Source organism: Otolemur garnettii, unplaced genomic scaffold (genome assembly GCF_000181295.1).
Source record: "Otolemur garnettii isolate 467f Iridium unplaced genomic scaffold, OtoGar3 scaffold00021, whole genome shotgun sequence".
Lineage (NCBI taxonomy): Eukaryota > Metazoa > Chordata > Mammalia > Primates > Galagidae > Otolemur > Otolemur garnettii.
The window spans coordinates 13,410,802-13,554,980 of NW_003852416.1; positions in this window are offsets into that span (position 1 = coordinate 13,410,802).

Sequence of the window (144,179 nt, forward strand, 5' to 3'; positions counted from 1 at the left end):
TAAATGGAATTACAGTGACTACAGGATGAAATTCAGGCTTGCATTTTGGAAATCTTAACCATAGACCCAAAGCATTCTAGCAAAATGTTACTTGTAACCAATGTAAAAATCACTATGCAATGAGATACCATTAGTAAAGCATTTTTCTTAATGTAAGAACTTAAGCATTATTTTAGTACTCTTTACAGATTAATGTTGCATGTCAAGTTACAACCTTTGTGATAAATTCTGTAGCCCATTGAGAAAACAAAGCAAAACAAACAAACAAAAACATCTCCCCAAAACTCTGTGTTTTGTGCACAGAGCCTGACCTCCTGTCAATCTAGCATCAGTTCTTGGTGCCTGGTGAATAATCCAACTGACTTTAGCTAGTTTTTAACTTTATGAATGCGTGTAGCCAGGCAATGACCTGGTACCCTATTTGGAACCTGCCACACATTCATTGCTTTTCATTCTCTTGCATCTTCCTTCCTAATTTTAGGGCCACCCCTCAATTCTTCCTAACTCCATCTTATTACCTCCCTGTTCCACATCCAGGTCTCCTTCCATAAAACTGTAAAGACTCCAGTTTTATTTTGTAATATGGAGACAAATTGGTCTTAATGCCTCAAAACATTCCTTTTGTGAAATGAGTCCCCTGAGCATCCTCAAATCACTGCATCGCCAAGTGTTCTGATGACCTTGGAAGGTAAAGTTCAACAAAGCACCCAGCACGACGCCCATTCAACAGGTGCTCAGCCAATAGATGCTACGTTCCTGTGACAAGCTAAGAGGACTTGAAGTTCGTCATCCAAGGAAGACTTCATTGACCGATGTACCCTCAGTAGACTTAGTAATTATTTTGAATTTTTCCTCCTATAAGGAAAATACATAGTGTGTTTTCATTCTGTCAAGAAATCTGAGCACACAATTTCAGAAGTCAATTGTGAATTCCAGCACAGGGTAGTTCATAAATTTTGACTCCAGTTACCTCCTGAGACTAAAGGTCAATGGTATATCCAAGCATGGAGTGGCATGTTTCAGAGATGCAAAGGCCAACCTTCAGGCCATGAGTATATGGAGCTTGTTTCATAGTTTCAACAAGGCCAAGTATTATCCTGGTACCTCCTGGCATTTGTGGCCATTCCACATAAATCAGCTAAAAGAGTCACCAAGTTTCAGTGAATAAAACCTGGGAGAATAAGAAATAGTCTCTTCATCTATGGCACGTTACAATAACATTTTTTTGAAATATTGTTCAGACTAGGAACAAAATTGTTAGATTACTTGAGGTTGCTTTCAAATACAAATAGGTCGCATTTAAGACATAAGTAAACCTGAAAAGTATCTAGCTCCTTTCTGGTAAGAACCTTTGAAAATGTTTTATTTTTTACTATGCTTTTCAATTTCCTCTTAGCCAATCACATTTTTTTCCCCTTTGAATCAATCTTGAACGATGATTTTAATACAGATAATACATGGAAGCCAAGTGCTTTGATCTTAGCTCTTCTAGTATCTAAAAATGTGGAACTGAAAGGTCATTTAACTTCTCTGGGTATCACTTCTTTTTAATCTTTGAATGGAAAAAAATAATATCTGCCTTACTTCATTGGGTAGTTATAAAACTCATACAAGTAATTTATGTGAAGATACCTTGGAAACTAAAAATATTATATGTATCTAAGATATTATTAGGGCATTTAAATGAAAACGCTCAAGATAGCAAATGTTTAATATAATAAATGGTGTACACCAGGAGTAAGTAATCTACAAATGGAGAGAAGGAATCTTGATAGTTTGTTTAATAGCCTTTTTTTGTTTTTTAGATATTCTTTATTTCTCTGGGATTAGGATTTGGTGTATTTGATGTTTAGGAATAACAGCACATGCTTTTTGCTGTGTGAGGAAAGGGAAGGGCTGTACATTTCTCATCCCTGTCTATATTCTCTTCTTTCCTTTGACTCTTTATTCTCTGTCCTCTGTTCTAAGTTCCATTCTCCGTCCCTGCTATTAGGACCCATACCGTTTATCGGCATGCCTTGAGTCCATTGTTCATATAATAATTGTGGGGTAAATCTGGGAATCACACACTGGGAATCTCATCAGGATAAACTGGGCCTCAGTATTCAGAGTCTCGCTAGTCTGCCAGCCCTTTAGTGCCCTCTTGTTCTTACCGCTTTCTCCTTTAAATTACATCAGAGTAAGTAATGACCTAAGGTAATAAAGCCCCACTGGGATCTACATCACTGGGACTGACAGATTTACGGGCATACGTTATAAATCTTCTTCCTTCCTTCTAGCACAATCTGAGTAGAAAGCCAAGGTCTCTTTGTAGGAAGAGGGATAGTATCCTGAATAAACGTTCAGAAGATCAGTGACATAGACCATTTGTGGGGCTAACTGTGAAAACAGAGCCTAAAACATCCTGTGTTTTGACTGGTTCATCTAGCTTCAAATCTGGCTCACCTTTTGGCCACAGACCAAGAGGAGGAGATACATAGCCCTACAAGTTTCCTGGAAATGTGATGAGAAAGCAATAGCTCTGGTGCTGTCTGATGTCCCATATCTGTGTCTTGCCACAAAGTTAAGGGTCTCTGATATATTTGCAAACATTCTGCTGCTTACAGCCAAGGGAGTGGTGGTGACAATAGCACTGCTATGTCCCTATCTTGGCCCTATAATTGTTATGGCTCGTGAAGGTACTGGCCTTAAGTCTATCTTTAGAATCAGCAGAAAACAACCGTTTTCCGTTTTAAAGCAGGCCGAGGACTGATTGGAGTAGGTATAAAAATCCTCTCTGCTTTATGATGTGTGGATTAATGAAAGTATTAAACCATTCTAATGATAGACCAGGAAATTATTTCCACTGTAGCTGAAAGAAATAAAATGGCTTCATCTTAAATTAGGGAGATCTAAAACTTTGCAAGCTCATCAAAAGTGCCTGAGCAACAAAGAGGTACAAGTTTATAACCCATTCCAGAGCACCTTAATTTCTTAACATCTATCATTTTTCTGCTTCATTACTGTTAGGGTGCTTTTCAAAAGCTTCTGGGAAAACTAATTTGAGAAGAAAGACCAATAAATATGGGTCGAGCTAATATCGTCTTTTAAATAGAGAGAACATTGGGATTTCCCCCATTTTATTAGCATGCTCCACTGTTAATTTTATTTCATTGACACGGTTGCCTTTATAGCAGCTGTGCCCTAAGCTTGAATGGCATGATTTATTGCTCAAAGATTAAATCTGGACTTGTACAAAATCCAGGCAATATCACATGTGAGAAAGTCACAGATATGTGCCTTGTGTCCCCTTGAATTGTTGAGATTTTGTGGTTTGTTATTAACAGAGTCAGCGTAGGCTCATTGCAGAAAACAAAAATATAAAGGACAACATCTTCACACACGTATCAGCCTCCTCCTATCCACTACTTTTCCCTCCCAGCCCTTTATCTGAGTTCAGTCACAGTAGTAGTTTCCAGTTTAACACAATCTTTGATCGGCTTTGCTCAAGTTCAACCCCAGGCCCTGGGCCTCTTGGCCCTTGCTTATTGAAGCTGAGTCCTGAGTCACCAATGGAAGTTATTTGGCATTCATGTACACACGATGCAGAAGTTCAGTGTATTAATGGCCAGGGGTTGCCCTTGACCAGTGGGGTAGGGGCTTCAGAAAATATGCTTTCACCTTTCTTTCCCTGGGAAGGAAATGCTGAGACTCATTTTATGAGCTACCCAGAAGGTACCCTAGGATCAGTCACCTTTAAATGTGTCTAAATCCAAACTTGACCTTGGATTAGTTTTACTGCTTTCTTCATTTCTCTATTCTCTTATCTGCTTTATGAGATAACATACAAATAACTATCATCTCACAATCCTTCTTCTCATGCTTAGCTTGGGGGAAGCCATGCTAAAAGAATATGTATCTTGTCCCTTTTCAGTGGTGCTAATTATAAGTCACCTGTGCTAATGTTCTCTAGTCCCTTAATCATGGCACTATTTTGCCTTCAGGCAAAGAACGGCCTCACAAATCTTTTCAGTATGAGGTCCAGATTGATTTATCTGGACATCTATCAGCCTTACTGGCCTGAGATCTCCCACGTCTGAGGGGACCCAGAGTCAACATGATCTCTGTCTCCCTTCTTAGAATCAACTGCTTTCTGTAAATGCAAGAGCTAAGGCCTCTAAAAGCCACCATGCTGTCCACATGTGTTAATGTGGATGCTGGGCAGCAGGGAGGCTGAGGCTACAACTTAGCTGCTATTAGGAATTCGGATTACTGCCGTATGAAGTACCAATTACTATTTGATTTTCAACTCCATTGATATCAGTCCAAACTTCTGATATTAGCTCTGAAAATAGTATGTTCCTATGACTAAAAAAATTACCCAAGAACATTTTTCTCTGTTCTAGAAGAAGGGCCCCACTTACACTTCTGCTTTCTCAAAATACCTGAACTTTTGAATTCTACACTCTGATTATCTTCAATACTTGGTAATTTTTCTCCAACTTGCTAACCTAATATTCCAATATTTTTAGCCTATGGTTGACCAAATTAAACCTCTGAGATGCTAAGCCATGTCTTGATTTCTTTTTTTCTCTCTATGTTCTTCTGCCATTCTAGAAACACTGGATTAGTGTCCATTAATTCAGGAACACAGAACTTGATTCCAGAACTAAAAAGGAGAAAAATAATGACTTTATGGAAGTAACTCCCTGCCCCAAATAATTTCAAAGCAATATGAAGGTGAGGTATATCTCTCACTTAACCTCATGACACATTCAAGATTAGCATGAGAAATTGTTGAAAAACATTATTAATGGATAAACAGACACTGGCTGGAGAAAAACCAATAATCAGGAAGAATGTGGATACCCTGACAACGTGAAATGAAGAATTTCAAGCAGCAGAGAGGAGACAAATTATTTGACTCTAAATCACATGCCCACTTTTTTAAACTCCAAAAACAGACCTTGGAAATTTTATTTCTAAAGAACCTAAAGGAAGAAGCAACTGCCCCATACCATGTGAGTGGGGTGCTATGCTCTGTGAAATATCATTTTTAATTCGATTTATCATTTCTCAATCCATCAGTTTTTTTTCTAACCATTGCTGCTGCAACCAAATAGTTGCATGTAGGTATAAATTAATAGCACCTTCTCTGAGATGCTTGTTTCTATTCCAATATGTTTCTACTACTCTGAGTTAAATACCTATGGAAACCTACCCAGCCATGTTGATGCATACATAAACCTGGATATTGTAGGGATTTAGCACCTCAATGAGAAATTGATCAATGGGAAAGAGAGCTAGTGAATATAGCCCCTCTATGTCCCTTGGGTGGAAATTCTTATCTTTATTTTACATGATATTTTAGAGACTCTGTAGTCATGTTTAATAACAATCGTGATAAACTCGACAACTCACCCAGACATTGGCTTTCTTTCTTTCTTTTCATTTTTCACTCTTGGAAATTCCCATGTTTAATTCCTTGGGGTCCCTTCCCAAAACAAATTGACATTATTCCACTCTTTGCATCAGGGTCTTCTTTTAGGGAGGGCCAGAATTAAGAGAATTTGAATGAGAAGTACATTGGAAACCATACCTTTGGGATAGGATACTAAAACTGGACCATTCACAGTTCAGCAATAGTAAATCTCTCAAAGCTAGTGGTAAATGGAGTAGTGAGAGCACCGGGCACATTGAAGCATCATAATAATCAGAGTGGTCCCTGGAAGAAGATTGGAATGAGATGAAGTATAAAGTTGAAGTGTTAGCTTATATTGAATAGTAATATTTAAACCACGTGTGAGCAATGAAATTATAAATGTTATAAAGTTTACTGGAAGCTTCAGAAGGCATGAAAAATGAGCATGACATATTCAAAGGTAGCTACCTACCAAATCAAGGCATAACATGAGAGTTAGCATTACTCCAGGGAAGAATTTAAATAGACCCTTAACTCCTTAAGCAGTGGGATACTGTGTGGAATATGACATTCAGAATTTAGCAGTAAAAGTAGCTACAAAGCTAAGTAAATGCAAAGCCTCAATAAATTTGTTATGATAAAATCATTATTATGGGAGAAAAAAGGCAGAGCCTGAGGCTTGTGAATGGGACATTTGACTAAATGAGCACAACTAAAGTGGATGTCCATCGTCTTGATTCATTTTGTGTTGTATAAAGGAATACATGAGGCAAAGTAACTTATAAAGAAACTGGATTTATTTGGCTCATAATTTTGTTTTTTTTTTTTCTTTTTTGTTTTTGTTTTTTATTCCCATCCCCCCCTCCCTTCTCTCTCCCCCTGGCTCATAATTTTGATGGCTGGAAAATTCAAGACTTGGCATCTATATGTGGCGAAGTCCCTAGACTCTCTCCACTCATGGCTGAAGACAATGGGGAGCTGCATGTGCAGAAATCACATGATGAGAGAGGAAGCAAGAGAGGGATGAAGAGGTGCCAGGATCCTTTTAACAGCTGGTTTTCACAGCAACTCTTAGAACCTGAACTTTCTCCCCCTCCTATGCATGAGGGATACCTCCTTCCTCAAGACCAAACACCTCCCAGGGGGCCCCATTTCCAACACTGACGATCAAAGTTCAATATAAGGCTTGGAAAGGGCAAACATCCAAACCATAGCACTCATATTCTCCAAAACCCGTACCGCCGGAAGCAGCAGCTATATTCTCTGTATAAGCAGTGGCCATGAGATGTGGCCAGGACTTTCCCCAATTCTGATAGTCAATGAATTGATACCTGCTCTTCTCAGTATTGACAACAGCTTCTCTTAAATTGTGTCTACACCAATAAATAATATATTTCAGCAGATTTCAAGTAGAACAATTAAGCGTATTGTAGGAGAAAATAGGAAATACTCCCTCTCTCCCCATTGTTGCCCTATCTGGCTATTCTGTGTTGGAAAAAAACAGACAGAAGATCATGTGTTAGAATAAATCTGAGGGTGTTTGACCATTGAGGCTAAGTATGATGCTGGGTAGGGAATGGACATGAGAGCTGGTGAGCAAAAGGCTCACTGCAGATGTCACAGTAAGAAAATCATAATTTCTCCCAATGAGACAATCAGGTCTCATTGATTGAAAGAAAGGTTATGTTTGCTTTGAAAAGTACTCTGCAAAGACACTTCTTGTACATATGATATTTAATATCTCATTTTTCCCATAGAAATATTGAACTCTAGAAAGAGAGACATTCCAAGTGGTTATCAGTAAAAGACCTGAACTGATACTGATACTAGTGCTCTGGTAGGAGCACAGTAGAATCTAGAGTGTAGGCTTGTGATAGTCGGGTCATAGTTGAGGTACTGGCCAAAGATAGTTTCATGACAAATTCTGTGGATTTGATGACTCACCCTGAAATCAGGATGCATACTTAGGATATAGCACTTCCAACAGCCCTTCCACTGTATCTTAACCTGTGGAATAAGAGCCAGTTTGTGCCTCTTGTTACATGAGGTTATTACCAAAGAAGCAACCTGTACATAAGCTTTCATTTCAGCCTATGTATTTTGAATGGGATCCTGTCTAAGACCAATGCCACAATGTATTGTGTAAGTTGAGACTTATTTTAATCCCTGGAACTGGGGTTGAGGGAACACCACACATTCATCTCAACAACATAATCTGAGCCTAGGGAGGGGGTGATTTACCAAGGGAAAATAGGAAGGGGTTTCCACCAAAAATGGAATGCACATTGGGCAGCCCAAACCAAGGTCCACTGCATACTTCAAACCTCTCCATCTTGTGGCCCAGGACATTTTCACATATGAGCTTTTAGGGGGCATGTGCTTCCCCTACCACCCAAACCCTTATCCTGAACAAAACACACAGACCTCCTGCTAGGGCTCCACTTCTGCTCTTTATGCTAAACACATATCCTTTTACATACACCCCATTAGTTTTCAAATTCATCTCTTTGCTGAGGTGTGGTGAGCAACTTCTCCAAAGTCTGCTGATGTGTCTGCAATCTCCCTGACATGTCTCCAGTCTCCATTTCTTTACAGAACCATCAAGCAAAGAAAGTCTTTCCATCAATATCCTTTAACACCATCACTCTTGGGGGGGGGGCATTCCAGCAGCAAGGAAATCCTATGAGTTCATCAGAACTTTACTGGAGCGTATCACTAAGTACCAGGGTGTCTCCATAACTGAGTGGGCTGAGGCCTTTTGGCTGCTCCATTCATCATGTAACTAATAGGTCCTATCTGGTAATACCAAGGATATAGGAAGAGACACATTATGGAAAATGTGTGACAGAGCCTTTAATTTTCATATTTACTTCACAATGTTGAAACTTGAAAATGGATCTGATTTTCAGGATTTCATGCTGTAATTCTGCCATAGGTCTGAAGGAAAGGTGTAGTCTTTCTTCACACTGCTGCTTGCCAGCTGTGCAGGGGGAAAAACTGACTTCCTGATGAGTCTGGGTACTTTTCTACCCACTTATTTCAAAGGAACTGAAAAATATTGCCTCAAAAATTTGAAGTTGTCCACACTTAAGGCCCTGCAAAAAATCTACAGTGACGGGTTCAATTCCAGGGGTCTTTAATTAGCTTTGCTCCGTGGCCGTGGGCTACAACTTAAATTCTTGCCAGTCATTTTATTACATCGTGTCAATTGGTCACAGAGTGAACCTGTGAAGTGAGCACATTTAGGTTAGTGTGTAAGGACTTACCTGCTGAAAATGAGATTTAAGGTTTTTGATTTATTTCTAGTGAGTTCAGGAATGTCATTTCAAAGTTAAAAATATCTAGAAACAGAGTATGATTCATGTATAGGTGCAGGAGGTACCTTAGAGGGTTGGACAGAACTTCCCCCATGTAGCTACACAGAAAAGGTGGATCCCTAAAAAGATTTTAAAATTTTATCCTGATTTTTCTCTCTAGCTATATATAGGGCATTTGTTAAATGACCTTATGAGAAGAATTATTATATCAGCTTTTTGCTGAGTTCAAAATAATTTCTGCAAACTGAAATATCTGAAAACTTTTATCCTTCCCTAACTAGACTATCTTGCACATTCACATGAGATTTCAATATGATCAAACACTGTATTCTCACCATGATTAAACATTTTTTTCTTAAATTTGCATTGCCATGCATTATATTTTAAATTGCTAACAAGCTATATCAAAAATTTTACAATTCCATCCCCACCTGATATTCCAACCATAGCTACAATTATGTTGTTGCCATTTCCCAAATATAGTACGTGCATCAATAATACCGTTCTGACTTCACAAATATGTTTAGTTCGGCATGAAATGACCTTCTCTGCATGATGATATCCTACACAAATCTTCAATCATATAAAAATGTTACATTTCTGGGAGGCCCTTCCAAATCTCTGAGCAGATACTAGTTCCTACCTTCTTTCTCTGTGCCTCTAAAGAGAGAGGCCATTTACATTTCGTTATAATTATAACTATGATTGTTTTACTACCAGACCTAACTTTTGTCCCTATACTTCATATAAATGGCTTGCAGTAAATTTTGCTTTATTTATTTAATACATACATAAATGAATAACTGATATCTTAAAGTTACGTGTTGTTACTATTATTTTCTGTTCTGATGACTTGTTTTATCTTCATTTTGTTCCTTCTTTCCTTATCTTTTTTTTCTTCCTTCCCTTATTCTTTCTTCAATTTATTATTTTTGTCCTCTAATTTAATATACTTATACTCTCTATATGTATAGTTTACCATATGTGCAGCCCTATAAAACAAAATATGAATCTATGAGTCCCTTTCCTCATAGCATATTGATTTTGGTAGCATGAGATCTGTGCCTCATGGAATGTATTCAATGGGGATAGGCACTTTGGAAGAGAATAAAGCAGAGAAGATTAACAAGGGGTAATTTTAAATGATGTGGCAAGAAAAGGTTTCACGAAAATGGTTATCTTTGAACAATTGTCTGAAAGAGAAGAGGGAAAGACCTACATCGATCCGAGAGAGAAGTGAGGTTGAGAATAACAGCACATCTGGAGTGCTGTGGAGAAGCAGTCACAGGGCAGCCTGTCAGGTGGGGAGGGGTGAGCATAGAGCCTGTTCTGACAAAGATAGTCATAGATATCTTATTCTAGAATTTCATGGTAAAAATATGACTGACTCTTAGCTATTGCTATGCCACAAGTCACCCCAAAACTAATGGCTGAGCACAATAGCCCTTTATTATTTCTCATAAATCTGATGAGCTAAGCAATCATGCTGGTCTAGGCCAGGTTTGGCAAATATCAGCTGAGCTCACACAGTCTACAGTCTGCTGATATGAGTAATCTTCCATCCTCTAGCAGACTAGCTCATTTTTTTTTTCCTTGTGATACAAGCAGATACCCAAGAAGAAAGAGAAGACGCATGCACAGCCTTTAGACCTGGCACACTGTCATTTCTGCTATACTCTAGGGGCCAGCAAAATCACAAGACCAAGCAAAGACTAAGTAAGGGCAGTAAAATAGAATCCACTGCTTGAAGAAAGGATTTGCAAAGTCATATTGCAAAGAGCATGGCTGTAGAGGTGAGAAAAGAACGGGCACTATTTTGGTGATAAATCTACCATAGCCCACCTTCTGGAGACAACTATTCCTATTCTTTTATGTAAATACTGCACCTACTGACTCTCACAACTGCCTAAAGTCTGATCTAATCATGCATCACACTCAAAATCTAGCATCTACTTCACATCAGATATGTTATCTCTTAACTGCAAAAGCTATGAATCACAAATATTTATCTTCTCTCACCCTCTCTCCCTGATACAAAGTACACAGTAGTGAACAGGGAAAGGATCACCCCAGTAGATATTCCTATTCAAGAAGAGGAAGAATGTAAGGGCTATAGCTGTTCTTAGTCCGTAGCAATTCCAAAATCATACTGGGCAGATGTTACTACATGCCTCAACACTTAGGACTTTGGGAGTATTGCTCACTATGGGAGTATAGACTTATCAGGCTAAGTTTCTCCCTAGAAGTATCACTTACCCCATTGTCATTCACTGTTTTGTGCCTTTTCTGAGATGCCTTTCCTTATCTGTCCTCTTTGGTTACTTATGAAAGAGGTATTGGAAAACATATCCTTTGATATTCTCTCAACCCATTTCCAGCCTAGATTCAAGATCAAGAAGCTTTTAAAAATTATAATCAAGGATTTAATAATCTTTGTTTTTATAATTCCCTTACAACTTGGGGAAATGTCTATGGATTTGATAAAAGTCTACTCCATTCAATAAATTAATTCAGGTTGGATAAATGCCTTTTCCACACTTTTTTTCAAGATAGAACTTTTATGTGTAGTCTCAATCTACCTTGGGTGTGACAGACTCTCATGAGAAAATTCCCTTAAAAATTGTAGAAATCACTTTCTCCAGGTAACAGGGTCTATAAATAAAGTTTCTCTGGAGAAACACTATTAAGATATTTACAAATATATACAGATAGAAAGATTAATCTTAAGGATTTGGTTCACAAGATTATGGAGGCTTGCAAGTCCAAAATGTGCAGAGTAGACCAACATGCTAGAGACTCAAGAAAGGCCTGATTTTACATTCATGCCCAAAGTCTTTGTGCTGCAGAATTTCTTATTGATTAAGAGTGTTTTGCTGTAGTCTGCCTCCAACTGATTGAATGAGTCTCACCCACATTATGAAGAGTCATCTACTTTACTAAAGACCACTAATATAAATGTTAATTTCACCCAAGACACCCTCACAGAAACATCTAGAAGAATGTTGATATACATTCTGGCCACCTTGGCACAACCAAATTGACACATAAAATCTTTTCTTTATTCGTAAAAGTCTTGTCACTTAAATTTATATGATTTTTAGATAAGTTCTCTGTTTGCCAAGTTGTCGCAGATGATTGATTTACCAGTAGTTTCAATATCGTAAAACATGTTGACATTCTTCCAACAACTTTTAACATTTTTTTCCATCATCTACCCAGGTTTCTTTTGCACTTTGGTCTCAAAGCCATCATGCTATACTTTAAATTTTTGTCATGGCAGCACCTCACATGTAGCTGCCAATTTCCATATATTACTTATTGCTGCATAGCAAACCATCCCAAAAGTTAGTGGTTCAAAACAAAAACCATGTACTACTGTTTATAAAACTATAGGCTGGTTGGACAATTTTGCTGACATGGGTCAGGTTCATCTGATCTAATCTGGCCTTACTTATCTGTGGTTTGTAATTAGTTGGTATATCAGCTAGAGATTGTTAAAGCAAAAAAATAAAATAAAATAAAATCACTAGACAAAAAGTTCAACAGGCATCTGAGACTTTACCCAAGGCTGTTGTAATAGGGAGAGAAGGCATTCAAGTGCTACAAGGAAGTGTGGGAGGGGTTTTACAGTGTGGGGAGAGCCAGTGGAAAAGTACTGGAAGATGTTAGGTACAAGTGATAGGTTGTCTGTGTTTGATAACTGATTTTATCCAAAGGAGAAATAAACTTGTCATGTCTTTTTGATTGCAAGTAGTTCTGCAACTTGAAGCAAGGTGCCATGAAAGTTAGGCTCCTGCTACAAAGAATTGGATTCAGGGGCTCTTTCTTCCCCAATTACATTTCAAGGGGGTAGTTCCAGGTCCTTGAGAAAGAAAGTGCTGGGATATTAGTTCAAAAGATATTTTTAAGCTTTATATTTTAAAGGGGCATAAAAAGAATTGTTAAGTTTTTTAAGGGAAATGCTATAAGAAAAGAGAGATCAGGGGTCTAGAGTTAGGAAGAAACCCATCTAAAATTTCAGGAAGTTATTAAAATTCATGCAAGCTGAAGAAATTTTAAGGCTATCTTGGACTGGGATGGCAGGGCTAGGATAGTCTTGGATGAGATAAGTTTTATCTGTTCCAGGTAGCCCCTCATCCTCCAGTAGAAAAACCCCACACTTATTCTCATGTCAGAGACATGGATCAGAGAGTTAGAATCAAATCAAGAAAGGCTTCTTGCATCCCAGGCTTAGGACTGGTTAGTGTCACTTCTACCACATTCTGTTTACCAAATCACAAATGGATTTATAATGGAGCTGAAAGATGGAACAATACATTTTCCCTCTAATGATGGAGAAGAACAGAAATGAGAAGTTGCAAGCAATTTTGCTAAGATGCTGCATTTTGCAAAATTAGGGCATTTGGCACTCAATAAATGATGGTGAGTCCGTTTATAAATTATAATTGTATGTGCCATCTATATATATAGTTTATTTTTTAGGTTTCCCTGAAAATCATGTCTTCTCTGTAATCTATGATGATGTATTTTTTAAAAAGCACATTCTGAAATTTTCACATAACCACTGGTATAGAAAACATGTTTTGCATTATGAAGTATATGTCATTGATCACTATATTAACTGAGTTTAAACTTCAAAAAACTGGTGTTTCCCCATGCTCTTGGTTGTCTTGTGTATCTGAGTATTCAATACTGTTTACACAGTGCACACAGATGCTGACTTGCTTATGGTCTGTACACATCTGTCTTCTCCCTTTGGTTTTGTCTGTGATGCCTCCATCTGGGTTTTCATAGGTTTAATCTCCTTAAACAGATTTCTAAATCTAAACAGAGGGTGGGGGGGGGAGGTAAACATTTATGAGAATTTTCAATGTGATGTCATTCACATAACTGAGTGTCTAGAGTCATGCATACTACTAAGTTATTGATTCTCAGTTTGAACACCTCTAAAGATGTGTGGCTTTGCTTTTTCCTGTTATATCCTTGACTATTTCCCATATTTAAACTTTTATACAGCCATCAACATTTTCTGATGAATTTCAGAGAATTTATAACATCCTTAAAAAGTATCACTGTTATGCACCATATTGTAGGATCACCATAGTCTTGTTTGCTAATTTTCATTGAGTACTTATGATGTATTAGACATACATTATCTTATTTCATCCTCTCCCCAGATCACGCAGTGAGAGATAAATCATTACCCTAATTTTAGCATTGAAATTAACCAAAATAATAATAATAATAAATAAATAAAACCCTGAAACTTGGAGGGAGCCTACCCATAAACTCCTGTAACTAGGAAATTATAAAATCTTTGTTGTGTTTAGGTCCATTTGATTCAGAACCCAAGCTCTGTTCAGTTCTCTTCCTCCAAAAGCAGAGTAAGAGCAGTCTCCCTGGACCCTTTCAGGAGTCTCTGCAGGATCCAAGAATACCGGAAGGACAGGTTTTCCCACTCTTGACTACTGCCACCCATACCAACCTATACCCACTGTGTTCTTTGAAACCAACCCTGTGTATCTTATCTCATGTAATAACAGTTGTCTCAGAGACCCAATAATGCTAATATTTCAGTTCTTATATTTTCAAAATATTTTTCTTACATAGTTCTAAGTTTTGAATCTCTCTCACTTAAAAGCTACTTGTTGTGACCTTGATTTCCCTGCTAGAAATAATATAGTATATTCCATAAATAAAACTCATAGGTATTTAATGTGGCAATAATGTGCTTATAAATTTGTATATATGTATTTATAATATTTATATTTATATGTATAATTTTGTCACATTGAACTCCTATGTGTTCTCCTATTTTATTGAATCTCATAAAATCCCTACAGATTTTATAGGATTCTAAATTTTCCAAAAAGAAATGTACTTAGCCACAGTGAACCATAAGTAAAAAGCCAAAATACAGAGTGTGCTGTATGTTCTTGTTCTCACCCTACAAATAAACAGTGGGAAAAGATTTGTGAACTTTTTTGTCTTTGCATCAAATCTTTGAAAATAAAAATTAATCAGCCATGCTCCTCAGTTTCATTTCTTTCCAGCTGGTCATTTTCTTACAAAAACCACTAGAAGACAAGGAAAACAATAGCTCCAAGACAATGGTTTAGGGATCTATAATTACCCTCCAGAGACTTGAGCCAGAAGCAAGGCTGCCAGAAAGAATTTGCATACACTGCTGGGCACTTGCCTATATCTATTTAACGTGTTTCCAAACATATTCCAATAACCTTGACTTATATATTGAAAAAATAAATACAATAAAATTTTGAGGCTTCCACTGACTTGGGGAATGAAATTCAGAAAAGGCATACTTATGGTGGCAGTCATTCTCTGAGTTATCACCATGTCACCATGGCAAAAGTAGCAGAACTTGTATGTCAGGATCAGGCACATGCATATACTGGATGCCCACCATATGCCACTCTGGTCTTAAAATCCCTGTTCTTGAGTAATTTGCCATGCAATCTATTAAATGGTAAATGTTTTAGAGACATTATTTCCTACCAGTCATGTAAAGCTAGTAGTATTATCCCCAGTTGACCATTCAGTAAATTATTGATCTGAATGTACAATCTTTATATGATCAGAGTACATAGCATGCACTGTGGTAGGTACAGTGGACAGCAGAGAAAGAGGCTGCAGTATCACTGGGAAACCAAGTGTGACATGAAATATAGTAAATAATACATAAGATCATACTTTAAGCAAAAAGTTGGGTGTCACAGGCTATTAAGGAGTTTTTAAACAAAGAGAGATCCCTTAGAGGAGGTCTAGTGGAATCAGGGAAAAGGAGTAGCTTTTGCAATAAGGGGCAACAACTCAAGAGGAGAAATGTATTAACAGTTCAAACACTGTGATTTCTATTATTCACCACATGTGGATTTAGAAAGGAGGGGATGGACTTAGCTGGGGTTGTCCTGCAAACCTTCTCCAGAAAGCAATGTGTCACAGACTCTTTTTCTGTTCCTTTCTTTGTGACCTTTCCCTTCCTTCTCTATGATTCTGCAGTTCCCTGGAACCTGTTAATCAGGGAGGGTTCTCCATGACCTTCCCTAGGGAGGAGGGTTTTCCCTTGGTCAGCCTTTTGAAGGTTGATGTAGACTCATTATCTTGTGCCCGTGAGTATTAAGGACCACGTAGGACTGCGGCTGGTGGAAGTCAGGGAATTACCTCCAGGGGACAGAATCCTGCTGAGGGAAAACCCAAGCAGGGTCCACAAAACCAGGAATCAAAAAAAAAAAAAAAATAGACAATATTCTGATGATGCAATGGAACCACTGGAAGATACAGCCCTTCCTGGAAGGGCACCTTCAACTTCTTTTATTTTTCTTTCCTGAAGGGGAATATGATAGTAATAACTATATTTAGAAAAAAGACCTTGGGATCTCCAAAGAAAAGGTAAATCAGAAGAACACCAGTATTTATTACAAAATATCCAAAATGAGTGTTGTTCCACTTTGTCTCATTTAGAAATATTAAAGTGTGCTCAAAGCTTGGAAAAGATGCATTTGTCAATAACAAAACATCGTGTACTTAACTTTCACTGCTTTTATTTCTTTTTATTTATTTTATTTTCTTTTATTTATTATTTCTTTTGTAAGAGCAATTTCATATACTGATGCTTTCAAGAGGGCTGCTGCCTCCCCTTTCTCCTTCACGTTCACCCTGTCTATCCTTTCATCAGTCAACCCATCTGTCTGCTGTCTTTTCCCTTCACCTCCTTATCATTTTCCATCTCAAAAAGAGTATTCTGACTCAATGGGTTCAATGATAGATGATCTAGAAAGTATCTTCTCAAATGGATTGAATCATTTTTTTGTGTCCATTGAGTGTCATTTTCAATTTCTCATTCCATATGCGAGCAAAAAGGCAGGGACTTGCCTGTTTTCACATCTTAAATGAAAGTAACCTTTTTTGTTAATTCCTGTGCCTTATGGTCATGACTTAAACTAAGAAAAGTCAATGTAATGGGTGGAAAGGAGGCAAACTTCGTGAAATAATGAGATGATACTTTACCATTCCTGACAGACCTTGTGTAGACACTCATTAAACAAGGGTTTCAGGACTGATAAAAACATAAATATGCTTCCTAGTAACATCTTTTATTAATTTATTTATTTAGGCCAGGATGGAGTTTAGAATGCCTACAAAGTCTTTCTTGTCAAGAAGATGTTACAGAAACCACCCGGAGGGGAAAAACTGGGTGAAGTATGTTGAAGTTCCAGATGATGGCCAGTTGTGTTCTCAAGGTCCTCAGAAAGGTAGAGAGGTGTGGTGGAGCTGTCCTACCTACTAAACAAGGGTCAAGTGGATCTCTAGAAAAGCTTCAGGTTAAATAGGAATGGCTCTTACATAGGATAAAATGTTCAGTCCTAACCTTAATAAGTGCTGATAAGAAGTGGTGATGTTTAAGCAAGAGGGAAAGAGGTAGGCATGCACCTGGAAGAAGGTAGGCAGCAGTGGTGAAATTTTCTGACCAGGTAAATGCACAGGTCTTAGAATATAAGCCCAAATTTAATAACTGAAGTCACATCTCTTCATTCTCTTCATTTCAGGACAGGGGAAATTCTTACTTATGGATAGAAGTCTCATGGTATCTTTGCAAAATTATTTCTTATTACAGAAATAAGATGTTCAGGCATTTGTTTGAGTAGAAATCTTAAGAAGGAACACATCGTTTCCTTCTCTCTTTTTTAATTCATGCCATAGAGGAGAAAGAGAAAAGAGAGAAGAGGAAGGAATGAACAAATGAACAAAGAAAAGGCATGACAAGAAGGAAGGAAAAGAGAGGGCAGGAGGAAGGTTCACAGCCCACGATCAGTAACCCAGCCCATGGGACAGGTGCAATCAAGCTGAGAAGACAACGAATAGTATTGAAGTACTAAGAACAGAAGCCATGCAGAAAGGCTGCAGTGTGTGACAGGTAGAAAAGGGAGGGGACTGCAAAGTCAGGTATCCCGGTTTTTTGTCAAGTCTGGATAATGACTTAGACCTAGGAGTTTCTTGAGTATGGAATGAACTGGTGGCTCCATTTGTTATCTGCTAGTAGCAGCAATTTTTTTTTCTCCCCTCCCTTCCACCTTCCTGTTTCTCTAAATTATTATACATATACCACATCACCTGGGCTCGTGAGTAGCATGGATTTGGGCTATGATCATGCTGATTATGTAATGCAGGAAAGTACAGTCAACAGTGCAGCAAAGAGGTCAGGAAAGCATGCAGCAGAAGCTCTGGATTGGGTAATGAGACAGCAAGACAGACGTGGATGTGCTGCCCGGCAGTGCAATCTATAAACACAGTGGGCTTGGCAAGTTCTAAGGCTCATCTCGTCATCTCTAAAATGTGCAATGGCTCACACTCTTTGCCTCTTCAGGAGGCAAAAATCCTGAAGAGATTTAAATTTCTCCAATAATTAGGGACGATGAGCATTTTCATATGTTTGTTAGCTATTCATCTGTCTTCTTTAAAGAAGGTTCTATTCATCCCTCTTGTCCAGTGATCTAAGGGATTGTTGGCTCTTTTTATGTTTGTTAATTTGACTTCTCTGTAGATGCTAGTTATCATGCTTTTGTCTGAATCAAAATATGCAAATATCCTTTCCCAATGTGTAGGCTGTCTGTTTGCTTTGGTTGCTGTCGCCTTAGCTGTACAGAAGCTTTTCAGTTTCATTAAGTGTCATTGGTTTATTTTTGTTGTTGTTGTGATTGCCACAGAAGTTTTCCTCATAAAGTCCTTCCCCAGGCCAATAGCTTCCAGTGTTTACCCCACACTTTCTTTGAGAATTTTAATTGTGCCCTAGATTAAGGTCTTTCATCCATCTTTAATCAATTTTATGGATAGAGAAAGATGCAGGTCCAGTTTCAGTCTTTTACAGGTGGATATCCAGTTCTCCCAGCTCTGTTTATTTATTGAATATAGATTCTTTCCTCCAGTGTATCAAAACCACCCTGAGATATCACCTAATCCCAGTGAGAATGGCCCTCATCTCAAGGTCTCAAAACTGTACATGCTGGCATGGATGTGGAGAGAAGGGAACACTTTTCCACTGCTGGTGGAACTGCAAACTAATACCACCTTTTTGGAAGGCAGTATGGAGAAACCTCAAAGAACTCAAGCTAGACTTCCCATTGGATCCTGCAATCCCATTTCTGGGGATACACCCAGAAGAAAAATTCCTTTTACCAAGGGACACTTGCACTAGACTGTTTATTGCAGCTCAATTTACAATCACCAAAAAGTGGAAACAGCCTAAATGTCCACCAACACAGGAATGGATTAACAAGCTGCGGTATATGTACACCATGGAATACTGTTCAGCTACTAAAAAAGATGGAGACTTTACATCTTTTGTATTAACCTGGATGGAAGTGGAACACATTATTCTTAGCAGAGCATCACAAGAATGGAGAAACAAGAATCCTATGTACTCAATTCTGATATGAGGACAATTAAGTTCCTAGTACATGGTGGGGGGAGGGGATAGGGAGAGCTGAGAAAGGGAAGGAGGGAGGGGGTGGGGGGACAAGGGGTGTGGTACACCTTTGGGGTGTGGGACACAATTATAAGAGGGTCCTTATCGAACAAAATCAATCAATGTAATCTGGTTCTGCGTACCCTCAATGAATCCCTAACAATTAAAAAAAAAAATCCTTAAGAGAAGAAATGGTCATCTGGATAGAGTAAGAAAGAAGAAATACTTGACTGACTTTTCTCCTGTCTTTCAGAAGGGCAGGGTAATAGAGACCTTCATTTAATTCCCTCTTCTCATATTTCAATTTCTAATCAGAAAATATTTTTTACTTCAGGCTAAGAATTTTCCTAGAAAATCAGAATGAAAGAAGTATATCATCATATTATGTTCAATCAAGGGCTGAAGGTAGAGGTTATGCACCAACCTATTCACTGAAAAATGAGCCCAAGGCCAGTGTGGTGGCTCATATCTATTACCCCAGCACTTTGAGAGGTCAGATCAGGAGGATTGCCGAAGGCTAGGAGTTTGATGCCAACTTAGGCAACATAAAGAGACCTCTTCTGTATGAAATGTCAAAAACAATTAGCTAGGTGTGGCATCATACACATATAGTGCCAGCTACCTGGAAGGCTGAAGCAGGAGGATTGCTTGAGCCCACAAGTATGGGAGGCTATGGTGAACTATGATAGCATTATTGTACTCTAGCCTGGGCAACGGAGTGAGTCTCTGTCTCTAAAAAAAAAAGTAAACCCAGAATTAATTATCTGCATTGAGAGTTAATCAAACATCTAGTAAGTGAAAGAATAAATTTCATATTTCCCCACTCATTAAGGATAACGGCCAGGTGACATTGTCTGCATTTCCCCTCCCCCATACTCTAAGTTACATAGATAAATTTTACTGTCATTTTTATGGAAGTATCTATATGAATCTGGAACTTTTATTATTTTAGCTTTTCTGTTGATAGATTTCCAAAATGAGCTAATTTTAAGCTCTTGTAAATCACCACGCTGGGTTAGTGAACATGGAATGTTCCTGAGGGGAATGAGCTTAGCAGAAGCTACTGGGAAAATAAATCCTTGCCGACTTCCTGAACACCTGGGCCAACCTCCCTACCTTTCCTCCAGTTTATCTCCCTACATGAGCTACAATTCAGAATTGTGTGAGCACAGGGTAGGCACGCTGGCTATGTGTCACGTACTAGAATGAGTTAATAGCAGCTGTCGGAATAAGTGTTGGAAAGGATGCCGAGGTTGTATTCATGTCCAGACTCAGTTCGAAAACCATATAGAGACTGATATTATTAACACTCATAAAGTATAATAGAAAATAAAAAGTACCAACATTAATGACCCACCTCTGTCTCCATCAGAAGGACCCTGGGGCCTTAGGAGAGTACTGTTGTTTCCATATTGGTGTAAAATCATACAGCATATTTTTTACAGTTAATATATGTAATAGTGCTCAATATTCATTAAATACCTTTCATGTGTCATGCTCAGTGTTTCTCTCTCTCACCTCTCATTCCTCATCTCTCTCTCTCCCTTTTTATTTCTCTGTCTCTAGTAACTATCCTTTGAATAGATTCTATTATCCACTTTTACAGATCATGAATCTAAGAAGTCACATGTCCATGGCTCACAGCTCAGGAGTGGTGGACCTGGAGATCTAGGCCAGACAGTATGAGTCCTGGGCTCTTAACCTCAGTCCTGTGCTATGTTGTTGGGTTTTCAAGTGTAGGGAGCTAACACTGACTGAGATGTGGACGCAGGGCAGTCAGGCAAGAACCCTTGTCAACTCATAACATGCTCCTTCCCACCAGCCTCACTACAACTTGATTCAGATCCTTCCCTGCCTCTTTTACTTCTACAAAAACTCTATGGACAGCTATAATTACTCTTAAATATGCAGCTTTGGAATTGACTGCAAACATTCAAAATGATGATGATTATAATTACAAATAACAAGGAGAGATCCCAGTCCATATCAGCCTATAGTTAAGATCCTGGCTTTTGAACAAGACACCAACAAAAACATGATACAAATACATTTGTACATCCAAGTCCCAATAATGGTTTATTTCAATAAAAATAATTAAAAGGGGCAGACTAAGAAGGAATCATGATTGTAGTGGAGTTCTATGTTTGTGTATATATTTTGTCACGTAGTATCAAGTCCACATGACCACGGGTAAATATTTTGTGAACTCATCTGTATTTGTAATTCATGTGCATCTCATTTCTCTTCTGTCAGTTGTTCATGCCTTATCTTAAAGAATAACAAAACATAAAAATTGCCATATTAGTCAAAACTTCCCTCAGTCACTTCTCCCTTCCCCTCAAGTAATTTATATGTAGAGAATCTGTTCCAGCTTGATTTATTTCTTTCATATCTTTACTTGGAAAAGTCTGTTTAATGCTTATGACCAGTACAGATATATCCTGATCTGCTCATTCCCAGCCCTCTGCCTAAGCAATTCATCCATGGACGGTCAATAGTTCATACAAGTAGGCAACAGACCATGTAAATAAACTTTCACATTATACCAGCCCAGCAAAGCTAAAATTCTGCATAAGAGCAGGCTGTATGTGTCCACCTAGGAATAACAAGGTTTTCTAAGGCTGGATGATTTCAACCCATTATTTTTAAGGTGCTTCCCCAGATAGCCAGCAAGCATTCAAGGAAGAAGCTTCTGTTGGCACAAGAGAGTTCATTTTCTTTACCAAATGTTCTAGCTGTAGAAAGGCTTATCCATAAGTAATGATAGAAAAGGGAATATTTTGGTATACCATACAGAAAGATAGAACTATGCCTGCAAACCAAACAGAAGATGAGGACATCCTCCTCCAGGATACAATGGAATAAGCAAGCCCCTTTATAAACAAAGAGCATCCTCTTTAGACTATTCATCATCTGTGAGACTCTAAATAAGTATTGATATTATGAACACTATTTCTTCAGCTGTGAAAAAGAAAATGATAATACAGATTGTGTTGATTAAATGAGATAGTGTTACAGCATTCTGATTAAATATCTACATCGAAGTAATTATTGGTAAAAACTACTATATATATAGTACCTCACAACAAAACTAATGTTTAATTTGCGCTCAAACTTATCAATTCATCAAGGACCTTTTGTTAATCATAATATAGCTATCGTTGAATACTAATGATATTAAATTCTTTTTTTTAATGTGTGTGTGTGTGTGTGTGCTGATAGAATTGTGCAGCTGTTTCAAAGATGCATTGCCTTTAATCCATCCAGCTCCCTCCAATTGTTTAACTTACACTTTCCTTTGGGTAATCACACCCTGTACCCCACTGCAGCTGACTTTTGAGAAACTGTTCCTTTTCCATGCACCATTGATGGAATTTAGGTTGGCTGGATTATAGTTCTAGAAGTAAGCCCATTACTCCAGCCCTGATCAATGGAAGTAGTAAGTACTGTTTCTATTGTTGCAAATTTCAAATGGGAATGTTTTCCTTCAGAGATCATGCACCAGGCTCAAATGCATAAAGAATGTTTGTCCAGAATAAGTCTAATACATGAACAAAGAGAGGAGAAATACAATCAGATTTTGGTGGCATAATGTGACACTCTAGATCCAACTATGTCTGAAATGTGAGCCTTTTGTTGATATTAGTGTAGGTTGTTAAAAATGAGAGACACCTATCCCAGACTGGATTCAGAAAACCAGCGATGTCTTCCCAGAGTGAACAGCTAAATGCCTGGTTAGGGTTAGAAATTTTAAAAAATGAATATAATGGGGTTCTCTAAAAGGAAGTCCAAGAAGAATGTTGTGGTACCACAAAAGAGGCTGGAGGTTTCAGCAATGGAAGAGATTACGAAATATTGGAGCTACAGTTTATGATGGGGCAGGTAGGGATAGAGTGGAGAATTTCGGTTGGTTGTGATAACTTCCTGTATTTCTTTTAAAAGTACCACACCTTACCCACAAAATTAAATAATGGAAAATCTCTAAATAATCACTGCAAGTAATAAGAACTATTTTTGAGGAAGGACATCTGAAAAAAATAGATAATAAAAGTTTTTAGAAATAAGGTAGAACAACATCTTAAAGGGGAAACCAAAAGAGAACAGTGTTTACCAACAGCAAGGCGGCGCAAAATTCCTACCGGGGGAAGAGAGGCGTGTTTTCCTTCATGTACACCTCATACAACTGTGCTCAGATTGGCGTATGCATTATGTAAAATATCCCTCCTTTCATGCCATATCTGTTTCTTCCTTTAATCTGTGCCTTCCTAGCTTTTCCAGAAACTACTGGTAAATGCTTCCCATATAAGCCCTGCCCGTAGTATAATCTTTGTCTTGAACCATTATGATTTTGCCATTATCTTACTAACCATAGCTCAACAAATGTTTGTTGAATGAATAAATGAATATTAAATGAATGTGCATTGACTCATTCATTAATTAATGTAATAAGCAATTACTGGGCACTAGCTACATGGAAATAAACATTTTAATTGTTATTCTGAAGGGGCTCACATATGAGTTCTTACTAGTGAAACACTTTCTGAAGTCAGGGGCTGTTTCTTCTTTCCCCTTCCATGTGTTTGTCTGTGAGTTTGTGTGTATCTATGTGTGTGAAGAAACAGGATGAAATATCTAGAATATTAATAATAATATGTCCTTTTCATGTCTTATATAAAAGGGAACAGGTGATTTTCATTGCAAAAGAAGCCCACAAGAATGAGACCATGTGTTTGCTGGGTTACTCATGGTACTTGCTATGCAAATGACATGAAGGTATTGTGGGACCTTAAGATTCCCATATGTTCCAAGTGGAGCATGCAGTCTCTCTCCTGCCATAGAACTAGGGAAAATCCCAGGTCTGGGCTCTTGAGGTGGAGACGGGGCTCTATAATTGAATTATGTTTTTGAGTATATATGCATGTATGTATGTGTGTGTATATATATATAGTATATATGTATGTGCATCAGATACAGTGCAGGGAACACATATGCTGGAAACAGTAGATCCTAGACTTAAATCAGATCTCTACCACTGATAATCTGTGATCGTAAAAATATTTACTTCTCTGAATCTCACTTTTCTTCTCTTAAATGTGGGATAAGAATATTTACTTCATAATGGACATTAAGAGAAATAATGTGTGGTCATAACCTAATCTATATATGAGGTGAGAAAACTTAATAAAAATTCTAAAATCTTTCAGATTTTAAGATGCTAGCTTATGAAATCATGTTTGAATAAAATTCACTATCTAAGACAGATTATTCTCATCTGTCATACTCCTAGACGTGGCTGTGTCTGTATTTCTCTTCGGTTCTTTCTTGATGGGAGAGGGTTTTGCTAAGACCTGACAATGTCCCCACACCTAAGAATCCATCTTCATAGTGGCACGCCTTTCAGAAACAGCTGGTATTCTCATCTGGATCTCACTGTCATGATGAATGAGCCCTGCACGCATGGATTACAGAATGTCTAGAACTATTCCCCAACTCAGGAAACTGTCTCTGGAGTTACAGTGCTTTGTTCTGAGGTCTTTAGTCATTCAATATCCTCTCTGTACAGATTTAATCTTCTTTCCAAATGACCTAATGTTGCTGATAAATGTTTCCTGTGGTCTGGGAATTTTTAATGGGCAGTAATTAATTACAGGTTAAAAAAATAAAATAGGAAATAAGGCAGTAGTTTTAAAATTCTGAACAGAGAGAGTCAAGGGTTAGACCTAAACTAATTGGTTTCCTGATAAAGTTTTCCTCCAGGGGCTCTGAAAGACCTTTTACTTTAATGAGTATTTGCCAAGATTGGAGGCTTCTCTAAGCTGTTGCCACCTAGTTACCATGAAAAAAGGCCAAGGAGTCTTAACTATTAGCAACCTCCAAGCTTTGGTGAATTCAAAAGGGATATCAAACCAAAAATTAAACTTCAGTGTGGGGGTAATTAGTTTGCTCATCTCCCAATTATTGCCCAGTGAATCCTAATTTGCATTTTATGAATCCTGTTGACTCAGATGGATGAGATTTGCTTTGTCAGGAATTTCCAAATGAGAGATGAAGTTTCCTGATCTCCCAAACCAAGCTGCAACTTACAACCCCATTCAGACAGGTATCAATAATTAGCAAATTCCTAGGATTTTATCCATTATGGAATAATGGATGTTTCCCTTAGTAATGTAATAGTCAACCTCTAACATCCTGAATGAACTGATGCAGTAACACTGAAAGATATCCTAATCTTTTAAAACTTCACTGTATTCTAGTCGGGAAGTTAGGGCATGGATATGCAAAATGACAGATAGGGTTGCAGCAGCATAGGGTAGTAAGGATGGTAGTTTTGACATCATCAGTGATTACTAAGATAACGGAAGGCTTCATAGAGGAAGCAACTGTTAACTGCAATGTGAAAATAGTATGAGTTTAAACTCATATTTAGATAAGCAGAGATGGGTACTATGTTATCTCTCTTAATGTAGAATCTTGAAATCACCAAAGATTTGTTGAGTGGGGCAATGGTTTTAAGCCATTGTCACATGTTGATTTTGTGCTTCTCCAATTAAGAGCTGGCATCTACTGCACTCCCCTGAATCTGGCCTGGTGTTAGTGACTCACTTATACTCATGTAACAGATAGAATGTGGCAAACTGGTGTAGCATGCCTTTGAAGCCAAAATGATAAAAGATGGTATAGCATCCACCCAGTTCTCTCTTTCATGGTCAGAACTTTGATGCACAAGGTAAGAAGTGTGGCTACACTAAAGCTGTCAGGCCAGATGAAGATGAGGACAGGAAGGTAGCAGATTCGTCTCCCAGGTCTTCAAGTCTCTTCTGCTCATCTACTGGACTTGCAAATAAAGAGGCTTTAAAGATGGTTTTGGCTCCAGTGGCCACTTGTACTCAGTTATATGAGAAACTCAGGCACAGAAAGTTTTGCAAATAATTGCTTCGTCTGTGAAGATTCAGTTATTCTAGTAATCACTGATGATGTCAAATCTACCTTCCTTACCACTGGACAACACTAATTGTCATTTTTCATATCTATGTCCTAACTCCCCAGCTAGAATATAGTGAAGGTTTAAAAGATTAGGACATCTTTCAGTGGTTACTTCACTGATCCATTTGGGATACTAGAGGGTGAAAGTTTAGATGACTCTAGGAGCCACGAAGGATAATTATAAAAATGACTGTTGTTGCTCACACAAAATGTGTGGCATAGTGCTGTGTAGAAATGGATAAACTTAAATAAGGAAACAATGACAGGATCAGTGTGGCTGGAGAAAAAAACTTTATACTAGGATGAAGGATAAAATAAAACTTGAAAGCATGATTAGACAAGACTCAACGAACCTAGAAGATTTGGTTGAAAAGTTCAATCTGTTTTTCTTTTACAAATATAAACCATTGGACATCTTCGGAAGGTGATCCTTGAAGGACCATACAAACTATTACTGAGAAAGAGGTGACCAATAACAAAAAAGTCCTAAAAGAGGGGAGTGGTGGAGATGGAGATACAGAGATTGATTCTAAACTCACACCATCCTGGTCTGACAGCTACCTGACCAAGTGCCCTGATTCCTTTGAGTTTTCATAGCCCTGTCGTGTGTTACACCTGCTGAGCACATGATAGGCCTCAAAAGATAATTGGAGGGCAAGAATGAAATAAATATTCAACAAAAATTATTTTTATTAAAATAAAAAGAACTTGGTTGTATTTTTGGCTGTATAACTCAGTGATCACAGAAAACTTAAGTAAACCCCATGGGACTAATTTTCTTCTATTGAAATTGCAATCATATTATCTGCTTCACAGGCTCACTGCAAGCATCTCATCTGACTTCTAGGCCTCCCTCCAGCCAATTATTAATATGTCAATATCCCTGGCTTCTGTTGTGGTTCTTACGGAGATACTTATCCCTGTGGTTCATATAGAAATACTTCTAAACATAATTCCTGGATGGTGCCTGTGGCTGAGCAAGTAGGGCACCGGCCCCATATACCGAGGGTGGTGGGCTCAAACCCAGCCCTGGCCAAACTGCAACAAAAAAAAATAGCCAGGCATTGTTTCAGGCACCTGTAGTTTCTACTACTCGGGAGGCTGAGGCAAGAGAATCGCCTAAGCCCAGGAGTTGGAGATTGCTGTGAGCTATGTGATGCCACAGAACACTACTGAGGGCAACAAAGTGAGACTCCATCTCTGAAATATAAATAAACAAACAAACATAATTCTCTAACCACAATCTCTCCTCCAAACACTGACCAGTATGTCCACTTGACGTTTTTGTCTGAGTGCCCACAGATAACTCCAAATCACCCTGTCAAAAAATGAAGTAGGTCCCCTCTTTGTTCCAGATTTCTCCCAGATCCCCCGACACTGACCACAAATTCTTTAAATACAGCCATGACCTAATTAAAAGAAGTGAACTTTAACAACAAACTGGCCCCAGGAAGAGACTATAAAGAGAAAATGGTTTGATATGAGAAACTGTCTGGGGATGTTCACATTTCCCACCATCATAACCAGCTATCTCTCCTAACCACATTTCGGCTTACCCAAGTTACTTCACATTCCCTGTATTTACTGTTTATTAAATATGGATGAATTGATACCCAGAGAGTCCTATTGCAGTGAATACACATGGATTTAATAGTCATATACCCCCATTCACATACATAAGTGCAGCTAAATCCCAAATAAGCTGCATCAAAAAACAACAAAAACATATAATATACAACCAAGATGCTTAATAATGCCATAGACTGTATTATGGTATTTAACTTTGTGATAATAAATTCATTTCCTAATGACTCCAAGACATCTCATATATACGTAGAAAACAAAATACCTACAGTGGCATCTACCTGTGAGTTCTCTTGAATTGTAGCATGAAAACTAAAGTAATAATTAACACATAAGATTCTGAAGAAAATCAATTTGGGCTTCTATTTAAAAAGAATTAGATGACACAGTTTACTCTGCCTTTTGGTACCAGAGTTTGTATGGATCCTAAACCAAACAAAAGGAGATAAAGTTACTGTCATTTTCCCCTGTCGATGATGTTGTACGGAACTTGGAAAGGTTTCCTGGGTCTCACCAAGTTCCCTCAGCACCTTTAGACCTTTCTCATGCTGTGATACCTCCCATCAAGGAGGACTTTCAGTTAGATTTCAAATCAATCTCAATTAAGATCACAGCTGAGATAAGAACTTCCCTCCTGGTCAGAATAATTAAACTTCTACTTAGTGTGGATCTGATGCATTCTATTAAGTAACAGGGAAGAGGAAACAGATTGCAGCTCCTTTTTCTAGCAGTTGTCTCCTGTGTCAGTGGGGTGGGGAGATTAGAAGAGTTTCTTCTGCTCTTTTCCTTAATATCTTTTTATCTGGAGACAGCTGGGACAGAGCCCAGGTTTACTGAGGGTGACTGGAGAAGTTTAGGCTGATGGGAAAACCTAAACCAAACACTGAACTGCACAAAAGGAGGCCAGCCTTAGCACGACTGAGAGATGCCTCCCTTTTCCTGGAAGCCTGATCATGCTTCTGTCTTGCTTTTCAGGTTATTACAGTCCATGTGCTGACTCGGCCAGCTCTGAGTCCTGGGGAATAAGTCATGAATTCACAATAATGTCACCCAGTTATGCATCCAAGATCTAACACACGTGGAATGATTTTTCCACCCCAAACCTTACAAATTCATTCTGTAGGAGTTGATTAAGAAGAACTTAGATCATAATTTTAAAAATGGGAAAATTATTTCTATCAGTAGGAAAAACTGATGCTCATGCATTATCAGAAAATATTTAAGTACAATTATGGGCAAATGTTCAACAGAGAGGCACTTAATAAATGCCTTTGGAAAGTAGTGTTCAGTGTGAAGAACTAAGAATAAACTATGGTAAGTCATCAGAATGATAATCTATTTTTAAACACATATTATTTCTTAAATGCAAGGAGTAACTTCACAGTAAGTGAGGAAAAGAGAAATTTCCTAAAATGGTGGAAGTAGAGAGTGAATGAGTTGATTACAGTTCCAGTAACACCAGAGTACCTTGTGTTATATTCACTCTCATTAAATACAAATTTTAAACCCTGGAATAATTGTAAATATACTTCTTGAAGTCCCTAGAGAATAACAAAAATCAGGCAAAAGCTGGAGACCATTTGACTTTTGAAGGAAGAATATGGCACAGTGTATTTTATGGATTTTGTTGTGGCATTCAGTTGCTGAAATTCAGGCAAAAAACTGCAGACCTGTTGATTTGATTTGTTAGAGGACAGAATCTGCAACTGATACAATAGTGGAAAGTTTAGAGAATATTCCTGAAAAGGATAGAGCCATAATGAGATAGCCCAGATATTTACAAATGAACTCCATGCACATCTATGGCTGACCCCTGAATTTTACATGCCTCCAAAGAACCCAAAAGGAAGAAACGACAGCGTAACAGAAAAGCGAAATAAAAATTTGGGCTGCTCGCCACCTCTGCTTATAAAGAGTTTGGAGCTTAAATCTTACCAAGTTAGCCAGGGGTGGTAATTGCCCTGGGCTTTCCACTGAAACATCACAAGAGTTAAAACTTAGGAGTAAAGACCTGGTCCCAGGACCAAAGAATGACCATAAGACTAATGACAAATATTGAAGGACAACAAAATAATAATAAAAGACTAACAATCTATAAACCAAAGTGTGCAAAATTTCAATGTGATCATCAAATAATTTATTAGAATAAAAATGAATGCAATTCACAGGAAGCTAACTTAAGCCAGAGCCCACAATGCAACATATTCAAATTGACTAGTAATCAAAATTAACAAAGAGTGTGAAGAAATAGAATAATGTTAGCCAAGACTGGGAGGAAAAACAGTCAGTAATAAAAGCATCAATATGTCACAGATAGTTAATTAACAGAAAAGGAGAGACCTCAAAGGGGAAAATGAACACATTAATTAGCTGTCAAGAAGGAAACGGCGCTTCTAGCATGTCAAAGTAATATGTGTAAATCCAAAAATGTACCTATGATTTTAACAGCCACTTGGAGAAGTGATAATCGATAGAAATTATCCAGACGGAGAAAGTTACAAGAGAGAAATGAAGAAGGCTTCAGGAACCCGTGAGCCAACATCCAGTGTCTTCGCATACATTAATGAAAATCCTAGAAGTCAAGGACAGAAAAGTGTTGCATTCTTTATTTATAGCTATGTTATCACTAATATTTATTGGGCACATACAGTGTGGCAAACATTGTACTAAGCCCTTTCACATAGATTATCAAAATCAGTTCTCTAATCAACCCCAAAACTTAGTGACGTTTGACATTAGTAAACAACCAATTTTATAGATGTGTAAAATGAGACAGAATATTTAGCTTCCTTTCTGAAGTTTCTACAGTGACAGAAAACTCCAAATATTGCCGCACAATTCTTAAATATTTCTGATTTTTATGTGCATCTCACCTTGTATTACTAAGAGTTTTAAGAAATATCTTAAGTATTCTAAATCTACCTTTACTCTTGTTTTAATGGAAGTGTTTTCCTTTTTTCCATGCTGATAAACTAAAGAGGACAAGCTCCAGGCATCACCATCCCATAGCAACATTTTACAGATTGAAAAAAGAAGGTGTAAACGCTTCTAAAATGGCTAACAAATGCTGGGAGAATTGTTTTTGCTTACTGCAAACCCAGAAATCTGTCTACTCAGTGATGTTTGGAGGCTTAGTACCAGATTGCAAGAATCAATTGCGTATCTCTCTTTGCAGGTTTGTGTTCAGCTGGTAACTTGAAGTTGATATTGGACAGTGCTTAAACTACAGAGATTGGCAAAACTATAAATCAGTGTGGGAGGAAGACAGGCTGAATTCCTCACGGGCCGGGTAAAGTAGGGAGGGTAAATTCCTCCCTACTCAGGGTAAAGTGCCCTGCCAGGGGAAGTCTCTGTGACTATTCCTGCCTGGGGAAATTGGCAGTGCAGGCAGCTGAGACCATCAACCAGCTTAGGCTGGAGAAGCTGAGGCATCTGCCTGAGATGAGACTTGCTCTCCCCACCTCTCTCTCTCCTGGCTGCACCATTATCTGCCCTCTTCAGACAGCCCATTACCCCATGTCCCTGTTTACCCTTTACTCAACCTTTCTGGGGGCCGTAATCTCCCCTCTCTCATTTTTAACCTTGGCTGCTGGCTCCTGCCTGCTGCATCACTGCACATATGCTCTGTTAGGTACCCAAGAAAAAGATGCCGGGAAACAGGTAAGCTGCAGCACTGCTTTCAGGTACAAGAGTAAAGGTAGATTTAGAATACTTAAGATATTCCTTAAAACGCCTAGTAACACATGGTAAGACGTGCATAGGAATCAGAAATATTTAAGAATTGCGTGGCAATAATTAGAGTTCTCTGTCACTGTGGAAACTTCGGAAAGGAAGCTAAATATTCTGTCTCATTTTACACTTGAAAATGAGCATGCCCTTAGAGGTTTCCAGTGTTAGGCACTAAATTTGGTATAAGTTTCGTGATCACCCAGTGCTATCCCCCTTGCTGACCACGGTCCCAGGTTAGGGTTCACTACATGCCCAACAGATCAGAGCTTCACCCTCCTCCCCACCTTTGTCCTTCTCTACACACACATACCCCAGAAAGCCAGTGGGTACACATTTGATAACATACCACTGGCATTTACCAGTGTGCCACTGAACCCTCTTTCAAAGGCTTTATTTCTTAATGAATAAAAAATAAAATAAAAAGTAAAATCTATCTTCATGTGTAGCGTGAATCTGGGGCACATGGTATTGTCTATGTATTTTCTCAGTATACTTGGGCTCTGCTATCCTCTCTGCACCAGCCTCCTTCGGAGACAGATTCTTCCCTTGTGACAGAAAGATAGCTACAGAAATTACAGGAGAGAAGAAAAAAAAAGTTATGTCTGATTTTTGGTCTTCCCAACCACATCCTAAGATTAGTTTTATCAGCTCCAATTTATTTCTCCATCTACTTGTGCATCCAATTTTGTAGCCCAGGAAGAGGTTCAGCTTTAAATCAAATGCCTCCTTCCAGAACTGGAAGTAGAGTCAACTTCTGCTCCAAAGCGCACAAGGTGAGACTACAGACACTGGAACTCCCTAGAGGGAAATGAGGGCAATTTTTAGCGAGCAAGAGTGATTCCAAGTTGCATGGCTAAAATACTAATAGACTTCCTCTAAACTCAGTATGTCCATGAATATTCTAGTTTAAAATATTGTGCAAAATAAGAATCACACTGTGATTTTTGGACTCACCCATGGGATGAGGCTGAGGATACCCTTCCCAGTTTACGGAGATTTCAGGTCTTGCTACAATACCCTGGTCTTTTATACCCACCAAAGTTCTCATTTACAAAATGAACTCCTTTCTTACGACTGAGCAATAAATTCCCTAGCCCTGAATCTTGTCTACACAGAGCCTTAGATACTCTGTGTGTCACTTAACACACGGGCAGAGCAGTGTAAATGAATGACACCGACCTAGTTAAAGGATGAAAGAAAGGAAAGGCAAAAGCTTTATATTTCTTATATTACCAGAGTATAAGAAAAGAACAGGAGTTTAATCTTCTGTGGGTTTTTCAAGTGATCTGGGATTTAGCATAAGAAATATTAAATGCAATCTGAAACCTTGAGAAAGAATGTGATTTTATGTTTTAGTCTTATTTAAAATGAATGAGGCTGCCAGTTCCCATTTCAGCAACTCTATTTTATAAGGCTACACGTTGTAGGTTGATCCTACCCACACGGATTAGCAGAGAGGGACTGCTCAGCTTGCCAAGCCTGGGAGTCGCCCCTTGAGACCTGCCTAAGAGACAGGCAGACAGGTAAATCTCTGGCCTTCCACTTACTTTCCCCTTTCGCTTTCCTCGGTTCTCTGAATAGGGTTGCATTGCTGCCACGAATGCTTTGTTCTGTTTTGAAAATGTTTTCCAGCTCCTCTTGCTCAAAGTGAGGCTGGTCCACACATTTCCCGATCAGAGTCTTAGACGGGGAGATGGGGCCCTGGTGCTCCGTGGCCTAGTCATATTTCACTGTTCTGTGAAGACCGTTATGTTCTCTACGCTGGATCAAATCACCTTTTCGCTGAAACATGATAATGCACTTTGAACTTGAGGATCTCAGCTCTCCCTGTGACTGTTTTGGTAAGCACCCGCCGGAGTTTTGTATTCATCCTCTTTATCCTCCATCTGCCCAGTGAACTCTTCAGTAACCTAAACCCTCCCTTAGTTACCACCTCCCATTCCTGTTTATCCACAACACCCCATTCTGCTTCCATCCATGTAAAGACTGACCACATTGTAAGACCCACCTCATTTCCTATCACCAACGTCCCAGACTCTTCCTGTTATTCTTGCTTGAGCCATCACTGAATCTCAATAGCGTATGTCACCAGCAAACTCTATTCTGATACTTAATCATGGAGGTTCTTGTTTCTTGTCTTACTTATTTATCTCTCTCTATTTTTTCTGTCCGCATGCTCCCAAACAGATGGGCTCACCAGTTTGTTTTCTTCACATATCTAAGCTTATAGTAACACTTGTTGCTGGAGTGACCCTGATTCTCTCCTCAACTCTACAATTAGTTCGTAGACTATCACATTTACTTAATCCTCAAACTTTCATGTATTTCAATAATCTAGAGGTCTTGAAGAAAAAAGAAAAAACAGAGAAAGATCCCACATTCCTGGGATAGATTCCAAGGTTACAATTCAGAAGTTCTAGGACAGGTTTGGAAATTTTGCTTTTATTTTCATAAAATTAACCCACTTTTTTTTTTTTTTTTTTTAGGTAGACACACCAATAAAAATGTTTACAAGAAAGTCTTAACTGGTTCTTTCCAGAGTGTTCCTGAAGCATGCGTAAATGGTGTCTTAATAAAGAAGAATATCTATGCTATCCACACAGCCATTCAGCCCCTAAAATTCTAGGCATTTTTTAAAAATGATAAGATAGGAAAAAGAAGAAATTGCTGCCGAGAATGGGAAGTTTGAAGATACCAGGCAGAGCCTGGAGATGCTGAGAAGCCCAAATTTCTCTCACAAGGTATTTTTCTAGATTCATGATTCAATGGAGGAAAGCTGTACACTTAGGTGGCCAATAAGCTGTGTGAGATTAGGATTTGCAAAGCTAGAATTGTTAGGTTTGTTGGAAGGTAAACAGCTGGAATTGTTAGGTCTGCTGGAGGGTAGACATGGAGGTAGTTAAGGGCAGAGAGCAGGAAGTGAACTATGGCTAGGAATCGTTCCCTAGTGGGAACATATATAGTAAGAAGTTCCTAGTGACCTATAACTGAGCTGGAGCTCATTACCATCTAATTAGCATCTGTGGATGGAGCTTTATAAAGGATTCTGGGGAAAAAACGTATGTGTAGATGAGAAAGTGTTGTAAAACCACTGTACATAGGTCCTGTTTTGTGACCTATGGTATAATCATCTTTTATGTAACACCAACCTGTCAATCACCCCCAAAGATGGGAAACAACAGCCAATCCTGCTGGGGGAAAGGCGGGCCAAACTCAGGAGCTTATAAAAGGCACTGTGTGTGTGTGTGTGTGTGTGTGTGTGTGTGTGCGCGCGCGCGCGCGTGCATGCTCACACCCGAGGGTCCTCCTCTACAAATGAAGACGTCCTGGTTTGTCTCTCTGGAACTTTTTTCAACTTTGTTTCACTTTGTTTTCACTTCCTTCTTTACTTTCATTCTTTTGTTTTCTGTGATAAACTGTGATCTCTCCATCATTGGCTTGACTTGGTACAAGTAATTATTCTTGACACTGGAAGCCAAGGGTGAGGGGGTGGGTTGGGGAGGGGGGTAGGCAGGGAAGATCCAGCTACACGCAACAGAATAAGTTGTATAAGACTCAGGATTTACAAAGCTGGAATCCCAGGCTGCTCATTTGCCTAACAAATCATCCTGCAATTTGATTCTCTCATTTTTTTATTCCTTGTGTTAAGTGGGTATAAAAACATTTATTCCTACTCACAATTCAGCCTTTGTACATGATTCAAGGGGTCATCTCACACAGAGCCTTCTTCACATTGACCACAGAAGCAGCTTTGGGGGTGGTTGGGTCTGAGACAGGATGTTAGTATGTTTCAAGGGCTCATCTAGCACCAATTAACAGCATGAGTGAGGATTTCACTTACAAAGCTCCGGTAACTATAGCCAAGGTGGCACATGAAACAGAGGGACAGCAGAATAGCACAATAGAAACAGCCCCGTTTTAGTTCCAGGAGAAATGAGGCCTGGTGACTAGTCTGTACAAAATAACGAGGGTTAATTTTAGTGAGCCCTCGACTGAAAGTTCCCATTCCATTCATTTTCTCATTTGAGCTTCCTAATAATAATTACATTTTCCGTTTTGCAGATGAAGAAGTCGTGTTTCAGAAAAATCAAATGATTTGCCTAATGTCACAGAGATGAAAAGTGGAAACTGGAAATTGGAAGCCAGCAGGCTGGTTGTAGTGACTGCACCGAAGCACTAACACACTGCTGCTACTTTCATGTCCAGGACCTCAGATAACTTCAATGTATGCACATGCGTAAGATGTGGGTGGGTACGTGCCATTGGTGGGTATTACGTAGGAATAACCTACAGTTCAAGTGAAAAACATGCACACAAGAGAGGCAAGGTAAAATTACACCTAGGCAGGTAACGTGCAGTGTGTCACTCTGTCCTAATGGGTATGAATAATTGAGCCCCAGCTGCCTGTGACTATCTGGAAAGGCTGCTCCAAAATTGTAGCATCTCTCAATGTTTTTTTGGAGTAGTACATGAAATCTCTGACTGGTCATTATTAGCGAAATAGAAGTGAGGCTGTGATACATAGAAAATCATGTCTTCAGGCTGCTAGTTTGAGTTCTAGGCATTAAACGAATATAATCTAGTTAATGTAAGGAGCCTTGGTAAATTTATAGAAGATAGGAGGAAACCATTTAGTCCACCAGCATATCTAATGTCTTATCTGTAGAATGGATCTAAGAATTAGAAAGTTTCACCATAAGATTTGTTAATGCTTTCAACCTTACCCGATTCTAAATCCTTGGATTCTCATATCAAAAATTATAGTCATTATGTTGAGCAAATTGCATTATGGAAGATATGGAAATAACATAGATAAAAAAGACCCAAGATTGCTTTTACAAAAGCTTACAGACAAAAGCATATTCCCTACTTTTTAGGAGTAATTGAAATAAGAATTTTTAAAAAGTCTTCAAGGAACGGGCCTGTAATCAGTGAACTGTAAAAATAAGGCAATTGCAACTCTAGCAATGAAAATGCATTTGGCAAAATACAGTAAACAAGAATCAGGATTCTACAAGGGTTTTTGTCTGGATACATTAGCCATATGGGAAAAAAGATGCAGGAAGTCTTTTCATATAACTGTAGAGATTTAAAATCAGAAAAAGGTTTAAATTTGTTCTTCATTACTCCCAGGGTTAGAACTAGCTTCAATAAACAGCCAATAACTGAGGTCAGCATTTATGTATATAGAAAGAAGGACTTCTGAAATTTGGCACATGTGGCAGGTCTATTCCAAGAGATAGTTCATTATCACTGAGGACATTTAAGAGAAGCTAGAGAAACAAGTGATAGGGCTATGGAGAGGAGGATTTGAGCGTTACAACGTGGGGTGGATGGTGTACTGAGTAAAAAACTTGACTGTTCATCAGAATTTTCTAAAAAGATTTTTAGACAAGAAAATGTGAGAGATTCTGATTCACTAAGTCTGGGGGAAGCCTGTGAATTTGTATTTGGGATGAGAAATCCCTGGTGAGTCTGTTGCCACCACCTACCAGTGGATCAATGGAATACATTCTTCTACAGGCCTCTTTCAGGTTTAAGATTCTCTAAAAAGGCTTTAAAAATATTTACCTTGTACTGAGGACACACACTGTGTAATGGACTGTGTTATTTGCATTTCATTCATTATCTTTTACAATGCTTGTCCCATCCCATGGGCTGCTTCCCTTTCATAAATGAGTAATGTGATGCTTTGTAACAGCACCTAGCGATAACGTAAAAAACCAGCTACAAGACTACACGTGTTCTGCCTGATGCATGTTCCATGGTGCCTTCAAAGACAGCTGTGCCCACAGTCAGGAGATCTGGCAAAGCAGAAAGGAGGTGTCTCCAGGAATATAGTAATACCCGTGGCAGCTTTTTGAGCTATGGCTTCTATCATAAAGAAAACAATTAATTGTCAGTCTCCTGACTCACCCCTTTGTACTGAATTGCCTTTTGTAGTACATAAATGAAATAATTCAAGGGACAGTGATAATAAGGAAAGGGATTCAAGATAAAAAATTGGGGAAAAGATGATTTTTCAGATGGAATAGTGTTTGTCTGATGAATGCCTTGGCTTCTTGGCCGTATCTAATGCATAATTGCACTTACAGCCAAACCGAATTTTCTCAAAAGGAGCAGGTTAAGCAGGAGACTATGGTGATTATACAAAGCAAACCCAGTAATACAAACACAGTCAATGTGATCAGTTTCAGAGAAGGACCGGTGCCCGCACTGTTACAAATATCAATTTCTAATGCCTCCTCAGCTACAAAAAGGAAGCAGCAGCCTTTGACATCATCAGACAACTCTGTACACCCCTTCAGCTCATTTTTCTCTCTGCAATAGAACAATAAAAAGAAAGTTGTCTTTTTTCAATCCAAAGTAGATCAAATTTTGCTAAATTAAAATGATCTCAGATTAACTAAAGGCCTCACGTCTTGGGTTTCTTTATTTATTAACAACAAATTAATATCCAGCATCATTCCTTCCAGCTTTTATTTAATCAAACAGTGATGCCTGCAAATGCCATCAACAGAGACATTGAGGTATGCATTACATCACCATACTCATACACAGCAAAGAAACGTACTACTACTTAGTATGTGTGTATGCATACATATATATCAGATCTAACAATTAAGTTCATGAACTTGCTACCGAGCCCTTATGTTGGCAGCACTGTGCACACAACTAAGGCAGGTTTCATAATCTTGATATATCCGTGTTTCCCAACTGTGTTCCTTTCCACATGTATCTTGCTGCATGGTGTTCTGTGTGTTCTTTGTTATGTGTTTCTGTGTGCCATTGTGAGAATACTGGAGCTTGCATTAAGGCAAAAAATAAACATGAAATTTCTTGTTAAATTTGGTGAGAGTGGACGTGAGATCAGGGACACGTTAACTCACGTGTATGAGAATAAAGCTATGAAGAAAACAGCAGTGTGCAAATGTATCAAATGCTTTTCTGAGGGGAAAGAAAATAACATATATGAAACAAGGTCAGAGTGGCCAGTCAGGAGCAGAACTGATGGCAAATCACAAAAAATCATCAAATTGTATGTCAAAATCCTTGGCTCCCTGTGATAAGCACAGTAGATCAAGTCAACATCAGTGGAGAAATAGGAAAATCTAAACTGAAAATCGTGGCAAGAGAAAAGTGTGGCTCTTACATCACAATGCACCAGGTGTGGCTCTTACATCACAACAATGCACTGTCTATGAGGGAGGTTTTAGCCAATAAATAAATAACGTTATTGGAACACCCTCCCTTCTCCCCTAATCTGGCTCCCAGAGACTTTTTCCTTACCTGAACATAAAGGAAATAATGAAAAGAAGACATTCTGATGATATTCAGTACATCAAGTACAATAGAACAACAGCTTGATGGCCAATTCCAGGAAAAGAATTCAAAAATTGCTTTGAAGAATTGACTAGGTGCCGGCATCAGTACACAGCTTCCCAAGAGGAAGACAAAGGTAACCACAATGACACACAGCAATGAGGTATGTAGCAATTTTTCTAGGATGAGATTCCACATATCTGTATCTTAATATAATAGCATTATGTTTACATTTCATTGTTTTTAAACAATACTATTTACAATTGAGTTAAGTACTTTTCTGGTGTTTTGTGTTATTCTAAAGTAAGTTAGATGTTCTCTGAAACGGTATGTGGCAGGTCTCACTATAACTGTGAATTGGGCTATGTTGACTTTGCTTTTGTGGCACAGAATATCTTAAGCTATTGAGAGAGAATATCTTCAAATCCTGCCAATAAATATAATCTGATGGTCTAGAAATAAATTAGGAAGAAGGCCGAGCTTGAAGCTCTTTGTAATGAGACAGCAAGACTACACAGTAGTAGATATCTACTAAACTTGCTTTGGAGATAAGATCTGTGCCTTGATCATGTTAGGTAAATAGCACATACTCTGTGAATGTTTGTTGCCCTGAAGAGAATTTGATTGGAAATAGAAGTTAAAAACTATTTCCCAGGGTTCAGCCGCCTATTTTTGTAAATAAATTTTATTGGAAAATAAACATGCTTCGTGGTTTGTATATTGTGTACATCCACTTTTGCATTAAAGAGACACAAGTTGAGAAGTCAGAATAGAGACCATGTGGCCTTCAAGCCTTCCAGTCTATTATATTTGCTTTCAGAGCCTTTATAAAATGCTTGCCGGCTCCTGTTCTGCATGACTGGAATGCAGAGAACGGTGCAGGGTGGGTAGAAAGTAATGAGTTTAATTTGACCAGTTGACCTTGTCAGTGGCTATTATTAATGTAAGAAGAACACAAAAGAATAGCAAAGAAATGTATAAATTATATACTGATAGTATTATATAAAAATAATGTCTCTCTCTTTAAAAATCCATATTTATGAATGGTGCTAGGAGAACTGGTTGGTCTCATGTAAAAGGGTGTACCTCTCACCACTTACAAAAATCAGCTCACACTGGATAAAAGATTTAAATCTAAGACATAAAACTGTAAAAATAGAAGAGCATATAGAGAAAACCCTTAATTATATTGGTCTTGGAAAAGATTTTTATGAAAAATACCTCATTGGCAACAGCAGGAACATTAAAAGTAAATAGTTGGGACTCGATCAAGCTTAAAGCATCTATACGTTTAGGACACAATGAACAAAGAGGATAAGCAACCTTCTGAATGGAAAAAGATATTCTCATGTTACAAATCTGACAAAGGGCCAAGAACCGGAATCTACAAAGAACTCAAACAAATCAAAAAAAGAGCAAACAATCCAATTAATCACTGGGCAAAAGACATGAACAGAAACTTCTCCCAAAAAGACAGACAAATTTGCCAACAAATACATGAAAAAAATGTTCATTATCCCCAGTCCTCAGACAAATACAAATCACTCACTCCAAATGAGGGAGCCCACATTACAAAGTCCCAAAATTTCAGATGCTGGTGTGGGTTCAAAGACAAGGAAACACTTACACACTGTTGACAAAATTGCAAACCAGGACAGCCTTTTCAGAAAGAAGTCTGAAGACTCTTCAAAGAGCTAAAAGTAGATCTCCATTTGATCCCACAATTCCATACTAGGTATCTACCCAGAAGACAAGTAATCATTTTAACCTCAGGACACTTGCACTTGAATGTTTATAGCAGCTCAATTCACAATCACGAAGACGTGGAAACAACCCAAGTGCCCATCAACCCATGGATGGATTAATAAACTGTGGTCATAAATACATACATGTATACACAGACCATGGAATACTATTAGCCATAACAAATGATTAAGACTGTATATCTTTTGTATTTATTTGGATGGATTTAAAGAAGATTCTTCTTAGTAAAGTATTTCAAGAATGAAAAAGCAAACATTCTATGTTCTCGATACTAGTAGATGAACAAATACAGGCCCATACAAGAGAAAAACACAATTAAATTCAAGTGGAAGGAAAGTGGGGAAAGAGAGGGTTCAGTGAGTTCCCACATAATGGGTACAATGTAGAGGTACATGCTATACTTCTTGGGTGAAGGATTCAACTACAACTCTGATTCTACCTAACAATGCAAACCATGGACCCTGGCCAGTCATCATATATACCCTTATATTAATCTGATTTTTTTTGAAAAAGAGGAAAAAAAGAAATATGGAGGATATTTTTTGTTGTTTGTTTTTTGTATACTAAACTCTTTAGAATAGTGTGATCTAAAAATTGTGTAATGTGGTCTGGAAATATGAAATTTAAAAAACCCAGAACTTTAAGAAAATTATAATAATTATTTTTTATCAGTGTTATAACTATTTTATGAATAATTTTTTAAAGATGTATTAGAATGATGTATTAGTCAGAGTGAGATTAGAAATTAAAACTTCACTAGCTATTTAAACAGAGTGAATTTATGACCTGATTTTTAAGTAGAGAAAGTACAGGTTAGATGAACCATAGTAAAGGCTGGTGCCTGAGCTATAGAAGTAGAATCACACTCCCAAAGGCCAACGCCTGTGACCAGGGCAACCCATACCCTATTCTCCTATGGAAGCCACTAGCTGCTACACTGTTTCTTTCTCTCTCTCTGACTGATTCTTTATTCCTGCCTCCAGTGACTCAGGGACGTAGCTGAGCCCTACCCTCCCTACTCATTGTGTCCTCCCTGCCGAGGATCCATAAGTAAAAATCTTTGAATTAATTTCCTCTTGTGACAGTGTTTTAAATTTTTATCTTCCATCCAGCTATGACTGGCCAGATTGTGCCTGACATTCTCAGGAAAACACAGGGTCAGGCTCCCAGTTCCAGTCAGGCAGGCACATACTAGTGATAGGTCAGACAACAATCACGTGGACATCTCCTGGTATCTACAATTTTCCTGTTGGAGGGATCTCCCTGCACCTCCCCAGTATATTTTGGACATATGCCGATGGCATCAGACAGATGACAGGTGAAAGAAGTGTCTTGTGAAAGGTCCACTGCACACACCTGTTTCCAGTTTCCCTCCACTTCTCTTTAGGGCAGGTTCCCGTTCTCCATGGTATCTTCCTGGGGCTTTTGAAACACTAGACACCTTTGCTCCTAGGGCAGGATGTTTCTGAGGTCAACAGAGACTCAAAAAACTCACAGTTTCAGGATTCTGAGCCTCAATTAAATCTAGACAACTCTTCCTACCAACTTCTAGAATCCCACTGTTCCCAGCGAACAGGTCTATGCAAATCTATCCCCAATGTCTAAGGAAGCTGAGAGGGCTAACAAATTGAATTCAGAAAGAAACATTTACTAGAGATTTGTGAACAGAAGCCGTGTCTCAGACAGCAGCAAGAAGAGAGAGGTGGTACATTCTCGCGGGGTTACCCAGTAGGTCTCGGGTTTATTATATAGCACAGGGAGGAGTCCTAAAGGACAATTGAAGCGGACATCCTCAAGGAGAGGCAATAATGCTATGTGGATCTGCCCAACGGATTTATGAGAAGAGTTGTTCAGATCTAGCACTTAGAGTAATAAAAGAGAAATCAGAAACCTTAGAGGCATCCCCTTAACAGGGGTTACTCAGAAGTCAGCATTACAGATTAGCATCCCAGATGAAGCCATGGTGGCCTCTTCACCACTCCATCTCTATCAATGCCCTGGCTGTCCCATAACAGACATCAGCAAGCCTGTGAATTTGACTTACATTGCAATTTTGCCCCCCAAATAATCGTATTTTTACTATAATTATTAATAAGGTCATCTTTGCAGATATAAAAATTTAGAGAATTAGAAACAATCACACATGAACTTTAATTCCTTGACAATACTTTATTCAAGGGTTTAAGACCCAGAGCTACAATCTTCCTTCTGTGAGCTCTTCAATACAATAACAAATAGTCATATTGCTCCCACAGGCCTTGTGACTGTCATTACAGCCATTATAGTCAAGGGATCATTCACGAGGTTCTCCAAAGCTCTTGCTTCAGCAGTACATCATCACACTCATGTAGTGGATATTGGTTTACCCACCCACATTCCTCCACAAACATTTCACTATATGTACTTTGTCATACATCTACCTGTGAACCATTGCTTCATCCACCTTCTTTTAATGCATTTATATAAACTGTATATATCATTACACTTTACTGTAAATTTTTATTAGACTTCAATATTTAAGATGCTTTCCTCCACTTTTAGATGACTCAAACCTGTGTAAATATTAATATTTCACTTGTTGATGTTTTTACAAGATAGAGTGTTGAAAAGAATTTAGAATACTACTAATTTTTAGATGTTAACATACAATCCTATGATCTTGCTAAATATATTTTACGAGCTCTAGCAATTTTTTTTCAGATTTTGTAAGAACGTTCATGAAAATGATGTATTTTATCCATTCTATTCCCTTTTTATAGTCTATTTCAATGGCTGGGTCCTCCCGTGTAACGTTGAATATAAGAGAAAACAGGGGCACCCAATGCCTTGTTCCTGATCTTAGGAAGGAAGCACTCCATATTTCACTATTCCGTATGTTAGCTTAAGTTTCTCAGAGATGCTTTTCCTTAATTGAGGAAATCCCCTTCTAAGTTGCTGAAAGTTTCTGTAACAGATAAAAGTTGAACTTTTCCGATTGTTTATGCAAATATACAAATCAGCATATCTTTAAATAAGGTTCTTTAATATTTCTTGTTCAGTGCTGGTGGAAATTGACTCTTTCAGGTTTGTTGGAAAATACATTTTGATTTCACTTTTGAAAGATATTTGTTGTGGCTATAGGTCTCTGATCAGATATTTTTTGTGGTTTGTTTTTTCCCTTTTTAGTAAGTTAAAACTTTAAAGATATTGGGGTTTTGTTTTCTAGTTTTCTCAGGTTCTAAAAAGAAATCTGCAGTAACCCAGACATTTTTTTCTCCTGTGTTTTATTTTTCCCCCTCTAGCTACATCTAAGATTTTTCCTTTATCTTTATGGTTCAGAAATTTGATTATGATGTGCTTTGTGTTTTGTTTGATTTGATCTTGCCTTACCTTACTTTCCCCTCCCTTCCCTTCCTTTCCCTGCCCTTTCCTTCCATTCCCTTCCCTCCCTTTTTCCCTCTCTCTCTTTTCTTTCTTTCTTGCCCTTCAATTCTGAATGAATCATTGAGGTTCATGAATCTGCAGTGTGTTGTTTCTTATTTATTTTGAAAAATTCTTGACCATGATCATCACAAACATTTCTTTCTTTCTTTCTTTCTTTATTTTTTTTGAGACAGAGCCTCAAGCTGTCCCCCTGGGTAGAATGCTGTGGCATCAAAGCTCACAGCAACCTCCAACTCCTGGGCTCAAGTGAGTCTCTTGCCTCAGCCTCCCAAGTAGCTGAGACCACAGGTGCCCGCCACAATACCCAATTATTATTTGCTTGCAGCCATCATTGTTGTTTGGTGGGCTGGGGCTGGATTCGAACCTGCCATCTTAGGTGTATGTGGCTGGTGCCAAAGCCACTTGAGCCACAGGCGCCGAGCCAACATTTCTTGACCACTAGTGCAGAGTTTGATCTGAAATAGAAAGTTGACTTCCATTGAAATTCTGTTGTTATGGTTACTGTTAGTGCATCACATCACATGAGGTTGATTCCCAGAGGCTTTTGGGTTTTTGTTTTTGTTTTCCCTCACTGGTGCTCCATTTTTGGCTTCATGTCTTCTCTTTACCAGCACTGTGTCTTGAATCTTTGCTCTGGGCCTGAGCCCAGCATACATCCCTGTTTCCCACTATGATAGGGAAACTTTTTTTTCTATTTGCTTTCCTCAGTTGCAATGGGTCTTCACCAGTATCCCAAGGGAACCAGTGATTTTATCCTTTCCAATGTAGATAAAGACTTTTGTTCTCTAGCAGAGATAGAATTTTCTCCTCTTATCTCTTCTGCATGGATTCTGTTCCTTCTCCAAACTCTGTACTATAAGGACACTGATTTTTTTTTTCCTCAATGTTGTCTATGAGTACCCAGTGAGGTTCATGGAGAAGAAAAATTATATCCCCCAAAAAAGGTATATTTCCTCAATTTCTGTGACTACTAGGGGCCTCGCACTCTCAACAGTGCATGGGCTCTATGCAGTACAGTTGAGAAGTACAGATGTGTCTAGCCCAAGTAATCAGAGCTCATATCTCATCTGTCACCATAGACATCTGTCCCTCTCAATTTTGGGTTAGGTGTTTGTCCTGACAACTTAGATTTCTGATGTCTGCAAGAAAACTCACAAAATTTCATTTGGTCTGGCTTATTTTTTATTGTAATAATAAATTTGGTGCTGTTTCAATACCCAAGCATCTGAATTAATTTCAGAGTATTTAAACCCACGTGGAAACTCTAGCTCATACAGGTGATAATTGAATTAATTGTAACAAAACGTCATGTTGTGAATTAGTCACATCCAGTTTCACATTTGCAAGAATCCCAACTCTGGGTTCAAAGACAAAGTTAGGATGATACCAATTCCAGAACCTCAAGTTTTGAATATTCACTCTCTAGGGCCACTATTGACATTAGTTCAGTGTACATCAGGGTCCAATAAGAGAAACAGAAATTATAATAGGCAATTTAACAGTGGAAATTGGACATAGAGTATTGTTAAACAAGTTACAAGATGATGAAAGAGCACAGAAAGACACATCTCACATGTTGTCACTCATATGTGGGAGCTGAATGTTAAAAACAATTGGTCTCATGAACACAGAGTAGAATAATGGTTACCAGAGGCTGGGAAGGGTAGCAGGAAGTGGGGGGATAAAGTAGAGATGGCTAATAGGTACAAAAATATAATTAGCTACATGGAATACACAATATTTGATAATACAACATTGTGACAATAATCAACAGTGAGTTAGGCCAGTATACATTTGAAAATAATTAAAAGAGTAGAATTGGAATGTTCCATAACAAAGAAATGCTAAGGGCTTGAGGTAATGGGTACCTTAATCACTCTGATTTTATCAATTCCACTATATGCCTGTACCAAAATATCACATGTACCCTACAAATACATGCAACCATTACGTGCTCATACTAATTTAAAAATTTTTAAAGAAGAAATAAGAACATTGTTGTTCACAAAAGAAATGAAACATTCTGACATTACGGTAACATAGAAGTAAAAACTACAGAAACAGCTAATGCTCATGAGACTGGGGAAAAAAATGAATGAAGATACAACCATTAAGGTCTTGAATTTCATTAAAGGTGTTATGCAAAGGTGAAGCTGAGAGCAAGGAACAAGAGTGGCCCCTGGTGACTCCTGGTTATCACAAGAGTTTGGAGAAGGCATTGTCAGACCTGGGGGTGAGATAGTCCACAGTATGTGTTGCTCCACAGGTCTGCATACTCAGGAGATGACAGGAGGGGTCCTGTGGGTCTGGGTTCAGATTTCCAAGAGGGTGCTGCCCAGCCTACTGAGTGCTAGTGTTTGAGATGGGGCCTGGGAGCTGGTGCTAAAAGTCCTGACAGAAGTCTGAGGGAGGAATTCCTTAGTTAAGGTGATGCTGAGAGAGAGGGGGCAGTCATGGCCTCTCCTCATTTTCCCTCTGCAGCCTGCCTTCTTTTGGTAGACTCTAAAAGTAAGCCATCAGATAGAGGAGAAACATATTTTAACTATAATTCTGTGCTAATGTCATAACACAGAGTACATGTAAATAATTAACATATAATAGCATAATCATTTTTATGTATATGGCTTTAGAAAAAGGCTTAATGTCACATTTGGGTATATTTTGTATAAAATTTGGGAGGAATAGATAAGGTCAGTGTCTATCTTCAGCAAAAATTAGTATGTGTTGTCACAAATGGGAAGATTGCTAGATAATTGAGATTTCTGGCTCAGTTGAGGTTATTTACTCAATAAGGAGGGAATCAGTGGTGGGTAGATATTTTGGAAGAGGGAAGAGAATGTACATTAATATAGTTACTTATAGTTATACATGTTATGGAAGCATAATCCATGTGTCAGCATGGTTTTAGTCCTCTGTCTTCCTAGTGAAAGAAAACCTAGCGTATCTGTGTGTGGAGGAGGCCACGTGGACATGAGCACATGTTTCTGTACTCTTACCCCTCACAGAGTATTTCAGCTTAATTTACTTTGTACACACATTACCCCAAATCACTTTAGTTCTTATTAATTTTGCAATAAAATCACTTTATTAAGTATAAGTCAAAGCAATATTTTAAATCATGACCTAAGAAGGTATCAAAGAAAATCAAAACAGAAATCTGAGGTAATAAGAGCTTACTGGAATTACATTATAAGAAGTCATTTTCCTGGATGTTTTATCTTTCATAATGAAATAGTATAAATGCAGTAAGCCATTTGTCTGTCCAGTAATAAAAGTGTAGTCATTCAAAATTTCTGGCTCTATGTCTCATGGTTCTTCCTGCATAGGACACAAAAATAACTAGAGGTAGATATCATTACATAGAAAACAAAGGGAATCAGAAATTGGAGGGAGGAAGATAGTTAAAATAGTATAGGCGTATAGAAACCCTGTTCTCTGGAATAAATGGGGGAAATGGATTGGACTGGAAAGGATTTAAGAGAGATAAAAAAAAAAAAAAAAAAAAAAAAAAGCAATGACCTGTGTCTTGAAAGCCAAACTATAGATTGGCAGGAAAAAAATTCTGGACTCTCTCCAGTTCCTACATCTATGAATAATTCTACTGACAATGGCTGGATAATCCAGAGTGATCAGAAGGAAGAGCCATAGAAATGATTTGGAATCCAAAGTAAGGATTTAGGAAAATTAGACGTGTGTTAAAAAAATCCTGCTGGGAAGTTGGCCCTTTGAACCTATTGTTAAAATTCAGCTCCTCAAATGCCTTCTCTAATTGATGAGCAAGTTCAGGAGATTTGAATAAGAGATAAAAGATAGGGGGCACATCTTTTTTACAAATGCAGATAATACCTCAAGGCTTAAGAGCATATTCTTAACACCAACAATATTGATCTTTCTGGAGAGTGCAACACAGTAAAATTAATAAAAAACTGATTTGAAATCTATGTGCTTAAGATAGAAAATAGTTCGCATTTTCAAGATTATTAGTCTTTGAAATTTATATTCAACAAAATGTGATCATTTCATTTTTATCAAAAGATGATAAAGGTAACTTTGCAACATTTCAATTCCTTAATGTTGCTATTTTTCATAACATATAAACCTAGCATACAGGATTCTTTGAGTGACATTGGGTTTGGAATCAACTAAATGGCTTAGAATCAAAGGCAGTTGTCCTCTTGAGCCAAGGCTTGGCTTGGTCATGATTGTTTAGATCCAAGACTCTCGAGGAAGCCTGAGTGACCAGCTCCTCTGTTGGTCTATATTTGGCTGTCAGGATAGCACCTGGAAGCTGATTGAATAAATAACTTCAACTGAGCCAAGAAATCTCAATTCTCTAGCAACCTCCCCATTTATGGCAACATATACTAATTTCTGCTGAAACTGGGCCCTGAAATTCCAAATTTTCAAAAGAGAAGTTCATATTCAATGGTACAAGGAACTCAAAGCTGAATGAGGCACAGTCCCTACTCTTCTGATGCTTATAATGTTCCGAGGTGATAAAGCCATACAAAGGAGAAGGAAGATTCCATATTACATGAAAAATACTGTAATAAAGAAATGTCCAGCATTTCATGGCAACTTGTTGAAGGAAGTAGAACGTGATAAAAGAAATCCATTCCAAGATGACATATAAACTACATCGGAAATAGAAAAATGAGGTAATAGCAATGTTAATATTGACACTTGATTTTGTGCAGTGCTTGTATGTGCAAGTAACTAGTATTCTAAGTTATTTAGAATACACTATTATACTTAATACCCTAAACAACCCAGTGAAGTAGATGTCATTATTATTTTCATTTTACTAATAAGAAAAAAGTCATTCATTTCAGTTGAGTGAGAACTCAACTATCAGAATCACAATGTCTAACTCAATGTACTTGCTCTTAAATACCACAGGACCTGCCTCCCCTAGGACACTGGAATAAAAGGTACTAGAGGCAAATAGGAGCATTTGTGAATGATAGTGAGCTGAGCAAGAACACAGCAAACAAAGAACAGCAAAGGAAGAAAAGGGAAAAAACTCTTCAGGGGAGAAAAGGAGTCGGATCAGAGAAGATCTTCAGTGCTATAATAGGAAGCTGGGTTTTGAAATGGAAAGCAATTGAAGACCATTCAATAACACTTAGCTGATCAGATTTTTGTTTTAGTAAACTTCCACCAGCAGAATCATGAATAACTGAGCTTAAGACAGATGCGACTACAGACAGATAAATGAGTCAAAAAGTTGTTGTGTGATCCAGGCTTAAAAATAAAGAAAGCAGGGTGGCGCCTATGGCTCAAAAGGGTAGGGCGCTGGCCCCATATGCTGGAGGTGGTAAGTTCAAACCCAGCCCCAGCCAAAAAATAAATAAATAAATAAAGCAAAGCATTGGAGTGGAATGCAGATGTTAAGCAAGAGTTAAAACCACTTAAAGGTAGAGCTGCAGGGCTCATTGAAACAATGTTCATAGAGGGTCAGTGAGAATAAGAATCTGTGCTGGTTCCATGGAGCCATGATTGGACAACCAGATAACTGATTGTATTAGTCCTTGACATAGAAAATATAATAAGAAGAGAGGAAGTTTGTGGAGAAAATAATGAGTTTACTTTTCTGGCCCATGTGAAATTAGAGGGGTTTCTAGGTCATTCATGTGGAAACGTGCTTAGAAAGATGTGAGTGTAGGGTTTAGCTAAGAGATAGCTAAGATGTACTAAGGCACATCTTTGGAGAGATTGCCTTGGTGAGGAAGGAGAAAAGACATTTAATTATCAAGTGGGTGTTCAGTTTAAATGCCACACATACTATCTGATCATTTTACAAGGGCTATGATGCAGGACCAGAATTTTTAGTGACAGACATGGATATGCTTACATTTTAATCTAAGAATGATGACAATGCACGCAGGATTTAGAAAAAGTAAACTGTGTCCACTAGGGTAGATCTACTTTTTAAAGACGACTTCCATTCTCTACTTCTCTGAGAACTTTTTGAAATGGAACTTCACGGCTTCTCCAATCACCATCAACAGACAGAATGTAATTTCCCTACTGCTTGAATCTGGGCTGATTTTTGACTTGGTTTGGTAAATAGAACGCATTAGAAGTTCTAAGGCAAGATCTTAAGAGCTTCTGGGCTTTTTCTACTCTCTCCATCTTCTGGAACCTCACAACTGTCCTGAAAAGAAACCGGAGCAACCTTCTGAAATATAAATTATCCAGAAAAGACAAGTACATAGACTCTGAAATATGTTACTGGGGAGGGCTTCAGAAAATAGGGAAATTTGATTGAAGGCCAAGGGTACACAGGGTCTCTTTTTGGGACAATGAAAATGTTCTAAAATTGATTGTTCTGAAATGCTCTATTGTGTTGAATATACTAAAATCCACTGAATTATACCTTTTAAAGGAGTGAATCGTACAGCGTTTGAATTGTGTCTCAATAATAGGAGGGTTTCAACTTTCAGAATATTCACTACAATGTTCTCTCAAATATTGAGTTGCTCTATCTAGTGAATTACCCAATGAATGTAACAAGGTTAAGTTTATAAGACCTGTTACTCTAGTATAAAGCAAGGTCTGCTGTGTTAGAACTGTTAGAACTGAGTGGATTATATCGCCACCTGTGGTCCAGGGATGTCTCTGTTCTAAGAGAAGTCCTATAAATCTGTCAACCTCATTCTTCCCTCCTAGGACTTTTTGAGGTGAAGCTAATTATATCCCTAGAAAGCTTTCTTACAATTTCCTCCTGCAAGGATCCCTTTAATGGCTGCTGATACTCCTCTGATGGCTTTTGACAGAGGTGAAATTAAAGAATACAGAAAATACTATCAAGAATGATCCCAGGATCTAGGAAGACCAACAACTAGCAACTACCCTGTGTCATCTCAGGCTTTTGGTGCTTTTTTTCTTTTTCAAAACCATATTTTTTTGCTGTAACCTAAAGGATGTTAGCCCTTCTTCATCAAAAATTACGCAGCTCTAAAATGAAACCATAACCCCTCAGAAAAAACAGCAGGCGACCATGCTGGGAGAGCCAGAGTGAGGAGAGAGTTTGGGGGTAAAGGAAGTGTTGTCACATTTAGCCTATCCTGTTTATAGAGGGTTAAATCTGTGCATCTGACAGTCCATCATTTTTATCTTTGTAAGAGTGAGTAGATCTTTTCAGTGGGTATGTTTCCAAAGAAAATTGGCTTCAGTTAATACTGGGATTTAAATAGCAAATCTTGGCTTTGATGCTTTATTGGAAATATTTCCAATTACTTCAATACAATTTTTATTTTGAGCTGCCATGTTCTAGTACTACAGAGAAAACAGAACATAAGGACCCTTGATGTTCCAGGAAATTCTGTCTTCATCAGAGTTATAGTTAAATCTGTGGACTCAGATCCATCCTATCAGCTGTAAGAAGACCATCTCTGCACCAGAATTGGTGTTAATCTGGTAATCTTTGATCACCAGAGACTCCCACTGTCATCTCCTTTCTAATATCAGGCATTTGTGCACTTTTCTTCATGTCTTGTTCCTTTCTTTCTAACTTAAGATCACCACCTTTGCCCTGCAGTCTGACCTCTGTGTGAGAACAGCATGTGTATGTGTGTGTGAGAGAGAGAGAGAGAGAGATGTATCAAGGAATTAATAGGGAAATAAACTTGTGAAAGCTTTTGCAATAAGAAAAAGTGCTGATTTTAGAGTCAGAAAAGTTGAACTTTTACTCATTTTAGTAGAAAGATGATAAGTAAAACTCCACTTATTCCCCTAATGATCATTTTCCTAATCTGAAAAATGGCTGCAAAGACTGTACCAAATTACAGCCTCATTCTGAAGATGAAGAAATGTAATCAGACATAGGAAATTATTCTAGATATAAGGCAGTCTTGGTTAATAATTTGTGTTCCCCTGGTTCAGTTTTGTGTTGACTAACCAGAGGTTGACTTGCTTCCTCATCGGAATGGTGTCATATCTTATGTTTTCCTATGCAGAACTCCTTTCAGCTATTTCAAGCCAAAGATCAATTAGGGCGAACTCTGAGCATCCGAAGTGTGAATTAGCCCTGCACTTTCTGTTCACTCTGCATTTTCAATGGGATACAGGCAGCTGACCATCTCCCATCTCCAAACAGGCTCCAGCTATAAAGCTCAATTATGTGAAATATACACCCTAGGGCACTGGCAGCTGCCAATGGAGAGAATTTAGGAAATTAGATTGGCAAATTTGATTCAAGTAGTTAAATGCTGCCAATTTGCACATTCAAGCTTCTAAGACCACCACTTACAGGATTAATGTATAAATGTGTTGGTTCCCCTGTAAGACATTCTGTTATTAAATAAATTTTAATAACTAAAGACCAGTCTTTTCCATGCAAATAGCATTCCCTTGGCCTGAATGTGTGAAGACAATTCATAGCCTTGTCTCACTGAGGCAAGCTCACCAAATTATGGCTCTCAATGAAACACAAAAAGAAATCCCTCAGACATCCCTTTTAAAGTTTGGCTACTGGGGCAATGGATCTCTACCTATTGTGTGGGGCTACTGCAAAAATATAACCTAGTTCAGGATGGCTGTATCTGGACCTAATCTCAAAAGGCAAATGCAGCTTTCTACTACAGATGCCCTCGTATATTATAAGATTACTGGAGGCTGTCTTTGAGACCTGAAGGCACATCTCTCAGATTGCCTCTTCTTTCCACCAATTTTCTGAAGCTGTTTTCTTTTCACATCTTAAATCTCCTATTCTTATTAACCTCAAGTTTCCTGCAATTAAAATAACATACCATGAAAACAATCCGGTATAAGCCACTTACCCTTTACTTTAGGAAGGTGGAATCACTGTAAAAGCATGTGAATTTAATTATGAGTGTCAGCTCAGATAGATAGTGACAAGCTGGAGCCCTTCATAAGGAGAAGTTTGGAAGCACCACCCAACATTAAAGTGGGGGTTATGGTAGAAGAAGGAATTATCAATGCCTACTATCTTAGAACTTTACACCAAACTTGAAAGGGACTTTTAACGGGCTCCTGTGCTCCATTAGGGGGAAGGGGAGGACCATATGTTAGCATAACTGCCCCAAATGGGGCAGTGTTGTCCACACGCATTCAGACCAAAGGAATTCTACATGCAAGAAAGAGACTTGTCTTCATTATTAAAATGTATTTAATTACAACACAAATCATGCTTTCAAAGTAGAAAGCTTTATTCTGTACATGTCTTCTGGTACCCTATAAAAACTATTCTGGTCTGAGGTATTTCCACTTCAGTAAGAATTAGAGAGGCAAGATACATTTAGAATGGGAATTAGGTTTCAGCATGAGTGGCATCACTGATCCTTTAAGAATGCCTGAAACAGCACATAGAGGAAGATGCTGGGACCCTGCCCCAGCTCAGTTTGCTGATTGTCAGCCTCTGCCTTGGGCATAAGAGTGGAGAGCTGGGAAGACTGATGTCTTATATTATTGATGTTTATTTAGTGAAGATACCATGTATCTGAGACTTACATCTACATCCAACTGTGCTTCAAACAAATGGTCTGAACTTGGTCGTCATGTTACCATTTTAGCTTTGACTTGTACTAGAATTTCTTTTTTTATTAATACATGAAATCGTGGTTATCTTTTCTTATTTTTTTAAAACTCTATTTGGACATAATTTCAGACTTGTGAAAAGACATAAGAATTGTACAGGAATTTTCACCAACTCTCCCCCCAGGTTCCCCAAACATTAACTACTTCTCTTTTGTGTTTTACTGCATGAACACACAAGAGCAGGTTCTATCATTCTGAATTGCCTTCTCTCCATTCCTCTCCTGTCCTCTCTCTCTCCCATGTGTCTGTCTATATATCGAATGATTTCTATACACTCATATTCCTGTGCACTTTTTTTGAAACATTTAAGAATAAGTTACAGACATGATGATCCTTTGTCCCTTCAGAGTAAGTTTCTGAGAGCAGGGATATTCTCTTACATGACCACAGTACAGCTTCAAGATCAGAACACTAATGTTGATGCAATATTCTTTGGTTTCACCATTGTCCCAGTCATATCGAAAGGAAATATTAGATTATCAGCTGCGTTTAATCTGGAAGCCTTCTTAAATTTCTATTTCATGACACTAACATTTAGCAGGTATTCTGTAGAATGTGCCTAAACTGGGCCTATCTGATATTTTTACATGATTAGATTCAGGTAATTATTGCCTGGAATGCTATGTAGGTGATATTCTGTCTCTCTCAATGCTTCATGTCCTGAGGAACATGATGGTGATCGGTTGCATTTCTGGTGATGTTAGCTATGATCACTTCGGTTTCTCCAAAGTAGAGTTACTCATTTTCCCCTTTCTAACTGGTAACTTGTAAAAAAAAAAAAAAAAAAAAAAGAAGAAGAAGAAAAAGATATTTTGAAATTCACACAAATATTCTTATCAACATTTCACCCAACAGTTTCAGAATCTATTGATGAGTGTTGCCTGAAACACTGATGCTAATGATGGCTGCCACTTGGTGAATTTTAGTCCTATAAGTCCTTCTACATTTATTACATTACTTTCTACTATAAGGAAGAACTTGATTTTATTGATCTACTTATCCATGTCCATATGAACTCAGGAGTTAATTATTTTGTTGTATGCATTGAAATTCTTTTCTGTCACTGTTCATTTAGATGTATTCGAACAGTCTAAGATATAGCAAGTGGTGTCCCATGGAGTTGGTATTCATTAAGCATTTTATCACTTTATAACATAAAATAATACTCTAGGCACATATTTTACTGTTTCCACAAATTAGCCATTTCTCCAAAGGGTCTTAGTCCCTTTATGTGGAAAATATGATCAGAAACAAAAATTTGGCTACCAGGTGCTCATGGCTATCAGAGTATCATTGCTTCTAAGCTTTCTAGGTAGGCAGAGTTAGAAGCTACATACAGGTGGCCAAAATAGTTGTCTATTTCAAATTGTACATGAACTTTGTGGCCACCCTATGTATATGCACAGATATGTATACACAGATACATGTACACTTATATATTTGTGACTACATATATTTCTCAATAGAACTGTATTTAAAGATGTAGATACATGTACAACTATATACATATGCATAAACATAGACACAATCAAAAGTGTTCAAAACTATTTCTTTATCTATCCATATTGCAATAAGTTCACAACAATTCCCCCCATCAAACACCATAAGATTCACACTATCCTTTCACTTTTTCAGATTTTTAACTTCCTTCTCTGACAACAAGAAATATCACTTCTGTTATCCACAGCCTGTTTATTTATGTTTTCTTAGCTCTAAAATACACAGAATGTATTTTTAGATTTGTTAACTCATCAGTTGGCGAAAAATAAACCTGCTAACAAGAGTTCGGCACAGACCTAGAATTAACTTTGTCTTTATCCTGAGACATCTAATCTAAATAGTCTTGAAAATTACCTTATCTGTAGGTAAAAAACTACCTCATTTTTTCCCTCCCTCTGGTATGGCTGTTAGTTCTCAAAATAAGATTTAGAGAAGGTATTTCTGTTTGTATTCAGTTTTAGATATCTCCTTTATGCAGTTTTATTTATTTTTGGTTTTTTGACAATTTGAAACATTAGCATGGTTCCAAAGGTCAGACTGTTCAACATGGTTTGCTTAGGGAAACCTCATTACTCCCAATCCCCATCCCTTCTATTTTTTTGACCTTTCTCACCCAAGCCATGTAACTAAACAATTTCCTTAATCTCTAGTGTATCCTCCCTGGGTTTCTGGATGTACAGTGAAAAGATGCATTCATGTTTTCTCACTCACCTATCATTCTTACACAAAGAATCATGCTTTGTGTAATCTTTTATATTCTGATGTTTTTACTTAATTGTGTGTCTTGAAAATCACACTAAATCCTAGAAAGATTTCTCATCCCTAATGCACTATTCTTAATACGTTGACTTCATTCTATGGACATAGTGTACTGAATCTCTCTCTTACACATGAGCACACAGAATGTTTCTAACATTTTGCATTTATAATCAATGCTGTAATAAATAACCTCAGGCATATGAATTTTTTTATATTTGGAGATGTATCTTCAGGGGAAATTCTGAGAAACTGATTTTCTGGGTCAAAATAGGAGCAGACATGTAGTTGTATAGATCATTAAAAAGTTGTAGTTCTTCTTCATAAGGTTATTACTGTTATGCCATACAAAATTGCCTAAGTATGAGTGACTGTATATTCACATCTTCACCAAGAGAATATGTTGTCACTTCCTTTTTTCATTTTTGCCCATCTGATACATGAGAGATGTTAACTCAGTGTAGTTTTATTATCTGCTAAGTATCTTTTTATGTGTTTATATTCTTCTTATAAATTATCTGTTAATGTCTTTTGTCCATTTTTCTATTACATTTCTAATAACTTTTCACTCGTTTTCTTTTTCTTTCTTTCTCTTTTTGTGGGGGAGGACAGAGTCTCAAGCTGTTACCCTCAGTAGAGTGCCGTGGCATCTTAGCTCACAGCAACCTCAAATTCCTTGGCATAAGCAATTCTCTTGCCTCAATCTCCCAAGTAGCTGGGACTATAGGCACCCACCACAACGCCTAGCTATTTTTTTTTTGCAGTTGTCATTGTTGCCTTACCTACACTGGGCCAGGTGCAAACATGCCAGCCTTGGTGTAAGTGGCCAGCATCCTTTTCACTCATTTTCACAGAGTTCCTTACATTACATATTTATAGACATAATTCTTTACCTATGATATACATTGCAATATTATTTTGCAGTTTTCAGCTATGTTTTGAGTTTGGATATGATTTTTTTTGCCATGCAATTACTATTTTAAAGTCAATTTTATGCCAAAGTTATTAATATTTTATTCTACCGTAGCTCACATGAAAAAAGTTTAGATAATATGACTTCGACCTCATTAAAAAGATAAGAAAATCACACTCCAAGGATGCCAAATTGTCCAACGTTAAGACACATAATAACAAATATGGGAACATTTGTTCACACACATATTACCTATGTTAGATAAGTCAAGCATATCTTTATAAAATATAGCATACATATGCATATAATTAAATTTACTTCCTTTCTGGGAAAGGATGATCAGACATTCTTGCACGGATGAACTAGTGGTCTGAGAAATATATTATAAATGTAGTTGCAGATATTAATCCAATAAAATTTCTAACTAATTATAATTTAATTTTTGTGTTGTTAGAGCATATCATAGAAATGATTGACCTTATCAGTGAGGTGGTTATGAAAAGGAATGAGCTGTAATGATTTTAGATTTAAAGGATAAGTAGGAATTACCAAAAACTAGTAAGTAATTGGGATGAAGCAGATGAGTAGACCCGAGAGAAGTCACCGCCTGAGGGGAAGGTGGAGAGGGAAAGGGTATGGAGCAGACTATGGGTTGCTGGTCAAGATGCGGGAGAGGACAGAGCGTGGAGTGGGGTGAGCCCACAGAGAGAGAAACATGGTAATGGACATGGTTTCTGAAGATCAATATTTTATTTAAGCTGAGAAAAATGAAATGGTATCATCTCACTTTACTTCATAAGGCATCCAGGTCCATGAAAAGTGGATAATTATTATACTGGCATAAATGTAGACTGAGGAGACCCATTCAAAAGCTCTTGCAGCAGGCTAGGCTTTTACTAAGTTACTGACAGGTATTCTTTAATTCGAAATTTAATCATTATGTTTCTGTTATATGCCAGGTCCTGTACTAGGGAATGGAAATTGAAAAAAAAAATGGATAGATGTGAGCAATATTTAAGAGGTAAAATAGATCTAGTGCATGCTGATAGAGTGAATGAGAAGTGTAAGAGTGGTATTTTAAGGATATCACTCAAGTCTCTGGCTTGTGGGGGCGAATCCATGCTGGTTTTGGAGAAGGCTTATATTTAAGGAAGAAACTCAGGCCTTTAGACTAGACATTTTGAGAATTTAGGGAGACCTTGAGCCATCTATGGGGGGAGATGTCAAAAGTTTTAGCTGGTCAAGTGAATTCACAAGGAGATGTGTGAATCTGAGACACTGGCCAGCTTGTGAGTAGCCTGCAAATAGATGCCACTGAAAGATGTGGGTGTGGGCAGAATCTTCAAGGGGTAGGGAATCTTCAGAAGAATCTTCAGAATCTTCAAGGGGTAGGGCATAAGAGGAGGAAAGAACAGAGCTCATACTAAGCCTTCAGGGACATCAGTATTTAATTGTGTGGGTCAAGAGAAATAAACGTGGCAATAGAGATAAAAAGGAAACAGGGAATAGTACACACATAATCCTGTAAAATACCTGTAGTTTTAAAGACATAGGGATATGTCAATAGTGTCCAATGCTTAAAAATAAATCAAGTACAAAGAGGACTAAAAGTATTCATTTGGTTTAGTGACATGGAGTCTATAATTTAAAAAAATTAACTGCTATTGGTACATATAGTTGTGGCTTTAGTGAAACCTTGCTTGGTCGAGTGACAGGCTGAATTAAAACTGAGTTAGCTGGGGAGTGAGGAAGAAGGGAGGAAGCAGAGGAGACTGGGGAAGTTTGGCCATAATGAGGAAGAAAGGAATTAGGAGCTGGATAATTGTTTAAACAAAAAGTGTAAGCTTGCCCTGCAGCCCAATTCTTAACTTTTGTTGTATCTTTTCTTTCAGCTTCTATGCTTCTGCAGGCCACACAGGTACAGATCTCAGCTTGTCACAAGAGGTGCCCCCAGGGGTCAGTGAACAGAATCCACCTGCCTCCTGAAACACACACGAATAGCTTCCACTGAGCAAACCATTTCGGGGAATAAGTGCTCACGTTGCTGTTGGAAGGGTTCCCAGGATGGGAAAATAACATTTGACAACCGACATGAGGGTTTTATCTTTATTAACCGAAGTGCAGCTCTGGGAAATATCTTACGATGAATAAATGATGTTTTTGTTAATGCAGCCAGCCTTCAAAAGTAACAGATCCACTGCTTCAGATGGCAAGCAATAGCGACAGTTCTATTTTCCTAAGTAATATGTCTCATTAACTAAAGCTGTCTACTTCCTTAGCATAAACTCACTTAATGCTGCCACTTGGATAAACAGAAACTGCCTGAAACATATATATTCTTTATTGTCCACAAACCCTGCTTCTCTCTGGCTCCTTTTGTTTTTACTGAGTGAGTTTTATGGTGGTAAAAAAGGTTGCAAACTGAAACTTGTCACTTTCTGGTGGCAGTAACTTAGCATCTAACAAGCTATATTCCTAAGCCCTGAGAAGTGCAGTAGCGCACTAGCTGATGCTGGGGTGCAAATGGGGTTGATTTGTAAAAGGACCGAATATGACTCAGATGGAAATAAGGCTGAGAAAGCGTTCTCCGGGGAATACTGATGTCAGATTATCGGAGGATGTTACACAGCTACAGAGGGGCAGCTGATGTCATGGTAGCAATATTAATGAAACAATCATCACAACATTGACAACAGTGCTATAAACTACACTGTCCCACACAGCACCCGGGGCTTGCAGGCTGAGCTCATCTCATCACCACCCAATGCGCTGTGCAAACATACTAACTCCTCGGAACTTCAGTTTCTAAATCTGGAAAGTGGAAATGAAAACAGTGATGAAATCACAAAGCAAGCTTCAAATCTAGGAGATAGATTTCAAACTGGAGTTCACTGGTTAAAGTCTTAATCCATCAAAATGTCCATCATTTAACCAGTAATGAGGATCCTTCCATACAAGGCTACAAATCAACTATGTGACTTGCTAATGGAGAAGGAAAGTAATTCCCTCTGAGTTCTCCTATATGTAAAATAAGGAGGGAAGTAGACAAGTAAGGAGACTAGATAATTCGTCTAGTTCAGTTTCCTTATTGTCCTACTCAGAGTTAACAATTAATTCTTTTTATTGCTAAAAACTACTTCAGAGAGGCTACTACTGAAATGCCTACTACAGCCACTAGAGAAAACAAAACCTAAACACCCCTTCATAGCTGAGAACCAGAGGCATAGCTGAAGGATTATGTAGGGGATGAGTAAACCATCGAAGGCCTCTGTATGCTGCACTGCAACAGGGACTGTGGGCACAGTTACAGGAGGCTCAGAGTGAGCTCCAACACTCTGACATATAAGACCTGAGGTATTTTCTTATATAAGAACACACAGGCTGGGTGCAGGGTTCAAATTCCATCTAAAGAATCTGTCCCTAACACTTTTGATGCAATTAACTTCTTTTTTTTTTCAACTTTGATTTCCAAATATGTAATGTCTCTGGAGTATACAATATGCCTTTCCATTAGAGAATAAATATGGATGTTACTGTTAAAATTTGTTATATGAATATTTATAAATACAAGTGAGTTTACACATCAGGATTTTCTTAATATAAGGATCTTTAGTGCTAAATAGTGTGTTTGAGCATAAAATATGCAACTTCATAATGCACAACTTATATATTGGAAAAATTTATGTTCAAATCAATTTTCTCTGATATTAATGTTAACATAATGAATATTTGCCTGCTATTGACTTGGCTTTTTTTTCTCTCCCTCTATTTTTCTTAGGTGTATCTCTTTTTAATCTGTCTATAAAAATTATTTTTAAATTTTAGATTTTGTTTTATTAGATCATAGCTGTGTACACTGATACTGTCACGGGGTACAGTGTGCTATTTTTATATACAATTTTAAATATTCTCATCAAACTGGTTAACATAGCCTTCATGGCATTTTCTTAGTTATTGTGTTAAGACATTTATATTCTTCATTTAGAAAGATTCACAGGTACCCTTATAGGATGCACTATAGGCTTGATCCCACCAATCACCCCTCCCTCTCCCCTCCCTCTCCCTTTTCCCATATTCTTGGGCTATAATTGGGTTATAGCTTTACTATGAAATCTATAAATTAGTTTCATAGTAGGGCTGAGTACTTTGGATACTTTTGCTTCCATTCTGGAGATACTTTGCTAAGAAGAATATTTTCCAGCTCCATCCATGTAAACATGAAGGAGGAAATTTTAGATATTTTAACATGCAAGTTAATCATTCAAATTTACAAATTTGCTACTTACATTCGTATTCTACTTTATTATTTTGTTTTATCATTCTTCTCTTTTCCTTTCTCCTCTTCTTTTGGCATTTTCTAGTGATCTTTTCTTTCTACACTATGCATAATTTTTTCCCATAATTTTTTCTAATGTTATTTTTTCTATTGCTTGGCCATTTTTTTCTTCTCTTCTCCACTTGGCAATTTTAAGTATTTTTCATGTTTTCATGAAAAACTCTTCAGATTGTTTTTCTTTTCTTTGATAATTGAAATAGGTGGTTGGTTATATCCTATTAGTTTTAGTTTATGTCATTCTAAGCCTTCCATAGACTTATTTTATTAGTTTTAGTGTATGTAATTCTAAGTCTTCCATAGACTTATTTTTCTCCTGTGAGTGATCCAAGCACTTATGTGTCTCTTCTGCAAAATTTTACAATTTCTGCCAGAAACACAGGAATTCATTGATCCTGGATGAGTTATGTGTCTATATCTCAAACAGAAATTTCAAACTTATGTGCAGCTCTTTAAAAGCTGAGTCCCAAGTTCTATCTGGTCCAAACTTGAGTGAGAATTTTTCAAAGTTTTCGCCAAAAGTTTTTTATATCTAAATGCTGTCACAAATATTAGTTATCTCCACAGCTATTAAGATAGTGGCCATTTTGTCAGTTTAAAGAGAAAGAAGATGAATGTCAGAAGTTAATTATTCAAAGTTATTCATAATCTGATGAGAAAATTTAAGTAGAATTGAATCTCATATTTGTTAATTTATAGTTACTTCATGTTTCTATACGCCTTTATACGAACTCACGACATAAGTTGGAAAGTATAGACTTAATATATGATAAAAGGTTGCTAATGATTCATTAGCTGAAATTTTAAGGAAAACATACAGTATATGCTATACTTTTTTTTTTTTTTAAAGAGAGTCACTTTCTGTAACCCAGTCTAGAATGCAATGGTACTTTCATAGCTCACCCTCAAAGTCGTGGGTTCAAGCTGTCCTTCCAGAGTTGAGCTATAACCCTATAACAATCAAGTTTTTTTTCCTTAAAGATGGGTCTCATTGCCCAGCCTGGTCTCAAACTCCTGACCTCAAGCCAAATTACCATCTGGCCTCACATGGTACTGGTATTAAAAGCACAAACCCTGTGCCTTTCCTATTAAAGCCTTTTGATTGAGTAATTATACCCTAGGATGTTATTCTAAGGGTATAATTGGACAACAATGCAAAAGAAAATAATAATTTTTTCACAGCATTGTTTATAATATGGAAATTGTTTCAACATTAACATACAACAATGAGTAATTAAATTCATGATGACATAGTTATAAAATGAAATATGATAACATTATATAAATATATTTATCAGTAAGTTAGAATTATTCTCCCATTTGCTTTTAAAGTTGCAAAATATTATTGTACAAGCCCATTTTTGAAAAAAAAAATGGAGATAGAAAAATATGTAGAATTTTACATAGCAAAATTTACAGAACTTATTTTTATATGGTAGGTTTGTGAATAATTTTTATTTTTTTCTTTATGCTTATCTTAAATTTTTTACTTTTCCTCACTATAGGTCATAATTATGAGTTAAAATAATTTAAACAATAAAGAATAGGGTATTAAGTATTAAGATATCAAACATTTAAAATACTTGTTGTTCTGAGTTCATTTTGCTGGAATTATTGATAAAAGTTGGGTAATAAACATAAAACATGTTATCTCCTAATTCTTTTTGTCCAACTGAGAGCCAATTAGTCAAGTTTATATCCAGAATTTAGAGTTAAAAAAGGATCATCTGAGTAATTCATAAATTAACTTTTTGTGCTTCCCTGCTGGGGCCACGTACACACCCTGGGGCTGAGGAGTATCAGACAGAAGACAGACAATGCGTTCTCTTGGATAGATGGAGTGTCATTTTCTCTCTTACAATGAGCCCTTTGATACCACACAGCTTCTCTCCTGACACAGGAACCCTTAGGAGCTCCTTTCTTAAGTTTCTGATTCCAAAAAGTATTCTTTAAGTTGGTTTGTTCATCAAATATGAGCTGATCACATGGAGGAAACAGGACTTTCTGAGCAGCTAATAACCCAGAGGAAACTTCCTAGGCAGAATGGAGACTGACCCAAAGTTCTGTGAATTAGTGTTTCATTTTGTGTCACTGTAAGTGAATCCTGACTGAGAGTAAAAACCCAGTTACCCTGACCCATCCGAGGTACGCATCAGGACTATACATTAACTCCTTGGTCTTAAAAATCTTGCCTTTTATTAACGTATATTGAGTTTCACTGGGTTGTGTTGAATAGAACTGATCTGACAATGTTAAGCGTCAGGAAAGAATTCATGGGTTCATCTTAATGGTGAAAAAGGCTGGGACCTTAAGAAACTCGTCCTCCCCCACCCATCTCCCCTTCGTCCCTTCTATTTTATAATTCTCTCACATTCAAATTAGATGATGTGTGTGTTAGGGCATGTCTCTGTCCTGTCCCTCAGTTTTCACTTATGCCATTTATTCTACTTCTCTGCCTTTCCTGCCCTTATTTGACCCCTGTGCTATCCAGCATTGCCTCCTAGAAGCACTGCTTAAGATTACTTTGACTGGGACATGCCGGCAGGAGTCCTTTCTTTTCAATGAGTCCAGTGTCTTCACAGCTTTCACACCCATCCAGTCTAAGGGCGACTTAATGGATCCTGATTGTGTTAATGAAGTAATAAATATATTCTAACATTTGACTCAAAAGGCATATAAAACATTTTTTAAAATACATTAGTGTTTGCTTGGGACACACATTTTCTTCTTTACTTGGTGTTACATGTGTTGAGAGCAAGTTTTGTGTCACTGATATCTCTGTACATTGCTTCTTTTTTCCAATAATTACTAAAACAATTTTTCACATAGATTAAAAACTCAATGGAAATCTGATTAAATGCAAGTTTGTCTACATTCATGAATTAACTTATTAATGTAATGAATGTTTTGTGCTGTTCATACGACAATATTTTTATGTTGCCCTGTATTGTTTGTCTTTTTCTGTTTATTGATTAGTAAATCAATTGAAGAAAACCCATATCTTGTGCATATTTATACCTTTTCTACTCCCTTCTAGGTCTGAAGCTGCTTATTCATTCATTATGCCCTCCTTGAATAAATGAATAAATCGTGACATAACAGACACCTTCCTGTACTTCCTGCATTCATTCATTTATTCAGTCCTTCATTATTGTCATTTGCAGTAGCTCCTTAGTATGTAAATATTAACTTATTTACTATATTTCCTGAGCAATCAGCACAGCTTTGATCAGAATCAGGTTGTGTGTGTGCATGTGTGTGTATGTATATACTCACAGAGAACCTCATTGTCTGGAGAAGATTGAGGAAAGGAAGAAGTAGGTAATATTTTTATATTTAAGAGAGAGGAACCTTGATAAAAAGTATTAACATTAAAATATTAACAGTAATAATGTGTAGCTGAGGGCATGCCTATAACTTGAGATTTAAGCAGGATGGATGCTTTCAACCTAGACCCACACTTTGGTCCTGAGTACACCATTTAGATAAAAGGGGTGAAACTTTGGGGTCAGGTCTGGAAAAGCTATCAAATGACAAGGTCATGTTCCTGGAAAGATGTCTATTTAGAAAATTCCAAACTCAGAGACACAGGACTGGCACTACTCACAAGTGAAGGAAGGCAGACATTTTGTATGGTAGGAGTATGTTGCTGGTCCATGGCTTTGAGTAAAGCTTTAATTATAAGGAGGTAGAATAAAAGGGGAAAAAAGCAGCAACTTACACACAAAGTAAGAAAGAATTCACAAAGTTCTTATGATATTAAAAATAAACATTGTCTAATAAAATAAAGATAAGTTGACTCTTTGATGTCAAAATAAAATGACATTCATGATTAAGATTTATTGTCAGGGGCATGCCCATGGCTCAAAGGAGTAGGGCGCCGGCCCCATATGCCGGAGGTGGCAGGTTCAAACCCAGCCCCGGCCAAAAAAAAGAGATTTATTGACAAAAAGTAGAAAAATTACACCAATGTTAAGATTAAATAATGGAAGATATTTTTGGATTTATATTATTATTAAAATCTAATGAATAAATAATATGATCAAGCATCATTTATCAGTGGTAAAATATGAAATAATTTTCTGCTAAGTTACAGAAAAAGAAAAGGATGCCCTCTATAATCACTATGCTTTAATCTATTAGAGATTTTGACTATTTAAATAAGAAAGGTAAAAATAAAGAAAAATCATGTATTTTGAAAACTTTTTTAAAAACAAAAACGTGTCAGTTTTTTCAAATGGTAGGTATGGCTTTAAAAATTCTAAAAGAAACCTACAGAAAAATAATCAAATTAATAAATGAAGAATTAAATTAAATTAATTCATCAAGGCAGTAAGATTTATTTGTAAATTTTATTTCTATACATCAGAAACAAAGAAATATAGCAAAGAAATTTTAAAATAAATAGTATTTTAAATGGCATGAAACATCAAATATTTGAGAATAGTTTTTAAAATGTCTAAACTACCTATAAAATTACAAATATTATTGATATAAAATGTTAAATGTTACAGGAATGTAGACTTTTACGTTTTACATGGATTGGAAAAATCAATATTGTGAGAATTTTTTATAAAATTGTTTATAAAATCAATACATTCACATTTAAAAATTTCATGATGTCTTGAAACTGATAATCTGATTCCAAAATACACATGGAAATTCAAAGTGAGGGAAAAAAAATAGCCAAGACAATCATTTGGAAGAACAAAGCTACAAAGTCATATGTGTAGCTAACAAGACTTATATTAAACTACTGTCATAGAAACAATGTGGTATTGGCACAAAGATCAACAAATACTCAAATGCAATAGAAAAGTGAACAGACCCAAGATTATACGGTCTTCTTATTATGCAAAAGATAATACTGTAGTATAAACGGGAGACAATGAATATTTTAATATATAAAGCTGGTCAATAGGATATCCTTGTTGAGATTATTTATGTGTGTGTGTGTATGTTTGTGGATGGATGGATGGATGGATGGATGGATAGATAGATAGATAGATTTCCCAGTAAACTAAATAAAGTCAATTTCAGATAGATTACAAATATAAATTACAAATGAAATACAATAAATTTGCTTTTAAAAAGCATAGGAGAATATTATTGGTGACAATTTTTTTTTTCTTCAAAAAGAGTTAAAGAAAATATTGATAAACTGAACTATATTAAAATTAATCTTCTTAATTAAAAGAGGTGTTTCAAGAGTTATGATGAGTCTTTTAAATAAATTATTGAGTCAATTTTTATATCCCTGTGTATATACCTCTCTATAGATCTAGATTTATATACAACTCTGATCCCTCTTTTCATCATTCCTTAAAAATTAATTTGATGTGGATTGTAAGTTAAATGTTAAAAAGAGTATTTTCTTAAAAAAGGAATATTGGGGATAACACAAAACACTAAAGACAAAATAAAATATTAATAATATATATTTCCTTAAAGTAAGATTTTATTTATTCAATAGTAATCTTAAAAGAATGAAAAAGAGAAACACATGTAGAGAGAAAATAATTGCAAAGCGTGTATTTCATGAAGAACACATACCCAGGATATACAAATATATTCCTCCAAATTAATGATAAAAAGCTAAACCCCCATAGAAAATCAATACAATAATTGAACCACTACATAACAGACTATATGACTAGTAATCTTGTCAAGATGATCATTCATAAGCTATCTATAATATGTAAATTAAGAGTTCCATGAAATTATCCTGTACACTCGGCACCTGAAGGGTACTGGAACACTCATTCACTGCTGGTGTGGGTGTAAATTAGTCAAACTCAGTTTAACATTTATTGGCTGCACTTACTGTTTCTGGTTCCAGATGTTAAGGAACTTAGAAGTCATCAATCTGTCCTAGCAAGTACAAAGGTGAACAGACTAAAAAATCAACAATTCTTGTGAGATAGGAGGAGAAAGGCAAACACAGGGCAACCCGCTGTTGCCCCCAAGATTGGAGACACAGACCCTGCATGAAGGCTCAATGGAGCAGAAACGCCAGGGTAGAAACTGCTCCAGGACCCAGCGCCTGGGGAGGAAAACCTGAGTAGCGATTGACAAATTGCTGAATTGCTGGAGGCTCAATGCAGACAAGTCTGAAAGCTAAAAACCCCAGAGAGACCCAGTCATAGACTCCCTCCTCCATCAGCACCTTTGTGAGATTTACCTCCAGGAGCTCAACCAGGAGTAAACATTTAAAAAAAAAAGCCTTTGTGTTTTCAGCTGGAAGAGAGGACTCTAACAGAGCACTCTGCTCTTAAGGAGGCCTCCCCAGGGCCATCTCATTAACTGCAGTCTAACCTGCTTGATATTGTTCCAGCCTAACTGGCCTGGGGGAAAGAAAAGACCTAACTCCAGTCACCTCCAACCTTCCTCTTGGGTGAAGGGAAATACACAACTCACTCTAGCCATTCTGTTCTGCTTAAGGGAGGAGAAAAAATTGAGAAACAGGTATAAAGTTCATAGTCTAGAGGCATAGGGTCACTAAAACACTGACCTAATCCTAGCACTGTACAGTAACTCCTGATTAACAGTCATTCATAGGTTCTAAGGAACTGTGACTTTAAGTGAAAAGACATATAAGAAAGCCAATTCTATCATAGGCTAACTGATACAAACATGAGTTCAGTTTAAACGGCATAATTCTGCTTACACAAAGATCACCAAACTTCTAAGTAAAGACCAAAGCACTTAGAGTATTAAATGTTGAAACAAATGTCAGCTATACATACATTTGAAAAAGATTAATATAAACAAGTGAGATCATTTTTTACTGGAGTATTTTAATTCAGGGCTGTGAGTGGCTAGATCCTATTTGCCAGCTTAGAGTGCAAGGCCGGAACCATCATGGGACAGGCTGTCATTCCACTGCAAGGTGCACGCACACCACCCCACACTCACCCAGAGGGGAACCACAGAGACGTGCCAATGAACCTGACAGGTGCAGCTGTGGGATACGGGAAGAAATTGGAAGGCCTGGAGGAAACCCACGCAGACATGGGGAGAGGATGCAAACCCATACACAGGGATTGATTTTTTCCCTTGTCAATATGAAGTCTTCAAGTATCTCCTGTAGAATGCCCCCCTCCCCTCACAGCATACCGCTACATTACTAAAGCCCTATTTAAAGGAGTTCCTTTTACATGTTACGTCATGTCCTTTCAAAAACATAAACAAAGAAAAATTAAAAAGCATAATAAAAGGCAAAAAGGACTGAGAATAGTTTTACGTGCCTCCTTTTAACACTGACATTACACTGGGTGATATTCAGGTTTATAATGTGTCTCCATCGCCAACAGGACTGAAATTCAAGACGTGTGACCACAGGTCAGCCTACAGCTCACCAACTGGACACATGTAGATGCTAATCCTTAGGGGAGGGATAACTTTGTTGGCAGTGCCATGTCAGGCCAATGAGATGGTTCTAGCCCTGGAAAATCTGTAAGCATCTGCAGATTTATTTGTCTTTTTATGTCTCCGTACCTTTTTTGAAATCCATTTTTCTCCTCAATCTATTCCATTGTCTTATTCTGAACCCTTTTCCCTTTACTTTTCTCACCTGAGTCTGTTTTGTCTATCTGCCCTTGCCCACATCAAATCCTTCCATCAATGGAAATTTCTGTCCTGCAGATTTCCTGATTGATTCCAAACTTTACGTGTTGCTCTGCTTTTCATCCTGCCAACAGTGCCCTCAGCCATAGTTCTGTTTATTTGGTCATACTCAAAATGCTAAGACCAGATGAACTTTTGTTTCCACCATGAATTCTTTCCTCAGTTCTCCAGAAGATCTAGATCCCTCCCTCACCTCTGACAATGTGTTCTACCCCTGCCTCTCACACACTATGGCTCAAAATGTGCATGTGTGGAAGCATATGTAACATATGTGCCCAGAATATAGTCGAGATTATTCAGTGCTTACTGGTGAATTCATTGATGGCTGGGTAGAAGTCTAAAATGGGAAAACAGAGATAAGTACTCCACCAGGACTCCTTTCTGGACTATCTACTCTTCCAAGGGATGTCCAACCACATGCTGATTTTGTGAGTATTCCTCTTGCTTATATGTGCTGTTGAATATCATGAAAAGTAAGCAGAAGCCTTTCTGTGTATGTGCTGGTCATTGGTGTTTGTGTATTTAACATGTGGACCAAGATAACTCTTAACTCTTCCAATGTACTATAGAGAAATAAACAAGGTTGTATACCCCTGTTTAAATCTATCCTTTTCCATAATCTCTTCTCAGTCACAACTCGCCCACTCTTTCTTAGCCATCTGTTTTATCTTTCTACATATTTTATTCTTTCACTTTCTTTTACCCTCTGACAGGTGGTGACATACTCTCAAGTTCCTTCTTTGAATCTCTAAGGTTTTCCCAATAGTTTTCCCTTTCTTTGTCTCTGCCTGTCTCTCTCTTTACTTCTTATTGTCCAATTTCTAGTCCTTCTCTTTCCCTGATCACTCATCCAGCATTACCTTCTGAGTAATGCAAGTTTTATTTAGAATGAGTAAAAATAAAATTGCTTCAGGGCTCAGACCATGTAGGCCAAGCTGCGCCTGGAGACACTGTTCACAACTTAGAATTATTATCAAGGAGTTGACAGCCTGTTACCTACAGCAGGGATAGAAATAAATCTATACAAATCTAAGAACTGATGAACTTGGAAAAGTAAATGCAAATGGCTCCTGAAGTAAAAAACAAGTTGGTAACATCAACCAACACAGTTGCTGTATTCAGTTTAGGGACGGCATGGACAAAGTCAGGATTACCAGATCAGCTGGCCTAGAGACATGAATTCTAGGATTAGATAAGGATTGGTTAGGAGTAGAGGATGACAGTTTGCAACCCTGGAGATCTGAACTCTGATCTCTAGATGAGGAGTGGCTCAGGGATCTTTCTAAAGTTATCAGAATTTGTCTTGAAGTACTGGAACCCATAATAAAGTGTGGGACCCAGACACAGAGAACAAAGCAAGAAGCTCATTTCTTAAATAAGTACAGATAATGGAACATAGATCTTTTTCCCTCCAAGAAACCAGAAAAGCCCCTTATTACATTTGGTGAAACAGGTTTAAGTTCCTGTGCTCAGAGACAAACTAGAGCTTTCTGTTCTCCTGGCAGCAATTGTCAACCATATATATCCTGAAGTTCTGACCACTGGGATGTCAGTGGAAGTCATTTACGCACATCCACGCCTGCCCCATAATACCCTCACACTCGCACTTCAGTCCTTCATACCCTTGCCTTATGTATGGCTGGTTGGAGAAAACTTTGAGATGGAAAGACTCAAAATAAATAAGTTTTAGTTACTCATTTGAAAGGGAGTCTTGGAGAAAAAAGAAGAAAAGACAAGCACAGACATACACCTATTTACAAGTACCAAGAAAACTTTAGTCAAGCTGTAGATTAAGACATAGAGGAAAACTAAATGATGAACAACAACTCATCTGTAGCTGGAGGGCCAGGATGAACATGAGTAGATTGTGACCTCCCAGTTTTCCCATCCCCATGTGGTGTTCTGTTTTGTTTTCTTCTGAGATGGTGTTTCACTCTTCCCCAAGCTAGAGTGCCATATTGTCATAGCTCACAGCAACCTCAAACTCCTAGGCTCAAGTGATCCTCCTGTCTCAGCCCCTCAAGTGGCTGGGACTACTGGTCCCACTCCAACACTCAACTAATTTTTCTATTTTTTGTGGAGATTGGGTTTTGTTCTTGCTCAGGCTGTCTAGAATTTCTTGGCTCAAGCAATCCACCCTCCTTGGCCTCCTGGAGTGCTAGAATTATAGATGTGAGCCACCATCCCTAGCCCGCCTATATGTTTTATGGTAAGGGACCTTCACTGTCACTAGAAGACATTTATTTCCCTTTTTCAGTCCCCATGGATTGGCTTGGTTGACTCCAATTTCCTCCATATCCAGAGGTGGCATACAACTCAGGCCTGTGTAATCAGTCTATTTAGAAGCCAACCCCCCTAGTTAAATATAGATTCAGAATGAAAAAAATGGTCTAATCAAAAAATCTTGAGATATTTTAGAACCCTTGGAATTCTTCCCCCCAAAAAGTCTCTCTAACAGATATTAAGAAATATACATGGAGAGGATAGAGAAATTGGGATTCATTTCCCTAAGAATTTAATTGCATAACAATTTTTCAAAATCTTATTCAATATTTTCCTAGCTATAGATGTAACTACTTACTGATAATTCCCTTATGTCTGTCATCAACTTCAACTCTTCTCATTGACTCTGGAAAATTAACTCTCCCTAGATATCCTAACTATGTTTCACATTTAACATTTTCTTGCATATATGGAGAGTATTATCTTTTCTTAAAAATGAACACTATGTACAGTTGTATAGTTGCTATCTTGGCTGAGGTTGTTGCTATCTGTCAGGAGAGGATTTCTGTCAGGACCTTAATATTTTTGCTCATTCCTACTGAGTATATAAGAATACCTAAAGGTCTAGTTGTCTAACTTAGAGCCACCTGTTGCTGGCTATGTAAGCATTTAGGCAGGCCCAAGATGCCTGCAGCATGACTGCAATATGACTCACTCCCTGCAGATCAGGAGCTGTGCAATTTGCTGCTGGCTATAAAATGCACTGGGTGCTTGCCCCAAGTCCTCCAACTCAGTGAAAACCACTCAGGGCATAGCCGCCACCTGGACCCATCATATCACTCTGTGAGCCTTGGAGACAGGGGATTGGTGATACCAATGCTCCAGCTATTTGCAGTGCATTAATGAATTTCTTATCTTATTCTGATCCATTGGGTCTCACTGTCTACTCTTTGTACTCATCATTCTTGCAAGCTAACCTCCTTGCCAGCTTGCACCTGTTCTGTAGAGTATTGCATCCAAGGAATATTCCAATGTCTGCACCCTAAAATTACTCCTAATTCTTTCTTTTCCTTGGACCTTACAACTATATTGTCATAAGATCAGAAAATCAAAACCCTGGTACTCTAAGGATTTATCTTATACCTTCTATTGCTCACATATTTACTAAATTTATTCCCCTTAGCTGAAGACTTATCACCTCAGAAACGTCTTATAGTGAGTCCCTATATAGAGAATCAATATAGTGATTGCTTGCCCTCGTTTGAAGCAAGAGAGCCTGGATGTGATCACTATAGCAATGTTGAATAGTTTCTTAAAAATTTCCTTATTTTCCTCTCATAGTAAATGGGATTAGTAATAGTAACCAACTTATGAGGTTGCATGAGTATTACTTAAGTTAATACGTGTAAAGCATTTATAATAGTGCCCAGAAAATAGTAGGGGCCCAGTAAATGTTAACTGTCATTATTATTTTAATTATAAACCCCAGCCTTATGGTATTTCAGCCACCACATATTCTTGAGAACTCTCTTTCTTGGGTGGCACTGTGGCTCAAAGGAGTAGGGTGCCAGCCCCATATGCCAGAGGTGGTGGGTTCAAACCCAGCCCTGGCCAAAAACTGCAACAACAAAAAAAAGAACTCTCTCTCTCACACGTGTGAAGGCCTTTCTGCTGACCTGATTATAGGGACAAAGACAACTTCCCAATCTTTGGTCTTTCAAAATCTGAATGAATTCTCCTTTCTTATCCCTACCTTAATGCAACATAAGTCACGGTAAGCAGGTTTTTCTTTTTAAAACCCAATCAACACATTCTTTTTTCCCTCCTTTCATTGAACTTCTTCCTGGTTTTCTCCATTTTTTATTTTTCCTCCTTCAGTTTTCTGTATTTATCTCTCTTATTACCCTAAACTGACTATAACTAATCTATGTCTTAGCATAGTGAATGGAACATTAAAACTTCAATAAATATATCCTTAATGAAAAGAGAGAGAGAGAGAGACATCAAGCAAGCAAGCATTAGAAATGCTGGTTTTGAGATTTTGTGCATTCGGAAAAAAATATTTCCAAAAGAAATAAGCCATGACTGAAGATTTTCTCAGGGTCAATGTCCTTATGAAAATGCAGTGTTTTTATATATTCACAAGTTATTTTTCACCTTAAGAGAAACACAAAGATCTCACTGTATAATATTTACTTATGTGATTTTTTAAATAACACCCTCATAATTCTCTTTATTGTTTATTTTCTAGAGAACAGGAGTCAGATATCTGGGATTTGAATGAATAAGTTTATACATGACTTTATCAAAAATCCTTATTTACATGTAGAAAAAAATATATCCCCAGCTTTGCCCGAGAAAGTCCCAGTGGTTGCCTGTTATTCTGGTTTGATTATTACTAGCTCCTTCTTTCACTCTCAAAAGTTTCTTAGTTTTGACGATAAGTCATATTGCCATCCTCGTTAGAAGGAAGTTTTATGATTGAGATCCTGTGAGAAATCAAAAAGCAGTAGTCGACTGTGAGGGTGAGAACGGGACCCATCAGGAGCCTTGATTGAGTGTCTTGGGCCTGCTCGGTTCAGCGCTGTACATTCCTTCACGTGACGACCTGGCAGGGAGATCCCCACCCTGTGCACTTTTTCTCCCCATTTATACCGTCATCTGGGGCCATTTTACGCAACCTGCAGAGGAGGTCATAGGATCTCATCTAATGAGTTCCAAACAATCTTTCTTCATTCTGATTCCAGAAACCCAACACTGGGCCCTCTTAAGGGGAAAGGGAGTTCATTGCCTACATAAATAAAAAGTTCAACACTACCTCATTTCAGGAATGGGTGGATTTGGGTGTTCAAAACATTTTATCAGCAAGCTGTGTCTAGCTCTCGGTTTTGCTATGCTGTCTTCACTCTTAAGACAGTTTCTTCCTCGTGGAGAAAGCCTGTAAGATCCAGGCTGACGTTCTTGTGTCCCACATCTGTTAGAGACTTTTTTTAATAGCCCAACTCAAACATTACCTTTAGTATGGATATGGATTAATATGGGCTTTCACCAACATTAGTAATTGACGGACTGACTGGCAGATAGATGGACTCCATGAAACAAAAGAGGATTTTCTGTGAAATGTTTTCCCAAATCCTTCTACTCTCTCATCTCAGTTCCTGCTGCACTTCTCATCTTGACCCCTTCACTGGGCCCCTTGTGCCACCTTTTCAGACTCATTTTGCCTCCTGCTTTACTGCTTTGGAAGCTGTTTAAAGGCAAAGGTTACTAACTAAATATATTTGGGTTCACAAGAGCTTCTGGCAAACCGCCTGGTCCAAGATCGGCACTAAACAAAGTCTTCATTTTGACACAAGCGTGTAAAGGCATAATACATATTTTCTGTTTTTGCCTATGTTCCCAATAGAGGAAAAAACATTAAAGCAATAGCTTTCATATTTGAACAATTAGTATCTGTCCATTATAATACTCATTTCATTATACACTTTATCTCATTTAATAATATTTAATCACAACAGAACAGAAGGGCTGAGATTATTGTCCCTTTGAAACAGATGATGAAACTGTGACTCACAGAGACTATTTCATTTGTTGAAAATATAAAAGACCTTGAATAGCAAAGCCGTTCTATCCCTGCATACCCAATTCCAAAGCCCATGCTAAACACAAGGGGGACCTGTTTGTATTTTTCATGCTGCATTTTTCCTTTAGAATGACAGCTCTTACTGTCATTATTTCTGGAACCCAGATTTCTGAGACAAGCCCATCCCTTTGCAGGCCAGCAGGTTTCCAGAACACAGCCACCAAGCAAGCCTCAGGTGCAGACAGAAATTAAGGAAGCAGGTGCCACAGGAGGTAAAGAAGTTCTTGACCTTGTTCCAAGGGCTTGGTCTTCCCAACTTGCCCCTCACAGAATGATGCTGTGTCTGTTCTGTCTGTTCTCCCAAAGACGAAGGGGCTGTGGCTGAGGAAGGCAGCTCCCCGATTCTTCCTCCTCTTCACAATATGCCCTGATCAAGACACCCCTACTCATACAAGTCAGCATTCCTCTATCCACCACGTCTCCTTAGAAAGACTTCATCTTCAGACTCTTGACTCTTCCATAGCCTACTCTGATACAGCAGCATAACCCTGTAGCCCGGCTCACTCCGTGTTTTATGCGTGCTTGTCTGGCAGCCTCCAAAAGGCCCTCAGTAGCCTGAAGTTCTTTCAACAAATCATATTAATCTCTAATCTTTGTGCATATTTATTTGCATTTTATAAATATTTAAATGAGTTTATTATTTCCTACTAATAATCAGTGATGGTAAATATTTAGAATGATTTGTAAACAATTAAGTACTAGGAAAATTCCTAACTGATCTGCACAGAACTCTGTGAGAAACTATATGCCCCCATTTTTCAGACTGGAAAACTGAAGCCCAGAGTCTTTAGGATACACACACACACACAAACGCACTCTGACGGTGACATCACTAGAATGGGAGCTCAGTTCTCGTTAATTCCGTCTTAGGTTACTGATTCTTTCCTGACAGCTGATAATGCTCCTGCTTGCTTAAGCCTTGATGTTTTGTTTTGTTTTTTCCTACATCTGAGTTATCGCCTAGCAGCCCGTGTGCAAAGGGAAGGCAGCGCCTGTTCTCTTCTTATATAAACAAAGAAACTGGGGCCCAAAGCATTCCAGACTTTTATCTGAGGGAATTTCACTAGTGAGTGGCTAAGTCAGACCTGAGCGCTGACTTAGAGTATTGCTCTGCATGGCACATCACTGTGACACCGCCGTTTCAGGGCATTTCACTCTAGACCTGCACCGTTCCTGTCGGTGGTAAGAAGAAGCGATGGATGTTTTCAAAGGCGCACATGATTGGCTAAGAAGAGAAAGCAAAGAGCATTCGGGAGTACAAGGACAAACGAGAGGGGAGACAGCTGGAGTTGCAAACCCTGGGTACCCCGCACCCCAAGTCCTCAAGGAGCAGCTGGTATCTGGCTGCAAATCTTCAGTGGCACAGCCATAGAAGCCCTATAGCAATGCTTTGCAACTGGACTTCAGCAGCTCACAGAGGAGGACTAGCTTTGAGGCCTGACTTTGCTCATTAAAGATGTGTGACCATTAAAAATATAAAATTAGTTGGGTGGTGCCTGTGGCTTGGAGTAAGGCCCTGTATGCTTCAAACCCAGCCCCAGCCAAAAAAAAAAAAAAATAGATATATATACACACATATATATACATATACATATATATTACACATATACATTATATATATATATTTAATTAATTAAAAGTCTCACTATTCAGAGGCAAAATTAAAAATAAATATATGAATAAATAGTTTTTAAAAGACATGACTTTGGGCTGTTTACCTGTTCCATCTCACATCACTTTCATCATCTGGGAAATGGGGAAATAACAATATCTACCTCATGGAGAAGTTGAGGGAAGGGGAGTTACACCGTCTTTGTACGAGTGGAGGCAGAGGTGTGCGTGAGGCTGGAAGAGAAGGGTCCTGGGGTTGAGGTCTGACTCTGGATACTACTTGGTCCCATAGCTGATTGTGAGTGGAAAATCTCAAATTTATTCTACGCTTTCTCAATCTTACATGACACCAACTTTTAAGGCACAATCAGAGAAATTAGTTTGCTAAATCTGTACAGCCATTCAAGCAAGAGAGATGAAGGAGGAGGGATTCGACAGCCTGTCTGTCCATCCACGTCGCTGGCTCAGGGCATGCTCCACTGAATGGAGCAAGGGACATACCATGGCTATTGAGGAAGGGTGACATGGGAGGGCCCAGAAATTACATCTTACAGCTCATCATATCCATGTTGGCAGTACTCTAGAGCCAAACCACAGACACTGAGCTTGAGAAAATCCTCTATCTGGTTCTATACTGTGATTATTTTGGTGCTGAGGATCTCCCAACAATCTCCAAACTCACCTTGGGGCCCAAATTCCACCCATAACGTATAAGGAAAACTTTGTTCTCTTCCTTAGTCATCCAGACAGGAGGAGTCAGTCCAAGCCCAGAGGACCTCCCTTTCCGTGAGCCAGAACCTGCTCAGTTTATTCCCCAGTTTGCAACATCCTCTTTCCTTTTAATCCAGGTGGAATGTGTTGATCCTGAAATACCTACTTAGGTGTTATCCCTATAAATGACCCCTCCATAGCTCACACCAATCTCTCTCTCTCCCGTTGGTATTTTAAGCACGTAGGCTTTATAGTTTGCTTGGTACTTGCTCATAAACAGGGAGGCTTGTCATGTCAATTACATAGGTTCATGCCTTAGTGTCTCACTCATGTTTCCTGCTCCAATAAGGAGAAGAGGGTCTTTTTTGGGGGGATGCAGAGGGCATCACCTACATTGCACAGATTACCATCTACAGTGTCCTCAGACTATGGCCCACAGGCCACATGCCACCTGCCGAGGACATTTATCCAGCCGACTTGCCCCAGGGCCTCCAGTCTGGCCCTCCAACAGGCTGAGGGACAGTGAACTGGCCACCTGTTTAAAAAGTTTAAGGACCCCTTGTCTAGAACTTATTATTATTTTGATAAATATTTGTTGAACAATGCTTTTAAATTAAAAAGGAGAATAATGTTTCTCAGCATTATGACTGACTTAGCACAGAATTAGTGCTTCAAATAGTTAATAATGGCAGTGTCCATTTATTGGGCTTTATTATTTGACAGACACTATTATACTTGTATGTAGGGATTCTCCAATCTTATAATTGCAACATGTATGAGAAAATAGGGAAAGAGAGAGGTTAAGTAAGTTGTCCTCAAACAGAGGGCTGGGCAGATGGTAGAATTTTACCTGGAAGTCAGTGGTCTGACCTCAGGGCCCACATTTTTAACTATGGCTCTGTATTTCTCCTCAGTCCTTGGCCAACTATGATTCCTTTACATGTAATAGTTACTCAGCAAGTGGGTTGTGTTGTTGGTCAGTGTGTAGACTGGCAAGACATCAAGGAGGAAAACTATTCCCACCTCTGATTTCTTGAATAAAACTGTGTCTGAATAGAGGATTTCTAACCCAGTTTAGATTCTCTCAGAATCTACAGTGAAAGACGAAATGATATCAGATGCATCTACTTTTATTCCCGTTCCCACTAGTTTAGTCCCAAATTCCATTTCCATAATTATACATATGTCCCCCTTTTTTTTTTTCACAAAACATGCAAATACCCAAATAACCTGAGGGGAATTTCATTTCCCATGGAGACTCTCTTCAACCCATAATAGGCCAGCTGGAAATGTTCTCCAGAGCATGCTTAAAACATACATTTTTATCTATAATAGAAATACCACTTGTCCTATTATCCTCTTAAGCAGCTGGAGTGGGGGAGAGATCTATTGTGATCTGTTTTTCAAACAAATGTTCAAATTTGGAATAGCTGTAAGGTCCTGAGTCAGACTTTTTTTTTTTTTAATTATAAGATTTTCTGTAGACTTAGTTTATTGGGAGTGCTAGGTCTTATTTCGAGAAAATAAATGAAAACGGTAAAGAAAGAGAAATACATTTTCTTGGCATGTTTTGCTCTGGAATGCCACAGGCCATTCCTCCTGTTAATTAATATAGCTCTGCTGGAGCCCAGAGGAGCAGCTCGGGGCTGCTCAGCACAATCAGACTCACCAAAGGCCTCATAGGAAGAACAAGCTAGAAAGCACTGTTCCTATGTTGCTATGTCAACCCACTCTGTCCAGGCTCTGTCCAGGCTCAGAACTGAGGAAATATTTCTGATTCCAAGGACTGTGAAGGTGAGAATAAAGGGAGGACCAAAGAGAGTCAGACTTCTCTGCAGTCATGACAGCATTGTCAATGCGTCACCTGCACCTCTTATCTCTGGAACAACCAACCTTAGGGTTGTCTCTTAGGTCTTGCCTCTTCTCTGAAGATCATTTCAGCATATCCTCCCTCCACCATTTCTTTTCCTGGAAATTTTCTGCTCACCTTTCCCAGTCACTGCTTTATCTATTTATTTATTCAGCATATTTGTCACCACCTGCACCATGTCAGTTACCATCCTAAATAGTGTAGATAAAGAGGGGACAGAACCCAGGGTTGGCTTGGGGAGGTCACATGTGTTGGCTGAGAGAGAAGTCAATTTTCTAATGAGAAAACACATATACTACTTCAGGGTTTTCAAAGTGCTTTGAAGAAAAATGAAGCAAGGTAAGACAACAGGCTAAGGGTGGGAAGAGGGGGGTCTATTTTACTTAGATTACTTAGGAATGGTTTCTTTGACAAGGAGACATTAGAGATGAGATCTGAAGAAGGTGAAGACATGTACCAGAACAATACTGGGGATTAATTTGGGAAGAGGGAAACACAGAGATATATGGTGGTGTCCAACTGGGGCCCATGAGCCTCGTGCAGATTACCTGAGGCCTGTTTTGCTTGTCTGTGGTGTCCAATATCACAAAAACTTCTTACGGACATTTCTTTTGCTCATCAGCTTTTGATAGTGTTTATGCATTTATTATGTGGCCCAAGACAAATCTTCCTCCAAGGTACATCAGGAAAAAAAAGTTTGGACGCCTCTACATCTTAAGGCAAGAGCATATTTGGTTGGAGGGAGAACTCCAAAGAGGACAGTGCAGCTGGAGAGGGAGGCAGGTTGGAGAAGGGGACGGGAATAGTCAGAACAAAAGTTTGGGCTGGGTAACAAAGAGCCCTGTAGGCCGTGACGAGGATTTTAGATTTTATTTTGACTGAGGGGGGAAGCTACTGTCAGCTTATGAGGAGAAACGTGATACAATGGGAACTGGGGCTCAAAGGGATTCTGTGAGGCAGATAGAATGGCCATGGGTGAGCACGGGAACGGCTATCAGTGTGACGGAAGGGCAGTACTCCCCGTGAGAGAGGATGATTGAATCCAGAGTAGAAGCAGTGGTTGTTAGGAAACTATCACATTTAGAAGTGACTCTCTGTAATAAACATGGATTTGTATGTATAAGGGGAAAATTAGGAGTGAAGGCTTTAGGCCTCAGGAAATTAAGAATAAAAATCTGAAATTGCCATCCACTGAGAAATAAAGAATATTAGTAGACATAATCTGAAATGAAAAACCAAAATTTCAATCTTGAAACTATTATATTAAGTTTAAGATGTTTTTGAAATATCTAAGTGGAGAACAGAATATAAGTATTCCCTTATGATATGTTTTTTATGTTAGATCTCTTATCCAGAGGTTTCCAACACTGTCTGCTCATGAGACACAGCAGATGTTCTTATAATTCTGTGTCAACACTTTTGTCATTAAATATCTCATCATATCTGATATAATGTGCTTCAACATCCACAGGACCACCCACAGGTTCAGTGCTTCCCTAGAAGGACTCAAGCAACTCAACATATAATTCTACTTATGACTAAGATCTATGCTGTGACACAATAAAAATACACATCAAGTAGCATCTAGTATCCAAAAATCCACGTGCATTTCTATTGTCTTCATAAAGGACCCACACAGAATTCACTCTCCCTACCTCCCTGATATGTAATAACCTGCATGCACTTTTCATGCCCAAGAAAATTCATTTGAATCTCAAGAACTAAGGATTTTTACCAGGGACTGGTTACATAGGCATAATAAACAGTCATGATTATCAAAGCTCCAGACTCCTAGAAGGAAATCAGTTGATCAGTGCCCCAGGCAGTCCAATATTCTTATCACTTAGAAAATTTTACAAAATCTAACTACCCAGTGGCCAGTGAAAGCAGACGTTTCTAAAAATCAGACTTGCTACTTTAACTCTTCCTAATCATACATTCTGGCTTAGAAATACCAACACAGATATAGATGTCACCAGGTATGGAGTGGGATTTGGCAATATGTAGCTTTTGTAAACATTAACAGCTAAGTCTGATGATGATTCAGGTTTAGGAGCCATTAATTGAAGCAATAGGGAGTTTATTACAGACCAGGCCACATGAAACACACTTCCCAATGAATAAACAGCAGGGCACAGGACAGCAGGTTAGAGACATCTTTTGCCAATAACTAACTGAGGTCTTAGGAAAACCACCTCACTACTCAGTTCCTTTATCTGCAAAGGATGGGGGATAGATTAGGTGACCCCCCCGTTGTCCCTTTCTACTCTCATATTCTTTGTTCTAGGTAAGAAAAAGCAGCACAGGAATCTTAGTCAGTGCTCTTCTCCCTTCCTTCTTCCTACTCTCTTTGAAATCCATGAAGCAAAGCTCATCCTCTGCTACTATCTCTGTTTGCTCTTGAAGAGTTCCTTGGCTGAGCCATCCTGCAAGATCGAGAGAAGCAGAGACTGCCTTTAAATGATTTCCTCTCTGCATTAGTGTCACAAGTGACAAGACAATTTCACAGTGGAAGGAGGAAACATGCTTATTGTCTGGAAATGAAAGAGTCAGATTAAAACTTGAAGACCCACAAGGGCCTTTGGAGAATTTTAAAGACAAGACTACCCTAAGACAACTCTACTGAGAAATCGCAGATTTCCAGAGGGAGTTCTTTAGCCTAATTTCTGTCCATAATCTTTTACAATCTTTATAAGAAAACTGTAACTGTATGTTACCAAACAGAAGTAATCAAGATAAAATAAGAAGCTAGAGTTTGTAAGTCTATATAGAATTAAAAGTTCTTCTTGTCAAGGCTCCTCCTTTATAATTAGGGTTTGACTGTGTCTGGGTCCCCTACCACTGAAGGGTAGATAAGGACTAATAATAACATCTGTCATGTACTAAATTCCAATTAATGGAGCAGGTCACCAATAATAATATAATATAGTGGTCATTTTCTTCAAAAATTCAAATATTTCAAATGGCCCTCATCTATCTGTACTCCTTCTCTTCTGGTATCTCAAATATCCCTTGGCTCCCAAATCTCTCTTATCTATAAACTAGCATATATTAGTATCCCTAACTTTAAAAAAATTCTTTCCTGGGTTACCTTTATCACCAATCCATTGCTCTGCTACATTTAACAGGCCAAATATTCAATAGAGTTGTGTAACTTGATACCATCTCAAATTTCTCACTGTTAGACCTATTCCAAATTGGGATTTCTCCTCAACTATTTTCATGAAAACTGTATGAAATCAAGTATGTCAACAACATCCACGTTGGTTGATACAATACAAACATGCCACTTCCATCTAACTTAATCTTGTGACCACATTCATCATAGTTAAACATTATCATCTCTAGCTTCTTTGATACTATACCACCTGGTTTTTCTTACAACTCGTAGACCATTGCCCCGCAGTTACATGCATACTGCATGAGCATGTGCATATGTGTGGATACAAAAAATACTTAAACTTTTCTGCTCACTGAATTTAAACATACACACATATCTGTGTAACTGCTACCCACAGAAGCTCCTTCATGCCACTTCCAAAGAAATAAATACAATCTACTCCTTGTCCAGAGAAACAACTGCTATCCAGACTTGTCTAAATATATGTATTACAAAGGGTCCAAGAGCAGCAAGAGACCCATTGAGAAGACCCACTGACACACATTGAACTGAGAAGACCCACTGACACAGTTTGCCTGCCTCCTCACGAGACTGAGAAATACTTCTCTAACATCCCATTGGCCAATTCAAGTAACATGAGTAAATTTGAATTAAAATAGTTTTAGTTCTTGAAAGAAGCTGCAAACTTTCATTACAAAAGAATGCCCCTACTTTTCTAAACACAGAGAGTGATGGAGATGTGCCTGTGTATTATCATTGAATTTACCACCACTCCGTCTGTGAGTCACAGTACACCGCGGTAGCAGGGACCACATCAGAGTTGTTCACCAATTATGCCTGGTTCACCAACTATAACAGATACTAATAATTTTTTTGCTGAAGGAACGAAAGATTAAATGAATGATATGTGATTAGTAAATAAAAAAATTCACTAATAAAAATATTCAATCAGGTTTCATAATTCTTATTGTGTGCTTAGAGAATGGAGAATGGCCCTAGAGCAGGGTTATTATAAAAATGTACACAAGAAAGAACCTGCATTCGGGGTGAAGATTGACAATACTAATCAATATTATAAGCAGATTAAGTAGAGATGACAATTTGCTCCAAAATCTCTATGGTTACAAGCCAAGGAAGGAGCAATAACCCTTTGTTCTCCTCAAATCCTCTGCTATTGTTTTATTTGTTTGTCATTTTTCTGCTGGAGAAATTGTTTATTGTCTCTTCTGCTTTTAATTGCATTCACTAATAAAGACACCAGTAATAAAAGCTCATATTTGTTGAGTAATTGCAATGTGGCCGGTGTGCTATGCACCTTTATTACATTTAATTCTCAAAATACATTATTCCTAGGTAGTAATACTATTATTATTATTCCCATTGCATATGAGAGGGGAGAATGAAGGAAACTTTACAAGGTATCCAAAAAATCATATGGCAGAACTGGGACTCCAGCACAAAACTATGTGATTCCAAGCTCTAGATCTTAAGCACAACGCCACCCACTCTCATGAATATATTTTTATGCGCTTTTAAAGTTGAAACTTATTGTACTTTACCTACAAAAATAGAATCTTGGATATACATAATCTTGATGTCATGTGGTTCAATATCCAAAGGTTGAAACTTCTCTCCAGGATACTTGGCAAGCACTCACCTGGTTACTTTCATAATCCCCCCAGTAATAAGAAAAATAACAACTTTGCTAGAAAACCCATGCCATTTCTAGGATAGGATGTGTATTTTATAATCACAAGTGAGTGAAAGGGAGGGAGAGAGAGAGAGAGAGAGACAGCCAGATCCATGAGCCTGCACTCCCTGTATTTCAATCTATTTGGAATAACCCAGTTGTCAGATTCCCCAATACCTAACAGATTAGCAATTCTTTTTTCAGAAGGAGCAGAGAGTGAGAGAATTGACAAAATGAAATAACACGATTGACTCAGAAATGTCAAATTTAGAGTGTGTGTCTATGCACATCTGAGAGATCAAATAAAAATCTCCTTGGGACGTCATGAAGCATAAGAAGTAACGGTCCCATGTCTCCCACAACACACACTCACACATGTCATCATTATCTGGAAAGGAGTGTGGCTTCTCTTCCTGGCAAAGCTGAGATAAAGGGTAGTAAATAAGAGAAGAGATGAAGGGTGCTATTTCTTTAGATGAGTGTTGTTCCTGATCCATTTTCCCTGTAATTGGTCCCTAAGAAAAAGGTCTTATTTTTATTTCCTCTTTGGGCCAATACCTATTGGCCTATTAACAAATGTGGAAATACCAGGAATTATAACTATCAATAATCTATTTCCCTATATAACATTTATATATAAATACTAGTGAATTATAACTATCAATAATCTATTTCCCTATTAAATTTGTAAGTCTGTAGAACTAGTAACTAAGAAAACATGGGCCACCGTATACAATTGTTTACGTTGTAGACTGCTCAAGTCCAAAGGCTGGCTTTCATCTTAATATTTTCATAGATTTATGTAGCTATTGTTTTAATTTCCCAATGGATGGCAACAAAGTTTCTTAAGGAAAGGTTGCTAGTTTTTCCTCTTCAGTCACCCAGATTCGTCTGTTACAGATTCATGTCACCATGCATCCCAGAAACCAGGCTCTTCACTGGCACTGGGGAAAACTCTGCAAACCAAGACATGGTTTTTTTAAGGTAATAAGCCTAGTTGTATTCTTTCAGGGTTTTTAGAAGACATAAAATTGGTGTTCCAGGAAACATCAAATTCAATTGCCCTCAGATAGCCCAATACCTTCCACTGGAGACACATATTTTTTTTTCCTTCTTCAGAACTTAATAAAACCAGTCAGCAAACAAATAGGTTTCATCTCTGACCTGTGACAATGAGCCGTGCCAAACATTAGAGTTCTGTTCCCTAAGGCAGGGGGAGTCATGGACTTCATTAGTTTTAGGAATCCAGTTACCTACGGATTTATAGGCAGAGTCTGCTAAAGTGTATAGACAACGGGCTGGTAGGTTCTTGATTGCAGTTCTGACTTTTTGACAGATGCGACTTTGGCATCTCAATGGCCTTCTATCCACCCCAATCTCCTCATAGGGAACATCAAAGTGACTATATTTATCCTTCTAGCCTTTCATAGTAGTGGAGCCCAAATGCATTAAATTGACTGAAAATCATTTGTGAAAGGACATTATAGACTGCAGTGTATTACACAAATACAAGGGTTTGCTAAATATCACTCCAATTCTATCTTTAAGGCCAAGATTGCAAACTCAAGTCTGTAAAGGACCAGTTAGATCTTTACAGCAACTATTAGGCTATTGACTTTCACCTTCAAACTCTCTTTATATTATTTTCTCATTTGGTTTCTGGTCTCTGAAAACTCTATTTTGACTTGGGCAAGTATTAAAGTCTTTGCTCTCTCGAGGGAGAATGGAAGGTGGAGACAATGAAAACATTCAATCCTTTTGGTTTGCTTTTTGCTCCTGTTTTATTTCCATTCTAATGTCCCTACTGCTGCCGCCAATGTGCACACAGCAGCAATTCTCCACCTCAGTAACAACAGCACACTTCGGACCTAGCAGTTGGTTCCGGTTTGCAGTTAGTCCACCTCTACAGGCCTCCCCACGTGTCCTTAAAGATACCCACACCGGCTGGCTCTGCTTTCTGCAAGATTCTGGGTTGCAGTCACACAGAGCCTCTTCTCACTCCTTCACATTTTAACAAGTCCAACCTGTTCTCTGATTTCCTCCCAGCCCCAGAGGTGGCAGTTCCTTTTCTGCACCTTTTCAATTTTTCAGTATCCAGTTCATCATTTTTCATCTTACATGGTTTTTGGTAAACTAACTGGTTCCATGTCCTCACTGGTTCCTGACTAACACAGAAGTATGATTAGTTAAGTTCTAGTTAGTTCCTGTGTATCTGTGTCTTTACACTTGTTTTGCTCTTGTTGATGTTTACTTTTTCTTGTGCAGCTTGGTTTCTCAGATATATCTGTACTTGTTTGTGTGGTAACATGCAATCCATTTCCACAGATTTACCTGGTCTTTCTCTTTCTCTTTTCTTCTCCCACCTTTCTTCCTTTTCTTAGTGAAGCCTGCTTCTCTCCTGCACTAGCTTAATTCCCCACCTTCTGCTGAACATGTGTATCCAAAGAATATTTCACTTTTTTTAATATCAGTGGAACAGTTAAGCACAATTACAACAATAGCAACCAAAGAAGACGATTCATTTTTTTGGAATTGAGAGGAAATGGATGTGGAGACAGTGACAAACTAAAGTCACAGTGAAAGACAAACTCAACCCAGCTGCTGCTGACTGTGACAGGACAGGCAGGTGAGCTCCCTTGTCACAGTCCCCAAATTTGGCTCAATTCACCACCATTAAAATGTTCCATCATTGGTTGTTACTGAAAAGGTATCTGTCATTAGTACTTTCCAGAACTTGTTGGAATGGTGCCAAATTGCCAATTTTTCTTTTTTACAAGAAGACAGAAATTTATACCTTTGTGTGTTGAGTCTAAATGCTCATATCTGATTGGGAAAGAATAATAAATATTGTGCTGGATGACAGTGTATAGGCAAATGATAGTCATGGGTGCCTAATAGTTGCCAAACTTGCTTTACAAAATCCCAATCCTGTTTGTATTAAATATTTAAGCACTGTCACACTCTCGGACAATCATGTGGCAGAAGAAGAACAAATATCCTGAAACCAAGAAAACTCAGTTATTAATAGAAGCTATTGATCCCATAATAGCAATTTGAGAAAGATCTATATTAAGGAGTTCTCTATTCCTTAATAAAGATCTATATTTAGATCTGGATGGTGGGCTGGATTAGAAAGAAAACTAAATTACTGTTTTGAAATCACTTGGATATAATTGGCATCACTCTCCAAATATACAATTTGGAAAAGTCATACCAAGTTCCAGAACTCTGAATGGCACAGCGGTTACCTGTTCAGAGCCACTGATGTTCTCTAGGGAACCTCCAGCAAGTCTGGAAAATACTGACAGCAGATTACAATTTTTAATTAGCATACAATTCTGGAACGTGATGAGTTATGGTGATGAATTGAACCAAATTTGGATTAAGGAATGAATATTCTTGCATATGATGGTGGACTGTGAATGCAGTATTTACATCGGAAGACGCCAGGTTTTGTCTAGTCAATTAACTCATCACGACATCATTTATGTGAGAGGACTCTGCTGTTCCCATCCATTGAGAACCTGTGAAGACTATTTTTTTCTTTCCTCTGCGGTTTTGCTCAGGCCCTTTCATTTGCCTAGATTCACTCCCCCCTTACCCCATCTCCACCTGCCAGAGCATTATTAAATTTCCACTACCTATCTTCCATGATAACATTTTTAACACCCTTCACTAACTTCTTAAAAAAGCATCTTCCACCTTGGCAAGTTGTATCTCTGGCTTCCATGATGCCACACCTTCTCTTCCTTCTCAGAATTATTTAAGTGAGACTTTTCCATTGCCTCTCTATAAATATTTGTATTTTCAAATTTCAGTCTTCAGCTTCTTTTCTGCTTTCCTTGGTACGCTCATCCAATCTCTTTCCTCAATTCCAAACAAGTCTTTTTATCTTGCTCAGGCTGGTCTTGAACTTGTGGGCTCAGGCAGTCCAGCCGACTCGGCCTCCCAGAGTGCTGGATTTACAGGTGTGAGCCACCGTGCCTGGCCTTAACGACAATCTTTCTAATGACCAGGGGATAATGATGATGCCACCAGTAACTTTGGACAGGATGCAGATCCAGGCCCTCTCCGCTCTTTAGCAGTGAACTCTGTCAAGTTATTCTCAGGACTCTTTGGCTTTCATTTCTTCTAACCTCCTCCAGCATAAAAAAAACTGCACCACGGCCTTCATTTTAGAAGCCCATTCTACCTTGAAGAGTAAACTTCTGGTTTGTGATCCTCATGTGAGGGAATAACCACCAAACTTCAATTTTTATAATATTTAGTAGTTCATAGGCATTTTTCTGATTAAATTAACTAATATACAGAACATGGTTGAAAAGGTACCTGACATGGATTAAATGCTATAGAAATGTTAGCTATCATCAGTCTTCACCTTACCATCAGTATTACCTGTTAGGCCATTTCATTCCCGCAGTAACACTCTGTGAAGGAGGGAGAACAGGTTTTCTGAATGCCCACTGCACAGACTGACACATTAAATGTCACAAGTCTAGTGGCTGCCAGCATTTAACTCTCTGCTGGAAGGCAAGGTGAGGCTCAAGATTACTTCTCCCGTGCCCAGTACAGAGCTGCTCCTACTCACAGCAAGCGTTTTGTCAATTTTATCGAATGTTTATATAGCTGATTTATGGAAGCCAAAGGAAAATATTGGTTCAGAGGCCAAACTTAGCCTAGGTCAAGGATAGCAATTTATATTAATAACAAACATAAGAATTAACAACTTGCTTCAAACATTTATATACAAATAAAGAACTAATTAAATACCGATACTGTACAAACTGCTTAAAAGCATTGCCTAAAGTCTCAAGGTCTTGAGTATCCACAAAGATCCTCAAGTGATTTTAATTTACTTGCTTTTGTTAACTTTAAAGAAAGTCCTAGAAAGGACTGGTGATCAGTAATACACTTGAACAGCTGTACAAAAGACAGAAATGCCCAGACCCTTGACTGGGGCAGGAAGGACTGAGATGTTCTCTGTGATTATCTCTCAAGGTGAGGTTTACCTACTGAGCAGATCCAGGTCCTCTTCTCTATTGGGTGTGGTGAAAAAGACAGAGACTTGGAAGCTGCAGTGTGTGTGCTCACAAAACTCTCTCATAGGAACATACCTAATTAAGGCCAAGAAAACAATTTGCATATACTGGAGTATTCCAAAGGGGGATGGAGCATTTGAAATTCTCAACAGGGTGTCAACCTGAGATAGCCTTGGTTCACTGGAGTGTGATTTGGGGTGTCTGCACCACACAGGTATTTCAGAGGGGCCTCTTTTTTCTGACTACTACACCGACAATTTGCCACTTGGTATAATATACTATGATAATTTAAGTTGATACCTCTGTATTATTTGTATAGCTCTTCCATGAGTCTAAAATTATTACAAAGTAAAACATTTATTTAAAAATGCCTGATAAATTTTCTATGTTAGTGAGGCATGAAGATGCAGAGGATGACTGAGGCGGTCAGAGAGTGGCTTCAAAAGAAGGTGGTAGTTAAGTTTAAAGTTAAAAAAAAAAAAAAAACGGTGGTAAATAGGATGGGTCAAGAACAGGAAAACGCCTGTTAAATAAGCGAGTCTTTTTACCAAATAATATTTCACAGATATTTTCCATGTCAGTTACTAAAGCTCTACAGCATTTTTGTTGGCTTCCCAGCAGTTTCTGCAATAAAATTACAAGTTAATTATTTACTTATAAATGAACACTTAAGGTATTATCTGTTTGCTCCTTTTATAGCCAACTCTGTAGAGAACTTACAATACTACTTCCAGTTATATTTTAGGTACCTACTTAATTTTCTTATACTAAACTGTACTGTGCTCGGGGACAAAAGCTGTGTTTGTTTTGTTTAACCTCAGGATACGTCATGACACAAAATAAAATTCTATTGAATAAATAAGATATGACAATTACGCAGATGTGGATAGCTGGAGTAAGGGATGCTTACTGTGGTTTGGGGGAGGCAGGGACAGAATCGAAGGGGTTGGCATTCACCCTCTCACAACCAATCAGCACAATGTTTATTTTGGGCCCAGTCTGCATTATGTGCTGTAACTACAAATAGAAGGAAAATGTAGCTACTCGCCCAGGGAGTGTAGGGGATTACAGGGAAGGATTTTTTTCTCTTCATCCTAAAGACTACAGGAAGCCTTTGAAATATTTTAAGTAGAAACCTTAGAAAAGTCTTTGAATCAGCAGCTATCCTTCTGCATAAGGAAACAGAGAGAGGCAATATTAAAAAATAGAAGCTCAGAAGTGTGAAGTTTGTTGCAATAGTACAGGTAGAAATGATGAGAGATTCTACTAAATTAGTTGTTTGAAGACTTATTTTATGTGGAGAATGATGATAATAAAAAAAAAGAAAAAAGAGTATGATGCTTAGTTTAATGGCTTGTGGTCCCTGGATGGGTGGGAATAGCTCTAGAAGCTAAGCTAGAAGAGAAAGAGATCTGTGGTGTGATTGGGATGGGATGGTCAAATCTAAGACAGTTGGGGTAACTCTAAGACCATCAGTGAAGGTTCCCGGTGGGCCACTAATACGCTGGTCTCTGGGGACAGAGCTCTGGGCTAAAGAGATGAACCTCTGATTGAGCAGCATAGGAGTGAATCTTACAAGTAAGCCCACTGTCAGTGAGACCACCCAAGGAGACTAAGGAGAAGCCTGGACTCTGGAGGACACCGGACTTGAAGATGGAATAAGAACAGCCTGAGAGCGAAACACATGTAGAAGTCATGGTTGGAAAAACGGGGTAGGGGGAGAGTGCTGATAGGTGTGATGATTTAGGAGCACCCACTGAAGGGTGATTGAGGAAGGAGGGAGTGTTCAACACTGTAAGGTGCCAGTGAGAGGTCAACTGGTGACAGTCCCAAAGTGCTGGGGTTCTCAATGAGGATGACAGCCCACACCCTTAATCAGAACAATACCAACACGGGGGCTCACACCTGTTATCCCAGTACTCTGGGAGACCGAGTAGGGTGGATTGCTTGAGCTCAGAAGTTCTAGACCAACCTCAGCAAGACTGAGACCATGTTTTTAAAAAATGTTGTAGCCACCCGTAGTCCCAGCTACTCGGGAGGCTGAGGCAAAAGGATTACTGGAGCCCAACAGTTTGAGGTTGTTGCGAGCTATAATGCCATGGCACTCTACCAAGAGTGACAAAGTGAGACTTCTACCAAAAAAAAAAAAAAAAAAAAGCAAGATACTGTGTTGATTGCTTTACATAGATAATTGCCTTTAATTTATACAACAGCTAATGAAGCAGGTAATATAAGCCTAATTTCACAGATGAAGAGACAATATTCTAACTAACTGATTCACAGGCACACAACTAGTTATCAGTTAAATCTCAAATTCAGATTTAGGAAAGCTGGGGCTGAAAACTGCACTCTGAATAACTAAGCTCTACGGTGCCACCCACTGACACATCTCATTATTTTCGATTCAACACTTAACAGTTCAGTTTTGTTTTATCCTCTAATTTTTCATGGACACAATTGTGAACTCTCCAACAGTATTCCAAAGCATCATCGTTAGGAGTCAGAACGTATCATATGCTGCCGTGTGTCGTCCCACGATTTTAACCTAAAACAAGGTACACGTGTCTAGTGAGATCCATTCAATAAATAATATTGAACAGAAATGAGCATTGATGGTGTTAGTGTAAACACAGCCCAGTCAGGTTGCCCTCCAGTGACACAAATAGCAGATCAAAAGGGCAATGTGACTTATTGACTATGCCCCTTGGTTCTAAGCATTAGATCATTGTACTCTAATGATTTATTACCATATACTAATAAAAAATCATGTGCAAAATTTCCAAGGTTGTAAGTCCAGACTGCACACAGACCTTGTTGCATCCATAATGCAAACTCTGTATTTAATAAATAGGAAGGCAAACCCCAGAAATTGCACAAAAGAGGTCAAACCCCTGTGTCTAGTGGGCAGTTCCTATGAACATAGTCTCAAACTATTGAGAAAGGAAAATGCTTTTAATCTTCCTTCTAATAAATAAATCACCAGTTGCTTTATGTTTTAAAACATCTGAACAGCACCCCAGGGCTCTATAAAAGCTTTCTTCTTTAGTTTCATTGGTACACAAGCCATTCTCTTAATTGTGTGCATAATCACCTCCATAAGCAATCCCAGAGATTTTGCACACTTCTGAAAAATGGGCACCACGGATCTCTTTTCCATAAAATTGGCTACTGTGGTGCAATTAAAGGCGAAATAAATCTTACTATCTTGATGACAGCCCACACAACTGAAACCAGGCAACATAGATGGCTTTGAAGAAATGGAATTTTGTATTCTTGGACAGTGCAATTATTACGCTCTGTCAGCTTATTCAACTTTTTCATAAAAATCACTTAATACTTCAGAAAGATATTACTTTTGCCATCAAACATCACTTTGGGAAATGTTAATAATTTACAACTTCTATATTAAAAATGGGTAATTCACCAAAAGCACGAGATAGCATAACCTGAAAGTCCTCCTATCCCGGCAGGCCCCCCTTTCAGATTTATTAAAGTGCAAGTGGTATCCAAAAATACGCATAATTAATGTGTACAACTTGCTGAATTTGGATATAGGTATACGCTCCTATTTCCTTTCCCACAATCCAGGTAAGAAACATAGTCATCACTCTCTAAAGTTAAATACTTGAGTCCCAACGTATGACATTGGAGAGAATAAGGGATGTTTCAAGTAGCTACAGTCTGGTAATTCGAGGCTAAATAGTCAATAACTCAGTTCAAACAATTTATGAAAAGTGTTGCAGCTCTTTTTAAAACAGTTTTCCTCTCCAGCCATCGATTTATGTGTTATTATATGCTAATTTAAAAAACTTAAATGTAAAGTCTTGTTTTGTAAAGACTTTTGTCTTTGAGTTGAAATACATAGGCAATGAAAAATGATTGTTTTACTTTTTAGTTGACTTTCTAAATGCATTGACATAAAGTGAGATGCACGCATTTTGATGTATGCCATCACAAGTTTGGGCCAAAACATTCAGTCTTGTAACCACCACCACCATCAAACTACAGAGCAATTTTGTTGTCTCTAAAATTTGTGCTGATATTGTGTCAACCTCTCCTTTCGCCCCTGGGCCCTTGAAAACCACTGATCTATTTTCCACTTTCTACACTGTTGTATAAAAATTCATTAATTTTCATTAATGAGTGGTATTCTATTGCTGTGATACCACAGCTTATTTTTCTTTAAATAATTCACCTGGGATGCTATATGGCAACACTAGTAATGACATCTGACATTATGTGAATGCTTACTGTGCACCAGGCACTGTTCCAGCCATGTCAACATAAACCTCAATTGATTTCCTCCTCTTATGAGATAGGCAATCTCATCATCCCACTTTAGAGAACGAAAAAAGAAGGCAAAGAATCTTAAGTAACTTTTCTTGGATCACACTATTTATAAATGTCACAGCTTACATTTGAATCTGGGTATTCTGAATTCAGAACCTTATTATAACAGCCACTGTTACATACATCCTTCCAGTAACACCTACCAATTATTGATCATTCGCTTGTGGGCTCCATGGTAAGGATTTCCACAATTCATTGTCTCATAAATAAAGTAGGTTGAGGAAAATGAGGTTTACAGAGAATATCCATATGCAATTTCCCCAAAATCTCTCTGATAGTTTTACCTCGTTTTCAAACAAATCATAAAAACTGAGTCTCAGTTACTTGAAGGGTCTTCAGTTTTGAGCAGTTCTGTATTTCAATGTTTTATTATTTCCCTTTCTGATTGCATTTCTGATACATCTCAGCCTGCACAGAGCTTTTTGGAGTTGGTCTAACTTATTGGGCATTGGTACAAATCATCTTTCAAGCTTTAAGATTAGATAGGAAAATATATTTGGCACAAAAGAGACCTCATCTCTGTCTTGACTTATCTCTGCCTGTGGGAAATTGACAGGGTACAAAAATTTACTATCCTGAATTGAAATGCATGGAGTGACATGTGGGGGGGGGGAAACGTATGTACACTTTAACTACAAGTTGTCCCTCAAGAGGTTAAATCTTTATTCCAGAAAAAAAAATAAAAATAAATTTTGACACTAGATTATCTTATGTTATCACCTTATCATGAGCATTGTAGGACTGGAAGCAAAAATCTCCAGTAGAGATATCTAGGGAGGGAATGTGATTGAATTTTTCAATTATATTTATAGTAACAATAATGTACTCAACTCATATCTTTAAGAGAAAGGCTTTGAAGTACTTTACATATTTTAATTAACCCTCACTGTACTCAGGACATAGACAATACATCAATTTTATTAAGGCACAGCACATGGAAAGCAAATTTCAGGTCTGATCAAATTCATGGCGTGCTGATGATTATGTTTCATGGTGGAGACCAGTGTGTGCAAAGAAAGAGATAAAAATTAACCCAGCAAACTCTACAGTCTGACGTTTCAGCAACATTGCACCTGTGCATACTCCAGGGGGTATAAGAAACATATTCTGAAATCCTGAATATTTTTTCCTAGTGTCCTTTCTGGATTCATTAATACAGCATAAATATGGACTATGTGAGGGATGGAGTGTACATCTCTTTTCTGAAAACCCTAAATTTTCTGCTTAAATCTCAAAAAAAATTCTATTTGGACATTCAGACATCTCCGATTTTAAGTTCCACAGACCTTTGGGTTATTATACAAGCTATGCCACAAGATAAAAGATGTGTTCTGAGGCAGGGTTAGGACAAGACCAGCCATGAAATGGGGCAGGGTGGGATTGCTTAGTGGTTGATATTAACTATTTGTGAATTGCAGCTCCATATAAAGGATGATTTTCCAAAGATAATTTTGGCTTTCCAGCATAAATTAATTTCTCCAAAAGGCAGTAAATTAGGAAGGGATCCCTGCATTCAGTGGGTGATTTGACTAGACACAAAGCAATGCTTCCTCCAGTCCTCAGAAAGGAAGGAGTTTGAATTTTTCCTTCACAGCTTAGTATAATCGGCATATAATACATTTCACAAACATAAAAGACACAATGTAAATGTCGTTTGTTTGTTTTATCATCTTAGTCATTTTTAGGATCAGTAGCATTAAGTGCATTCACATCATTCACATTGCTGTACAACCACCCAATCTCCAGAACCTTCTAGCTCATAAAACTGAACCCATACCCATTAAACAATAACTGCATCTTCCCTTCCTCCCAGCACCTGCCACAGCCATTCCACTTTCTGTTTCTATGAACACAGATACTTTAGATACCTCATACATGGAAACAGGCAGCATTTGTCTTTTGGTGATTGAATTGTTTCACTTAGTCTAAGGTCCTCAAGTTTCCCTCGTCTTGTGGTATATGACAGTATTTGTGTCCTTGTTAAAGCCAATAATATTCCATGGTATGTGTATACCACATTTTATCTACTGCTCTGTACATGAACATCTGGGCTGCTCAGAACGTGAGTGTACCATTTTTGATTCTTTTTTACATATACTCAAAATTGGGATTGCTAGATAATATTGTAGTTATATATTTAATTTTTTAATGAATTAGCATACTGTTTCACATAGTGCCTCCACCATTTGTCATTGCCACAAACAGGACCCAAGGGTTCCCTTTTATCCGTATCCCCATTAACACTTGCTATGTTTTTTAGTAGCCATCCTAATGGGCATGAGGTGTACTTTGAACTTTTATAACCAGAAAATTTATGAATTGAAAACCATACAGTCTTCCTGGTTAGGATGTTTTTTTATTTTGTTCCCAATTATAAATTTGGCCTCATCCAAGCAAATACATCCCTCTTTGCAAATATTCTAGACATTAAATGAGAATAATATTAATAATACATATCCTAAGAAGAGCTGGTTCTTGAATATTTTCACATGTTGCACTTATGTGACATGTGATTATATGTGATATGTATATCTATGTATAATACATTTAATATATTTTACTATATAGATATATAAGTATGCACCTATAGTTTTACAAAGGCATATAGATATAACTGTAAGTATAAAAGATTATATATAATATATATAACTATATATTATAGTTAACGTATATGTATTATATATAACTATAAAACTATAGTTTTATAGAAGATATATCTATTAATGTAAATACAGATGATCGATTATATGCAATTAAATTTGCTTATATAACATGATATTCTAAGCAGAGATATGGTAACTTTTTGATAAGCATCCCTATATATGAGCCTATCTTTCTGTTTTATGAGCCTATTTATCTGCTTCACCGGGATACCTTCGGAAATTAACTCCCGGAGTCTTTGTCTCAGGGTCGCTTATGGAGAAACCAGACTAAGATAAGTATCCATTCACTCTTCTTTAGATGTAATATTTAAACTGTGAATTAGGGAATGTATATTTGACAGACATAATACAGTTCTGGACAGTTATCTTTATTTGTGATATTGCTATTTTCATTTTTATACTCATCATAGAATATAAAGAATGATTCATAATCCTTTATCAGCACCCAGGCTTCTCCCCTAGAGGAAGAATGATGGGCATGCCCACGGCACTCCACAGTCACAAGGCTGAGACTCTGAGGCCCAGGGAGACCGATGGCAGCAGCAGGACCATTCTCTCCATGTGTATTAGCGAATATCAGGTCTGTGCTTGACAGTCTCATTTTTTCCTCAGCATTTTCTCTTCCAATCATCAGATTATGAGCAGTGATGAAAAATAATAGTCACAGAAGCAGGAATTAATGCTGTTCAAATATGAAGAGTATTTGACCTTACTGAGGCCAATGCCTGGGAAAAAGTAGGGGGGGGGGCGATTGTTTTGCTAGTGAGGCCTGATTTAAACACCCCAGTTTCCTGAGAACTGGTGGAAGATAAATAATTACCAGCTAAAATGCGCCATGAGTATGAGGGGAGAGCCTCCAATTTTCTTATGAAATCTTTCCTCTTATTGATTTCTGTCTGCTCTAGTCTATCTCAGTAATCATCTAGATACCATGCCTGAAGGATTAAAAATTAACAAAAGAAATATATTCAACCTCTGTCTGATAGCAACCTTTGCACAGCTCAAGGTACAAATCAAAGCCTTCTCCATTCAGCTCCCCGTGTGATTCCCCCTTTTCCAGGTCAAATACATTCTCCTTACCCATCTGTTTCCACTGCATTCTATACTCACTTCTCTCACAGTAGCTAACATTGGGTATTAAAGTCACTCTCGCCCTGGTTTGAATGTGAACTCCCAGAGGTTAGGAACCAAATTCTTCTTTCCTTTCATGGGCTCCAGCATAGCGCCTGGAATATATGCATAGATGAAAGTTTCCATCTCTTGCTGTGAATCTATAAACTGTCTTATTTTGATGATTCAGGGCAGCAGTTGACATTACAGCCCACAAATTCTATGCTAGCCACTGTGTTAAGTGCTTTACCAATGTAAGCTCATTTAATATTGCAAATGCTCTACCATTTACATAGTACTGCAAAACAAACCATCTAAAATTTAGTTGCTTGAAACAAAAGCAACTATGTCTTTGATGTTGCTGATCAGAGGGGCAGCCTTGCCAATATGCAAAGTCACCCTGGGGACCATAGTGGTTTTTGCAGGAATCTCTCTGTGTCTTTCCCTGATCTCTTTGTGAAGTGCTTATGGTTTTGGTATCACATCTATCTGTTAGTCTTCATTACTTGCTGCTTGGTTGTGCCACTGTACCGACATAAATGCCCTGGGACATAAATTGCTAAACATTCTCAGACTCTTGTGCTGAGGTTGTTTTTTGTTTGTTTGTTTTTAATACTACTCTGAGGTTTGTTTTGACTCTGCGAGAGCCTTTCTTAGTTACCTATTTCCATTGTTCTTTTTAGTAAACTAGCTGGTGTGGAGTAGCTACATGCTTCCTTTCTTAGTGTTGACATCAAAATCTTCATTTTGGAGGGCAATGTCCTTGGGCTTGAGCTGTTCTATGCTGTTTTTCAAAAAAAATGCATTTATTTGGGGACTGCTTTAGAGCTCTCTGATCTTATAGACGACTTCCACCACTGCAGAAACACTCTGAGCTACTGATATGATTCAGGACAGTGGTCCACTTTCCTTGTATAGGCACCTGAGCTTTAAAGCAGAAAACTGTGCTAGGGAAGTAGCGTCTGGTCATCTTGGATTGCCTTTTCCTGTGTGGAATCTCTATCCTATCAGGGAGCAAGGCACGGACAATTAAACGGCTGCTATTCTTAGTCCACTCTGCCTAGGGTAGAGCCTCTGCTCTCCAGATACTCTTGAGCACACTCACCAGGAATGGGACCTGTGCAATTTACAGCTTGGGGAAATGAGGATAAGAAATGCCCACCCTTCCTAGAGGGAAATTTTATGCCTAATTCTAGAGTTGAGAAGAGAGTAAGCCCATTTTCCTTGACCACATCCTCCCCAAATGGAACATTTGTGATGTTGAGCTGGGAACATTAAGATTGTGATAGTGAATTTTAACTCACATCCCACAGAGTCTTCAATTTTTCATTGACATTTAACAGATTTTATTTTAAGATTTTTTAAAATTTACTACATGTTTTTAAGACAATTCCATAGATCATAACTCTTTCTTTCCTATAAACTTCAACAGTTGCAATTATTTCACTCAGAAGCATCTTCATTGAGATGTCCATGTGACTATTTCAGAAGTAGGTTTTCACATTATTCTATGATTTTAAGTTAGAAAATGTGAAAAAAAACCTGTAAAACAACTATATGGACATTAGAAAATATTACCATATGATTCCATTGCTAGAATAAAGAGAAATATATAAGGTATGTCCTATGATAATTCCTGGGCTATCTACTTAGAGACACTTTCCAACCCATAATGTATGAGAGGAAAAGCTAAGGAGAGTGCAGTCATCTCACTGAATTGAGGTTATAGATCTGGATACCAAGGGGTCCTGAAATAAAGAAGCTAGCAGAGACTTCTTGAGTCTGTCCAAAAACTATGCTGCAAATGTGTATGAGAAACAACATAAGTCTATGCAAGAATTTCTGGGAATTAAAATGAATAACACCAGAAACCTGTCAGTTTAAAAATTTACTAAATCTGACACAGGGCTAAGAGATGGTCACATTCAGTAAGATAAATGGAGGGGATTTACTCAAAATTCAGGGTCTTCAACAGAGAAGCCCAAGATGGCACATCTCATAAAGTAGGTTAAATAAAGTAGACCTAGAATGAAGACAACTCTACATGTGCCCCAGTTTGGCATAAAATCAATCCTAAAGAAGATCAAGTAGGTCATAAAGTAACTGACATCAAAATAAAAGCCCAAGATATCCTCAAGTAATGCAAGAAAAGCAAGCCACTTAATAATATGACATCAAAATGTTCAACATCCAATAAAAATTACTAGACGTGGGATGAAACATGAGGATTGATGTACATTTTTGCTTGTATCAATAGTTCCTTTTTAAAGTTGCTCAGATATATTTCACTGAATGAATATTTATAAATCTTAATCCACTAATATTTGAATTTTTCCATTTTAGATTAATATAAGGGTGCTTAAATATTTATGCATAAGACCTGTAATGAACATATAGGATGGCCATAATGTTCATGGACAATTTAAATGTTAACTTGTACACAAACTTTACACCCACCCTGTATATTTCCATGTATTTTAAGTTCTATTTTGTGCATAATATTCAGGAATGTCACATATTCTTAATGAATTGAGGCTTTCATAATTGTAACGCGTTTCTCTTTATCTCTAGTAATATTTCTTGTCTTAAACTCTATTTTGTCTGATACTAGTACAGATGCTCCAGCTTTTAAAAATTGCATATTATGTATCTTCACTCAAAACTTTTATTTTTAGTCTACATCTTTATTTTTAAAGTTCATTTTTCTTAGGCAATATAAGATAGGGAAATGCTGTTATTGAGTATTATAATTTATTTCTTTTGGTTGGAGTATTCAGATAATCTTAAATTAAGGGAATTATTGATTATTTGGGATTCAGAACCAGATATAGGTAATATCAGATATCAGAGTTTACGCTTATCCACAATAGTATTTTGAGTCTTAGTATAGTCTATATTGATCTCTTTGTTTCATATGCCTATAGTAATTTATACACTTCAGTCCTACTTCCAACTCCCAGTGCACCCATTATTTAAAGTTGTTTGGAATACAGAGTTTGACATATGGAAAAATTCTCTCTGTTTTCTGTACCAGAAGGATTACTATTTAAAATTAATCATATAAATTAATTTTATAGTAAAATAGTAATCAAATAATTACTATTTAAAATTAATCATATAAAAATAAAAAGAAGGTACTGAACATTACCCAAGTATAAGCAAAACCTCCATTATCTTAGAAATTGAGAAAATATATCAGAATAAATTAATTAACAATTATGGTAAAGATTTGGAAGAAGTATCTGTTTTTGTGCCTTCTGAATGTGTGCTGAAGCTATTCATGATTTCACAAAGTAATTTAATGTTTTAAGTTTGTTCATAGTCAAATGGTGTTATGTATTCCATTTTAGATAATAAAATTAAAGACATTTTCTTTTGAGCCCTGAAATACAGACACTTGAGAGTTAGTTAAGTAGACCATATGACCCTAAACTATTCTTCAGTTGTGAAATTTAGGTAGAAGAGAATCAAACCATTGGTTGCACTTTTAATGACAAAATGGATGTTTCTGCTATAAATCTCATCATCTTCCCTTTGTTGAAATACATTAGACTCACCAAGGATTAATGGGAAAAGTGTCAAATTTCATTATTCCTTTAGATCCTGCCTGGTTGCAACACTAAGCCATGTGCATCCTCTCTCTGCTCCCTTCCTGTGAGTTTCCTCTCATTGAGCAAACATGGTCAATCTCAGGCTTGTTCAAGGCCATCTCACTTGCTTACTAAGTAATTCTTCATTGTATACTGTCAACCTTGCTTCCCTCTTCAACGCCATGGGGTTAATAAAGATTTATAACACATACGGCTTTGCAAAAATTAGGTAAGATAATATGTATTAAACACAATCAACACTATTTGTTATTGTTATATCCATAAAAATTTCTATTTCTAATATAAAAACTCAGAATCTCATTATTCAAATACTTTTTGGCTGCACAAAACTCCTCATAGATCATCTGGTCCAATTTTCTCATTTTAAAACTAAAGAACATAAGGGAGACGAATCTGCTTCCTACTGGCCATATAGTTAACAGAAGCACCATGACTGCAAATCAGATCATCTACCTCCCAAACACAATAACTCATAAACGAGGCTGAGGAAATTTAAATATTTATCATGTTTTATGTTGATGTATAAAACAAATTAAATATTCACAAGAAGAGAACTCAGGTCTGGTCCAAATATGTCCCTACCACTTTGTATAGCCATCATCTAGCTATTAAATCTCTTGGAGCCTCAGGTTTTTTTCCTCCATAAAGTGGATGAGTTGGAAATAGTTTCCAGTGATAGTTACAGTTTGTATGTATACATGGCCTTTCATCCAACTTTGTTTTTATATTAAAATGCCTTATGTTCCTGTGATACAGTTTCCATAAAATAATAAAGGCTATGACAAATTATTAACAAAAAGTGCAGGGAAGTCTTGTTTCTCTGGTGTTCGGATCATGGAATCATTGAATCAAGCCTCAGAGGGCATGCACAAAGACTTTGGGAAAAATGACAGGAAAGTAAGCTTTAAAATATGAGATGGATTTTTCCTTTGCTTTTTGGGTGAATATTGTGATGAATCATCCCATGGTGACAGCCAAAGGGATTTGAGACGTTATCTATAAAGCTAGATGAGACCCATCACAAAGGGTTTCTTACCAATGTAAAAACTGTATCTGCACTGGTAAATAAAATCTGGAGTGGGAAATGAATGGCTGAAGAAAACAATTGAGGTGAATCCAACAAATAACTGAGGCTAAGAGAATCAAGGCCTCAGTGAATGTTAGTGGCACAGTCAATTCTTTCTGAAAGAATGATAAGCATCGACATCAGAAAATCATGCTTCCCTCTGTCTAGGAAGTGTGTAATTCACAAGAGGAAGGGCTACAAATGCCTTTACTGAGCACGACGTTCCTGGGTTAAATATCGTTGAGGTTGCACATTCAGAGACACAGAATTGTCTCTGAATTGTTGCACATTCAGAGACACAGATAGATAAAAACGTACAGACATATTTAAGAGTAAATTCTGGAGTCTGTATTCTCACTAACATGTGTGTTCTTTAAGGCTAAGAATTTCTTTTACTTTATCTCTGTCTTCACCATGAACAACAGATTTCTGGCACATATTAGGGCTTACTACAACTACGCATTTTGAACAGCGTCTTGTCGCAACATACAGAGATGTAACAGTGAGTGGAAAAGGCATGTTAGGTAATCGCTCGTATTTGAAGTTATGCAGTTAATGAAGAAAGAAAGTACTAAAAAAAAAAAGTCTGGGCTTTTTCCTACTGTGATAAGAGGCTAGGATACTGAGGAATGAACTTACCTGCAAAATTCGAATTCAAAATGAACTTGGGAAATCTCAATTTTGACAGGTTATTTAAATCACTCAGAAGCAGAAGTAGCAATTTTGATCTGAGAGTGGAAATAAAGTACAACTTTTACTTCAAATGGACTTTCATAAGCAAGGCAGGAGATAAATTCTCATTTTACCTGTCCTCTTGAGGCAAGGATAGAGCAGCGAGTCCCTCGGGCACTGGAAGCTGCAGTCATTCAACAATCAGATATATTTGCCATTTTAAAGTTGTGATCTCCAGACCTCGCCAGTGAATCCACATGAGAACAGGGACATTACAGTCTAGCTTCAATAAAATACAAAGACCGGGTCGTTTCTCTCTGCATCTTTCTTTCTAGCAATGCCCCCCACACCCTATTTTGTTGGTACCACCTCCTCACAAGGACATTTCTTTCCTTGTTTCATAAAAGGATGGTTTCTTTCAGAATTGTACAATTAGGGGAATTAAGGGGTGTGGATAAATGCTCACACGTAACATTTGCTATATCCCTACGTAGGCCTCTCGGTTTGTTACAGCATTTAATTTATTTTCCTTTTAATTACATGTCAGGAAACTGTTTTGTTAATGTCTTGTCAATTATCTCTACGTGTCACTGTGTTACAAGTTTTATGAAGGAGGGAGGGAGATATGGCAGATTATCTATTGCTGTTTTCCAGGGCCTTGCACTGTGTCTGGGTCAGTCAGCATTTAAATTATTTTGTAAATAAATTAAAGAGCGAACAATGCAAAATAAAAACAAATAAATAGATGCAATGCCATGAGAACTATTTCCATTAAGGCCTTCAAGGTATAATGATGTGATTATGCTCAGAAATCTCAAAATATTGTTGACTGACTAAGGCATAACCCCTCCAGGAGAAACTAAGAAATTGCTTGGGGGGGAACAGTAAAATTTCCAGATCTTAAGGGACTATTGTGACTATGGTGGGATAAGTATAAAGATTCTAGAGCATTGTGTGGGCTTTAGAAATCATAAGAGACACGGTGCTAAGAGACAATGTGCTACACATTTTAAGTGAAAAAGCTATTTTTGCCTGTCACGTGGTGAAGCTAGCATTCATTTGATTAACACCATCTTTTGAGCTAACTTCATATACATTGCTATTGGAATTCAATTCAACTTCAAAACTAATATAAATAACATCTCATAAATTGCATTTTTGGCACCCCCAGTATTATGGGTTATATTTCTGTGGTTGGCCTTTTTGTGGAAAAAAGATATTGGACCTCAATAATAATATTATTATCTGAGTGCATTTTATGCAAAGTACTTTTCTAAATAAGTCATATGATGTTCTAATTCATTTAATCTTCATACTACACCTTTGGAATAGGCACTGTAAGATCCCTGTTGGCCTTATGAGAAAGCTAAGACTCATATAATTGAAATACTTGGCCCAAATCAGCTAGGATTGAACCCAATCTGTTATACCCTACAGCCCATGACTTTAATCATTTCACTTTACCCCTACTAAATAGAAGGAATACGGATCTTACATACATACATTATTACAATGTATTTAAACCATTTAAAATAAAATGTTCAAAAATATTTGCATAATAAAAACCAGAAGGGGTGGTCAAGGTTGTCTTAGGATAGAAGAACTTGAAATGAACTCTGTTAGATAACACAATATAGTTTTCTCTTTTCTTGTTTTTGTTTGTTTTGTTTTGCTTATTTATATTTTTTAGCAATGATTGGAGTTTCAACAATGATTCGTAGGTGAATGTCATTTCTGATTAAAGGAAATCATATGAGAAAAGTCAGATGAAATGATAATAAAGTAGAAAAATAATAATACAACCTTCTATAGTATGTTTAATTTTTTAACTTTTACTCTCCCTCACATTGTCCTTATAACAACCTTTGCAAAGAGACATTTTTATCACCATCCTCTCGTTCCAGATGAGGAAACTAAGTTACAATAATTATTTTCAGTCAAATGCTGAAAGAATGTACTAAGCCTCTGGTCCTTAACCCTCAGGCCACCAGCCATAGTAGTAGGTGAGCGGCAGGGAGCTAATGGAACTTCATCTCTATTTACGGCCACTCCCCATCACTCACATCACTGCCTGAGCTCCGCCCCTGTCAGATCAGCAGGGCATTAAATTCTCATGGGAGTATAAAACTCTACTGTGAACAGCACAGATAAGGGATCTGGGTTGCATATTCCTTATGAGAGTCCAATGCTTGCTGATCTGAGCTGAGGTTGAGATGGTGATGCTAGTACTAGGACCTTCTAGTCACAGGAAAACGAGCTCAGGGCTCCCACTGATTCTATGTTGCAGTGAGTTGTACAATTATTTCACTACATACTACAATGCAATAATAACAGAAATAAAGTTCACAATAAATTTAATGTGCTTGAATCATCCTGAAACCATCACCCCCCCACCCATACTTTGTGGAAAAATTATGCTCCTTGAAACTGGTCCCTGATGCCAAAAGGTTTGGGACTATTGTGCTACGTAACTTAACTAGAACTGAAAATTTCTATTAAAATAGGAAAATATAATATGAAAATTGCAGGGTGAAAACTGACTTTTGCAAGCACTGAATTTTAAGCTAAGGAGTAGACTGACTGCCCAATGCAAACCATCTTCCCTGCCTGTGTTCCCATATTTCCCAGATAGGCTTTTATCATTTCCTTACCGATAATGGCTAACATTTATTAAGCATTTATTGCAGATCGTACTTACTAAATATCTCATTTCATCTTCACATGAATTAAATAATTTTACAATGAGCAAGGTGCTATATGAAGAAAGTGCATGTAACTTGGTCACATGGAGTAATTAATAACAGGCTGAATCTGTGTGGAACTGTGACTTTCTGGTGCCAGAGTACAGGTTCTTAACCTTCCATCACATGACCCAATGGATTGGGGGGCTTTATTCTCATTCCTTGTAAGTTTCTTGAATAGAGGGATGTTGTTTCTGCTTTTGCTTGTGTTTTGTGTCACAGATATTCAGTGCCATTCCTGACACACAGTGGATGGCCACTAATTCCTGCCACTTTGACCAAGTGACCAATAAAAGCACAACTGACTGAATTAAGTAATCTGGCAGTGAGGATTGTAGGAATGCTGTGGGGACCTGGCTGGATGCAGAGGAAGCCTTGCAGCCAGGACATAAATAGTGTTTCAGGGGTTTCATTGCAGCAGCATAAACGTGATTATCTTGGACATGTCTATTATTAGACTTTGATTTGGGTGATGGTATCATGGGTGTTTTCATATATCTAAGCTCATCCCATTGTTTATATTAAACATATACTGTTCTTTACATATCACATATACCCCAGAAAAACTCCCATGATTGTTCAGTTTCCTGATTTCAATTCTTTTGGATAAATACCCAGAAGCATGACAGTAGTTTTATTTTAATTTTTTGATTTAAAAATAACACAGGATAGAGGAAACTCTATACTGTTTTTCACAGAGGCTGCAGCATTTTGCATTCCCACCAACACTATACAAATATCAGGGAAATGCAAATCAAAGTCACAATGAGATGCCTCTTCACATCTGCTAGGATAGCTATTATAAAAATGCAAAAAACAACAGCTATTGACAAGGGTATAGAAAAATTGGGATTCTTATATGTCTTGGTATGTTATGAACTCTGCAATCCTGTACAATTTCATTTGTCTTTAAATAGCCATTCATTCTTTACAAAGTTTAGAAATAATATTTTGCCACATATTGTCACTTTGATTCCCTCCATTTTTTTCATAAAGATTTGACTCCCACCTGGATTGTTTTTGTTAAACCTAAATCTCCTACGGGCATCTAACCCTTTTGGCTATTATTTGTGTGAAGTTATCTTTATTTCATTTTCATGTTCTCCCCAAAACATATAGAATTCTAGATCATCAGGTTTTTAAATCACCTTAAAGAAGTCATCCATTGTCTTTTCTTCCAGGTAAATGTCAAATGTCATTTTTATTTTTGTTCCCTCAGAAGTAATATGTCTTTTTTTTTGATGCCACTGTTATGACTTTTACAATTTTTCAATTTATCTTGCTTGGATTTTACCGAGCTGCTTAGACCTGGGAGCTGATGTCATTCTTTGGCATGCCTTTGCCACTATATTACCAACGTATCTCCATGTGCAACTCTAATTCGTGGAGTTAAATCCTCTCATTTAGTCCTCCAGGTGGCTAACAATCTATTTTTTTTAATTTTATTTTTGATTCTGATTTTCAGTTTAGATAATATCAATTGACTTCTCTTGGAGTTCAACCATTTTTCTTTCTAAGCGTCATTCTGCTGCTAAGAATGCTAATGAATTTTTAACTTCAGATGTTGTTTTTCTTTTAATATAAGAATGCCTGGCTCGGCGCCTGTGGCTCAAGTGGCTAAGGCGCCAGCCACATACACCTAAGGTGGTGGGTTTGAATCCAGCCTGGGCCCGCCAAACAATGATGGCTGCAACCAAAAAAAATAGCCAGGCATTGTAGTGGGCGCCTGTGGTCCCAGCTACTTGGGAGGCAGAGGCAGGAGACTCGCTTGAGCCCAGGAGTTGGAGGTTGCTGTGAGCTGTGATAGAACAGTACTCTACCCAGGGGGAAAGTTTGAGGCTCTTTCTCAAAAAAAAAAAAAAAAGAATGCCTGTATGTTTCTTTCTGAGAGTTTTCCTTTTTTCTCTCAAAATTCTTCTTATGCTCCCACATGTCTGCTTGAAACTTTACGTTCTTTAACAGATAGATAATGTATGTGAGGTCCTTGACTGTTAATTTCAACATATGGGTTGCTTATACTGAATCTGTTTGTACTGACTTTTATAAAAAGGTTACCTCTTGATTGTTGCTTATATTTTTATGCCTTGTTGTTTTTCTACATTACATTTTATTAGCTAGCTGACATTGTTACAAAATATTAGAAACTGAAATGGACAATATACTTTTTTTTCCTGATACCTCATGCCCTTTCTTCTGTCAAGCAATTAACGGGAAAGGCTAACTACTTGACTTTCCTTAGGTGCTGATCTGAGTAGGGCTACCTGAAGCTTTGGCTGGTTTCAGTCCAACTTCAGTTTTGAATGTTTTGAGGTCAACTCCACTCTTCTCTCCATCTGGCCTTAGATGTAAGCATTGCAAGTTTTGAGAACCATGTGGAGGGATGCTTTTCTGTTTGAAGGCCTTCAGTGTTGTAATCCTTACCAATCCATAATGTCATTAAAATTTGTCTGGTTTGTCTTTGTCCCAGCAAAGTCTCTTCACATTTGCAGGTGTGGTCTTCCACTTACTCATAACCGGAAGAGGCCACCAACTCCAAGCATAAAACCAGTCATTGGTCTTTGTTCATCTAGGAATAGTTTGAACCACTTTTGAACTGTAAAATTTCTTAGTGTCTGAAGTTCTTCAGTGGCTTTAAAGAAAGTTGTTATTCTGTTTTAGTTTATACAGGCATTTTCATTGTTAAGATAGGAGTGATGGTTTTCTAGAACTTTCTGAATTCTAACTGGAGACAAAAAGAGCTATTATTTAGCTCTTTTATTTTAACATGGACTGAAAAGGAAGGTGTAGAAAGATAAATTGGAAAATTATATAATTGCACATTGAGGAAAAGGGAATAAATTTATTCTGTATAAACAAAGAAGGCAGAAATACAGCTTGAGTGAATATGAGAACTGACTCTCCAAATCTAGGGCTATTCAACTATGGGAGAGTTCTTCATGCAGTAACAAGTTATTTGTCCCTAGAGATATTCAAAGCTGAGGTGTAGTGGGTACTTAGACGTTGCAGAAGAGAAAAGGAAATTCAAGGGTTGGGCTTAGATTGAGTGACTCTTACAGTCCCTTCTGGCATAGAGGTGTTATGACAAAGAATCTGACTAATATGCCTACCTCCTCTGAATCTTCACCTCTAGAAAAAAGCAGATGTCTTTTGAGGCAGTTTTGCAAATGAAAGGAAGTCTTATTTCATGTTAAGAATGTTTTGTTTTGTTTTGTTCAGGAACTACTGCTTCTCCTAAATATTGTTGGCAAGCCTTGGTGAATCTAACATATCTTAGAACCTGGTATAGACAGGACAGAGGGACCAATTTCTAAGTAGGTTTTAATAAATCTTTGAGAAACATTACACGTAACTGCCTCTTTGCTTACCTGCTTCCTCTCAGATTACCATCTGCATGAGGGTATTGAGTCAGATTTTTCCATTTCAATTAATAGACACCAACTCTGGTTAATTTGAGCAGAAGATGAATTTACTAAGGTAGGTTGATTAGTTTGCCACACTTTCTAGAGAATTAAAAAATCATCTTTGCATACTGCACAGTCAAAAAGAAAATGGCAGAAGTTCATGTGACATGTCCCAACATGATACCACTGTAACCAGATACTTAACAGTGAGTTGAATTCCTGCCACTACCGCTTCTGGACCCTTGATATGGCTTTTTCTACCACTTCCCTCACCAAAATAAACACTATAATGCCCACGTTCTCATTTGTCTCATTAGTTTTAGAGTTGGAGTGTGGGTGCAGTTGTTTTCCAGAGTGTCGATCACATCTCTGCATCGTAGTTATAAGAGAAGTTAGGAGACTATCCAGCATTTTCACTTTCCAGGGGGAAGTGAATTCTGTCTTTTATTAATACTTATGATCTTCTATGTTTTCCACACATAGAAAGAGAATATGGATAGTTGTTGTACGTGTCCCTGGAAAGTATAAGTTGAATTAATGAATCACTGAACAAGGAATAGTTACGAGGGGGGGTAGGCTATGCTTAACTGTAAATGTGAATTTCCCTCAAGTTTCTCTCACGGATAAAGCACAGGAGCAAAATGTGCCCATTATCATAAAAAATCAGTAAAAAGGCCAACCTGAGTTTCATTGTTCCATGTCTCTATTGAGTCCCTTTTCTATCTCAACCACTCAGTTAGGCAAAGGAGATTCAAGCATAAGGACCAAAAGTCATCTGCTTACATTGATGACAAGTACAGTCTTAGAAAGACAAAGATGCTAATTTTTAAAAATTAAAATGTTTTGAAGTATTTTATAAGTATTCTGAGAGTGCATATCAGTGATATGACCTGGGCGAGAGATTTCAAGAAAGTGTCTCAGGGGAAGAATGAGTGAACAAAGATCTAAAGAATCAAAAGGAAATAACCACATAAAGGAGGAGGTTAGTGTGGTAAATGAGAAGCATTCGCAGTAGAGGAAAAGCACTGGCCATGGTCATGAAAGGGCTAGAGCAAGTACCTCTAAGGCACTGAGAAGAGACAAACTATTGGATCCCAGGCTGTCTGTGCACTTTTAAGAAGTGAAGGAACAGAGGGACAAAACAATATTGCATTTTAGAGAGGTTGCTAAAGAGGCTGACTTTTATCGTAAAGAATTATGGAAAGTCATCCAAGGGTGTTAAAGACAAGAGCTCATCCTCTTTTACAGGCAGTCCCCAGGTTACAAACAAGATAGGTTCTGTAGGTTTGGTCTTAAGTGGAATTTGTATGCAAGTTAGATAGGTACGTTTGCCTATAGTAGCCTCCATTCATAAATGCAAGACATATATGAGTCAATGTTTGCAACTTGGGGACTTACTATGGTAGTCCACACTTAGAAGTTTGAGTTGTACATCAGTCCCATGTCTGTAGCACAGGGAAATCCTATCATCATAGCTGTGTTTAGAAAAGGTGACTCTAATTCTAGTGAGGAGATTAGACTAGAAGTTGTCTTGAGTGGTCACAGGACAGCAGCTAAGGCTGTTAGACTAGTCTAGATAATGGCTTTGCCTAGGGTGGTAGCAATGGGAGAAATATAAAACATATTCACCCCAGCTGAAGCTCACGGGTGGTATTATATTTACATATTTATATTTTTATATTTCTAATACCTCACAGGTGGTATTATAAATGTAGGGATAAGAAAAGGCATTCACCAGTTTTATTTTCACTCCTACCCTTTGTATAGCATGAAGCCCAAGTTCAGGCTATACAAAGGGTATGAGTGAAAATTCAGTTACACCTGACTCCCCAACTTTATTATTTGCTTCCATTTAAAATGAACTTTTGCACATAAAACAAAATATAGTTAGGGTTTCTGTATAAAATATAGTTAGGGTTTCTCATCAAATTTAAGACATGCATTTGATCTAGTAAAATTTTTAATAACCTCTTTTTATATCCCTATTTAAAAAATTATCTTTTACATGCTTTAAGTAAAACAGCTATTTATGGAAGACAATATTTTTCCTAATCCACAACTAGGCAGTTAAATATTATTAGTTTTAAAATGCTCAAAATCAAAGATCTAATAATATGTCAGATTTTAAAAACTATAGTAACTTTCTCTCAAATTACTCAAGAAATAGAAGAGGAATTTATTTGGACTGAGAAACTCTGGTGTTTATTTTTAGACTTGATCATTCTGGCACAAGTCAGGCAGAACTGATCTGTCACCAAGAAAACAGGAGGAATTAATTTTACTTTGTTTCTTGTAGACTATAAATGTGCATGAATATGCTAATTTGTGTGTGTGTGCAACATAAAGGGTATGGATTGTCATAAAAGAAAAGAGTATTTCACAAACAGGTGGGCCTTGTGTGTAATAATTGTACATGTGAACCTTAGTGGCTGGCAACTGTGATGAGTGGTTTACCTTATATGGTCTGAATCATCCCCATCTTGACCCTATGCCCTCAAATATCATTCTCCAATCTCTATCTCAAGACTTCAAATGTTTTGGTGTTAAATAGAAATACTGTTTAAAGGGGTATCACAGAAAATTCGGATAACCCTTAAATGCTAGATGAGAACATAATTACCAGATCTTCTGCACTGGCCACTGATAAAAAATAAATGACAAGGGCCATGCAAGCTTCGGAAGATAACATGCTGAAGCCATAAATTTTGGGCCATGGTACTTCTGGGAAGCATGATGGATAAATACAGGGTCCTCAAAACTTGTCAGTGCAATGATGATTTGGGGAAGAAGGAGTGAAAGACAAACTTAGGTACCAGTACAAGTTTTTGAGCCCTTACTCTTATCTTGACAATCTTCCCAAGTCTGACTGTGGTTCACCCTTTGTTCCCTCTCTTTCTTTCTTTTTTTCTTCTATTTCTTTCAGATTGAATAATTTATTACTTAAAATAAGGTAAGATAAAAAGCAAACAGGGGCAAGGTCAGCATGACCTCAATTTAGTCAGTGATGATAACCTCCTCTATCCCCAGCCTTCCTGACTTCCTTCTGGTAGGTAGCAGTGAATGACTATGGGGATCTTCTGGGGTTTGAGCTCCTTAATGGAAAGCAAAAGGTCTGTCTCCCGCTTCAGCTCCACAATCCCAGGAGCATGCCATGATCTGGAGAGCTCCAGTTTCCTGCACATGGGCTCATACTGGGTCATGCATGGTGTGGTCAGTCTCCTCTGATTGGCCTGTGGATGCTCTGCACAGGGGAGTCTCTCCACATTCCCCTGGCTCTTCTCCTCGGCTCTTCTCTTCCTGGCTCTTCTCCTCCTTCTTCAAGTCATATGCCCTTCATTCTCCTCATCATCATCATTAGAATCGTCACCATCAAAACTGTCCTCATTTCCTGACATGGTACCCTCGCTGCAGCCACCCTACTCTATGCCCCAGAGTGGCAAGGAGACCCACAAACAGCACAGCTCCACTTCATGCCAGCACCATGCATCAGCTCACCCTTTTATTAAAAGAAATAGATCTGTGATGCTTCAAAGGGATGATTTTCAAAGTATGCTCTCCAGATCAACAGCATATGTGTCCCAGGAAATAGCATTCATCACTCACATTTTTTGATAGATCACATTTTACTATATATTTTTCAAAAATCAAAAGAAGGGAATTGAATGCATAGAAAACAGCCTGCCACCTCTAGCACCTCTGTATTACTCTCTGCTCCCCATCCCCTCCCTCCTGAGAACTCCAAATCTATTTCTGTGGTCAGTTTAGCATTACCCTCTGTCAGCACCACTGGAGACTTAACTTCTACACTAACCTTTAACTACACTTACCTTCCTCACCACCAAGAGGAAAGCTGATGCTGTCAAGGAAAGCAATTTGTCCTACCTCATTCAATTTTGCTATTTCCTTCCATAAATTCTATGTTACTTGAAAGCAGGAACCACATCTTACTCATCCCTGAATTCCAAACAATGTGTCTGTTCAGAGTCTGGGAATAATTCATTGAACAAGGAGTTGAATACATGCAAGGTGAATGATTAAATGAGGGAGACATCATGCACCTGTAGAAGTAGAATGGATCCTTTGGCCTTGTGAAAATTTTTGTCAAGAAACTCATAGTAAGGTGAGCCGTGCAAGGGGAAGATCACTCGAGGCAATGAAGGAGAAGGGCACCCGTAAAAATGCAAAGCCGAAAAAGGTGATCAGCCAATGAAGAGTAATATGTAGGTTCTAGAAGCATGAGATTCAACATCATAAAGTACAATCAGGGCTTTTGTATTCCTCTGTAAGAAGACAGAAAGCAAAGAAATTTGGGCCTCCCCCTTAAGTAATAAGGGGCCCACTATTGGCTCTTAAGTGCAAGAAAAGCATAGTATTACTCTTGGCGAATTCATTTCCTATATATCAGACATTTCATACACATAATTTATGACTCTCAAATATGCAGTGGGTAGATGCTTATCTGAGTTTTAAAGATCAGAGGACTGAGGTTCAAAGAGGCTGAGTAAATTTCCCATGGACATACAGCAGGAAAATGGCAGAGCTGAGATCCATCCCAGATACCCTAATTCCAAGGCCAGTGCTCTTTAAGAAGGAATAATTAGGTGATGGCATGTGAGCAGGCACAATTTTCAGAAAAGAAAATGATTGGACCCTAAGACAGCCCTCTTTTTTTTTCTTTTGAAGGATAAGAAAAAAAGTGGCAAGGAGAAAGGAAGAGAAACTTTGAGAAGGAAAGTTTCAAATATGCAGAAATACACCAAGCACTAGTCTACTATGAACCAAAGCCCATCAAGTGGCTAAGGAGCTGTTGAAGAAAACAGTCTGTGGGGCTTCAGTCTTCTCAAGTTGTAAAAATAGCACCTCCCTTCTCTGGCTGTGCATTGTGCTCAGCAAAATCACATCAAGGACATGCAAGGTAGGAAATAAATATTTCATCCCCAAATGTGAGCCAATGCTTCCTTGTCACTCCAATCCTTCTCTATTTTCTTGGCTGAGTTTTAGTCCACTTTAAGGATTCTTGGTTTCCTAGTAGGTCTGTAATCGACGTGTAGATCCCAGAGTGCAACTATGAAGGCAGGGACAGGTAAGGCAAAGAGAATGAGTTGAAAAAAAAATAGGGAAGAAAAGGAAAGGGGCCATGCATAAAGTCTCTCACCATGGCCAGGGTCATGAACACACACACAGGAAGGCATACACAGAAGGCAAACATTTCTATGGAGTTGAGTGGGAATTAATATGATTACAGGCGAGTGTTGGTGGCAGCAGGTTGGGCTGCTACTTTGGTTCAGGAAAGTTAGTCATTTAGAGAGGAAGTTGGCTACTTCAGCTGGGTTCCCTGTAGCCAAGCACTGGCTTCTGTTGACAATCCCAGGCAGGCGCCTCCTTTCAGTGTTGCCAAAGGGACTGCACATGCAGTGTTCCTTGTTTGCATGGACTAGACTCAGGGGTCCTCAAACTTTTTAAACAGGGGGCCAGTTCATTGTCCCTCAAACCGATGGTGGGCCGGACTGTGGGTCCCAGGACGAGTTGGCTACTAAGCAGGACAAGCAGCAGCTGCAAAAACACCCAGTGGGCCAGATAAATGTCCTAGGCAGGTTGCATGTTGCCCGTGGGCCATAGTTTGAGGACACCTGACACTAGATCTTTCTCTTAGACAGTTGTGTTCCTTTCCTCCAGTAAGAAATGGCAATTGCCTCTAATGCTGTCTTACATGAGATTGGCCCTAAGTATAGAGAATACTGGCTTCTATTTGAGTATCAAGGAAAGAATTAGAATGTGCATAGAAACAATGGAAATAATTATATTGCATAATTAGTTTTAGATACACTCCTCATATACTGATGCATTTTTATAAGCCAGGCATTGGCCTAACTTATCTTTATATATTATTATTAATCCTAACTAGATACTTTTAAGTAAATGTTATGTTTTCCTAATTTTCAGAAACAGAATTAAATAGTTAGAGAGCTGAGGTGACTTGTCTAGCCTCACATAGTTAATCTATGGTAAAATTGGGATGAAGACTCTAATTTACCTGTGTCTGAAATTTTAACTCCCTACTACAGTACCCTCCCTCTCCTCTTTCCCCATATTCTTGGGCTTCGTTTCATAGTAGGGCTGAGATACTTTGCTAAGAAGAATATTTTCCAGCTCCATCCAAGTAAACATGAAAGAGGTAAAGTCTCCCTTCTTCTTTATGGTTGCATAATAGTCCATGGTGTACATATACCACAATTTATTAATCCATTTGTGAGCCAATGGGCACTTGGGCTTCTTCCATGACTTAGCAATTATGAATTGGGCTACAATAAACATTCTGATACAAATATCTTTGTTATAATGTGATTTTTGGTCTTCTGGATATATACCTAGTAGAGGAATTGTAGGATCGAATGGCAGGTCTATTTTTAGATCTAGACATCTAAAGTGTTCTCCAAACATCTTTCCAAAAGGAAGGTATTAGTTTGCATTCCCACCAGCAGTGTAGAAGTGTTCCCTTTTCTACACATCCACGCCAACATCTCTGGTTTTGAGATTTTGTGATGTGGGCTAATCTTACTGGAGTTAGATGTTATCTCAAAATAGATTTGATTTGCATTTCTCTGATGATTAAGGATGATGAGCATTTTTTCATGTGTCTGTAGGCCATGCGCCTATCTTCAGAGAAGTTTGTCTTCAAGTCCCTTTCCCACCCTGAGATGGGATCACTTGTTCTTTTCTTGCTAATACGTTGAAGTTCTCTGTGGATTCTGGTTGTTAAACTTTTGTTGGAGACATAACCAGCAAATATCTCCTCCCATTCTGAGAGCTGTCTGCTTGCTTCACTTACTGTGTTCTTGGCTGTGCAGAGCTTTTTAGTTTGATCAGGTCCCAGTAATGTATTTTTGGTATTGGTTTAATTGCCTAGGGGGGGTCCTCATAAAATATTCATCCAGGTCAATTTCTTCAAGAGTTTTCCCTGAACTTTCTTTTAGTATTTTTATAGTTTCATGTCTGAAGTTTAAATCTTTAATCCAGTGAGAGTCTATCTTAGCCAATGGTAAAAAGTATGGGTCCAGTTTCAGTCTGCTACAGGTCACTAGCACCATTTGTTAAATACGGAATCTTTTCCCCACTGAATGTTTTTAATTGGCTTGTCAAAGATCCAGAACAGAGGATCTTAATAGTAATGTTGATAGTACATGGGGTGCTATGATCCAGCAAACAGAATATTAAGGGTGTTAAAACATAGAACAAGAGCATGTGTATTGGATCCTAATAATCATGTTAATACAGATAGTATTTAGATAAACAGAACGATTTTTTTTTTTTTTTGGTCTTAGAAGTAAAATTTATGTTAGGACATGTGTATAAAAATGAAAAAAAAAATCTCTAACAGTTGAGTGAATTCTTATACATTAGACTCTGAGAAATGATAGTGGCTTCTTCATCCTCAGTGGATTCTCATATTGGATCAACGAAGGTCAGAGACTTAGTTCTGAATAGACACCAAGAGTTTCTTAAGGACATTGAGGCACAACACTTGAGCAAAATTTGCAGCAAAAAATATTCTCTGATAGAAGATAGTGCCCAAAGTAACAAGAGACAGTGATGGAAAAATGAAGTTTTAATTGGAAGATTCATTGTAATGCAAATTGCACAATGATTTTAGAGAGTGACCTTATAGTCACCCTTCAATTTAGGATAAGAAAACCTGTAACCCAGCAATCAGTTCTAGGTCTATTCCTGAAGACTCCTGCTCATATGCCTGCAGATATCTATGTACATTCAATGTTTTTAAAAAGCAATCTTTATTCCCATCTGTAGTGAATGGAAAAATGAATCATGGTTTGGTTGTAAAATGGAACATCATACAGTAGAAAAACAATTTAGGTAGAAGAGCATTGTCTAAGGTTGAGATTCTGGGAAATAGACTTTGACTCATATATTGAACACAGAAAGTTTATTAGTGATTGCTCATGGGAACAACACCTACGAAGGAATAAATGAGGAGGACTGGGCAGAAAGAGATGTTCTACTGTGGTACAGTCAGAACAAAGACAGCCAATCCTATGTTTAGGTCTGAAATGGGGATAGCTTTTGAATTCATCCAAAATCTAGGCCAAGAGGAACTGCAACCATTCAATTAAAAAAAGAAAACACCTAAATGCAATAGGTATAATTGGATTCCAGAGTCAGGGACAAGTGAAGGCATTCAGTCAGCAATGGAAAGCTGGGAATAGGTATCTTAATGGGCCTCAGACTCAAAGCACCAGCGAGAATAATCTGACCCATACAGACCTATGGTGTCGCCTAGTTAATCCTAGAGTTTCTAGAAGTGAAATAATTAGGAAGCCTACCAAATTCTTACTTGAATTGGATATGCAGAAAATTTCTAAGTCAAGTGAAAAAAATTCTAATCCAAATTATATAAACAGAAACCCCATCCTCTCAGTCTTTTCCTGGACTTGAGACATTTTACAGACCTGGAACCCCTTGAATGAAGGACAGGCTACCTTCCCTTGAGGAAGGACCTCTACACACTACCAAAATTTATTTTATATTGTTAATCTTTCTCCCACGCTTCTTTGAAGAGACCTATAGTCTTTTCAAGGAACAGAGTAGCTGTGAATTGGGAAATAGGAAATAAAGAGATCTTGGGGGACTTTCAAGCACTGGCTATGATCTGACATGATTCCAGGAGATCTAAAACATCACTGTGGCCCTCCAGTGGGAGTAATAGTTTATGGAGGTCAAGTAATCAGTAGAGTTTTAGGCCAGCATCATCTCACAGTGGGTCCCCAAATACACTCTGTGGTTATTTCCCCAGTTCCATAATGCATGGGTAGAACAAAAATACAAAAATAGTTAGCAGCTGGCAGGATCCCTATATACGTTTTCTAATCTGTAGAGAGAGAGCTATTATGGAGGAAAAGGCCAAGGGGAAGCCAGTTGTAAGTCAAAGCCATATTACATTCTTCAAGGGACTATGGAGATTGGTTCCCCCATCAGGGATTTACAAAATGCAGTGGTGAGGATCATACCACACTCCCATTCAATTCTCCTATTTGGTCTGTACAGAAGACAGATGGATCTTGAAGAATGACCTTGCCCAATGCACATAATCTTATCTAAGTGGTGACTCAAATTGCAGCTGCCACACCAGATGTGGTTTCATTGTTTGAGCAAATTAACATATTCTTTGGTGCTGGCATAAAGATATTGATGTTAAAAAATGTTTTTTCTTCTACCCTATTCATAAGGTCCACCAGAAACAGTTTGCATCCAGCTGTGAAGTCCAGCAATATACCTTTACTGTTTCATCTTAGGGTCTATCTATTCTCCAGCCATATGTTATAATTTTTTCTGCAGGGTTATTCATCATATTTATTTTCCACAAGATATAACACTTTGATGACATTTTGCTGATTGATCCTTGCAAGAAACAAGTAGCAACCACTCTAAACTTGCTGGTAAGACATTTGCATGTTTGAGAGTGGGAAATGAATTCAACTAAAACACAGGGCTCTTCTACCTCAGTGAAATGTAAAGGGGGAAATTGGGATCTGTGTGAATAACATCAAGACTCTCCTTCTAAGATGAAACATAAGTTGTATCTGGCCCTTCCTTCAACCAAGAAAAAAGCATAGCACCTACTGAGCCTTGGAATTGGGAGACAACATATTCTTACTTGGGTGTGTTACACTGATTTCTTTACTAAGTGACCTGAAAATACTTTTGAGTGAGACCCAGAATGAGATAAGGCAGCTCTGCAGCAGGCCTAAGCTGCTCTGCTACATGGCCATATGATCCAGCAGGTCCAATGAGGCTTGACATGACAGTGGCAGATAGGGATACCGTTTGGAGCCTTTGGCAGGCCCTTATAGGTGAATTACAACACAGCCCTATGGGATTTTAGACAGAGACCTTACCATCATCTATAGATAAAATAATTGCTTTCTTTTTGAGGAACAGCTCCTGGCCTATTATTGGGCTTTGCTGGAGACTAAATCTACTACCATCATCCACCAAATTATAACAAAACCCAACTGTCCTTCATGAGCTGGGTGTTATCTGCCTCACCAAGTCATAAAGCTGATCAAGCACAGCAAGTACTCCATCATCAAGCTGAAACAGTATATATGTGATCAGGCCAAAGCAGGCCTTGATGGCACAAGAAAGTTACATGAAGAAGTGGACCAAATTCCTGCAGTCCCTGTTCCTGTCACACTGGTTTCTCTCTCCCAGCTCCCATCCATGCCTTTGTGGGGAGTTCTCTGTGATCAGTTGACAGAAGAAGAAAAGACCCAACCTAGTTTATAGATGGTTTTCAATAATATACAGTGGGCAGCTGCAGCAATATCCCTCTCTGGGACATCCCTGAAGGACAATGGTGAAGGGAAACCTTCCAAGTAGGCAGAAATTCAAATATTCCTCCTAGTTGCGCACTTTTCTTAAAAGGAGAAATTGCCAGATGTCTAACTATATATTGATTTATGAGCTAAAGCCAATGGTTAATCTTGATGGCCAGAGATATGGAGGGAACATGATTAAAAAATGGTAACAAGAAAATTTGGAAAGAGTAATATAGATTGACCTCTCTGAAGGAAGAAAAAAATGTGAAAGTTGTATCCTATGGGAATGCTCAATAGAGGTTGACTTCAGAGGGGAGGAGTTTAATAATCAAGCAGATAGAATTACCTGGTTTATGGACATCACTCAGCTACTATGTCAGTGGTTCTCAACCTTCCTAATGCCGTGGCCCTTGAATACAGTTCCTGCAGGTCACAACCCACAGGTTGAGAACTGCTACTCTATGTCATCATTTGATTGGCTCACAAACAAAGTGGCCATGGTGGCAGAGATGGAGGTGGTTATGCATGGGTTCAGCAAAATGGACTTCCCAACCTGTCTAGAACCACCACTGAGCACCCAGCCTGTTAGTAGCAGAGACCAAGATTGAATTACACCAGTGATTTTTCTTTTCTCCAGCTCACAGATGGCAAATTTGGGGACTTCTCAGGCACTATAATCATCTGAACCAATTTCTATAATAAATTATATATACATACATATTATGCATATAATGTTATTTATGCTTCTTTTGAAATCCATGACTAATATGGCTTGACATATTTCATAGGAAAATCTTGAAAGTTTAATCTGAAAAAATAAAATGAGAATATATATATATATATATATATATTCATGTATCATTTATACACCCATTCATTCTCTACACAAATATAGATATACATATATCTATATAGATAGATAGTTATAGACTTTTTAAAACTGAGTTCCAACTTTGATACAAGTCTCCTTTTAAATGCCAAGGGAGAAACTAGAGAAACACAAGGTATGATTCTTGCCTTCAAGGGGTTTTAGTCTACTTGGGAATATGAGGCACATACAGAGAAATCAAGATAGTAACGTGAGACTTGTGAAGAGGAACTTGTGTGTAGAAACAAGTGGTCGCTTTATATACAAGTTTTCCAGGCTCAGCCAGAGTTGAGAGAAGTCCTGGGTGTAAAGCAGGAGCACAGGAAAATAAAATCTTTATTGAATCTTTCACTTCCCTTTCCAGGATAGAGAAGAATCCATTAACTTGAAAAGTGCCCCCATTTGAGCCTCTGTTATTCCAGACATTGCTTACAATGACCTGAAGTCTTGCATCAGGAGCGATTTCCATTCAGTCGGGTATGCTTTGTCAAAGTATCACAACTGTCTTGTATTAATCAGGCATTGTATTAATCAGTCATTGTGATGCCTTATGTTAGGTAGTTTTTTTCTATCCAAATAACTTTTTCTATAGGAATAATGGGGTCAGAGAAGAGCATATCTTCTTCCTCACAGGAGAACCAAGTGATTTATTGTGGAAGAATTAAACGTCCTTGACAAACATTTTTTGAGGGATCATGCAGATGACATTTAATTCTCACTTAAAGGCGTGTCTGGAACACAAGAAAGCCCTATCTGTCCTGATATCCATTAGTCTAAGCTTCTAGAAGTAAAGGCTGTGTTTAAACATCCTGGGATGCTTTGGGAATTGCTATGCCCATCTCTTCCATGGGTGTCTCTAATTCCTATTATCCATGGCAGGTGTTTTGTTCCTTACAACGTGACTGTATTGAATAATCTTAAAAGTAATACTATTTTTAAAAAGACTTCCATTTATTTGAAGATGAAGGAAGGACTTATTTTTTATATCCTGAAACTCTCTAATTTGAGATTCAAAGGAGACTTTAACTTTCTAATTTCAAAAATCACTGAAAGTGTCTGAAGTTACCTAATTAAGACTTCCCGGACTTGTTACAGCTTCAAACCCAGCTCTTCATTCTGCTTTAATATTTACAGCATGCGAAGCTATTTGATTTTGAGTTATACTATTTCACGTGTTTTAATATGTATATTTTTAACTTACAGCATCCTTAAATAGTTATGTTCAGATGAGAAAACTGAAACCCAGAGAAATTATGATATTTCCTCATGACAATGGTCATTGCAAACTGAATTTCAAACTAGGAAGCCTGGTACCAACCTCATTTTACCAGATTTTTAATACACCTAGGGGTTACTATTATATATTACATTGAAATATAAACCAAGAGAGACTTTAGATATTATCAAGTTTGGGATGTCCCAGAGAAAGTCAATTGAATAATTTCATCGGGGGGGCGGGGCATCATTATTAATGGTTGTTATCCAAGGATAAAGGACAACAATGACCCTGAGATAAATTTAGCAAAGTAAAATGAAGCAGGGATTTCAGGGCTTTTAGAATACTAATGATTACTTTTTTAATGTAGACATAGAGAATACTGAATACATTTTTCCCCAGATTTGTTTGATGACAGAACTATTCAGGGCATAGATGTATCTTGCCAAACACATTTTGAGAAACACTAATCCAAGCAAGATCTATTAACATGTGAAATGAGAATCCAAAGCATAGGAAAATGGAGTGACTTATTCAAGGTCACCCCATTGGTTACTGAATGATACCAGAGAGGTGTCAGAAAGCAGGAAAAGAGGATGGAGAGTGCTCACTGAATAGCATTTGCCCAAATGTGTCTGAAAAACATGCAGCCATTTTTTACAGCCTATAATGCTAATGAGAAAAATGTACCCATTCGTAAAACCAAATAAGCAGTAATGTTCAATACATATGACTTCTTTCACATTTTAAAGATGTCCATCATCATTAAATAGCGGACAGAAAACCTTTTAACAGATTATGGCAGCAATAATCCTACTCTTGTGTTAAATGCCTATTAGACATCTGGAACACAGAGACATAGCTGAACATGGCTAGCATGATAAGCATCGCCATGTGAGTTACCTAATGTCATATCTGTAAAGGATGCTCCCCTTATTCAAGATTGTCAAAGGAGGTTGGGACATAGAAATCTAATCTAAATCTTTGTCATTTTTTCAGATTTAGAAACTGAGGCCAACTTTGAGTAAACAGAAAGATCAAATTACTACTTTGTGGCAGCACTGGGCTGAGACCTTGGATCTCCATATTTCTACAGCAAAGCACTTCCAATCCAGTTGTCTGAGGGCATAACAATGCCACATTACTGGAGAAGACTTACAGGGTGCCACATTTCACTCTGATTTAAAGTTCCATTTGGTTTTTCATGAAAGAGAAAAAGTCTGGACTGATATAAATGTGTCATTCCCTGGCAGGAAGGGTCCCTGTTCAATTGAGCCAGAAAATGGGGATTGTGGTTTCCCCTGCTGGATATGGTGAGAGGAGAAGCGTACCTACTTACTGCATGCAGAATTCATCAGCCACAAGGCCCTGTTTTACAACTATTTCATGTAAATCTCACCCCCTTTCTAGGGGAATAGTAGCCCTTTTTTTTCATCTATAAATCTCATCCGTGTTGCAGAGCATAAATAATATCAATCATCAAACAAAATATAAAGATGATCTAGCTCAGAACAAAAGAAAACAGTTGGCAGAGTTAGTGCGTTTTTGTAATATATGGTAGAGGGAAATATTGAGATGCACTGTGGCATTCTGATTTTTGATTATAGGGGAAAGAATAATCTAAGAATGTTGCTCCTCGGCCACTTGAATATTTGTTTCCAGGTAGATGTGGTATCACCAAGCAGGCATCTACCATAGGAGGAAGAACCACATTCACTCCCACAAAAAATTAATTCTACCTCTTAGTGCTTAGCAAGTTAGTTGCCTTTTTTTTTTTTTAGCTGTACATGTTCTCTAACATATCCATTACCCATGTAATATGGGTACAGAAAACTACATGTATATGTATGAGCAAAACCCATGATTTCCACAAATTCAAAATGCCCTTGCAATCAGCACTCAGATGGACACCATCTCATTGTGTTCTCTTTTAGTCACTGGGCCCCATTGTATAAATACTATCCTCACTTCTGGCAATACTACTATCCTCACTTACAGATTCATTAAGACTGATTTTGAATTTTAGATAGATTAATCACGTGGTCTGCGCTCTTTCGTGTTTGGCTAAATTTGTTCAACATTTTGAGCATGGAATCCATCAGTATTGTTGTATGCAATTACAGACTGTTCATTCACCTTGCTCTAAAGTATTGCATTCAACTGTTGGTTAGTACTGGGGTTAGCTTTCAGTTCTTGGCTATTATAAGTAATGCTTCTACGAGATTCTAATACACATCTTATGATTACATATGTGAATTTATTTTGAATAACATATAGAAAAGTGGAATATTGGCTCATATAAAACACACATATAGACTGTCAGAAAGTATCCAGGCATGTCTGTTTCTATATTTCATATTACAAGGGTGGATAGCTCTCATGTATACCCAGTTGTACTAAATAATGCTGAAAATGTTTTCCAAAGTGGTAGCACCAATTCATACCCTAACCAGTAGTATGATCACATCTTCTACAATACTTGATAATTTTAACCTTTTTGCCTACTTTGTTGGGGTGGAGTAGTATTTCATTGTATTAGTTTAAATAAAATAATTATTTCACTGTAATCTCACTGTCGAATCATTATTTCACTGTCAAATCATTTTACTGTAATTAGGTGTAATTGATTCTGGATTATATTCTATCTCCTGTTCAGTTGTCTATCCTGAGTCAGTAGAACATTACCTCATTACCTCAAGCACTTCCCATAATGGGTCTTTCTGTTTGGTCCTCTGGCTTCTTTCTTGTCAATACCTCCCTGGCTACTCTTGGATATTGGCATTTCCATATGAATTTTATAATCAGCCTGATGTGAAAAAATGGTGCTCATATCATTTTTATATGGTTAATTTTATTTTTGTTGATTTCCATGTGGATACATAATGAGTGTACATATTTTGAGGGTATGTGTACTATTTTGATACATGCACACAATGTGCAGTGATCAAATCAGGGTAATTGAGATATCCATCACTGCAAACATTTATCATGTATGGACTTGGAAGACATTAAGTTAAGTGAAATATGTGAGGCACAGAAAGACAAATGTCAATGGGCTCTTGTTTATACGAGAAGGTAAAAACGTCAATTTCATGGAGGTAGTTAGTAGAATGGTAATTACCCATTGTTCAGAAGGGTGGGGCTGAATAAAGACAGAAGAATTAATGAGTATGAAATAGGGTGATATAGAAGGAAAAAGTTCTAGGGTTTAATAGCACAGTACAGTGGTCATAGTTAAAAATGATCTATTGTATATTCCAAAATACTGAGAAGAAAGATTTATTTGGAATGTTCTCAATACAAAGAAATGCAACATAAAATGTATAATTTTGAACCAGATTGAATTTGGGAGAATTGACATTTTTAAAATACTGAGTCTTTCAATCTACAAACAGAATGTATCACTCTATATCAGTTTTCTTTAATTACATTCCTTGAATATTTATAATTTTCAAAGTAGAAACCTTTCTTGTATTTTATCTGGTTCTTTAGATTTATTCCATTATTATGTTTTTATGATATTATGAATGTATGTTTTACATTTTCCATTTGTTTGTTGAAAAATTGTTTTTTTTGTGAACCTTTGCAAACTTTTTTATATATTTTATTTATTTATTTTTTAATTTCTTATAGCATAACTGTGTACATTAATACAATCATGGGGTACAATGTACTATTTTCATATAGTATCCAATGTACACAGCCCTACTTTGAAAAATCTTAAAATGGATATTTATGTATTAGTTTTGCAGTTTGACATATTACTAAAACTCCTTATTAATTTTTAATCTTTCTATGGATTCTCTTGGGTTTGCTAATTACACAATTGTTTATCTTAAAGTAATAATTTCTTTATTTCTGATTTCCTTGTTCTTCTTTTATTTCACCTCCCCAAATATTGAATAGAAACATTGACATCAGATTTCTATTTTTTTCCTTGTTCTCAACCATATGAACAAAATTTTCATTATTTTATTACTGTGATTGATGGTTGGCACAGATATTTTATAAATATATCTTACCAGATAAGGAAGTTCTATTCTTAGATTGCTATCAATTTTATCATTAATAAGTTCTACATTTTGCCAAAAGATTTGATTGCATCTGCTGAGATGATAATTCTATGTGAAGTCTGTCATTGTGGAACAGGGCTTAATATTATATATTGTTACATACACATATGTGTACGTGCTGATTAGGTGAAGATTGTTACTTTTATTCTCCTGTATTTTTACTGTTATATCAATTGAGTTTCTGTCACATAAATAGAGTCATTCTAAGCATTATGGACATAAAAAGGTAAGTGGAGAGAACCTAAGGAACTAAATGGCTGGAAGGGAATGTCACAGCATCAGGAGAAGAATTCGGTTGATTTCTATTCAGGAAAATTTTTCAATCTGCCAGAAGTCTGCCATAGGTGGACAAGTGGAGCTTACAGGGAAATCAAAAAAAAAAAAAAAAATCTTCTCCCTCCAACACAAGTTCATGAAGAGGTCTATGGGAAGCTGTGCATCTGTGAGAAGCAGATGACACCTCTGTGGATTCACCATCAACCATCTGGTGGAGGCATGGGGATACTTTTTGTAAGATGAGCTAACAAAAGACTAAAAGATAAAGTATGCTTTAATGCAATAATAATTACTAAAGATAAAGGGGCAATCTCATAATAGTAAATGGCTGATAAACATGAAAAGCTCAAATTCTAATTTATCTAGTGGAAAAGCTGTGGAATAAATTAAGCAAAAAATGATAGAACTAAGAGGAAGAATGGGAAAATTAACAATCATAGCATGTAACTTTAATGTCTCCCAACAGCTGATTGAACAATGCCAAGTAAAAGAAAATCAGTGTCTTGGATTATGCTGTGAGCATTTGGCCAAGGCTGGGAACTATACTTCCCTAGAGCATCCTTTCTATCTTGTTCTTGATTAGGTATGACTAATAGAGGAACTTACATGAAACCTAGAATGCAGAGTGGTGCAGCAAACATTTCTCTAAGGCATTTCTAGCCATGGTGATGAACAGATATAGAAACATCCTTCTATGTCCCAGCTTGCTCTAGGTCTCCTCTCCTCCAAGCCCAGCTGGTCTTTTAGACCAATTGCCCAGCCTATCAATAGTATCTCCAGGCCCATCACAAGATACTTGGTTGCAAATCTACAGTAGTTGCAAATGGCAGGTTGATGTGTACATGCAGAAGTGTCAGAAGTGTCCCAGCATGAAGGACCAGGTGCTGCATTTCGCGTTATCTACAACAGTAAAAGAAGTACACTGCCTGGTGGGCTCTTCCTAGATGGCAAAGGCAACATACAACAAATTGAGTGTGTGATTTCAATTCATCTACCTAAGTAAAATAAAACTGCTTCCTGGTGATTCTTGCAAAATGGTATAAGGAAAATTAAAAAGCATTAGCTGCATCAATGACTCCCTACCAACTGTCAAGCTCTGTGCTGATTCACTCCGGGGAATCTAAATCTTGAGTTACTACCTAATTAGGTTGAATACAGTCCACAGATATTACCCAAGATCCATCTTACTTATTCACAAGGAAATATGTCAAGTTAAAGGGGGATTGATAAGCATCATCATCCCTGTATTTCTCAAGCTATTAGAGGTGGCACTGATCACTAATTCCTGAGGGATACTTCATTTATCTTGTGTACTGTAGTGTAATGGAGGGAACATTCCAAGGGCTTCTGCTTACTCATCCCATGAGTCAGAGAATCCATGTGGGAATTCCACCAGTTGTTAAAATATACTTATTCAACTCATCAATTCAGGAATTAGAGAAATAATGACCGCATAGGTCTGTACGTCAAGTGAGCTCATTGTAAATGGAATGTGAACCAAGACCACGGCAATCATGACTTTAGTCATCTACAGTGGCATTTTGGATTATGAAGAATTAACCTTATTTCAGAGCCAGTGTCCTGTAATAACCAAAATGCCTCCATATACTACAAACAAACTACCCAAAAATGAAATTAAGGAACAATCCCATTTATAATAGCAACAAATAATAAATAAATCTTTAGGTATAAATTTAACCAAAGAAATAAAAGGCTTTTATACTGCAGAGTGTAAAATACTAAGAAATTGAATAAAACACACAAAAAAGGTAATATATCTTGTGTTTATGGATTGGACAAATGAACAAATTGTGAAAATGTCCATCTACCCAAAATCATCTACAGGTTCAGTGCAATCCCTATTAAAATTCCAATGCCGGCTCGGCACCCGTAGCACAGTGTTTATAGCACCAGTCACATACACCAGGGGTGGTGGGTTCAAACCTGGCCCAGGCCAGCTAAACAACTACAACCAAAAGATAGCCAGGTATTGTGGTGGGCACCTGTAGTCTCAGCTACTTGGGAGGCTGAGGCAAGAGAATTGCTTAAGCCCAAGACTTTGAGGTTGCTGTAAGCTGTGAGACCACAGCAGTCTACTGAAGGTGACATAGTGAGACTCTGTCTTTAAAAAAAAAAAAAATCCAATGTCACTCTTTTCAAATAGCAAAAAATATTACATTATTTTTGAAACATAAATCACACCAAATAACCAAAATGATCTTGAACAAAAAGCGCAAAGCTGGAGGTATCACACTCCCTGGTTTCAAAATATGCTATGAAGCAATAGTAATCAAAACAGACTGGAGCTGGCATAGTTACTAATTGAATAGGATAGAAAATCCAGAAATAAATCTACACATTGATAGTCAATTCATTTTTTACAAAGGTCCCAAGAAAACATAATGGGGAAAAGATAATCTCTTCAACAGATGGTGGTGTGAAAACTGGATACCCACATGTGGAAGAATAATATTAAACCCTAATCTTACACCATATATAAGAATCAAATGAAAATAGATTAAAGACTTAAATTTAATATCCCAAACTGCAAAACGACTGAAAGGAAACATAGAGGAAAAGATTTATGACATTGGCCTGTGATGGGGATATAATCTCAAAATTACAGGCAACAAAAAGAAAAAATAGACAAATGGGATGACATCAAATTTAAAAAAATCTTCAATATAACAAAGAAAATAACAAAGTAAAACAATATTCTATGGAAAGGTAGAAAATATTTACAAAACATGCATTTGTTAAGGCATTCATATCTAAAATACGTAAGGAACATAATGTAATAGTAAGAACACAAATAAATTGATTTAAAAATGGGCAAAAGACTTGGATAAGATATTTCTCAAAAGAAGACATACATTTAGCCATCGCAACCAGGGAAGAAAAAGCAATCAAGGGTATCCATATAGGGTTAGAAGAGATTAAACTTTCACTCTTCACAGATGATATGATTGTATATCTGGAAGGTACCAGGGATTCTACTACTAAACTCTTAGAAATAATCAAGGAATACAGCAGCATCTCAGGTTATAAAATCAACACCCATAAATCAGTAGCCTTTACATACACCAACAGCAGCCAAGCCAAAAAAATAGTCAAGGACTCTATTCTGTTCACAGTAGTGCCAAAGAAGATGAAATATTTGGGAGTTTACCTAACAAAGGATGTGAAAGATCTCTATAAAGAGAACTGTGAAACTCTAAGAAAAGAAACAGCTGACAATGTTAACAAATGGAAAAACATACCATGCTTATGGCTAGGAAGAATCGACATTGTTAAAATGTCAATACTACCCAAAGCAATATATAATTTTAATGCAATCCCCCACTAAAGCTCCACTGTCATACTTTAAAGATCTAGAAAAAATAATACTTCATTTTATATGGAATCAGAAAAAACCTCGAATAGCAAAGACATTACTCAGGAACAAAAACAAAGTAGGAGGAATTACATTACCAGACCTCAGACAATACTATAAAGTGATAGTGATCAAAACAGCATGGTACTGGCACAAAAACAGAGAGGTAGATGTATGGAACAGAATAGAGAGCAAAGAGATGAATCCAGCCACCTACCATTATCTGATTTTTGACAAGCCAATTAAAAATATTGAGTGGGGAAAAGATTCCCTATTTAAGAAATGGTGCTGGGCTAACTGGCTGGCGTCCTGTAGAAGACTGAAACTAGACCCACACCTTTCAACATTAACTAAGATAGATTCTCACTGGATTAAAGATTTAAACGTAAGACATGAAACACTTGAAGAAATCAGCTTGGGCGAAAATTTTATGAGGAGGACCCCTCAGGCAATTGAAGCAATGTCAAAAATACACTTTGGGGACCTGATCAAACTAAAAAGTTTCTGCACAGCCAAGAACACAGTAAGTAAAGCAGGTAGACAGCCCTCAGAATGGGAGAAGATATTTGCTGGTTATATCTCTGATAAAGGTTTAATAACTAGAATCCACAGAGAACTCAAATGTATAAGCAAGAAAAAAACAAGCGATCCCATCTCAGGGTGGGCAAGGTTCTTGAATAGAAATTTCTCTAACGTAGATAGGCATATGGCCTACAGATATATGAAAAAATGCTCTCCATCCTTAATCATCAGAGAAATGCAAATCAAAACTAATTTGAGGTGCCACCTAACCCCAATAAGATTAGCCCATATCACCAAATTTCAAAACCAGAGATGTTGGCATGGTTGTGGAGAAAAGGGAACACTCCTACACTGCTGGAGGGAATGCAAATTAATTCATTCCTTTTCAAAAGACATCTGGAGAACACTGAGAGAACTAAAAATAGACCTGCCATTTGATCCTACAATTCCTTTATTAGGTATATATCCAGAAGACCAAAAATCAAATTACAACAAAGATATTTGTATCAGAATATTTATTGCAGCCCAATTCATAATTGCTAGGTCATGGAAGAAGCCCAAATGCCCATCAACCCAGGAATGGATCAATAAATTGTAGTACATGTACACCATGGAATACTATGCAGCCCTAAAGAAGGATGGAGACTTTACCTCCTTCATGTTTATATAGATGGAATTAGAAAATGTTCTTCTTAGCAAAGTATCTCAAGAATGGAAGAAAACAAAACTACTGTATAATCTAACCCTGTTTCTCAGTATATATCTCCGTGTATTGAAATCAATACATCAAAGTGAGATATGCACTCACATGTTTATTGCAGCATTATTCACAATAGCCAAGCTATGAACTCAACCTAATTGTTCGTCTATGGATGAATAGATTAAAATGTGGTATATATACACAGTGGAATGCCATTAAGCCTTTAAAAAGAGCAAGTCAAATAGACAGAATGACGGTTACTGAAGGCAGGAGGGAAGTAGCAATGAGAAATTGTTGATCAAAGGGTACAAAGTTTCAGATAGAAGGAATAGTTTTGCAATCTATTGCACAGCAAGGTGGATAAAGTCTTAATGTATATTTCAAAAGAACCAAGAATTCTTCCTTCCTTCCTCCCTTCCCTCTCTCCTTTCTTCCTTTCTTCCTCTTTTCTTCCTTCTTCTCTCCTTCCTTCCCACTTCCCTCTTACCTTCCTTCTTTTCTTCCTTTCTTTTTTCCTTGTTTTTAAGACAGAATCTCATTCTGTTGCCCAGGTTAGAATGCCTTGGCTTCAGCCTAGCTCACAGCACCTCAAACTCTTGGACTCAAGCCATCTTCCTGCCTCAGCCTCCTGAGTACCTGGGACTACTGGCGCCTACACAACGCCTGGCTAATTTTTCCATTTTTAGTAGAGACAGGGTCTCACTCTTGCTCAGGCTGCTCTCAAACTCTGAATCAAATGATCCTCCTGCTTCAGTCTCCCAAACTGCTAGGATTACAGGCATGAGCCACAGTGCTCAGCCAACCAAGAGTAATTTCAAATGTCTAATCATTAAAAAAAAGAAAATGGTAAGTAAACAAGGCAATGGTTATGAGTTTGAGTTTGGAAACTTGGAGAGAGGTCATGCCTCTCAATTGTGTTGACTGAAGTCAGAATTTTGGCCACTTACCTGTAATATTTCTATTATGTAAGTTAAAATAAATATATGTGTGGGGTTATTTTATTGGGCTTCCCATTTATATAATTCCTAGGGAAATTATGCTGAAATAGTCCTAAGCACTGGTCTCTGAAGTCCAAAGCAGTCTTCTTATAATTATTTCTTTGTTTTTTTTCTTTAATAATAAATGTACTTTGACATCTGACACCTAACAGCAATACAACCTTGCCTCAGCTACTTGACAATATCATCTTTATCAGTAAAATGAGAAAGTCCACCTAACTGGAAGGATTTCCTATGGTCATTCTAGGCCTACAAAAAAGAGAAAACATAGACCCCTCTTCCCTATATTCATCTGTACACCTCTTTTCCAGAACCTAATTGTTATTGCTTTTCTGATCATTGATCATGTCTCTAAAGGCTTCCTAGTAAACAACCAGGTCATTTACTACTATGTAGGATTTCCGTGAGCCACCTCATTACCCTCCCCCCATGCACACACACACACATTATCATCATCATCTTAGGCTTCACCTACTGAAAGGATTTCTCTTGCCTTGTCTTTTTAGGCCACCTATGAACAGAACATAGATCACTATTTCTCCACTGTTCTCTTAGAATAACTTACACATAACCAGATTGCATATACTTTCTTCTTTTGCCATATTTTCTTACGGAATTCCCCAGGAACCAAGGGAACACCATTGGTGCCACAATGATGAGTTCTCTTGGGAGTCCTGTGCCCCTTTTTCATGCAGCTTACAGGTGTTATTCTGTCCTACTCAGGGCTGATTCTTGATGGAGGACTTTAATTGTATAAAAGGTTATTACTGGCCCTACCTGATCTTGTTTTTATGAGTATGGAAGCAGTTGTTGTTTGTTCACTTGCTTATCCATTCACTCATCCTTTATCCCAGTCCATAGTCTTCCAGAAACTGCTGAAATATGGACAATTCTCTGTAAGAGATGACACGGCTTTTCTCCAGAACCCTAGGAATCTAGAGAGTCTTTTTATCTTCATAATCTAGATCAACTGCTATGATACCTTCATCTCATGGGTTGTATCGTTAAAGAAGTAGGGCTGCTTCTACCACAGCATGTACCTAATGTGGAGCCCTTTCTTCCTCTGTCCCTCTCATGAAAAATCACAGATATCAGCATCACCACATGAATGACATAGAGCAATATTCCTGACTGTAGTATTTGCAACCCAAATTGACCTAACAACTCTTGGATTTTTCTGTTCTTGTTTTTAAAGATAAGAAATGTAAAGTGCAATAACTTATCACTTACTTTGAGGGGATATCTCATCATGCTTCAGAATGCATGTGCCCTAAGAACTTTTTTGACATGGCAGGGTCCTACATAATTGTAGAGTTTATTTCCTGCCATCTGGAATACACATATCTTACTGGAGCACCTAGAATATCCTATACAACAGGTCTAAGGCTACTAATATAGTTGACAGCCATGAAGGTGGTCATGCCCAGATGATCCAGATCTTTTCAGATTTATTGTAACAGTATAGGAGAGTGTCATAGATCTATGTCAAGACAGTAAATATTTACTATTATTCATACCAGGTGAATATGAACCCCTTCTGATCCCTCATCACAAAATTATTCAAAATAATATATTAAGCAAATTTATAGCCAAATTTTATGAACCATAAGTCAAGCTCATCAGATCCAGTAACCAAAAATTGTATCTGTTTTAAAAGCTATACTTGAAGCTGTTAGGTAAGTTTATAATAGTCCACTCGTATCAACTATGACACAGTAGTTTTGAGGTGGGAGTGAATTAAAGAGAGAAATATGGGGACCACCAATCCAGCAAATATTAAGGTTCTTGAATGTTGCCCTAAAGTCTGCCTTTCCAATTGAGTAGCATTTAATATAGACAGGACAGGTATTTTTTTCAGGGTTTTACCTTTCCTATAACAGTTACTCTTACTTAAACATGTCAAAGAAACAGTGGGAGGTCTCTGCCAATTTTTAATTATGTCCATTAAAATAATGTATTTTGGAAGCAAAGAAAGGACTATCGTGCTACAGTCTAAGCCAACTATCCATTAATTGCTTGAGCCTCATATGCTCTTTCTTTATCAGGGGTCTCTAATGGTGATTTGGCTCTCCTAACACTTGAATTCATCTTACAAACTCAAGGTTGCAATAGTGCACCTCTTGAATAATTCCAATTTTCTCAGCATTGCAAGTAGACACTTGTAAACCAGTAGAATAAATGTCTATAAATAAACCTAATTCTCAACTCCATTATTTGAACCTTATCACTTGATTGAAGGCAACTCTGTCCGAGTTCTCTAAAGAAACTGAACATGACATCCAAAATCTGCAGGATTAGCCAACAGGGGGAAGGAGTTCAAGTTGGAAAGCCTTCCTAGCACAATTCCCTCTTTCCTAGAAGTGATCAGTCTTTTGTTCTATTTAGTCCTTACATTGATTGAATAGAGCCTGCCCAAGTTATGGGGGACAAGATGCTTTACTCAAAGTCTACTGATTTAAATGTTAATCTCCTTCAAAATCACTCTCATAGAAATATTCAAATAATGTTTGACCATAAAGTTGAGCACTGTGTCTCAGCAACGTTGACACATAAAATTAACTATCTCAGAGCCTAATGACATTTTATTGGTCAGACCAGTACTTACATCTAACTTGAAAGGTCTGGGAACTCTGTTTTCTCTTATATGCAAATATAGATGATTCAAGGAACATTTATTTTTAGAAAAGCTGGTGCTATTGCCCTTGCTGAGCCACTCCAGGTTTGTTTTTGTTCTCCAGTTGTTTTGTCTCTCTTTCAAATGCCTGTTCTGTGTCTGAGAACTGTCTCGGATCTGGAAACCAGAAAGGTATATCTTTTATTCATGTGGCTGGCACCAGGCTTCTGTTAATACATTCTTTACCTCTTTTTATATAATATATAATGAAATTCACTGTCAGCTACCCAGTTGCCCATCTATCTTGAACCCAAGAATACATGGTCTGTTAGCCATATTCACAGTTTTCTACAAATAAGGGCCCACTGAGTGTCTTTTACCATAATTATGTTCACTTTACTGCTGATATTCATGTGTCAACAAGTAGCTTTTGCCATTCTAGAATCCTTTCTACCCCCCTTGATATTAGCGTCCCTGGCTTTTTTAGTAGCATTTCCTACCATCACCCATGGCCTACAAAGTATACCCATGGCTGAACTGTTTACCAATATCAATGCTTTCTTCACCAGCATGTGCTTATCGCCTTAACTGGGAACTATTTGAGGGGTCCTCTCAACCAACACAACTAGATAATGATTTTTTAAGTCTTATATAATGTATCCATTCTAGTATTACATCTCCTCTGAGTCTCTCATCTCAAAGTAGACACTCTGCCAAAGTAGTTCTGGGATCTCTATTTCACTTAATGTGAGCTATTATTTTTTCCAACCTTTTAAGAGCTGTTCTGGAAGCATATTAGAACCAGCTGCAGGGGTGCTGGCCTGGGTGTCAAGTCTGAAGTTTAAAGGGAGTAACCTTATATAGATATATGTAATTTCTCAGTTACTAATACATCCAGGTCTTTTTCAGGGTATAAACCCTAAATATTATATAATTCCTCTTTCTCCTTAGCTGGCATAATACTTTCCCAGTAAGGCCAAGATGAAACTTGACCTTGGCAGTTTTTCTAAAATCCAGAGAAAAGACTCTGTAGTCATCTGCCTTATTAAAAGTCTCTGCATATTTTTAAACCAAACAATGGGCCAAAATAGCAAACAAAGTAAAACAAATTTTTCCCCAAGCCAAGAGGCTTCCGAGGAATCTAGACTGTCAAAGTTCACAAGAAAATCCAACTAAAACTCCCCACCTCAAGTCTATTATTCTTGATCAGTGCCCTGACTTGGGCATTGAGAGTTATTAGCTTTCTCTTCGGTTCTGCTACTTCTACAATTAAGCCCCATCCTTGGTAGTCACTTCATTTTGCTCTCTGGCTACTTGTGAAGGATGTGTTAAATGCTCTAGTTTAAACAATGATTTTATATATTGCCTTAAGTTGTTAACTGGTCATGTTTGTCATTTTCTGTCTTCGTCTCTTCAGTGGTACACCGGAACAGCCACCCAATACCACCGTCCTTATAATTACTATTTTCCCCAGATGTCACACATCCCACAAACTTATCCATCACTGTCCCACCCCAGTTAGAGAGAGATAAAAGCCTTAGCAACTGTAATGCTGCAGCATGCCAGTGGCTGACAGCACTCCACTCTCCACCAGTGATGGCCTCTCCATCGCCAGCTACTGATACCAGAATCCTAATTTTAGAAGTAGCAATGTCTTAGGTCATATTTTTTAAAAGGAGACTTCAGAATTAGAATCTATGTTCAAGTGTTTTATTGAGGAATTTCTATCAGATGAAATTACTGAGTGGCAAAAAATACATTAATGAAAGAGAAGACACCAAAGCAGATTCATTTTCTGCTAAAGTCCCATCCTCATTCTCATTGCATGGGAAGATCTAGTTCCATACTCCTCAGTTTCCCCACATTGTTAAAGGAAAACTGGGCTTTTGTATTCCCTTCTCAATATTTATTGGCTATGCAATGTTGTAGTACAGAGTGAATGATATAACCCCAAATTTTCTGGATCTTCATAAAAGCAAAGTGTTTCTGGTACCCAGGTACATACTCTGAAGAAAATTGTGGATGGAAATCATTAAAAGCAAAACTCATCAAAGCTGTAATGTGGTTTCAGGGATCCAGAAAAAGATCCGACTGATTCCGGCAAGGGCACCAAACATTTGCTGCATTTATATAGTTTTTCCAAGACTCCAGAAAACACTATGGTACTAAAAGATCAGAAAAATACTAATTCCTAGGAATATGCATGGCACTAAATATTTTTTACGTCCATTATGTCTCTAAGTAGTGTAGACAGAAGAGATATTGTTTCTTATGATTGATGAAGAAATATTTTTACATGGTCTTCAAATTAGTTAAATACCATGAATGGGGGGAGAGCCCAGATTCTCTGACTCTTGTCCAAGAATTGGATCCTCCCATTGATAGATGGGTCTCATTATACCTTTGAGCAGCTTTTGAACTTTTTATTCACCTGTCCAAAGACATACTCTCATCCGTGAATCTTTTTAACTGCCATAAGTCAATAGTCTACAAAGTCAGTATCCTGAGGGGAGCCAAACATTGAATATTAGTGCAATAAACAATAAACTAAAAGACAGAGGCGATTCAGAAAATGACAAAAGAACCTTTCTTGTCTATAAAGGGCTGTGGTTATGGGTTCATTGTACCCTGAAAAAGGGATGTTAAAGTCCCAACCCTTAATACCTATGAATATGATTTTGATCAAAAACAGAATCTGCAGAATTAATCAGGTTAAGATGAGATAATCAGGGTGGGAAGTATTCCAGTATGACTGGCATCCTTATATGAAGGCTAGGATGTAAAGATATAAATACAAGAAGGATTTCATGTGACATGTGATGACAAACACCAAGATGTAGCTGCAAACCAAGGAACAATGGGACCAATAGCCTCCACTAGAGCCAGGGAGAAAGAGGTAAGGAAGGATTTTCCCCCCAAGGTTTCAGAGGGAGCATGGCCTTCCGAACACCTTGATTTCAGACTTTGAGACTCCAGAGCTGTGAGAAAAAATGTCTGTTGTTTTAGGCCTCCCAGTTTCAGGCACTTTGTTATTACAACTCTAGGAAACTAATACATCTTTTATGTGGAGAGACAAGAAAACACTCGTGACAAGATTCAAGATAAAGCTGATTCCAAGTTTGATCCAGTATAAAGAAAGGACACAAGAAGACTTAGTCTAGAATCTTGAGATCACAAGGTCTAGGTTCCAACGCTGTACAAATCATTTGTCCTCTCTGAACCTTAAGTTCTTCCTAGAAATTAATTTGTTCATTTCTGAGATGGAATATCAAGTCAAGCAAAAGGAGCAGTTCCATAAGGAAAGGGGAACAGTATTGCCATTTTATTTTCTGTTTTAATTCGTGGAGAGAGACCTACACTATTACCTTTTAATGCTGGTATAAAAGAAAGTTTTTCTATCTGAATTCTTCTAAAACAATTCAGATCTACAAAAGGCTATTTGGAATTTGGCTACAGTTCACATCCCATCTCCAAGGATGTTGAGAAGCAGGGGCTGTGCGGCTCCAGACCTTTGGTTCATTAAAGCACCTTGTTTAACTGGCTCATATGCATATGTGCCACATTGAAGAGAAGACAGAGAGATAAAAATGAGGAAAATACTGTTGACATTCACACGATGGCAACCTCTGGTAGGGGAACTAAACCACATGAAGGAGATTGAGACTTGGGAGTCACTTACGCACTTGGAAAACCTCTCCAAGTTACTAAACCTCTCCAAGTTACTATGCACAGAAGAGAGAAATTTGGATCACGAGTGCTCCCAGAAAGTGGAGAGACCTAAATATATTCATAGCGGACTCCTTTCAGGGTTTAGGTTTTGCTTCAGAGCCAGTTTGAGAGTCTTACTTTAAATAAAAGACGTTACTCAATCTGTAATGAATTGAGATTCCAGCAGGTAGAGCTCATTGAGGCAAAGTGCTTCCTTCAATGCTATGTGACTCATTCATTCACACCTCTGAGCCATGTGGAGGAAATTACCCATGGGATTGTATCATTAGTTTAAAAGCTGTTGCAATTGTTTTCTTGTCAGTATAATTTTAAAACATGTCAGAGCATTAGTTGGAAAAATATGCTTGAAAAAGCATCAAACGTTTTTCCATATTGCTGAAATTAAGATTTCAGAGATAAGTTTTTTTTTCTCCATTTGTAATCAGTTGCGCAAACTAGCTTGAGAAGAGCCATCCCTCGGCTATGAGCACGTGTCATGAGATTTTATTCTCTTTTCAAGTCCTCTATTAGTTAGACAATGCCTGGTCTGAGCACAGCAGAACTGGGAAAGATGCCAACATCTTTCTCAAAAGCTTTTCTGTGACTGGTCATCTGGATATGACAACTAGGCTTCTGAGTTTCATATCAGACATGAGCCACTATTTTGAATTCTTGAGATTCAGAATTGAAATTGAATTTGGTATTAGGAAAAAATAATCTTAATGAAGGTAATAGTAAAATATTGGGTGAAATAAAATAATGGGAATATTATCCCTACATAGTATGTCCTCTGAGTCTTCTTGGTGATGAAATTTTAAATGCCTAAGCAAGTAAATAATCATGTAAATAATTACCCAAAGCAAATAAATCAATATTGAAAATCAGAAGAAGCTTATTATGCTAGTTTTTGTTCCAGATAAACAAAAGTACCTTTAGTTTTATTTGTTTTTCTTAATTTTCTTTTGCATATTCTGTGGGCATTCCTCCTCCCTAGAATATTCCAATTCTACTTAACATTTAAAGTTTGTCTTTTGGGAAGGTTCGGAGATGGCTAAATGGAGGCATCTGGTACTAACCTCCTCCACAAAGAAGAACCAAAATAGCCAGCAGATAATCCCACTTAGAATAGATCATCTGAGAGAGAACACTGGAGTTCCACAGTAAAGTGACAGGAAAACACCTAAAGCAAAGTAGGAGAAGGAAGCCAGGCAGCATGTTCCAGGCCCTGGCTCCCCAGAGTGGGGAAAGTTATGTGGGAGATTCTCAGCCATCCACACGCCCACTGAAGACTCCTTCAATGCCTCACCACAGAAGAACCCCTCGCCATTTATGGGCCCTCCGCCTAACATAAGAAGCTGTCTAGAGCTATGAAATGTCATTGATGCAGGGAGGGAGCTCACACTGGGTCCCAAGCAGCTATGCTAGCAAAACCTTTTTGCTAGCACAGCTCCCACTAGACTCTTCACTGGCCTGGAGCCACAGCCTCTGTTTCTCAACATCCTTGGAGCCCCATTGGCATCACCTACTCACAGACAGACACCAACATGGCTGGCTGCTGCTACCAAGGCTGAAAAGTGAACTATTGGCAGTGACTCTACTGCCCAGGAATGGAGCCACCATGCATCCTGAGGACAGACTCCCCTATCACTGCCACAGTGAGCAGCTGCTGTTGGGGCTATAGCACATGCAAGGTGTGCACTGCCCAGCCCCTGCCTCCCACACCCAAGCATTCTGCCAAAGGATTGTGGATCACTCCACTTCTGTCTAACATCTTCAGTGTCCACATCTACCACCGGGGGCAAAAGTACACATTTGCCCAGCCTGGCTTCACATCCGCAGTACTGGGGGTCACCCAGCTTAGTCCATCATTGTTGGTGCCTGAGCACCCCTCCCAGGGGCTTTACATCATGCCCACTCAACATGCCACTAGCACCACAGATGGCACCCACCAGGACGTGCCAGCTGCAGAAGTAGGGACTGGCTTTCCCAGACCATTGCAACCACTGCCAATACCAATGTTCACTGCTCTGGAATCAGAGTGTTGTCTCACCACTGTTACTGCCATTGTCCATGCCATGACCACTGTAGAGGGACCTAAGGGTCCACCCACCTTACTGTTCCACTGCTGCCCCTAGAGATGCAAAAATTGGCCCAATTTGGCCCACTGACACTGGTGTCAGCATACAGTTTCTGGGGCTTAATGAAGGGAGGCTTGGCCTGACTACCACAACCACTGGGGCCTCAGATGTGGCCCACACAGAATCTCTATCCTCAGCAAAATATCACCATAGCTTCCACTAACAACCATACCCTAAATCATAGAGGAAATTACAGCTATCACTGGCATTGTTTATAGCTGAAGAAATTATCCCCAGGCTACAATACTGCATGCATTCAGAATCAAAGCCAAAGTTCATTACTCAACCATCATCATTTTCCTGGAGATATATCTTCAGGTAAAAGTCTTCCTCTATGAAAGAAAGTTCAAAAAATTAGAAGATGTAACTGTCACATTGGATGTGTAGGTATCAACCTAAAGATACAAGCAACATGAAAAAGCAAAGAAATATTACACCTTAAAAAATGATAATTCTCCAGCAACAGATTTCAATGAGAAATAAACTTCTGAAATTGCAGAAAATGAATTGCAGAGAAACATAGTTAAGAAATGCAGTAAGGTACAAGAGAATATGGAAAAGTAATACAAAGAAATCAGAAAAATAATTCAGGATGTGAATGAGAAATTTACCAAAGAGACTGATATCATAAAAGAGAACCAAACAGAAATTCCAGAACTGAAGAATTCATTGAATTAATTACCAAGTACATTCAAAAGCTTCAACAATAGCTCAATCAAAAGAAAGAATTTCAGAGCTTGGGCAAGTCTCTTCAAATAACCCAGGAAGACAAAAATAAAGAAGAAAAACTTTAAAAGAATGAATAAAGTCTATGTGATGAATACAATACCATAAAATGACCAAGTGTTTGAATTTTCAGTATCTCAGAAGGTGAAGAATGAATTTTAAGTATTCCAGAAGGCACAGAGACAATGAAAGGGCTAGAACGTAGAATTAACACAATAATGGCTGAAAACTTCCCCACCAGGAATTTATATAGGCCAAAGGGGGTGGGTGGGGGGGTGGGGGTGTGTGTGGGGGTGTGTGTGTGTGTATGTGGTCTTGTTCAGTGTTTACTGAATTTCTCAAATTGTTAGTTTTATGTCTTTAGTCATTTTTAATAATTTTTTGAACATTAGATAAATATTATGTCCTATGATCTCTATTTTGCTAGGATACCACCCATTCTTATAACTTTTAATATGCCACAAATATCTCTTATAGTCTGATTCTTTTATCTCCTATATTTATTATTTTTTTATATATATTTCAGTTTAGGAAAAATTTTGAAACAGATTATTAATTCATTAATCCTTTGTCAAATTATTTGATAAATCTATTGTTTGAGTAATTTTTCTTCTTTCACTTCAATTGGACTACAGTTTTTAAACAATAAACATTAAAAGTTTAAAGTGCACAGTCAATAAATTTTGGTAAATATGTATAGTTCACCATCTTCTTTTTTGAGACAGAGTCTCAAGCTGTCACACTGGGTAGGGTGCTATGGCATCACAGCTCACAGCAACCTCCAACTCTTGGGCTTAAGGGATTCTCTTGCCTCAATCTTTCTATTTTTAGTAGAGACAGGGTCTTGTTTTTGCTCAGGCTGGTCTCAAATTCGTGAGCTCGAGCAATCCACCTGCCTGGGCCTCCCAGAGTGCTAGGATTACAGGTGTGAGCCACAGTGCCCAGCCTGTAGTTCAGCGTAGTTCACCTGTAGTTCACATAACAATGTGATCAGCCAACAATGTTCCTGCACACATGTCAGTAATTCTCTGCGCTCCACTGCAGCCACTGCTTACCACCACTATGATTTAATTCACCATAGTTTTGCCTTTTTTAGAATTTTATGTACATAGAATCAAACATTAGTGTTGTGAGAAAGGCTCTCCACAGTTCCAGAGCCTGATGGCTGCTGGAGATGTAAGAGAGGATGAAAAGAAAACCCCACCTACCCTTCTTGCTGGGTTCCGGGCCTCTTGGAGGTTGATTTCTGTTGATGCTCCACAACTTCTTCCTGTGGATTCTCTGATAGGTTCTGTACTTTCCCCTCTGAATTACATCTGATCTAAGGATTATTTTTTTTCTTTTTCTTCCAAAACGCTTACTTCTTTCTGGGACAATCTGGCAGCTGATGTCTGTGGTCAGCCATCTTGAAAAAAATTACAAAATCTTGATATCAGATAATGTGCAGTCACCAAATTTATTATTCTTTTTCGAAGTTGTATAGACAATTCCAGATATTTCTCATTTCTTTATGAATTTTAGAACAGTTTGCCAGTGCCTACTAACTACCCTCTACTAGGACTGACAGGGATTGTACTGAACAGACAGACAACTTTGTTGAGAATTGACATCTTAATAATATTGACTATGCCAAACCACATACAGGGTATACCTCTCCATTCATTCATAACTAGTGTAATTTTATTCAGCTACCTTGTCTAGTTTTCAATGTACACATTTTACACCTCTTTTGTCAGATTTACCCGTATTTAATACTCTATGTCATTGTAAATAATATTTTTAATCTCAAACTTTTATACTTCACTTTGTTAATTTAAACAAATTTATATTTATACATTGATTTTATATTCAGTAATCTTACCAATGTCACATTTTAATCTAGTAGCTATTAATACATTTAATAAAGTTTTAAACATAAGTAATCAGATGATCTGTTAATAAACTCAGTTTTAATTATTTATTTCCAATCTGGATTTCAATTTTTTCATTTCTTCTGATTACTTCATGCTCTAGTTTGGACTGCAGTAATAAAAGGAAAGAATATTAAATTGTTCACAATTAAGTCTAAGAGAAGCTGTAAGTTGATCAAAGATGCTCATTATCAGGTGGAGGAACTGCTTTTTCTTTCTGACTTAGCTCAGTTTTTAATCAGTACTAAAATTAGATAACACACTTTGTCACATGATTTTTAGTCACTACTACAGTGATCTTTTTAAGTTAATATGGTGTATTACATTTCTTATTGTTTCTTTTTATGTTAAGGCAATCTAGAAGATATACTACACTTATGTTATTTTATAAACACTGATGGATTCTATATGCCAATATTCGTTAGGAATGTTTTTATCTGTGCATATCAGGGAACTTATAAATTTTATTTTCTTGTTACATTTCCCAGTTTTAGTGTTAGAATAATGCTGGAATCGTATTGAACAACTTGAGGAGTATTTTCTCCTGTCTTTTATCCAAATTACTCTTTTTTAATAAAATTGGTATTATTCTTCCCAAGATACTTGGTAGTATTCTCCAGTGAAACAATATGTGCCTGTAATTGGTTTTTTTGAGAAACTGTTAAAACCACAAATTTAATTTCTGTAGTAAATACAAGGCTGTACAAAATATTAAATATTTCTGAATACGTTTTGGCTATTTTAATTATTTCATATTGATTCAGATTTTAATTTGGTAGAATTTTGCTTCTGCCTGATGGATTCTTCTGTAATATTTCCTATGCTTAACAGGTCATGAATTCTGTCAGCTTTGGATGTATAAAAACTTTTTTTCCCCAGGGTGATGCCTGTGGCTCAAGGAGTAGGGCAGAGGCCCCATGTATCCATGTATCCAGGGTGGTGGGTTCAAGTCCGGCCCTGGCCAAAAATTACAAAAAAAAAGAAAGAAAGAAAGAAAAAGAAAAACTTTTTCCCTTCAATACTAAAATATATTTTTACTATGTATAGAATTCTACTTTGCCATGTTCTTTTCTGCACTTTAAATATATCACTACACTATTTGTGGCATGCATTGTTTCCAAGCAGAAGTCTGGTTTTTATATCTTAGTTCCTTTGCATATAATGTTTAGTTTTTTTCTATTGCTGATTTGAAGATTTTCTCTTTACTATTAGATTGGAACAACTTCATTATGAGGTGAGTATATGAAGTTTTCTTTATACTTCCTGTATTTTGGTTCTGTTGAGATTTGTGGAATTACAGTTTTAATTAAAATTGGAAATGTCACAAGTATTGTGTCTTTATCATTTCTTGCTTGTTCCACTTTATGTTTGTTTAGTTTTAGGTATTTTCAATGCAAACCAAGCTGCTCACTAGTTATCTAACTATTTTCTTATGCTTTAATTTCCTCTGTGTATTTAATTTTAAAGTTCCTATGTTATGTATTTCATTTTACTAATTGTAATCTATTATTAATCCCCTCCATTATATTTTTTCATCTCAGAATTCGAGTTTCCATTTCTAGAAATTTAGATTTTCTAAAATATAACTTCTTTTCTTTACTTAAATTGTAGAACTTTTGCTCTCGTTTCTTGAAAATATGCAGTATTCTGCTTATAGAAAGGGAGGGTCAAGATGGCTGACTAGAGGCAGTTTTCCTCAGAAGCTCCCATCCAGAAGTGGGGAAATTGGACTGAAGTAAATTCAGAGCAGTTGAAATTGAGGAGTAGATCACAAGGAGAGAAAATTAAGATGCTCAGCAACCACAATGAGACAAACTGCAAGGACAAAGATGAGAAAGGAAAGAAGTTTAAGACACAAAATGATAAAAACTGTATAAGAAAGTATGGGTAAAATTCTTGACAATATCATCCTGGAAAACAATTTTGTGAAGAAGATACACTTGGCAATTTCAGCTACATCAATAATAAAGAAATGGGACATGATCAAGCTAACAAGCTCTGTACAGCTAAGGGCATGACAACTAAAGCAAACTGACAACCTCACAATGGGAGAAGAGATTTGCATACTACAAATCTGACGAAGAACTGATAACAAGGATCTATAGAGAACTCAAACTAATAAACAAGAAAAGAGCAAACAATCCCGTTTATACGTAGGAAAGAAACATGAACAGAACCTTCCTCATGAAAAATGCTCATCATACCTAATCAGCAGAGAAATGCAAATCAAAACCTAACCCCAGTGAGAATAGCTGCAGATACGGGTGTGGATGTGTAGGGAAGGGACCACTTTTTTACTACTGGTGGGATTCCAAACTAATATAGCCTCTTTGGAAAGAATTATGGAGAATCCTCAAAGAGCTAAAGCAGACCTTCCATTTGATTCCACAATCCCATTAGTATGTATGTACCCAGAAGAAAAAAAAATCATTTCATCATAAGGAAGTTTTCACTAGAGTGTTTATCACAGCTCAACTCATAATTGCCAAGATATGGAATGGACC